This window comes from Canis lupus, chromosome 32 (assembly GCF_003254725.2).
Source record: "Canis lupus dingo isolate Sandy chromosome 32, ASM325472v2, whole genome shotgun sequence".
Lineage (NCBI taxonomy): Eukaryota > Metazoa > Chordata > Mammalia > Carnivora > Canidae > Canis > Canis lupus.
In genome coordinates this window covers 30095384-30239562 of record NC_064274.1, presented here as the reverse complement: position 1 = coordinate 30239562, position 144179 = coordinate 30095384, and the positions used below count along the sequence as shown (strand labels likewise).

Sequence of the window (144179 nt, the reverse complement as noted above, 5' to 3'; positions counted from 1 at the left end):
TGCACTGAATGTGTAAATTGCTCTGGAGAGCATAGACATTTTCACAATATTTATTCTTTCATGAGCATGGAATGTTTTTCTATCTCTTTGTGTCTTCCTCAGTTTCTTTCATAAGTGTTGTATAGTTTTTAAAGTACAGTTCCTTTACCTTTTTGGTTATGCTTATTCCTAGGTATCTTATGGTTTTTGATGCAATTGTAAATGGGATCGATTTCTTAATTTCTCTTTCTTCTCTCTCATCGTTAGTATACAGAAATGCCACTGATTTTTGTGCATTGATTTTGTATCCTGCCACATTGCTGAATTGCTGTATGAGTTCTAGACATTTTGGGGTAGAGTCTTTTAGGTCCTCCATTATGTCACCTGTGAAGAGGGAGAATCTGACTTCTTTGGCAATTTGAATGCCTTTTATTTCTTTTTGTTGTCTGATTGCTGAGGCTAAAACTTCTACTATGTTGAACAGAAGTGGTGAGAGTGGGTATCCCTGTTCTGTTCCTGATCTTAGGGAAAAAGCTCTCCGTTTTCCCCATTCAGAATATTTACTGTGGGCTTCTGGTAAATGGCTTTTATGATAGTGAGGCATGTTCCCTCTATCCCTACACTTTGAAGAGTTTTAATCAAGAAAAGATACTGTATTCTGTCAAATATTTTTTCTGCACCAATTGAGAGGATCATATGGGTCTTGCCTTTTCTTTTATTAATGTGATCTATCACATTGATTGATTTACAAACGTTGAATCACCCTTGTATCCAAGGAATAAATTCCACGTGACTGTAGTGAATAATCCTTTTAGTGTACTGTTGGATCCTCTTGGCTAGTATCTTGATGAGTATTTTGACATCCACGTTCATCAGGAATATTGGCCTGTAATTCTCTTTTTGGTGGGGTCTTTGTCTGATTTTGTGATCAAGGTTAATGCTGGCCTCATAGAATGAGTTTGGAAGTTTCCTTTCCATTTTTAACTTTTGAAACAGCTTTAATAGAATAGGTATTATTTCTTCTTTAAATGTTTCATAGACTTCCCCCGAGAAGCCATCTAGTCCTGGATTCTTGTTTCTTGAGAGGTTTTTGATAACTGCTTCAATTTCCTTGCTGGTTATTGGTCTGTTCAGGTTTCCTATTTCTTCCTGTTTCAGTTTTGGTAATTAATAAATTTCCAGAAATGCATCCATTTCATCCAGATTGCCTACTTTGTTGGCATATAGCTGCTCATAATACGTTCTTAAAATTGTTTGTATGTCCTTGGTGTTGGTTTTGATCTCTCTTCTTTCATTCATGATTTTATTAATTTGATTCTTTTCTCTTTTCTTTTTGAGAAGTCTGGCTAGGGGCTTATCTATCTTTTAATTCTTTCAAAGAACCAGTTCCTGGGGTGCCTGGGTGGTTCAGTGGTTGAGGATCTGCCTTTGGCTCAGGTCATGATCCTGGGGTCCTGGGATTGAGTCCCACATCAGGCTCCCCACAGGGAGTCTGCTTCTCCCTCTGCCTATGTTTCTGCCTCTCTCTGTGTGTCTCTCATGAATAAATAAAATATTTTTTAAAAAAAGTACCAGCTTCTAGTTTCATTGTTTATTCTACTGTTCTTCTGGTCTCTATTTCATTGAGTTCTGCTCTAATCTTTATTATTTCTCTTCTCCTGCTTGGTTTAAGATTTATTTGCTGTTCTTTCTCCAGCTCCTTTAAGTGTAAGGTTAGTTTGTGTATTTGAGATTTTTCTAATTATTTGAGAGAGGCTTGTATCAAAATGTTCTTCCCTCCTAGGACTGCCTTTGCAGTATCCCAAAGATTTTTTTGAAATGAAAGTTGTGCTTTCATTTTCGTTAGTTTGCATGAATATTTTTAATTCTTCCCTAATATCCTTGTTAACTCATTCATTCTTTAGTAGGATGTTCTTTAACTTTCAAGTGTTTGAGTTCCTTCCAAATTTCTTCTTGTGATTGAGTTCTAGTTTCAAAGCATTGTGGTCTGAAAATATGCAGGGGACAATCCCAATCTTTTGGTAACAGTTGATACCTGATTTGTGACCCAATACGTGGTCTGTTCTGGAGAAAGTTCCATGTGCACTTGAGAAGAATGTGTATTCTGTTGCATTAGGATAGAATGTTCTGTATATATCTGTGAAGTCCATCTGGTCCAGTGTGTCATTCAAAGCCCTTTTTTCTTTGTTGATCTTCTGCTTAGATACTCTGTCCCTTGCTGAGGGTGAAGTGTTGAAGTCTCCTACTATTAATGTATTATTATCTATGTGTTTCTTTACTTTGGTTATTAATTGGTTGATATAATTGGCTGCTCCTACATTAGGGAAATAAATATTTATAATTGTTAGATCTTCTTGTTGGATAGACCCTTTAAGTATGATATAGTGTCCCTCTTCATCTCTTACTACTGTCTTTGGTTTAAAATCTAATTTATCTGATATGAGGATTGCCACCCTAGCTTTCTTTTGAGGTCCATTTGCATGGTAAATGGTTCTCCACCTCCCCATCCCCTGTTTTCAATGTAAAGGTGTCTTTGGATCTAAAACAAGTCTCTTGTAGACAGCATATGGATGGGTTTTGCTTTTTTATCCAGCCTGATACCCTGTGTCTTTTTATTTTTCTAAAGTTTTTAGAGTTCTTTATTCTGATTTCCTTGAATTTTAAGTGCTCTTGTGTTAGGAGAATATTATTTGATTTTTATAGTGCTTTTCTTTGCTGCTTGGTAATTGTTTAGTTTTTTTGTTTTAATTGAAGTTCAATTTGCCAACATATGGTATAACAGTGCTCATCCCATAAGAGCCCTCCTCAGGGCTTGTCACCCAGTTACCCTAACCCCCCACCCACCTCCCCTTCCGCATCCTTTGTTCATTTCCCAGAGTTAGGAGTCTCTCATGGTTTGTCTCCCTCTCTAATTTACCCTGTGTCTTTTGACTGGAGCATTTTGCCCATTCATGTTCAGAGTAACTATTGAAAGATATTAATTTAATGCCATTGTATTACCTGCACAGTCCTTGTTTCTTCATATTGTCTCTGTTTCTTTGGTCTCCCTCTTCACTTACAAGATCCCCCTTAATATTTCTTGCAAGGCTAGCTTGGTGGTCACATATTCTTTCAGTTTCTGTTTATTCTGGAAGCTCTTTATCTTTCCTTCCATTCTGAATGACAGCCTTGCTGGATAAAGTATTCTTAGCTGCATGTTTTCCTCATTTAGTACCCCAAATATATCATGCCAGCCCTTTCTGGCGGTCTCTGTGGATGGTCTGCTATTAATCTAATTTCTCCCATTGTATGTTAGGAATCTTGTCTCAAGCTGCTTTTAAGATTTCCTCTTTATCTTTGAAATTTGCAAGCTTCACTATTTTATGTCAGAGTGTTCATCTGCTTTTGTTGATTTTTGGAGGAGTCCTCTCTGTCTCTTGAATATAAATATCTTTTTCCTCTCCCAGATCAGGGAAGTTCTTAACTATGATTTTCTCAAATATACCTTCTGGTCCTCTCTCAGTGCCCTCAGGAATTCCAATAATATGGATTTTTTTTTTTTTTAACTATCACTTATTCTTGAAGCCTCTCCTCATGGGCTCTTAGTTATTTTTCTTTCTTTTCCTCAGCTTTCTTCCTTTCGATCAACTTGTCTTCTATGTCACTTATTCTCTCTATGCCTCATTTACCCTTGCTAGAGCATCCAGTTTAGACTGCATTTCATTTAGGGTATTTTTAATTTTGGCCTGATTAGATCTTATTTCTGCACTGAGTTTTTTTTAAAACCAACTAGTAACTTTATAATTGTAATCCTGAACTCTGTCTCTGACACTTTACTTAAATCCATATCCTTTAGATCTATGGCAGAGAGTATGAATCTGGTTATTTTTTTTTTATGGTGAATTCTTCCTTCTAGTCATTTTGTCCTGTGCAGAATGGCTGTATGAATGAGCAGAGTAAAAAATACCAACCACAACCCAAGCAAAATACACACTAGACACTACTAAAGAGGTCAGGAACCAGAAAATAAAAGAAAAAAGGAAAGGAAAAACAGATATAAAAAAAAGAAACAAAAAAGGGAGAGGATTGGGAGAGAGAGAATATAATCTCACAGAGAGGACAAAACAGGGTGATCCACTTGGTTCTGAGTGTATTTTAGTCTGTGTATTAGTAGATATTAAATTCCAAATTTTTTTTAAAAAGCAAAACTTATGTATATACAAGACTGAATACAGTGAAAGTAAACCAAAAATGAAGAACATATCTATAACATGTAATTATAAAATATAAAAGTTAAAAAAAGAAGACTTAAAAACAAAGAGTTGATAAACTAAGAAACTAGTTGAGATGGAAAAAAAAAGAAAGAATATTGAAAATTTTTAACTTGAAAGATAAATGAATCATAAGAGAGAAACCTCACATTCTATATACTATTTTCTCTCAGTCCTGGAACTTTCCAGTGCTGCTTGGTCAGTAAACTTGCTCTTCCCCTGTTCTTCCAGCTGGTCTTCTGGGGGAGGGGCCTGCTGCGCTGATTCTCAGATGTCTATGCCTGGGCAGAGATGCCCTACCCCTTGCCAGGGGGCTGGGCTCAGTGTAAGCTGTTTGCTGTGTTAGATTTTTGTTCCCTGAAGGCCTCCCATGCCTCTTGATGGTGAAAGGGGAAAAAAATTGGCCACATTCCAATCTCCAGCCCCAGAACTGAGAGATCCCTATGTGTGCCAAACTCTTCAGACTCCTATGGTGCCCACCCACTCAGATCCTCCCTAGGGGCAGATGGGGGGACACTGATTTGTGCAATTTGCAGGGCCCTGCACAGAGAGTGTTCATCCAGTTAAGTGCACCTGCTCTACCTCTCCCAGAGGAGGGTAGAAAGTTGCTGTGCTCCATTCCTTTACAGGACCCAAAACACAGAGTGGTCACCTGATCTGGCACAGTTCATTAATGGCAGTACAAACTGAGCCTTCTCCTAGGCTCACTGGCCTAAACCTGTTTCCCCAGTCCAGTGCTTTGGAACCTGCCAGCTCAGACACCCCTGTTCTTTCTGTGCCTCCAGGAATATTGAGTCCCCACTGTCCCACCTGTAGTTCTGCCCTGCTTCACCACTGAGCACTTTTTAGGCAGTGAAGTCTCACAGGAGCATATTTCTAAAGTTTCTCATTTTGAGCTCCAGGACTATATCACTTTCCTGAAGCTCACTTTAAAAAGGCTCCCTCCCCTCATTGTGTATCTTCCCATATATCCCCACTATTTCTCTTCTCTGCACTCCTACCTTGCAAAAAGTGGAGTATTTGTAGAGTTCCAGCCATTCTTTCTTCAAATCTCAGGTAGAATTCATAGGTATTCAGGATGGTTGGATAGTTATCTAGCTAAATTTAGGAGACCAGATGAAATGAGGATCCCTACTCTTCTGTCATCTTGCATCTCCCCCTTAAATTTACCTCTTTAAGGTTAAGTTTTCTGAGGATCTAAATAAAACTCAAGTTTCTTATGTTCCCTGGACTAAGGTTGAATTGAGAGCCATAGCTAGACAGCCTCTTAAAGTGGCTGAGGGCCCCCATACGTTTGCTGAAGAATTTAAATTATCCAAACTTACCAACCTGGCATCTCAATTTATATAAATTAATCTATCCACATGCTTTTTTGGTGAGAGCCAGGCCAAACATTGTCTGAAACTAGAGAAGAGAGCACCCTGAAGGAGGCTTTAAAGAAACAAACCCCTAACTATTCACTAACTTTGTATTCTTTTCCAAATTTACAATCTCTGAATTTGCAACCTTATGGACTATATTATCAATAACACATTTGGTTCCAAATAGCTCTTTTGAGATAACGATATTGTTTTAACATGCTTTGAAGTTTTCCTGTTTTGCAAAAAGTTAATTAACTATTGCTTCCTGTTTATACTTTCACTGTATCTTTCCAAATACACTTGGTTAATTCTTTCAGTGTGTTCTTGCAGTATTCATTCATAATTGGCTCTCATGGTTGCTTTAAGTGGAGACTTTCAGGAGGCATCCATGATTCTGGTTTGCCTTTCTAGACAGAACCTTTTCCTCCTAAGTTCAAATAAGTGCCAATTAACATTTTAGTTGGCTGCTTTCAGAACTCGAGTCCTAGTTTAGAACCATCAGACAGGTCAGTGCTACATACTGCGCCTGCGCCCGGGCTGAGGCCTTTTCCCCCCGCCGAGCGCTGCTGGGCCTGCTGGTCTGTGGTGAGCCGCGGCCGCCGGACTCTGTTCTGCAGGATGGGGTTTGTTAAGGTTGTCAAGAATAAGGCTTCCTTCAAGAGATACCAAGTGAAATTTAGAAGACGACGAGAGGGTAAAACTGATCATTATGCCCGGAAACGCTTGGTAATTCAGGACAAAAATAAGTACAACACACCTAAATACAGGATGATGGTTCGTGTAAGCAACCGAGATATCATTTGTCAGATTGCTTATGCCCGCATAGAAGGAGACATGATCGTTTGTGCAGCTTATGCTCATGAACTCCCAAAGTATGGTGTGAAGGTTGGCCTGACAAATTATGCTGCAGCATATTGTACCGGCCTGCTGCTGGCCCGCAGGCTCCTCAATAGATTTGGCATGGACAAGATCTATGAAGGCCAAGTGGAAGTGACTGGAGATGAATACAATGTGGAAAGCATTGATGGTCACCCTGGTGCCTTCACCTGCTATTTGGATGCAGGGCTTGCCAGAACTACCACTGGAAATAAAGTTTTTGGGGCCCTCAAGGGAGCAGTGGACGGAGGCTTGTCTATCCCTCCTCACAGTACCAAATGATTCCCTGGTTATGATTCAGAAAGCAAGGAATTCAATGCAGAAGTTCATCGAAAGCACATCATGGGTCAGAATGTTGCAGATTATATGGTTACCTAATGGAGGAAGATGAAGATGCTTACAAGAAACAATTCTCTCAATATATAAAGAACAACGTTACTCCAGACATGATGGAGGAGATGTATAAGAAAGCTCATGCTGCTATACGAGAGAATCCCGTCTATGAGAAGAAGCCTAAGAAAGAAGTTAAGAAGAAGAGGTGGAACCGTCCTAAGACGTCTCTTGCCCAAAAGAAAGATCGGGTAGCTCAGAAGAAGGCCAGCTTCCTTAGAGCTCAGGAGCAGGCTGCTGAGAGCTAATAAACCAAACCATAATTTTCTATGAAGATTTTTCAGATAAAGCCAATAATAAACTTATTCACCAAGCAAAAAAAAAAAAAAAAAAGAACCATCATACAATTTGGAATTGTTATGTTTCTTCTGTTTTGTATAATTATATTAATTTTTGTATCTTTGTTGGCTGCTGAACTTTTTAAAAAACAATGTACCCAATAGGATGATGGTGGCTCAATGATGAGAAGATACAGACTTTAGATGGGACGTACCTGAGAGCTTCTTGCTCCTAACCTTTCTTGTTACACAAATGTGGACTTAGTGGTTTCTATCTGCTATGCACTTTCCCTTCTACATAGGACAGGACAACCAGAAAAGGTCCTTCCTGACGCTGAGGGACAAAACCACTAAATATAAAGGACCTGACTATTGATCAGTAATACTTTCAAAGAAAGATCTGGATCAAAGAGGGAAATGTGAAATTTAATATAGGGAAACCTCACGACACTGGAGTTAGTCTGGAGGTTTGGCAAGGGGAGTTTTCATGCCCTGCTACTTGTCATCAATTTGCAGCCCCAACACGAAGAGAAGCACCTTGCATGTGAATACTACTCTACTTTCCCAGCAAGAGGAAGGAAGGCTTCCTCCTCCTTGGAAATAGCCAGGCCAATAAGAGACCATCACAACTCAGCCAATGAAAATCCACTGGATTTCCAGTTCCCAGCTTATTTTTTAAAGTTAATGTTCATAGGATAAAGAATAAGGAACAGGAAGAGAAAAACAGAAAATGTCTGATTGGCTAGGGCTATACAGTCAGCCTTTTTTGGATAAGAGAAACAACATGAACTAAGTATAGAGCCAAGGACTGGTTTAGCATTCGGGGATTGGTTGACTATGTATACTGTGTTTCTGATCAAATGGAGCATTTGAGGACAAGTTTTGGTTTCCTGGTGAGGTACCTGGGCAGGAGCAGCTCCACCTTCGGCCTAGAAATTTGTTTCAACAGCTGATAACAACTCAACGGAGAATTGCCCGTTCTTTATGTATATGTGTTGGGGTTGGAGGGTAGAGATAATGCAGACTGTGACCTGGGGCAGAAACTGCACTGCAGAACTGGTCCTACCTAGGGTAAGGAGCCCATCTTTTGTATCAGTGGATTGGGCCAATTCTACTGTGCAATTCCTGCCTCAGATCTTCCATGAGGGAAAACTAGTCTGTAGTTGACATCACACCCTTGTTTAGTTTTTCCTCGTTGCCCTATCACTGTATCTCTCACTCTTCCAGAGAGCACTTTCCCAATAAATAACCTGAATGAGAAAATACACATCCCAAGAGAGCTGGTATTGCATATGGTCCTAGAAAGCAAAACTGAGGATGGGACTCTGCATCACTAACCTACTAGTAGGAAAGGAGACCACAGCACTGTGGGAGGTGCTACTAATTCCTGGCATGATGATTGCCAATCTCTAGCAGGAGAACTGAGACAGAATACAGGTGGAAAGAGGTACATTAACTGGTACAAGAGACAGGCATTTAGAAGGTATGTGGGAAATAGTAACTGTAGGGACTGGGAGAGTTAACAAAGAGAGAAAATGACTGGCAGATCTGTTAATCAACAAGTTAAAGCAAAGTATGAGAATAAAAAAGAAAACTCTTTGGCAGTTTTTACAGTGACCCTCATCTCCTACAGCTGGAGGACTTAATTGTTAGAATGGCAGAAGTTCAGAGAGATTGGATTCCCAGCACAAGCCAAAATCAGGGCCTTGATGGGAAAGAAGTAGGACCCTGAAAATGAAGATGGGGATATTTGAGTAGATGCCCTTGAGAACCTTGGCACCTCTGTCCCCAAGATTCTTTTGAATTTCTGGGGTCTGTGGTGGAGGCCTGTCCCCATTGTTGAAAGGCAGAGCCCCCTTCCCTCCTCTTACACCATTTTGAAGAGGAGTCATCTTTTTCAAATGCCTTACTAGGCATTCTCATGATCTGCCCCCCACATTCCCTCTGAGCCATCATATCCATAATAATTAGAGTTAAGTCTCAGCAAAACCCAACTAAGTAACTTGCTGGGTATGCTAAGGATAGAGAAGGGTTATCTTCCCCAAAACTCAGATCCACATAGGTCCCCAGGAGCCAGGCCAGATGTCTGAAAGCAGAACAGGAAAGAGAGAGTGGCACAGAACATGATAGCATGGAAAGGATTCGTTCAGAGTTTCCTTTTCTATTTTCTGTTAATGTGGGGGATTTATTATTTTATTCCTAGGGGGGGAGCAGATTGTTTGGCAGTATGGTTTTTCTTAAAGAGAGAGTTTTAAATGTGAATGCTTTTATGCAGACCCTGTGATTCCTCACTCCATTATAGGCAGTGGCTTCATATGTTCTTGTGACTTCCCTGGCCCTTGAAGATATTTGCTAGTTGTTCTGCTCTTCCCTCAGCCCTATGCTTTCAAGAATCAATTAAAATACCTTTTGTTGGTTTTTGAACCCTCTTTAATGACTTCTTAACATCTCTGTTTCTGTACTCATTTAAAGTTGGCTCTTCATCTTTTTGTATTTAAACTTTAATTAATTTCATATTTATTCATTCTTTTTTAAAGGAGACTCCACACCCAATGTGGGGCTTGAACTCAACCCTCAGATCGAGAGTCACAGGCTCTACTGGCTGAGCCAGCCAGGCGCCCCTACACATTCTTATCCAAACTTCCAATCCTTCAGATTGCTTTCTAAAACTTTTATATTATCTGCTGTTTGTGTGTGTGTGAACTTAGTTTTCTATTATCTCTCACATGTATTTATACAAATAGATATATACCATAAACATGGAACTTTTCATGATCTATCTTAGTAGGAAAAGAGAATTTCAAATAGAAGAGGAGGAAACAAAAAAATTCTAAAAAGGTGTAATAGAAAAAAGAAAATCCCCAAATCCTTTCTTTTAAGGTCTCTGTTCTTATTGACCTAGTTATTAATGGTTTGCCTCTTATAAATTCCTACACCTTAGTTTTATTTCTAGTGACTAAACCTACAAAATAAAAAGAATCTCGTGCATATCTAAAACCGGGCAATGTCAATCATAAGAAAATTTACAATTTCCCATTAAGCCTGTCAGTGTTGTGTGACACTGCCAGCTTTTAGATAAAGACCAGCCTCAGGGTGGCTCAGTGGTTGAGCATCTGCCTTGGGCTCAGGGCTGAGCGTGATCCCAGGGGATTGATTATGCAGGATTGAGTCCCACATAAGACTCCATGGAGAGCCTGCTTCTCCCGATGCCTATGTCTCTGCCTCTCTCTGTGTCTCTCATGAATAAATAAATAAAATCTTTAAAAAAAATTTTAAAAAGGCCAGCCTCTTCTATTCCAATGCTTAACCAGGAAAGTCTCACCTAATCTGATTCTACCCATGTTTCCAGCCACAGCTTCTTGGTCACCCTCCTACAACCATTCTGTTTTCTTCAGCTCTCCCAGGGAGCCATCTGCTCCCCATCTCAGGGCCTTCACACCCATCTGCTCTTTTGGTCAGAAGTGTTTGTCCAAAGGCTTGTTTTATCCTGATCTAACTTCACCTTTGTCCTTTCCTGTCTCAGGTTGAATGCCCAGCCCTCAGGTCTGTCCTTGCCTCTGCAGACTAGCTTTGATTGTGGCATCCCACATGGTGTCTGTGCTCTGTAGTAATCATCACCATCCTGGTGACCATTCAGTATCTGTCCCCACCAGCTGGACTGTGTGTTCTGTGAGGGTGGCCTCATGTGATATCCAGCACTTTGTAGAGTCTCTGTCACCCCAGTAGAGTTTCAGTAAGTTTTTGAATGAGTGAAAGGAACATAAAAATAAATGAGTACATGAAGTGACAAGAGAATGGACCATAACCAGAAAACTCTTGCTAATCACCATGGGCTACGTTTATGGGCTTCTGTCCCCCCAGCCCCAACCCCCACCCTACTTGAACCCACTCATTCCCTAGTACCACTTCTCTTCACTCTCCTGCGTGGTTCGAAATCCATAACTGGGGCCTGTGTGGAGTTGGTGATGTTTGTGCACCATGGAAGGCCCCCTGCTGCTTGGCCTTCAGCTGTGTGTGAATGGGTGGTTTAGGGCCAGGAGGTTCATTCCATGACACCATTCAAGCACCCTCCATTCATTGTTTAATAATTTGCACAGTCCCTTGAACCTCAACTTTCTTATTATCTGTAATCACTCTTTTAGGCCTATGAGATATTAGCAACCAGAAGTGCAATTACCCAGCTTTACAACAAGAAGCCCTATTTATTGATAATGTGATTAGGAAGTCACTGAACGTGAATGTAATCTCCAGCTTACTTCCGGTGCCACCTTTTCCAGATTGCTGGGCCCATTGAAGTCAAATGATTACATCATGCTACAGGAGTCTTAGTCCGAAGATAAAAGGTAGGATTGCTATCAGAGGTGTTATCAGATAGTATTGAGATCCGGTGACAGAGTTCTGGTAGTTTCGGCAGCAACAAAGAGGCAGACTGAGAAAAGAGAAGGAAAGTAAAGCAGCAGATCTCTTATCTCATTTGCAGTGCCAGGGAAATACCTACGGAGCACAGATTTGCTCAAGAATCTTACCCTTCCCTCGGGCCCTGGCCCACTCCACTCCACCTCACACAGACCATGGAACCCTGATGGCCAGGGCAACTAACCGGTCTCTTCCTGGTTCCCATGCTGGCTCCCCGGTAAACTGATTGGCATCACTTCTCTTCAAACCTGTCCCCTGACTGCTGAGGAATTTCATAAACCTGGCTCTACCGGAATCTCCACGTAATCTCTACAAACCACCCACAGAAGTTTCTGTAGAGAGAGATGTTTACATAAACAAGCAAAGCCCCCCTAACCCAGGAAAACTACCTTGGCAAGATGTGCCTTTGATAATAAAAGATGTACTCATCAGGATTCTCACTTACAAATAACAGAAACCAAAGTCAAATCGGCTTAGGCAAAAACAAGACATTCTTAGTCCACAGCTGGTAAGGTCCAACTGATACAGCTAGAGCCAGTTGATTAAATGATGCCAGCCATTCATAGCTTCTGTCTCTTGATCTGTCTCTGTGTCCCCTTTCTTTCACTCTCTCTCTCTCCCTGTCTCTTTGTGTCTCTGTCCCTCTGCCAGTCTGTCTCTCTTTGTCTCTGTCTGTCTTTGCCTCTCTGTCTCTCTGTTTCTTTCTGTCTCTCACTCTGCCTGTCTCTCTTTTGGTCTTCCTCTCTGTCTCTCTCTGTCTCTGCCTCTGTTTCTCTCTCACTTTGTCTCTGTTTCTCTTTCAGTCTCTCTGTCTCTTTCTCTTTCTCTCTCTTCAGCTCAGCATGGGACTCGGTCTCTTGAAATCTCTGCTCAGAGGATGCAAAATGACTCCCAGCAGTACCATCATTGTGTCTTATTGGCTTAGTGACTGAGGCACAAAGAAAGGGAATGAATCTTTCTCAGTAGCACCTGTGGCAACTGCACAAACAAGTGGTATGTTCTGACTGATATTAGGTGTCCATCCCTTGACCAATCCTATAAACTGAGGGATGGGAATGCCGGGAAATAAGGTCAGCCTTAACTACATTGAGAATGTGGGGAGGCTGTTGCCCAAAGGAAGAGCAAGTTGCTATACTAGAGGAAGGGGAAACAAACATCAGGCTGACAAGATATGAGTCTTTCTGCTTCTAGAGGTATTTACTCTTCTGTCTTATTCCTTGGTTAGAGATGTTGGCCTACAGAACCCTTCCCCTCACTGGGCTGATTCTCCTTCAACCGTAGTAATAATCATTGCTCATCCCTTATATAGTACTTACTTTGTGCTACTTACATGGGTTTTTTTTTTTGAAGATTATTTATGTATTTATTCATGAGAAACACATACACACAGAGGTAGAGACATAGGCACAAGGAGAAGCAGGCTCCCTGCGGAGGGCCCGGATGTGGGACTCGATCCCAGAACCCTGGGATCATGCCCTGAGCCAAAGGCAGACGCTCAACCACTGAGCCACCCAGGCATCTCTACTCTCATGTTTTTACTCATATATTTCTCATAATTCTATGTAAATTGTTCCTATTATTCCCCACATTTATAGATGAGGAACTGAAGCACAGAGAGGGAAGGTAAGTTGCCTAGATCTCACAGCAAGGAAGTAGTGGAACCAAGGAGCAAACCCAGCTTGCTGGCTTCAATGGGTATTAATACCTAGCTTGCTATTTTGCCTTTGTAATACAGTTTTCCTTTGTTTAAAGCATGACCTCAAAAGCAGAATTGACACCTGAAATCTTTTTTACCTAGGCTTATATAGAATTCTAATCTTAGAGCTCAACCACTCTGTAGTAGACAATGGTAATTGGAATTTTTTTTTTTACATTGAGGTATAATTGACATATACCATTAGTTTCAGGTGTATAGCATAATGATTCCATATTTGTATCTATTGTGGAATGATCACTACAATAAGTCTAATTAACATCTGTCACCATACAGTTACCAATTTTGTGTGTATGTGACCAGAACTTGTAAGATTTACTGTCTTAGAAGCTTTCAAATAGGCAATACAATATTATTAACTATGCTATATGTATGCTGTCACTATTCTGCACATTATAATCTCATAACTGTTTATTTTATAACTAGAAGTTTGTACATTTTGAAATCCTTAATGCATTTTGCCCACCCTCCAACCCCCACCTCTGGCAGCCATCAACCTAGTCTCTGTATCTATAAGTTTGTTTTTTTTGTTTAAATACCACATATATGTGAGATTACACAATCTTTGTCTTTCTCTGACTTATTTCACTTAGCATAAGGCCCTCAAGATCCATCCATATCTTCACAAATGGCAAGATTTCCTTCTTTTTTTATGGTTGAGTAATATTCTATTGTATATACACCACATCTTTTTTATGTGTTCATCCGTCGGTGGACACTTAGGCTGATTCCATATCTTGGCTACTGTAAATAATCCTGCAGTGATCAGAGGGGGCACATATATCTTTGCAAATTAGTGTTGGCATTTTCTTTGTATAGATACCCAGAAATGGAATTGCTGAATCATAAGGTAGTTTTATTTTTAATTTTTTGAGGAGCCTCCATACCATTTTCCATAGTGGCGATGCCAGTTTATATTTTTACCAACACTTGCCTGAAAATTCTCTTTTTTCCACATCTTCACCAACACTTGTTATTTCCTATATTTTTTATTCAAATATAATTAGCAGAGTGTTATATTAGTTTCAGGTGTACAATATGATGGTTCTACAATTCTATACCTGACTGAGTGTACTTTTAACCTCCTTTATCTATTTCCTTTATTTCCCTTTATCCATTCCCCAATATTCCTCCCCTTTGGCAACCAGCAGTTGGCAACCTCCCTTCTGTATTTAAGAGTTTGTTTTTGGTTTGTCTCTCCCCCCACCCTTTTTGATAATAGCCATACCAACAGGTGTGAGGTGGTATCTCATTGTGACTTTGATTATATTCATTTTCTTGATTATTCATGATGCTGAGCAACTTTTTGTGTACCTGTTTGTTATCTGTACATCTTCTTGAAAAACTTGTCTGAATTTCTTAAAGATTTTCATGTGTTGATATTTTGATTCAATCCAAAAAAGCCATGGATTAAGGAAGTCTGAAAAATAACTTCCTCTATAACAGCATTTCCCAAACTTCACTTATTCACAAACCACTTCACAAATTTTGATATATCCATATACCATCCAATCTATTTATCTGGAATTTTAATCTAACTTCACCTTAAATTGACATACTTATTACTTGGCTTTGGCTCCAGTCTGATACACTTGAAATCATAGACTCAATGTTCTAATTATCTTTTTCCTAAAACATACTAAATACAAACACCTGGGAAATCGAATTACGATCATGATGAGTATCACTCATATTGATAGAGAGAGTAAAATTAAAAAGACTGAAGATAGGACAACCAAACCACTCATGTATCACTGCTGGTAATGTAAAATGGTATACAGCCACTTTGGAAAAAAATTCCCTATGTTTCCTAGCAATGTAAAAATAATATACTGTGCTATTACTTGACAACTACAATTCCACCCTAGGAAAGTAAAAATCTCTCTGCACATAAAGAATAAACTATTATTCAGCAACATAAAGGAATGAATTAGGGTGCCTGGGTAACTCAGTCAGTTAAACATCTGCCTTCATCTCAGGTCATGATCCTGGGGTGCTGGGATCAAGCCCAGCTCAGTGGCGGGTCTGCTTCTCCCTCTTCTCCCCACTTGTGCTATCTCGATGGCTCTCTCTCTCTCTCATGAATAAATAAATAAAATCTTGCAATCTTAAAAGAGTTTATTTATTTATTCATGAGAGAGAGAGAGAGAGAGAGAGAGAGGCAGAGACATAGGCAGAGGGAGAAGCAGTCTCCATTCAGGAAGCCCAACATGGGACTCAATCCCGGATCCCAGAATCACGCCCTGAGCTGAAGGTAGATGCTCAATCACTGAGCCACCCAGGTGTCCCTTGAAAAGACCAAAAAAAAAAAAAAAAATGCTCCCACAAAGGAGTGAACTACTGATATATAGAACAACAGGGGTGAAGAAAAATTTAGGTGGAGTGAAAGAAGCCTTACCCAAAAGAAGCCTTACCAGAAATGGAAACCATTGGTTGTATTTATTTGTAGTTCCAAAATAGGTACACTTATCCATGGTTAAGATATATAAATATAAATCTCAGAATAGTGGTTGCCTGGGGATAAGGGGGAGGGATGGGGATTAAGGAAGAACAGGCATCAAAGAGCTTTGTGAGGTGGTGCTAATGTTGTATATTTTTATAGGAGTTTGGGTTACACAGGTATATGTATGCATTTTGTCAAAGACAGTAAATTTTACTCCCACAGAAAAATAAACTGTACATAGATATTGAACTCTCAATAATCTGCATGCTAGAGGGTTTTAGAAGAAATGTACGGTTGTCTGAAAAGCATTAAAAATAAGACACATAAAATGCATTAAAAATAAGAGGAATTGATGGCTAGATCAAAGCATGGATAGAAGTATCTATGTGATAAAGCACATATAGTAAGATGTTAATTGTAGAATGTAGGCGGTAGGTTTATGGGTGTTCACTGTAAAATTCTTTCCCTTTGGCTGTATTTTGAAATTTTCCATAATAAAATATTGGATGAAAAGTAAACACCTAACCATTAGAATAAACTGTTCACATAGGTGTCACTTGAAAGCACATCACCTACCTCCAGTAGTACCTGTTCATAGCCTGTAAACACTGCTGTAACAGAAACTCACTTTTCTTGGTGTCTGGAGTTGCAAAAGAAGATTATTCCAGCTCTGTTTAAGCCTCTACAGCTGAGTGGAAAAACGTATGGTTTAGATTCATATCCATCTCCCTGCTTTTCATGTCAAGAATTACACATCTCCTCTAATTTGTCTCAATTCCAAGCTTTTCTGAAACAAAGGAACAACTGGCTAAAATTTGTAAATGAGTTCTCTTCTCCTTCAGGAAAGTCATTCTGTAAGAGAAAGGAGGAATTTGGTTTCTGGAAGTCTTGGTCACTAATGTCTCTAATTTAAGGGCATGATGGAAAAAAATTGAAGTTGACAATTACAGAACATGGTAAGTTTCATAAGCGCCACCACTTAAACCATTGCCTGAGATGCTATTGATGGTCAGCGGGAAAGGCTCAATTGCGGCGTGCAATTATCAAGTATATAAATCTAATAACAACTCATATCCATAGTGACTTGGACTAAAATATTTTTTCTGACAAATTAATGACAATCATTCACAAGATTTAAACAATAGTGCCCAATCAGAAGAAATTGAGAAAGCTGCAACAGCCAAGCAAGCTATATAAAACAAATTAGAACAGGGGATTTGGAATAATAAATAGAATAAACAAAATTATTTTTTTTCAGTGAAGGCAATTACTATCTTGGTCAAGAGAGAAAAAGCACTAAAAACAAATATTCAGCAATCTGAATAGAGTTTGAAATAGAAAGTTTGAATAGCTATTCTAGATTAAATCTGTGAAAGAAAAAAAAATGGCACATGGGCTTTCTACTTGCTATGAGTTATCCAAAAATTCAATGCTTATAAAACATAAAAATCATCCTAATAGGCAATTATAATGACTCTGTTTACTGAACTTGTAATTCAAACACAAACTTCCATTTTACATACTCTTGCATTAAAATGAATAAATTACTTGCTGTTAGTGAAAAAAGGTGCATGATTGCTGTTTGCTTTGTATCTATGAATATGTGTGAAAACTAACAGAGGGTGGGAATCAGATCTATGTTTTTTTCTTCTTAAAACATTTATGTGAAAGTCATGTTTATTAACTACCCAGATGAGATCTACTTAAGAGAGGCTAATGATAATGAGTTTATTTGAAATTAAAAAAAAAAAGGCAGGATGCAAAAAAGAAAAATTATCTAGCAAATATTAAGATTAGGGAAATGTCTATAAGCCTTCAAAACTGCCCCTGCAGAGAAGAGGCCAAACTTCTGTGGCTATACCAAAGAAAACTTACACATAGCTTAAAGGGACAAGAAACACTCCTGCCAAGAAACCAGAGTGAGGAAAGTATGGACTTGGTCTTGATATCTGCCATTTGGCAAAAAAGGAAAACTTTTGTTGAATCAGTGTGATGAATAGACAAGCGATGAACATGGCCAAGATCATGCATAATGCAGTGGTATAGATGCTAACAGACTCACACAAGGGCAATTCCATTTATTTTTTATAGGCTTTGAAAATTGATCTCTTAAGTAGTCCCAGGTGAATGTCTCCTTGGCCCAACAAGTCTCTGGGAGTACTTTGATTTTCTTTGCATCCCAAATAAATCTATGCATTGTGGCTATGCTTCTTAATTGACAAAATGAAAAGATGGAAAAGAAGCCAAGTTTCTGATTAAATTAATGTGCCAGTCCTCTGAGTTATGGAAGACCTCTTGCAAACCCCAAATGGATCATTTGGTTTTTCTAGGACTAGTTTTTAAAAAGTGAATAAACAGTTAAGACTGACTCTGACAATCCAGGACTGAAATGAATTGCTACAGGATTCCTTTCTAAACTCCCCAAGCTGAATAATTTCTTTACCCTCCACAGTCTCAGTCCAGAGGACTTTCTCATTAGCCTGTCTCATCCATCCCCATCATCCCCTCTTCATTGCACACTCCTTCAAATACTTCAATAGCTAGAAACTACCAATGTGCTTGCAGCTAAAAACAAAACAAACAAACAAACAAAAAATTGGAGCCAATTGGAATGGGAAAGCACCATAGAATCTCTACCAAGGAGTAAGCGTCTAGATTAGGGAGTAAAAGTAAAATGCTGACATCATTTCCAGTGTCTTTAATTTAATGGAAGAGTGAGCATCCTGCGCAGTATGTGGATGGGGGAGTATAGGGTATAGGTTTCAGTTCTGAACTACAATATTTCCCTCTAGACATCATTTGCAGTTTGGAAATGACACTCAGAGATCTGAAAGGCCACACAGGCCCACCTGGATAAGCTGTTGAGAAGAAATATTTGACCATACTAACTGCAGATTTGCACTGAGTTCAGGGTTGGCACAAACATAAATAATACAATATAAAGGGACTCCTTCTTTAGGATGGCTAACTGAAAGCAAATCTTTCATTTCTTCCAAAAGGACAGACGAATAAAATCTAAAATATGAAAACCTAGTTTAAGAGGACAATTCATATTTTTTTCTTTTCTAGACTATTTTAATTTGACGGGTATAATCCTTAGGTTAACATCAGAAACAAGTTTAACTGTATGAACAGAGTTTAAAGGAAATGAGAACCATACCAATTATGTTGGGAAATGACAGTCTCTCCCATCAAAAAAAAAAAGTGCAAAATTGCAAAAGTGCAAGATATGCAAAATTTGGTTTTGTGATGGGGCACCTGGGTGGCTTGTTCAGTTCGGCATCCCACTCTCAGTTTCCAGGTTTCCGCTCGAGTTGTGATGTCAGGATCATGGAATCAAACCCCACATCCTATGGGGCTCTCCAATCAAGCAGGGAGTCGGCTTGTGATCCCCTTGTTCTGCCCCTCCCCCTGCTCTCTCTCTCTCCCAAATAAATAAGACTTTTTAAAACATTTGGTTTGGTTAGCCATTTATATAAACATGATCTTCAGTTTTTGTTTTGTTTTGTTTTGTTTTAAGGATTTTTATTTATTTATTCATGAGAGGCAGAGACACCGGCAGAAGGAGAAGTAGGCTCCAAACAGGGAGACCGACGTGGAACTTATCCCAGAAGCTGGGATCAACCACTGAGACCTCCAGGTGCCCCAATATTGGGGTTTATAGTTGACTCCTGCTGTACATGTATTTTAACATATGGAGTATGTTCCTGCCCAGTTGCAGGACCTGGAAATATTTCACTCCCACATCTTGGAGGGAAGCCCTGTGAACTGTGGCAACTTCACACCGAACACTCTTTCAGCGCAGGTAACTCCAGTGGGAGACCGAAGCTAATCCTGGATTGTTTCTGTATGAGCTTCCCGTGGGACGTGGTTTCTAGCAAAAGGAGCAACATTTGGGAAGTTTAGTGTAAAGGGGGAAATAAATCACTTAGCATTCCATGGCATCTGCACCACATCTGGAGTATGGTGCTCAATTTGGACATCACACTTCTGAAAAGGACACTGACATTCTGTAGCCCAATCTCCAGGGAGAGGCACCAGCTACTCCGAAAGGTCTAAAAATGTAATCGAGAGAGGAATGCACAGCAAAGGCAGGGAGATTTGGCTTCCGGGGGAGAAAAAAAAAAATTTTCAGGAGACATGTCTTGAAAAAGGAGATACTATTTCCTAATATTTTAAGGATTAAATGAAGACTTCGCCTTCTAGTCATCAGAGCCAGCCCAGTAGATGGTTGTCACAGGAAGAATGTTCTTGCAACTCCAATGGCATGGCAGCTGTCCTTTGATGTACCAAGCTGCCCCTGACTACAGGTGTGAAGTCAAAAGAGAAGTGAAAGGACCCTCTTCAGAGACTTGGGAAAGGAAATTCTACTTTGAGCATGGAACTAAACCTTTAGGATACATTGTTTATCTAAGATTGGTGGCAGGGCTAGGATTACAAAGGCTCTTTTCTCTCTTTCCATCACAAGCAGGTAGAGTGACTGCTTTAAGGAACAGAGTGATCACTGAAGTCCAGGGTTTTCTCTTTCCTCCTCCTACTCATCCTTCTTCTTCTTCTTTCTTTCTTTCTTTCTTTCTTCTTCTTCTTCTTCTTCTTCTTCTTCTTCTTCTTCTTCTTCTTCTTCTTCTTCTTCTTCTTCTTCTCTTCTCTTCTTCTTCTTCTTCTTCTTCTTCTTCTTCTTCTCCTTTCTTCTTCTTCTTCTTTCTTCTTCTTCTTCTTCTTCTTCTTCTTCTTCTTCTTCTTCTTCTTCTTCTTCTTTCTTCTTCTTCTTCTTCTTCTTCTTTCTTCTTCTTCTCCTTCTCCTTCTCCTTCTTCTTCTTCTTCTTTCTTCTTCTTCTTCTCCTTTTTCTTCTTCTTCTTCTTTCTTCTTCTTCTTCTCCTTCTTCTTCTTCTTCTTCTTCTTCTTCTTCTTCTTCTTCTTCTTCTTCAGATTCAGTTTTTTAGAGAGCAAGCAAACAGAGGGAATCTCAAGCAGACTTCCTGCTGAGTGCGATCCCATGACCCATGATAATCATGGCCTGAGCAGAGACCAGGAGTTGCACATTTAACCAACTGAAACACCCAGGTGCCCCCAGATTTTTCTGCTTGCCTTACTCTCTGAGAACTTTGCTGAGTTTCATGACAGTTTTTGAATCAGAAGATGGTAATGACAGGACACCTGCACCCCAATGTTCGTAGCAGCAATCTCCACAATAGCCAAATTGTGGAGGGAGCCATGATGCCTTTCGACAGATGAATAGATAAAGAAGATGTGGTCTATATATACAATGGAATATTAGCCATCAGAAAGAACGAATACCCACCATTTACTTCAACCTGGATGAAACTGGAGGGTATTATGCTGAGTGAAATAAGTCAACTGGAGAAAGACAATTATCATATGGTCTCACTCATATGTGGAATATAAGAAATAGTGAAAGCGACTATAAGGGAAAGGAGGGAAACTGAGTGGGGAAAAATTAGAGAGGAAAATAAACCATGAGAGACTCCTAACCCTGGGAAACAAAGAGTTGCAGAAGGGGAAGAAGATGGGGGGATGGGGTGACTGGGTCATGAGCACTAAGGAGGGCACTTGATGGGATGAGCCCTGGGTGTCATACTGTATGTTAGCAAATTGAATTTCAATAAAAAATAATAAAAATAGTGGGAAAAAAAGGTGATAACAATTGTGAGGGAATGCAAAGTTTTTGGAATCCAAGAGACAATCTGAAAGAAAGCTGTGAGTTTGGAATGAGAAAGCAACAAACAAACCTGCTCTTAAGAGTTTGAATGTGACTGAGGGTTAAAAACGCTGAGAGAGGCAGAGGATCTTAGCTTCTACTTTCTTCCATTTGTGATCTTGATTGCCTTTCTACTTTAATTACTTAAAGAGTTATCCCTACCCATTATTTTATGAATGTAAGAAATACAGACAGTTTCATTTTACTTTCCAGTTTGGGACAAACATACACATTGCCATATGAATCTGTTGAATAATTTAGTAAACACAGAAGGTTATGATTTGAAAAGCAGAATTTAAAACTGAAAGTTAAGGGGAAAAAATCTTAACAATGGATTGCCAAGGGTCAGATCTGTTCATAGAAGATCAAAGCAAATCAAATGAACAAAATTTAAATGCACTTTCTTTTCACAATTATCTTTTCTTTCTTTATTATTATTATTATTATTTTTACTATACCCAACCAGGTAATTCCAAATGCCAAATTTTATTTTTTTCTATGTATTTCCTCCTTTGTTGTACACAGCCTTTCTTTGGGGGGAGAGAATCTCCATGATCTCATTCTCGTTTTTATCTTTCTATTTGCCAAATGTGTTCAAAGTGTGTGGAGAATATCATTTTCTGCTCTTCTGGCTCCTGCAACTGTGGAGGGAAATTTACAGCTCAGAACATGTTAACCCGGCACGCATGCTCCGTGGCTCCAGAGAGCCAGGTTTCAGAAAGCCCAGCTCGAATAAATGCAAGGAATGTGAATAATTCTGATTTGGAATCCATGAAGTGCCTAGTAGAATTTAGGGACAATTTCTGTTGTATTCTTTTCACCATTTGGCTTTGGAACCGTGAAGTATACATTTTCCCCACTTTTTTTGGTATTACATGTGGGAAGTTTATAGAGAAATAATAATAATAATAATAATAATAATAATAATAATAATAATAATACCTATGCAGCCCCTACCGAGACTTAGAGAAGAACATTATCAGGATCTCAGAAGTCCAGGACACCCTGGATACCCATCACTGAAAGTATCCTCACTTGCCTTCAAAGACACTACCCTTTAGGATTTTTTATCAGCAATTGCTTTATAATTGTACCACTTTAAGCCTGCATCCACAAACAACATATCGTTAGTCTTACCTGCTTATGAACTTTATTTTTTTCTTTTTCTTTTATTTTTTTTAATTTATTTTTTATTGGTGTTCAATTTACCAACATACAGAATAACCCCCAGTGTCCGTCACCCATTCACTCCCACCCCCCGCTTATGAACTTTATATAATGGAATTACTTAGTATGTAAAATTCTCTTCTTTCCTGTTTTGCAAACTAACTCAGATTAAGTCCTGTTTTTCAAATTAACCTATTTTCATGTGTGAGGTTACAATTCACTTATTTTTAGCTACTCTATTCTATAATAAGACTGCAATAATTTCTCTCTTTTTAAACATTTTCTTTATTTATTTAAGAGAGAGAGAGAGAGAGAGCAAGTACCAGGGAAGGATGGGGCAGAGGGAGAGAGAGAAGTAGACCCCACTGAGTAGGGAGCCAGACTCCCAGCTATGATTCCGGGATCATGACCTGAGCTGAAGGCAGACACTTAACCGACTGAGCCACCCAGGTGCCCTGAGACTATACAATAATATCTTTTTTGTATTACTGTTGGTAGATACTTACATGGTTTCCAGTTTTTTGTTATTATGAACTCTTTTCTATGTAAAGATATACAGAAATAAGGGTTTCTCTAGGATATAGGCATCAGATTAAACTTGATAAATTGTGGAATATGAGCATGTTCAACTTCATTTGGTAGTGCCAACATCATTATACCAATTAACAGCCCTACCAGCTGTGTGAAAGTACTGGTTGTTCCACTCTCTTGCTAAAAACTTGGACTTGTCTGAGTGAAATGTCTGCCAGAGGCTGAGTGAAATGGCATCCCACTGTGACTTGTCCCCTGAATACTGATGCAATGCGATGGTATTTCATGTGGTTTGGAGGTGACATTTGTGTTTCCTCTTCTGCCTATTTTTCTATAGCATTGTTTTCTCTTATTGCTTTTAGGAAATATTTATATTTTCCAGATTTATAACAGTTACAAATCTGTCAGCTATGTCTGTTGCAAACTTCTAAAAGGTACATTTTGTACTTTGACCCTCCTTATGGTGTATTTTGAGAAGGAGAATTTCTTAATTTTAATGATAATTTACCGATATTTTCATTTTGGGTATCTTGATTGAGAAATTTTTCTTTAACCCAAGGCTATTAAAAAGTGTGCTCCTATAAATGTTTCTAAAATAATTGTAGTTTTGTCTTCTACATTTAAATCTATATCCTACCTTGGATTGATTTTTATGTAAATGTGTAAGGTAGGGATCTGTTTCTTTATATTCTATATGGATAACCAAGTTTCTCAGTTGTCCTTACTGATAGTCTATTTTTTCTCACCAATGTGCATTGCATGCTCTATTACCTTTCAAGTTGCTATGTGTGGGTCATTTTATATTCCATTTGTCTGTTTGCATATTCCTGCAACAATACTACACTACTTAGTTGCTATTGCTTTTTATAATTTCTGGTATCCTATAGATCAAATTCTCCTATTTAATTCTTCTCCATGGGTAGTTTTAGATTTTTTTATACACAGTCTATAGTCCTTTAAATCTACCCACATATTTGCCCTTTCAGTTATTCTTCACTTCTTGTATTTTCATGATTTGATCTAGGATCATTTTACTTCTGTCTGAAAAATTTCCTTTAGTATTTCCATTGGTGTGAGTCTCCTGGTGTCCAATTTTCTAGGTTTGTGTTTTCTATAATTCTTATTTTACTTTCATTTTTGTAAACAACGTTTTTGCTAGATGTTGAAATCTAGTTATTTTCTTTCAACACTTTAAAAATATTATTCTATTTTCTTGATGAAAGCCTTCAAGAAGTCTTGATGGCTTTCATCATTTCTGTCATCTGTTTATTTTTGTTCATTTGAAAATATGTTTCTTGTTTAGGAATGCTTTTTTAAAATTTCTAATTTTCTTTGTATTCAAGGTTTTCTTTATATTTCTCTTGTTTGGTTTTGTGGCATTTCTTTAATCTGATTTATTACTTTTCATCTATTTTAAAATATTCTCAGATAATATTTCTTCAAATACTGTTCTTTTACCATTCTCTTTTCTAGCCTTCTAAAATTAAACATATATTTATTTTCTATTGGCCTACTTTCTAGCTTACTAGTTGTCTCTTTAACTGTGTCTAATCTTTAAACCCATTTACTGAGTTCTTTATTTTAGTTATTGTCATTTTCAGTTGACTTTTTAAAATAAATTCAAATTCCTTTTTTTTTTTTAAGATTTTATTTATTCATGGAGGACACACACACACACAGAGGCAGAGACATAGGCAGAGGGAGAAGCAGGCTCCATGCAGGGAGCCTGATTTGGGACTTGATCCTGGTACTCCGGGATCACGCCCTGAGCCAAAGGCAGACGTTCAACTGCTGAGCTACCCAGGCATCCCAATAGATTTAAATTCTTGCTGAAATTCTTTTTCTCAGGATATATTCTTCAATGTATAAACCTAAGTTATTTTAAAATCCATGTCCGATAACTTGAATAATTGAATCTCCTATAGGTCTATTTATTTTGCCTGTTTTTTTTCTTTTCTTTTCTTTTGGTTTTTAATCAATTGTCTTAACTCCCGGTTTACCTGTTAATTTTTTGTTGAAGACCAGATATCACATATTTAAAAAAATTGGAGAAATAATCAGAAGTTTTGAATGATGTTATATTCCTCTAGAGAGGATACATTTTTGTTTGTAGTAAAATTAAGAATGAGGTCAGATCACCTTAATCCTACTTGGGAATGGGCTAACTTGAATCTGTGTATCTTTGTGAGAAATGGACTGTTTCTAGTTAGTTCTTTTGCCGAGGCTGTAGCCATTCAAAGATCCTATGGTAAAGCTTGGATTGGTTCTCAGGGCCATTCCTCTTTCTAGGCCCTAACCTCTGACTTTTATCTCCTAACTCCATAATACTGTCTTCTCACTTACTCTTCATTCATTCATATTGTTATTCTCCTCTTATGTTTTCAGTCTGCTGTTTACATATTGGTAAATGCCTCAAGAAGACAAGTGACACTAAATATCAGGGTTATCTCTGCATTTCTCAGTCCTTCTACTCAAGATTTTAACCCTCCAAATCCTCACTGCCTTAGTAGCTCTCCAGTGACTTTAGATAGGCTGTTTGTATTTTATCCAGTGTTCTAATTGTTCACAGCAAATTTCGGCTATTCTATACTCTCATAGCCTGATCGTTCTGTTTAAATTTTAGAATTAGCTTGTCAAATTTTATTTTTAAAACATGAGATTTTTATTAAAATTTTATTGAATTGAAATATTTGATGAGAATTGACAACTTTTTTATATTAAGACTTTCTATCCATGACATGATATATCTTCTTTTCAGCCATTTTTCATGCCTTTTAGCTAAGTTTTTTATTTTCCCCATAATTGACCAGGACCCACTTAGATTTATTCATGGTTACTTCATATTTATATTACTACTGTAATTGATAAATATTTTTTCTACTACATTTTCGAGATAGTTTTACCAAGATACAATACTTTTTTACTTCTTGTAATTTAACTGTATTCTTTTTGTTTTCTATGAATAGCTATATCATCTAAAAATAATGAGTTTAATTTCCTTGTTTTCAATATTTGCATAGTTTAAAAAATTATTCTTATTGTTTTGGGAATATTACTGTGCTGTCTGCAACATCTAGCACAATGTTGAATGAAAATGATGATATAGGGCATCTTTATCTTAATAATGATCTTCAATATTTCATCATTAAATATAATGTTTGCTGTGGGATTCTGGTAGATTTTTTATTAAGTTAAAGAAGTTCTCTTTTCTCATTTTGTTAAGATTTTGTCATGAAATGATGTTGAATTATACTGAATACCTTTTCTGCATTTATTAAAAAGTTTTTTTTCTTTTGTTACTTTTATACTTACTGGTTTTAAATATTTAGTCAATTTTTCACTTATAGAATTCCCACCTGGTCATGATATGTTACCTTTTTAATACAGTGCTGAATTCATTTGTTAAAATTTTGTTCAGACTTTTGCATCTATATTAATAATTGAGTTTGGCCTGCAATCTTTCTTTCTGCACCATACTTGTCTATTTTAGAAATAAGGTGCCTGGGTGACTCAGTTGGTTGTGCATCGGACTCTTGATTTCAGCTCAGGTCATGATCTCAGGGTGATGAAATTGAACCCTGTATCCAGTTCTGCACTCAGCAGTGAGTTTGCTTGAGATTCTTTCCCTCTTCCTCTTCCTCTCCCTCTGCCTGTCCTCTCATTCTCTCTCTCTCTCTCAAATAAATAGTAAATCTTTTTTTCAAAAAAAAGAAATAAGGGTTCTACTAATCCCATACCATTTTAAAATTAAACAATTTTTCAGACTTCTTTTAGAGCAGTTTTAGGTTCATAGCAAAATTGAGAGGAAGTTACAGAGATTTCTCATAAACCTCTTGCCCCCACACCTGCTTCTCCCATTACTGGAATCCCCCACCAGAATGGTACATTTTTTGCAACTGATGAACTTACAGTGACACATCATAATCCCCCAAAGTCCACAGTTCACCTTAGAGTTGACTCTTGGTATTGTACGTGCGATGGGTTTGGGCAAAAATATGACATGTATCTATCATCTGTATTATCATACAGAGTATTTTTACTGTTCTAATCATCTGTGCTTCACCCATTTATCCCTCCCATTTAATTCCTGACAGCCACTGATCTTTTTATTGTCTCTACAGTTGGAATCATACCATATGTATCCTCTTCAGATTGACTTTTTTCACTGAGGAAAACATTTTAGGGCCTCTGTGTCTTTTCATTTTTGACAGCTCATTTCTTCTTAGTGATAAATAATATCCCATTGTCTAGATGTCCCACAGTTTATTTATCCATTCACCTACTGAAGGGCATCTTGTTGCTTCCAAGTTTTGGCAACTATGAATAAAGCTGCTATAAACATCTATGTACAGGTTTTTGTGTGAACATATTCAAATACCTTGGGTAAATGCCAAGAAGTTGATTGCTGGACCATATCATCAGTATACGTTTAGTTTTATAAGGAATACCAATCATCTCATAAAGCAGATGTGCCATTTTGCATTTCCACAGGCAACAAATAAGTTCCCGATGCTTCACATCCTGGCCAGCATTTTGTGTTGTCGTGTTCCAGATTCCAGATTTTGTCCATTCTATAGGTGTGTAGTGGTATCTCACTGTTGTTTTAAAGTGCAAATTTAAGATGATGTGGAGCCAGATGCTCCTACCTTCTCAAGTGTGGAGAAGTGGGAGCATGAAGCAGAGCATCAGGTTAATGGAAGACTTTTGCATCTGTGGCAAGTGGCTTGAGATCACTGATGCACATTAGACCCAACAGTCAGGAAAAAGAATGAACACCGAGTAAAGGAGAGGGAGAACAATCTGCAACCTGACTGCAATCAACATGGTTAAGACAGAACTAGTTGACACCTGTGCACACAGAACTAGTTGACACCTGTGTTTATATATATATATATATGTATATATATATACACACACAGGAATAGAATTCTGGGAAACAGTTCCTGTTTACCAAATTGACACAATACAAAGCTACCAAATATGTAAAGTTTATACTTTCCTTGTGGAAAGATTTTTAATATTTAAAATTTCTTTAATGGATTTAGGACTATTCAGATTTTCTGTTTCTTTCTCAGTCAGTTTTGGTAAACTGATTTTTTTCTAAACAATTGTCCATTGGCTTAAATTTGAAATTTTATTGTCACAAAGTCATTCATACTATTCTCTTATTTTTTAGAATTGTTACAACACCTGTAGTTTTATGCCCTTTTCATTAATAATATTATTTGTTCATTCTTTTTCTTCTAATTAAAAAATTTAATCCCACAGGTTCAAAGAGTTTTTGATAGTGGAAACAATATTGTTGTATATTTGTTAAACTTATTCAAAAAAATAACTTTTGGCTTTTTTGATCCTTATATTTTTTCCTATTTTAGTAATTTCTCCTCTTTATGAAATCTTTGCTTATATTTTCTTTGGAGTTATTCTGATTTCCCTTTTTAAATTTCTTCAGCTGGGTGCTTGTTAGCTCATTAATTTTCTTTTTTTTTCCTTTATAAGGATATAAAGCTATAAAATTCCTCCTCAATGTCAATTTAGTTATATACCATTCATTGTTGTGTGTAGAATTTTCACAATTTTTTGGTTCTGTGTATTTTCTAATTTCCATTATGATTTCTTATTTGGCCCATAAGTTATTTAGAAATGTTTCTGTAATTTACAAACATTTAATTATCACATTATTATTAACTAACTTAATTTCAGTATGGCCTGTATCACCATATTCTTGTGGTTTTCAGAAACTTATTGAAGCTATATTGTGAACTATCACTTATTAATTTCCATGAAGTTTTTTGTGCACCATATATATCCAATTCTAATTACATATTTTAAAGTCTTCTATAGCCTTACTAATTTTTTCCCTCCCAAGTTTATTAATTACCAAGAGTAGTATAGTAAAATCTATTGTGATACTGTTGATACTCTGATAAGTTGTTGGTTTTTTGCTTTATATATTTGAGGATGGGTATTATGTGCATGATTTTTTTTTGCATATGATTTTAGAATTGTAGTATATTTCTGGAAAAATAAATGTTTTATCATAATGAAGTTATTTCTTATCTCTAGTAATGTATTTTATTATTCATCTTTACTTTCCTTCAATTTTGGCTATAATCTTTAAGAACAAGCAAAATGAAAAAAGATCTGCTCCACTGATATTTTTAGATTGGATGTGAGGAATAATGAAGTCAAATAAGATAAGGAATACAACAATTAGAAGCCACAATACAAATGTAAGATATATTTATGGAGAAAAATATTTTAATTCCACAGATTTAAAGATTTTTTGATAGTGCAACCTATCATACATACCCAGACCTATAAGACTAGGTAGGTTTAACTGGAATTAGGGTATAAATGGTTTTAAAGATCAGTCATAGCCCAGTCATTGCCATACCTCTTTTGGGTGGTATTTCCTTATCATTGAGGCAACAGGTGGAAATACTAATAAAAGCACATGATGAGGGTGAAAAATTTTGGAAAGTGGCTGTTGACAGAGATCAAGTAGTTTTATAACTCTAATTATATATCCTCTTACCTATCATTAGAAGTCACCACCTGTGTCTTTTCTGCTGCTGTCTCCAGCTCTAACAAATTAATATGTATTTAAAACTAATGTCCACATTTGACAGTGTATTCCTACTTGGCTTAACAGCTGCCAACAAATGTTAGAGAAATATCTCACTAAAATATACAAAGGGGTTATTCTCATAATACATGGGATATTTAATTACTATTTGAATCATGAAAGTAAACTGAGATTTTTAGAAGCCTTACAAGATTTCTCAAAAACTTCTGCTTATAAGCATATTGCCTTAAAAAATAGATAAAAACAAAGACAAAAAAATAATTTTCTCTGCTCTACCTGGGCACAGATAAACTGCATAGTGTTGTCCCACACTAATATAGTCAATAATTAATGCTCTCATTAATTTTTTTATCCCGTGCATAAAACTTGATGAATAAATGACTAACATATCCCAAACATATATGTCTAAGGTAGTCATTTGTATGTAAAACTGAAATTGAATGTTTAATCTGTCTGGATATTTGTGTACAATGCCTCTTGAAATTCTGACCCAGGGGTTTTGGGCTCTGCTCTTTCCCTGTCTTCATGGGCCAGTTGCCTAGATTAGAAACAGTACAAACAAGTTTACCATACTGTAAGCTAATACTATTGAAACTGGTCTTGAAAAAGGGGCAAAATAATAACAATAATAATATGATTTAATTTTATGGTAAGCATTATGGCAAGCACCGTGCATGCATTATTTCACTTCAAAGCACAACAATCCTATGACGACAGTAATGTTATTCTGCCCGTCATGGAGATGAGGAAATTGAAGCTTAGAGAGATTAAGTAGTTTGAACAAGATAATAAAGCTAGTATGTAATACAATATATAGTGTTTAAATTCAGTCCTGTAGACTTTAGAGACCATCTTCTTAACCACTATATCATGTATTGTCATTATATATATGATGACATCACCTCATCTATTTGGAATAAATATATCTGTATTCTGAGGATGCAGCCAAAAACAGTAAGGAAAAAAATAACAGGATGTAACATGTCAAAAGTCTAAGGGCTAAAATGTATGTAATTTACTCAGGAAATTTTCTTAAACTTGCCTTCAATATACATTTATTCTTACTGTATTTACAATGCTAACTTGCTTGGTTATCTGAACCTCAAGTTTATAAAACAGAAACAACAAGGAAGGTGAGATGAGGAGCTTGCATAGAAAGTAATTGATGGAGGCATGAGAGCTGACAGCTTGAAAGTCCACAGGAAAAGTAATATAAATAATAGATTAAAATGTTTGGACTCAAGACCTAAGAACCTTTAATATACAGTAAAGGAGCCCTGATGATCACAAAATGATAGCATTTTATTAAAGTTGATGTGTAATGAAGCTTTTACTTTATCAAGAAAATGCATATTTATGCTTAACATGTTTATCAATAAGAGATATACTTATGCTCAACATGTTTTACATAATGAGAGAAAAGGAGTTATCCTAAAACATTGGTGTTTAAAGCAGTAAGGTCTACAGTATATCAATACTTTGGAAGTAGTAATAATACCTTAGTTTGTATTGGTACTTGCTGGGACTTTAAGTTGTTTTCACACAAAGGATGCTTCATCTCAAAAACTAAAGAAACCAAGGGGCAAACATTTGACTCACTGTCCAAAATGATTCCCTAAAGGTTCTGAATGATAACAGTTTTATTATACTTTAATTATTTTGACAGATGAATTGCATAAATTAAAAACAAGAACCCAAACAACTCAGCCATTAATTTGGGATTTACAACTTTTCATTTAGAATGCATCCTGGCAACTGGTTGGAAGATGGTGGTGGAGTAGAAGGATTCTAGGCTCTATTCCTACCTTAAACCTACCAGTGAACTAGGATTGTGATGGTAAGGAATGATAGGATGAAGAAAGTTTGACCAAGTTTGTTTTTTGTTGTTCTGAATTTGCAATGTAATTTCTAATCCCTTTTAAGACTGTTGATGTATGGATGTGAAGATGCTAGAGATAGAAGATGCTCTGATATTCATTATAAGTGTTCCTCCACCTGTATATTGTAGAATTTCAAATTGGTCACTGATCATATTTCTTTGGTAAGAATGTGTTAAAATTACAACAATCTTTTAAAAAGATGATGCAGTTCTATATTTATTGTGCTATGTCTGGTCCTAGGTGGAGCCAGTTAAACAAGTTTCATATGTATTTTTCCAGTGTTAAATCTCACACATTGTACCCTTTGGAAATTTCCTTCCTTCCTGAAGAACGAATAGAGAAGGCCATATATATTGCCTCCTTATCCTTGAGATTTTACTATCTTTATGTTAAAAGTTGTGTATAATTGTTAAAAATCTATGAAAGAATAAAAAGTGGATTTAAATTTAAAAAAAGAAGGATTCTAGGCTTTCCCTGTCTCACAAATACAATTGGATAACTATAAAATTATCTGAAATACCTCCAGAAATGGCCCTGAAGACAGGTAGAACAAACTCCACAACTAAAGGTAGAGAAGGTAGGAAGTGTGGACATGGGCTTGGGAGAGAAACAAATCATAGCCACTGCTGGAGGTGGGGATCGTGGTCATGGAGAAGGGTGAAAGAGGAAGCACACAGTAGGAGTTGTGAAGAGTACACAGGGTGAAGAGTACACAGGGAGCACACAGGGAGAAGGAATTCCCATAGCAATTGGCTTGGAAAGCAAGAGGGGTCAAATTTAATGAGTTCTTGCAAACAGTGGGGGTTAAAGCTTGGAATTTTAAACATGCTTGGCTCAGGGAAACCATGGGGGCATTGAGGCTACTCTTGGAGGAAAGGCCAGCAAACAGCCCAGAAACATACAGCATGGGAATAGTGATCTGAAGAGCACTTATGGCACGCAGTGGGGAGGTTATTCAGTCATCTCAGTATGCATCCCAGAGAGGCATCATTCACAGAGATCCTTCTGGGAACAAAGAAATTGGCAGGTGCCACGTCCCTCCTCCACCCCTCAGCATAAACACAGAGCCACCTGCAGGAACCAGCACAGCACCAACACTCACTACCTAACTTGCTTACCACCAATCCCCACCTTCCTGCATTCCACTGGAACTGTTCCTCCAAGTTGTGCTTGCCTCAGTCCCAGGACAGCAGATCTCCTCCCCGAGAAGACTGGCCCAAAGCCCTATTCAAACCATCTCTTGACCTAGGAGTTTTGCAGAGCCTCAGTTCTGGTGGTAGTGGTGGTGACAGGGCTCATTTGACAAACAGACCAGAGCACACCTGGCTAAAATATACCACCTTCAGGCCAGGGACCAAACACTGCCTGTAAGAGGCAAGGAGAGCTGCTGCAGATGACTGGCCTAAAAGATAAAATGGCCAGGACAAAATAGAAGAGCAAAAGTAGCACACATTAGAGACACTCCTGGAAGCACCAGGCCCCACAAAGCAGGGGGCACTACATGGCAGGGCACTACATGATCTTTCCTCATAAGGCCATTACCCTCAAGAATAGGGGAGGTAGTTGACTTTCCTAATACACAGTAACAGACATGGAGACTTAGACAAAATAAGAAGACAGAGGAATGTGTCCCAAATGAAAGAACAGGACAAGGCCATCGCCAGAGATCTAAGTGAAACGGTAAAAGTAACATGCCTGATAGAGAATCTAAACTAATAATCATAAGGATACTCACTGGACTTCAGAAAAAAGTGGAAGACATGAGTGAGACCCTTAACACAGAGATAAGGGATACTACAGCAGAGATAAAGGACACAATAAGCAAAATGAGGGATCCCTGGGTGGCGCAGCGGTTTGGCGCCTGCCTTTGGCCCAGGGCGCGATCCTGGAGACCCGGGATCGAGTCCCGCATCGGGCTCCCGGTGCATGGAGCCTGCTTCTCCCTCTGCCTGTGTCTCTGCCTCTCTCTTTCTCTCTGTGTGACTATCATAAATAAATAAAAATTAAAAAAAAAAAATAAGCAAAATGAGAAACACACCTGATAGAATGAACAGCAGGCTGGAAGAAGCAGAGAAATGGAGAAAACATCTATCATGCAAATGGATGTCAAAAGAAGGCAGGAGTAGCAAAACTTATATTGCACAAAGTAGACTTTAAAACAAAGACTGTAACAAGAGACAAAGAAGGACACCATATTATAATAAAGGGAACAATCCAACAAGAATATATGTCAATTATAAATAGTTATGTACCTAACATGGGAGCACCCAAATATATAAACCAGTTAATAACAAACATAAAGGAACTAATCAATAATAATACAATAAGAGTAGGGAACTTTAACACCCCACTCACATTAATGGACAGATCATCTAAACAGGAAATCAACAAGGAAATGGTGGCTTTGAATGACACACTGGAACAGATGGGCTTAACTGATATATTCAGAACGTTCCATCCTAAAACAGCAGAATACACATTCTTTTCAAGTGCACATGGAACATTCTCCAGAATAGATCACATATCATCAGCCCACAAAACAAGTCTCAACAAATTCAGAATATTGAAGTCATTCCATATATATTTTCTGGCCAAAAGACTATGAAACTAGAAGTCATCCACAAAAAAAAAAAAAAAAAAAAAAAAAAAAAATCTGGAAAGATCACAAATAGGTGGAAGATAAATAACATGCTACTAAACAATGAATGAATCAACCAGGAAATAAAAGAAGAAATAAAAAAGTACATGGAAACAAATGAAAATGAAAACACAATGGTCAAAAACCTCTGGGATGCAGAAAAACCAGCTCTAAGAAGGAAGTTTATAGCAAGACAGGCCTACCTCAAAAAGCAAGAAGACCCTCAAATAAACAACCTTACACCTAAACGAGGTAGAAGAAGAATACAAACAAAACCTAAAACAAGCAGAAGGAAAGCAATAATAACCATTAGAGCAGAAATAAATGATATAAAAACCAAAACAAAAAACAAACAAACAAAAAAAACAATAGAGCAGATCAATGAAATTAGGAGCTGGTTCTTTGAAAACATCAATAAAATTGATAAACCTCTAGCCAGACTTATCAAGAAAAAAAAAGAGAAAGGACTCAAATACATAAAATCACAAGTGAGAGAGGCGAAATAATAGCCAATGCCTCAGAAATACAATTAAAAGAGAATCTTATGAAAAACTATACACCAACAAATTGGGCAACTTAGAAGAAATGGATAAAATTCCTAGAAATATGTAAACTACCAAAACATAAACAAGAAGAAATAGAATGAAATTGAAACAGTAATCCAAAAACTCTCAACAAACAAAAGTCCAGGACCAGATGACTTTACAGGTAAATTCTACCAAACATTCAAAGAAGAGTTAATATCTATTTTTCTCAAACTACTCCAAAAACCAGAAAAAAGAGGAAAACTTCCAAATTCATTCTATGAGGTCAGCATTATTTTGATAACAAACCAAATAAAGATACTACTAAAAAAGAAAACTACAGGCCAATCTCTCTAATGAATATAGATGCAAAAATTTTTAATGAAATACTAGCAAACTGAATCCAAAAATACATTAAAAAAATCATTCACCATGCTTATGTGGGACTTATTCCTGGGTTGTAAGGGTGGTTCAATATTTGCAAATCGACCAATGTGACACATCATATCAATAAGAGATGCATAAGAACCATATGATCAGTTCAATAGATGCCAAAAGAGCATTTGACAAAGTACAACATCCATTCACAATAAAAGCCCTCAATAAGTAGGTTTAGAGGGAACACACCTCAACATAATAAAGTCCATATATGAAAAACCCACAAATATCATCCTTAATGGGAAAGAACTGTGAGCCTCTCCCCTAAGGTCACAACAAGAGAAGGCTGTCCCTTCTCACCACTTTTATTCAACGTAGTACTGCAAGTCCTAGCCACAGTAACAAGACAACAAGAACAGCAACAAAAAAACCGAAATGCATCCAAATTGATAAGAAGTAAAACTTTCACTATTTGCAGATGACAGGATACTATGTATAGAAAACCTTAAAGATTCCACCAAAAACCTGCTAAAACTGATAAATGAAGTCAGTTAAGTTGCAAGATACAAAAGCAATGAACAGAGATCTGTTGCATTTCTATACACTAATAATGAAGTAGCAGAAAGAGAAATTAAGAAAATAGTCTCATTTACAATTGCGCCAAAAATAAGAAGATACTTAAGAACAAACCTAACCAAAGATGTAAAAAACCTGTACTTTTAAAACTATTAATTCCTGATGAAAGAAATTGAAGATGACATGAAGAAACAGAAGACATTCCATGCTCAGGGACTGGAAGAACAAATATTGTTCAAATGTCTATACTACCCAAAGCAATCTACACATTTAATGCCGCCTCTATCAAAATAACCAACAGTGTTTTTCCCAGAGCTAGGACAAATCGCACAATCCAGCAACTGCACTACTGGGGATCTACCCAAAGAATACAAAAGCATGCACTCCAATGTTTATTGAAGCATTATTTATAATGGCCAAACTACTGAAGCAGTCCAACTGTCCATCAATTGATGAAGGATAAAGAAAATATGGTATATATGTATATATATATATATATATATATATATATATATATATACACTTAATGGAATATTATTCAGTCATAAAAAGAATGAAATCTTGCCATCTGCAATGACTTCAGTGGAGCGAGAGAATATAATGCTAAACAAAATAAGTTAGAGAAAGAAAATTCTATATGATTTCTCTCACATGTGGAATTTAGGAGACAAAACAAATGAACACAGGGAATAAAGAGAGACAAACCAAGAAATAGACTCTAAATAGACTATAAAGAACAAATTGATGGTTACCAGAGGAGAGGTGGGGGGGATGGGTGAAATAGGTGATGGGGATTAAGGAATGCATTTGTGATGAGCACCGAATGTTGTATGGAAGTCTTAAATCACTATATTGTACACCTGAAACTAACATAACACTGTATGTTAACTAACTGGAATTAAAATTAAAGCTTAAAAAAAAGGAATGCACCCTGTAGGTTTAATTGTTGAGTGTGGCACATCTTAATTTTCTTCTGTCCCATCAGACACTGAATCATGTCAGAAGGGCCAAATATTCACTGTAGAGGAAAAAAATAAATGAACACCAGCTAGGAAATTTTTCTGTTTTGCAATTTAGATGCTTCCTTAAAGTCAGTTTCAGATGTGTCCATGATTAACATCATACTAAATGTCTGCCTTGGGCAGCCCGGGTGGCTCAGTGGTTTAGCGCCGCCTTCAGCCCGGGGCCTGATCCTGGAGACGGGGGATCGAGTCCCATGTCGGGCTCCCTGCGTGGAGCCTGCTTCTCACTGCCTGTGTCTCTGCCTCTCTTTCTCTCTGTGTCTCTCATGAATAAATAAATAAACGAATCTTTTTAAAAAATAAATAAATGCCACATATTTTCCTATGGAGTTATGCTGTCGCTTGCGTATGGCTACTAGCTACAAAAGTCCTATCAAGTTCTAAGCGGGAAAGTACTCTCTGCTTCAGGAATGTCTAAATTTGGAAAGCTCAGGTCGAAACAATGCATACAGCTAGAGTTTCTCATTTAAAGACAAAAAAAGAAGGAAAAAGTAAAACAAAGCAAAAGATAACAACATGTTGCCTCTCACAGCTACTTAAAATGACTGGGTATCTTCCTTTTCTCCTCAGATTACTTTTTAAGGATTTATTATTTAGTGCTTTTAACACAATTATCACACAATAATAATTGATTTACATGAAAAGGACATGAGCTGGAAATTAAGGCCAATAGTAGAACTTGTTTTAAAAGAATACAGTAGGGATGCCTGGGTAGCTCATTGGTTGGGCATCTGCCTTTGGCTCAGGGTGTGATCCCGGGGTCCTGGGACTCTGCATGGATCCTGCTTCTCCCTCTGCCTATGTCTCTGCCTCTCTCTGTGTGTCTCTCATGAATAAATAAATAAAATCTTCTTAAAAAATAAAAGAATACAGAGTAGTCAGCCTTCATTAGATGCTAGAAAAGAGGGTGGAATGCCCATTTTATATGTAGTAGGCAACATGTTAGTCAAACAGAATCACAATCAGGCATTGTGCCCAATGAGACCATGAGAGTTAGGAAATAAAAATATTCAGTTTGGAAAAAATGAAAATCAAACATCTCAGATGAAAATGCTCTTTTCTAAAATAATTTCTTAAAGGAGGATATTTCTGGTAGAAATGTGGAACCATAAGAAAGGGAGCTATCTCTTCATGGTGACTTGGTGATTAAAGAATGCAAAGTACGCTTTTTCTTTAATCTGACCAGGAAGCCAGTGTTACCACCTCGTTTGGGATTTAACATGGTCCCAATTTATGAGGTATTAGATTCATTGAAAGTCTTGAAGGAAAAGGGATTATCTGGTTCAAAGATAATGTTACGTTATGAGCTACTATGGTCTCATGTCATCTCTTTAGTTATCATTGAAATTCTAAAAGAAAGAGGTAGTAAAATTTTTAAAAATTGTATAATCTGTACCCTGAAAACTTCAGAAATGCTTGATTTTAGGAAGAAAAAAAAAGATTCACATTTCAGAATATAATGTCGCCATAGTTGGGAACATTCTGAGTATTGTTTTCTGAGGTCATTTCACTCATTAGAAAAAAAAAATAGGTCTTCTAATCCTTCAGGGTACCCACTGTCAATTAAAGGAAAATTTTATACAGAATAAAGAAAAATCTGTATTTGTATAAATCTGTGAAAGGGGTCACACTGAATAATTATCTAATATAAGTTATCCTCCTCACCATTAAATCTTTACCAAAATTTCTAAGTATTGACTTGAAGAGATGTGCTTCAAATCCTTTTTATGCTGATTTCTGGCCTAACCAAAGTCTAAGGAGTTGAAAAGAAATGCAAGAAAAGATAAGCAAAAGAGCCAGCTAATGCATAAACTGAATAATCCAAAGGCCCAAATAGTCTACACTTACTGTATTAGGTTGTGTGATTTATAACAACGTCTTAGCTATAAGAATAAGATCGAATTAGAACACCTTGTGAAGTTTTACTTTACAAAGTTACAACAATACATTTCAAAACTATTTTTAGAACTTTAACAATAGGAAGCTCTGACAATCACCTTGGCAAATCACTTTGGTTCAACTTTAATATCCCTTAGAATATAATTTATAACTTAAACAGGAATACAAGAAAATGTTTATGTTTTATGATGATTTTATTTAAATAATTAGAAGATATTCGTTGTTCAAAATGAAAATAAATCTGAAAATTTGCTTGCAATCTCATATTTGAAAAGAAGTAAAAATTCTGTGCCAACACATGAAAGGAAAATTTACCGTTTTCATTAAAAACATTTCATGGGGAAAGAATAGTAAAGCTTGAGAAACACCGACGTCTCTTGAGTTATTTTTTAAAAATAAAATATTTTAATTCAAAGATTTTAAAATAGAAAAAATAAGCCAACTCATTCCAAAGAAATCAGGTTCTAAGTTAATACATTTTTTGGTCAATTTATAAAAATTCATTCCATGAAATTAACAGTATGGACCACACCGATGGTAGGTTAGGTACCTACAATGTATCATAACAGCAATTTTAATATTCTAATCATTTTTATAAGATTGAACTAAATATTCTGTCCAGATAAAAGGAATTACCTTATATAAACAGACAAGTGTGGTTACCTGCTTTCACCTAATTTCTTCTGGGGCTGCAGAGAAAAAAAAAAATCTGTCTGTATTGACTACAGAAGATAACACAGAGTAATACTGTGTTCCAGTTTCTAATGAGTTCCCTAGTGATTCTCCCAGTTGCTCTTACTTGAAAATCTGCAGTGGGACTGCTTGAAGGAAGAAACAAAAGCACAACTACATATTTGTCTCCAGGACCCTGGGTTGGTGATTAGTTGAAGAGATTGTGGCACCAAAATCTGTATTTTCCCTCTACTTTTTGAAATGAAATATTACCGTCTATCAATACAGTTTATACTTTTTGACCTTTTAATTCCAGTTGTCACTGAATCAGCTTCATTTGGTGTGGTGGATCTGGGGCCCTTTGTTGCAATAAGGGTTAGCTGATAGGAGAGACTGTGGCTTCTCAACCCCCAAAGCAATGGGCTGTGCCTCATAGGAGGGGACAGAAAAGCTCTGCTCCATTGACTGAGAGCCGGTGCCTCTATTACTGGATGGTGGAGTGCAGCAGCCTTGCTCTGTGTCCTTATATAACTGGTGTTCATTTCTCCATGAGGTCCGTTTTACTGACCCTATACAAAAGGAATAAGAAACTTTAGGGTTCACATCATTCACAATGTCCATTCGCAATGTCCAGCAAGAGAGGCCCTAATGATAGTGATTAGAGAGTAGGCCTGAAAGATGAGACACAAAATGAATCCATTCTCAGACTCTCTGGACCCGATTTCTAAAAAATTAGTCTTGGTTGGATGAGATGATTCAAAGGCCATGCTTGACATTCTTCTGACATTCTCTGTGCATTTCTCTCCCCTTCTGGGAGACTTGAGAACAGAGCTGAGGTGCACTTGCATGCCTAGCATGGTACTTTGCCCATAGCATGGTGCTAACTCAACCTGCACCAATTGATGTTGGTTGAGGTCAATGAATATGGTTCCTTGGATCCACCGCTAGTACAGCCTGTGTTTTTATGGGTTTTCCAGGAGCAGAAAAGGAATTGGCTCAGAGCCAGTCTCAATCTTTTATCTCATTCTCCATTCTACTTCCCTACCTTGGATCTTTTTGTGCACTTTTATCTCGTGCATTTATGAGACAGCTGGCCGTGATCAGAGGGTGTGATCACTCAAATTGGGAGACAGTTTTATGAATGGCCTACAGAGAGTAAGTCAAACCACAGTAGAATAAGCAAAAAAGCTATTCTAATCTTTTCCTGTGCACTTAGCTAACCAGATCCTGAGTTCTTTTCTGAGTTTAACCATACCTTGGTCAAATCATTGTGCTACTGATTAACTGGAAAAATTATATATACCTCCACAGTGAATTACTTCTGTAACAAAGAATCATGTGCTTTTAGCTCCTCAAGAAAAAGCAATATATAATGATAGGATATTCCATTACTTTCTCATAACATTGGTAATAATAACAAAACCCAAGCAACTTTTGAAAATGCCCAACGTTTTCATTAAGTGGGGAACAAACCTGGTAACAGTTTATATATAAAATTTTATTTATTGTAGTTTTAATATTCAATTCTAAAGTGTACCTTAATATCCAAAGCCTTCACCAAAGGAAAAAAACGTTCTACTGAATTTGGGTTACATGGCAATACACGTATGAGACAGATGCAGAGTGAGTTTTGTAAAACAAGAATCCTATGTTCTCTCTTTAGGGAAATTTGAAGAGGAGAGTAACAAGCATATTCACAAAGGGCAGACATCAGAAAATATAAGCAAAGCTGAAACCCCCCCTCAGCACAGAAACTGGTTTTGTTGGCTCAAAGTTTCTCTGAAACTTTCTAACAGCGTATGATTCAAACATGTTCAACCTTGTCCTCTGAGTTATGAAATAAAATTGATATCTGAGCCCCATGCTCAAGATGTTTATCATAATGCAACTCTTGGCAAAAGTATTATAAGGTATCTAATTCCATTTCCACCTGAAGCAGATTGAATTCCAGAGTAGTCTGAGAACCTGGGTTGTTTTTATGGACCCTCTCCCAGTAGCCCGAATGGACTTCACAGATGGCCAGGCATTTGGCTGAGGGCTGGCCCTTGATAAGATGTAAACACTCCCAAATCCCCAGGAAGACCCTCAGAACAACTTAAATTCACAGGAACCTTCCTACTAGAACATGGAACACGTTTTCTTGGAGTCATTTACAATTTCACCAGAACTATACCTATGGCTACCAGTACAGATCCCTAACCCCAAGAATGATCTAAAAAATGCAGCTGAATTCAAAATAGTCACTCATTGTGTGTTTGCTCGAAGTGATCTAGCAGACTGGTATGTGACCAGAATTTTGAGCGAACATGGTAATCTCGTGCAAGATAAGAATCTAATCCAAATGCATTTCTCTAAAGGTCTATGGCATTTCACTACAGCTCAGCTGCTCACATAGCTTATACAGTTTAAGTATTGTATCTGCGCATCCGTGAGAATTTCACATTCAGGAAAACACTCAGGATCCAGGTAAAGATAGCCACTCACCTGGCTCTGGAGAGGAAAACCGGCTAACATCTGCTGACTCACCATCCTTGAGGGCCATAGGTTGACTTCCATTCCTGAGATTTTGATGTTCCTTTATAACCACAAACTGCAGAGTATACAGGGGAGGAAGGGAGGGAGAGGACATAGCTATAACTCATCAATGATTTCAACACGCATTAAGTCAAAGTCTATGGCTTCATTGTGTTCATCATATGGAAGGTGGAAGCTGAAAGAAAGGCCCTGTCAAATTTCTCTCTCTTGCTAATAAAAGATTCAGTTTTCAACTGGGAGCCTTATGTTGATTAAGGCAGATAGGCACTACCAATGCCTTTACTGAAGATCTATTCTAATTCTGGTATCCTAACTTTTGGGTCATGGATCCCAAGGGTCCCACTGTTTTATTTAAAGCAATCCAAGAATCCCTAAGTGTTCTAAGCATTGCCCAAAGACCAGACAAATAAGAGCTCATATATGTATGTACTCCAATTTTTCAAATACATGTGTTTGTTTAGTTAATAAAATTCATTTAAACATGCTACCAAGTTCTGAGGAGGCTGGGGTCATTAGCAGGTAATAACAACTAATAGCATAACTACTGTTTTGCAGGAATCCCCCAAATGCCTTTTCATAGTTGAACACTTTAGCAACAAGAATTCTAAAAGGCAGGCCCAGAAAGATTCAGCATTTCTCTTTGGTCAAAAAAATTATTATTTTTGTCCTTATTGTATCACCCACAATTGATTGGGCACTTGGAGTGTAGGCTGACCAGAGTCCACTGGCTCACATTCACACTAGATGGATTAGGTATTAAAATAGATCGATGAAAGAAAATAGGTCAATGCTAAAATGAAAGAAAATAAGTTATCTCATGCCTTAGGACAAATAATGCAATTTGCAAAAGTCCTTCCTCACCAATCAGTAAGGGGGACTGCCCCCAAGATTTTAGCTGATCATGCTCTCTGTTGGTTCAGAAATGGACCCTCCACAGGAAGAGTCCATAACTCAGAAATAAAATAAGGAAAAGGGAATTGAAAAAAAACAACAAAACCCTCCCTGCTCATATTTCTCTTTGAGAAAAGTGTAGGAAGCACAACGACTGGAGTCAATTAGGGAGAGAAATGTTGGCGAATCCCATGAACATGTGTTTCCATTTTCTTATTTTCCACAATGCTAATTATCCTTCACTGCTTTCTCTTCATTAATGGTCTCTCTGCAGTGACATATTGCAAAATCGTTACACGATCCATTGTTTAAGGGCATACGCCATTATTTCTGACTAAAATCTAAAGCCAGCCCCTCTGCACTGCAAATTTTCCAGCCACATGTTTGTCTGCCCAGAAGAACATAGGTCCTCAGATTCTGGGATGAGATGAGAAAAGCAGCTGATGGAACCAAATTCGGTTCTGCTGCTTCTCCTGCCATCTCAGAGGCTCAGCTCTCTCTTGCTCCCACTGAGATCTGTAGCAGCAGCTGGTGTCAATGACAATTAGAGTGGACAGTTATGATGGGTTGGGGGGCTGAGCTCAGCAGCCCAAGGCCTCCTCCTACAGCTTGGAGCCAACAAGCTGCTAATGACAGTGGCAAATGTTTTTGATTTTTTTAAAAACTAGATACAGATGGTTTCTCCTTCTTTTCCAATGATTTCAAGAACATGAATTAAAGTTGCTACTCAAAACCTGAATGAAATGCCATAGAGCCCAACAGGTGCAATACAGGTCAGTCAGAAGTCCACACAGTCATGAGCACTCAAAGAACTGAGGATGTTCTAGAGGTAAGCCCACCAAGAAGCACACACTTAGGGATCTGAAGATTCAGAAGGAATCTCAGAGGTCATCTAATCCACACCCCTCAGTGTCCTGAAGAGGAAACAGGGGATAAGTAACCTACTGAAGATTCAGACAGCCAATTAGTAGGAGTGTAAGGCTAGACTTCACATTTCTTGTTTTATTTTTGTATTTTAAGTCGTAGCCAGAAAACAAGTATACACTGAATGCCTATAAGAGGCAGGATCAGTGATGACCTGTTGAGCAAAAGCATGGCCACAGGAAAGCTATTCTCTGGGAAAGAGTATGGTGGGGGCAGGGGAGTGGGGGAGTGGTGTGGGAAGGAGACATATGTTGCCTCTGCCCCTCCAAAACATCCCCTAATAACCTTTTCCCTATTTGCCCACAGGTTTCAATCCCCCAATGGATCTGCCACGTATTAGACCAGCCTCTTCTGCAATATATGCCCCCAATAATACCAGCAGTACACACTGAACCACTCAAGTTGTCTCTGACAGGTGTCTGGAAATGGAAATTCCAACAGTTTCAAGGAAGCTTAGCCTATCTAAGCTTGCCCTATACGGTTTCAAGATCAGTTACTGAAGTGGGTGATTTATGAAGCATTTTGAACTTCCCAATCACTATGCTTTTTGGAAAATGTATAGGTTTGCCAGATAAAATACAAGACACCCAATTAAATTTGAATTTTAATGTGAACATTCACTATAAGTATGAACTTATCTAGGTGTCCTGTATTTTTATTTGCTATACCTGGCAACTATTTTGCTGCTGAAATTTAGGGATTTAAAATGTATGTGAAGAAAAAAAATATTAAGAAAATTAGAGGGATCCCTGGGTGGCGCAGCGGTTTGGCGCCTGCCTTTGGCCCAGGGCGTGATCCTGGAGACCTGGGATCAAATCCCACGTCGGGCTCCCGGTGCATGGAGCCTGCTTCTCCCTCTGCCTGTGTCTCTGCCTCTCTCTCTCTCTGTGTGACTATCATAAGTAAATAAAAATAAAAAAAAATTAGAGCATCAGCTGTGTTTCAAAGAAATGAATAAACAAACGAACAAACAAACAGCTACAGTGAGAAACCAGAAGAAAAAAGAAAGAAAAGTAGAGCATAGTCTTGGGCTTTTAAGAAAACGATTTGAAAGAGATTACCTAAAAATTGGGAAAGACTTTTTACATAACTCACAAAAATACAAGTTAGAAGAAGAAGTTACAGGATAGAAGAAAATTATGAGAAAAAATTAACTGGGATCTACATGAAGCCAATTTCTTGCTTCATGTACTTTGGTCACATTACCCAAGGTTGGGGAAAAGAGGCCATCCTAGCCTCGCTGTCTGAAGGCCTGCTACTGCTACCCTCTCTGCTTGGCTCTTCATAAGGATTCTTTAAATTTTTTGATGACAACTTCTTAGTCCTGCAATAAAGCCAAAATGTGAGACAATTTCAAAACAACACACAACCAGTAGCCCACTCAGTGATGGTCAGGGACAACCACTTTTGCTATTGAAATATAGGTACCTAAAATGTCTCAAAGAAGAAATATTAAGAAAACTAGGAGCATAACTTTGGGTTTTCTCTGTATTCTTTTCTGCAGAACTTTCCAGATGATATTTCATTTTTTTCAAGGTTCTGTGAGATGGCTGGGTTCCTCCCACTAGTCTGGTTGCTGAAAGGCATCAGACACAAGAACACGGAGTGGAGGACCCAAGAGAATACTATCTCATAATTGCCAGCCTAGGAAATAGGATAGGTCTCTTGCCTCCAAATCTAGCTTCATAAATACTTGTTTGACAAAGATGAAGCACAAAGTCTATAGAAGGCATGGTGGCATGCCCGAGAGGAAGGGGAGTAAAGTGGGAGAGATCTAATATTAGGCTGGGATACCTGTCCCCAGAGCTGTAGCTTCTAGAGGGAGAGAGAGAGGTACATAATGTATGGAGCAGCCATTGAAAGGAAGGCAATGAAGGAAATGTGGTGGTAAAGACCACTAGCCAGGGACGCCTGGGGTGGCTCAGTCGTTGAGTGTCTGCCTTAGGCTCAGGGCATGATCCCGGAGTCTCAGGTTTAAATCCCACATCAGGCTCCCTGTGGGGAGCCTGCTTCCCCCTCTGCCTGTGTCTCTGTCTCTCTCTCTCTCTGTGTCTCTCATGAATAAACAAATAAAATCTTTTTTAAAAAAAATATTAAAAAACCACCAGCCAGCCCAAGATTCCAAAAATAGTGCTGCTATCTTGGGCAGGTGGCAGCTAAGTCCCTCTAGGAGACAAAGAGTATCAATGTTCAATCGAGACAAGAGAGGCAAGGAGTGATACAAAAGGAGGAAATAACTGATTCTAACTCTTTAAGGAAAATCATTCAATATGCCTCACTTAAAAACTCAAGGGTAGAGCTGTATTTATCGGTATACTTTGGTGACATGACAATATTTAGACTAGAAGTCTTAATTTGATCGTCTCAGAATCAATACACCAAAGTACTGATGCAGTCAAAAACATAGTCAAAAATTTGCAGGGGGGTAAGCTGCTCCACTGATCAGAGCCATTAGGTAAATACCCATACATCTGCTCAGAAAGAACTTTACAACTTTGGATGCCTTTCAGTAAAAAGAAAAAGAGAAAAGGTTCTGAGGAGTTTTCTTTTCGAAAAAATAATGCTTATCACTTTTGATTTAGATATATGGGGGTCAGAAGCTAAAAATGTTCTTATTTGTACATAAAGTCTACTCTAACCAGCTGAGCTGGTCCTTGAATTCTAAGTCCAAAGAGCCAGCAATCTGACATTAGCTTTCAATCCAGAGTTCTGAAGAACATCAGCAGAAAATAAAATTTATTTATTATGTCATAACCCACAGAATAAGAAAAAAATACTTAATAATTATGGCACACATGAACTTGAGTTTCCTGCTTCAATTCTTTCTACACTATTTGCCAAGCATCTACTTTTCTTTTGGCATTCTGTCCAATGGGACAAATCTTGATTATTTGATACTCTTTCTACAAGTCCAATACCAAGCTAAAAAGTGACATAAATGGTTACTGTTGAACTTCTGAACTAAAAATTTCAAGAGAACCTTGTCTCTCAAGGTGTAAAAGAGGTTCAGAACATGTTACTCTTGGTGGGAAGATTATAGCTCATAACAAATCCCCATGATAATAACATAGTGTTTATTAAGTCCTCTATGCCAGTTCTAAACTCTTAACTCAATTAATTTTATAATAACTCTTGACATTATTACTGTTCTTTGTTCCCATTTTATAGCAAAGGAAATTAATGGATACAGAGGTTAGATAACACGCCTGTTATGACTTCAGCATGACTGGGACTTGTACCTGCGTAGTCTGATCCTAAAACCCATGCTCTTAACCAGAATGCTAAGATACAGCAGGATCTCAGACGAGCACATCTTGGATGATATGCTGAAATTCTCCATAATACATGACACTTGCCATCTGAGTGGCTGCATAGCACTGGTAAATGTGGTTGAATTTTATTCTGCAGGTGGTCATGTAAGTACGTACTCCCTACATTTTCAGAGAATTGGGACCATTAGGTAAGTTGGCCTTAGGTTCTTCAGCCATAAAATGATGAAATGGAGTTAGATAATTCTACAAAGTTCCCTTCAGCCCAAAAGTGTAATGACTCAATAATTTTGTACAACACAAGCTCTAACAGTACATAAAATGCTTGTCAACATTGATGATAGTGGAGGATGAAGCCCTTTTCAAGAAAAAGGAAAATGATCCCTTCACCTTAATGTAGTATTTTTTGAGATTAAATGTATAAATATTTTTGCTCCAGAGTTTTCAACTTTTACTTTGAAATTACTGAAAACGCAAAACCCAAGGACCTTCCAAGTGAGGGAAAACACTGATTCTCTTGAACAGAAGTTAATGCTTTGTGGGAAATCCACTGCGGGGAAGGCAACCATGAAAAACTAATTATGCCGCCCACATGCGAGCGGGGGTGGGGTGGGGGGAAGCAGGTGACGCCTAAGAGAAGAAAAGTGGACTATGAAAGTGCATTATGCTCAATAAAAACCCCATAAATGGTGCAGATAGGAGCACCCGGGGGGTTCAGCAGTTGAGCATCTGCCTTTGGCTCAGGTCATGATCCCGGGGTCCCAGGATCGAGTCCCGCATGGGGCTCCCCGCAGGGAGCCTGCTTCTCCCTCTCTCTCTGTGGCTCTCATGAATAAATAAATAAAATCTTTTTCAAAAATGCAGATATACCGACAAAGACTGGAATGCAACAAGGACAAGTAAAACCATCGATGTTTTAGAGCAGCCACATCCTCAGCCATTTCTTGTTTTCTTTTATGGTCATTCCCCCTTTCAAATCAATGTGGCAAGTGTGCAGAGAAGGTTCATCTCCCGGAGGCAGGCATGCCCTCGGGCGGGCGGCGCTAGAGCCAGGTGCAAGGTGCACGGGAGGGAAAGGTCACCTGTAGCAGTGCGCGCCCCCCAGCCCGAGCAGCAGCAGCAGGACGAGCACGGCCACGCCCACGGCCACCGCGGCGACCTGCCGCTGCCGGCCCTGGCCCGCGTGGCGCAGTTCCCATTTCAGGTCTCGGTGCTGACATCGCTCCCCGACGTAGCCAAAAACACAGCTGTAACAACACACCAAACACAGGTCAGCCGCAAGCCCTGGCCAAACACGCAGATATTTTTCAGATTCTATATCCTGCTTTCAACCCCTGCATTCCCCAAACTGGGCTCTCTAGAAGCATATGGAAAATCCATCAGGGGTCAGTTGAAAGCACTGTGATGGACAAGTTCATGCAGCATGGGCCCCCACCCCCCTTGGTCTGTTTGCACCCGGACTGATGAGGGATTATTTGCATGCCGCCTCTATAAGGCATTCCAGAACATTGATTAAAGATCAGCTTCTGTTAGGCTAGAGAAGCTACCTTTAAGACCAACGCAAAGCAACTCTGCCCCGAGAGCCCAGAGAGTTTTTGAACAAATGTTTGGCCAGATTGCAGAGAGTATAGGTCAAAGGAAGGAAGAATTTGAAGGCAGAGTGAGTCCCTCACTGGAGACCAGGCTTATACAACAATGTGTAGTCTCTGAACAGGAAGGGCAGCCTAGCCGGCCAAGGAAACATTTCTTTTCTTTAAAAAAAAAAAAAAAGCAAAACAAAAACAAAACAAAACAAAAAAAACCACCACTGGCCCGAGAGAAAAGGTCTCAGTGAGGCCACACGGACATTTGCGTCCTTTCTTCAAGGGAGAGAAAAATAAGTGGAGGAAAAGGAGCTTTCAGTGTTTCATTAGCGAAATGGTAACTAGAGTCACCAGCCACCCGCGGGAGCCACGGCCGTGTAGGTAAAAGTAAATGAAACAATGCTGCCATCTACTGGGAATGTATACTTCCAGAAATTATGGGATCGTGGGTACAATCGTATTCTATTACTCTTCACAGGAGCATAAAAGTCAAAAATATTCCTTTGAGCATTTTGAGCTACTCACTTGTTAGGAATTTCTCCCCACCCCCCCCACCCCCCCCCCCCACCCCCGCCCCCAGCCCTGGGTCAGTTATCTATCTGCGCCTCATTCCAAAAGGACCTGAAGGAATGAATGCCCAGGGAATTGATACTGGTTCTCACCGGGGGAAGAGAGCTTGGAAAAAGCATGAGATGAAACTGCAAAAGATCTAGATCCGGGGATCCCCGGGTGGCTCAGCAGTTTAGCATCTGCCTTAGGCCCAGGGTGTGATCCTGGAGTACCTGGATCGAGTCCCACATCCGGCTCCCTGCATGGAGCCTGCTTCTCCTTCTGCCTGTGTCTGTCTCTAACCACCCCCCCCATCTCTGTCTCTCATGAATCAATAAAATCTTTAAAAAAAAAAAAAAGATCTAGATCCTAGTCCCAGTCTAGCTTGAGTTGGTCATAAGAGCGTTGGAAAGTCACTTTCAGAGAGAAGAGGAAAGAAACTAGCATTTGTTAGGCAGCCTATGTATCTGACACCGTGCTAGGCACTTTTACTCGCTTTACTTTCAATAGCAAATTCCCATTTTACAGATGAGAAAAGTGAGGGTCAAAAGAGTTAAGTAATTTGTATCAGGTCTGGTGAATGGCAGGGCTTTGGTTGGTTGGTTGGTTGGTTCAGCATAGCTGACACTATGTTACATTAGTTTCAGGTACAACATAAGGATTTGACAAGAGTACACAGTATGCTCTGCTCATCACAGATGTAGCTGCCATCTGTCCCCACGTATCCCTGTTACGATGTCACTGACTATACCCCCTTATGCTGTGCCTTTTATTCCCATGACTTATTCATTCCATAACGGGAAGGCTGTATCTCACTCTCCCCTTCACTCATTTTACCCATCCCCCTACCCATCTCTTCTCTGGCAACCATCAGTTTGTTCTCGGTATTTACAGGTCCCATTCTGCTTTTTGTTTGTTTATTAATTTTTTTTTAGATTCCACGTAGAAGTGAAGTTAAATGGTTTTGTCTTTCTTGTCTGACTTATTTCACTTAGCGTAATATACTCTGGGTCCCTCCGTATTGTTTCAAATGGCATATCTCATCCTTTCTGTTGCTGCATAATATTCCATCACACACACACACACACACACACACACATACCATCTTCCTTATCCATTCATGTATCAATGGACACTTAGATTGGTTCTATATCTAGGCTATTGTAAATAATGCTGAGATAGATATCTTTTTGAATTAGTGTTTTCCTTTTCTCTGGGTAAATACACAAGAGTAGAATTATTAGATTATATGGTATTTCTATTTTTAATTTTTTGAGGAAATTCCATGCAGTTTTCCACAGTGGCTGTATCAGTTTATATTTCCATCAGCAGTGTATGAGGGCTCCTTTGTCTCCACATCCTTACTGATACTAGTTACTTTTTATCTTTTTTGCTTTTAATCAGTGAATGGCAGGTTTGATCCAAATGGTTTTATGATTTCAAAGCCTGTGTTCTTTTTGCTACATTAGGCTACTTCCTTTTTTCTTGTTTTATAAATTTTTAAAATTATTTTTATATATTTTTTAAATGAAGTTCGATTTGCCAACACATAGTAAAACATCCAGTGCTCATTCCATCCAGCGCCCCCCTCAGTGCCCATCACCCATCCTCCCGCTCGCCTTCCCTTCCATTACCCCTTGTTCATTTCCCAGAGTTAGGAGTCTCTCATGTTTTGTCACCCTCTCTAATTTTTCTACATTGGGCTACTCCCGAAAAGGGTTTTAAGCTCTGTGCACCTCAAGTTATTCTTCTAGAACGGATCATGAAAGAGATAACAGGATCTAAGTGTAGGAAGAATAACAGACTGTCAAGTTATTTCAGGCTTTCCTGGATACTGTTTTAATTCTAGCTATCTTTGGTTATAGTAATTTACTACCAATGCCTAGCAGCCACTTTTAAGCTGTTGGATGTTAATCTTAGAGATTTTAGGGTCTCAGGAAATATGCCAATTACATGGGCAAGAGTCCTGGGCAGCCAAGCCAAGCAGTAATATCAGGGCCTCTCTGGGCCATATAAGGCCCAAAGCAGTAAGCCAGCATTTCACATGGATGGGCCATCCACTACTAGTTCTTGGCATTATTAATTAGTTCTGTTTAACCAAGCAAAAGATTCTTGGGTTTATCTAATCGGATAAATTATTCAAATCTGAGTTTTTTTTGGTCAAATAATTTCAAGAAATTCTAGATTGAGAAAAGGTCAACAAAACTTTTTCACATTGTGGTGTATGTACTATGATCAAGAACTGAGGGCTAGAGTATGCAGCATTTCTCAGACTGATTTGACCACACAACTCCTTTTCCATGAAACATTTCACAACACTGGTGCTGGGGCAGCTTGATCTCAAGAAGACCTAGCCAACCTGTGGGTTGGTTCAAAGCCAAATCAGAATGAATGAGGACCTCCTTTTAGCTCAGGGGGCTTGGTCTTCTGAGAATCTCCAGACCAGGGAAACTTTGAGAAAGATGTGGGGTGTGGAGACTTCAGTTCTCACATCCTCTGCACCCCAGGCAGCCAGGGGATCTCTGTATCTGAGGGGAGCTTCCACTGCCTTCAAGCAAGGAAAGAAGAGGAGCCCTTTATAAACCTTCTCATGGTATTCAGAACCCTGCAGAATGATGTCCAGGAGGTGTTTCTAATAAAAGTTGGAGTGGTGAGCACTCCTAGAGATGTGTTATCATAGAATTTAAAAAATACAAGGTGAGGTCATTGAGGCAAAAGGAGGAAAGGGTTGAATGTCTGATTAAACCACATTTTTATTTAATGTAGAATTTAAAAACAAAGTTATGATCTAGATTAATGGGACCTCTGGTGATATTTTAAATATTGCTTTTGATTAAAGGTCCTTAAATATGAGTGTTATCTCTAGTTTAATTGTCATTTTGTAGCAATTCATGTTTAAAACCTTATCAGGGAACAAGATATTTTCATCAGGATTTAATGACAGAAAAGCAGTGTACTAAAGAGTTCATAAATCATTTAATGAATCGATGCCATCGGGTCAAATGAAAATAATGTACTAAATGCAATTCGTAATTGTGAAGTATCCCTCACATTATTGTAATATCTCTCATAATCTAAAGTATCATAGAGATAAACAAATCATGATCTAATAAAGTAGGACATTTATCTTCATGATTTCATTATTTTGGATAATAAGGAACCATGAATAAATAAAAAATAATTTATTCTTATTATCAAAATCAAGGATAACTACTGTGAATATGGATTTATCTTAGGTTAGAAAAATTACAGCGTCTGAATATGAAGGTAGAATTCTATGAGCATTGAGTCATTTTCACTAATATTCACGAGTATTTTTCATTATTTTTGTCTGGCTGATACGATTTATAATGCAAGGCACTCCTATTTAGACTATGTTTCTGCTGATTATTATTCATAAAATAATAAAAGCCTTTAAGCTTATAGCATCTATTCATGAGGACCAGAATATTTTATCACTTCTTCCTTAGGCACAGGGAAAATCATCAATGAGTCAGGACTCTAGCCACAGGAGACCTATTTATTTTTCTGGACCTATCAGCTCCCTCTGATTGACTTCAAAATCCAAAATCCATTAAAAGTAAAATTTGATGCAGAATTAGATACTGCCAGAAAGGAAATGTTTTCTGAGTAAGTATGGTAGGAAGACTCATAGTCACCCTTAAATCTACTTTTCAGTTGACTGTGCCCACTATTGAAACCTTCACAGGGATGAGGAAGGAGCAAAAACAGCAGGCCCCATTTCCGGCACTTGTTACTAAGCAACCGAAATGTAAATGCCAATATTAGAAACTGAAGAAAAATATTTTTTTTCCAGTTTTGACAATTGAAGGTAAGAAGTCCAGTGTGTATATATTACACTTTTGTAAATTCAGAAACATATTGTGGATGTTCTCCACATATGCAGCGGGAAACAATTCAAAGTTTTCAGGGATTCTTTCACAAACTCAAGTTTTCAGCTAGAACGAGAGGTTTAAGCCCCAGACTGTATCAGTAGTAACATCAAGTTAAGTAAAAGGGAAAATCACCAATTCCTTAAATGTATATTTACTATTGGCAGCTAGGGGGGTGGGGTGGGGTTTGCAGAGAGGGTGCAATACATGTACACACACACGCACTTTATATATATATATGTGTTTATATATTTTTCCCTAGCAAAAACCTAATTATAGAAGAACTTCCTTGATACAAATTTTATGAATTAGCAAAAGGTTACAGACTGCCACATCATACCTCTTTGCCATCACAAAGACTTGACTTACTTGCATGCGTATCTGTCGACTGCTTCAATGTACATACACACACCATTATAGAGGCAGTACCCGTCATAGGATGAGGGGCATTCCCGATAACCATTTCTCACAGAATAGTGACTGTCCTCCATGGGATGAGAAGGCGGAGTAGAGTCTACAAAAATCAAAGACATTAATTTTACTTTCTGAAGTGATTAGGTCTCTCAGGTATCAATATCAGGAACTAGTCTCTGTGAACAATTTGTGATATAGTGTCTTTTAGTGACAAGAACTCAGAAGCAACTCTAGTTTCACTTTCCTAACCAGACTTCACATCATTCACCATGAAGCCAGCCATTCTTTCTTTAGGTTCAGTATTATCTGACATAAAGCATATTGGAGGCAAGTAAGGGAATGGTCAATTCTAAATTATTGCAAGGATCCCGAGTCACTGGTCTCATTATAAAAGTCATCTGTCATCCACAAACACACACTCATGGTGTGAAATGACAGCCAGCTTTAAGAGGGTCTCACTGAACAAAAGTACCTCTTTATGGCTTATAAACTACCAACCAATATACAATCCATTATCCCCAATATCAAAAATTTCTCCCACACAATGCTTCTAAAAATGATTTAACTTTCAAGAGGGACCTTCAAAGACAAGACCAGCAAATTCAACAGAAAAGAAATGCTACCGTGACAGAGGGAATGTCAAGGTGGTAAGGTCCCTTTTATTGAGTGGTTCTCCACTCATTAAAAGGAAAACATTAGGGTGTATAGTTGACTATACAAATATTAGCAGTCTTTCAATGCCTTTAAGAAAAGCAAATTATGTGAGAAAAATAATATATTTTTTAAAAAAAAGACCCAAGTAAGTACAGAAATTTCCCTTCTTAAGATGTTTCCTGCTTGCAGAGCTGAGACAGATAAATTGCTGGCAGTGGTGGCGACAGAGTCCCTGATCCTGGTTTCCAGGGTCAGGATGAAGCCAGCTCCCCCCTTCTTGAGTGCAGATGCTGAGAAGATACTGCCCTTTGGGGAAAGCCTTGAGGAAGCACAAGTAGACCATTAACATTTAAAAAGAAAGAAACAAGAGGTGCCTGGTTGGCTCAGTCAACCGAGCATCTGGCTTAGGCTCAGGTCATGATCCCAGGGTCCTGGGATCAAGCAAACAAGCCCCCCCCCCCCCCCCAGTACACACACATATTGCTTCTCTTTCTCCCTCTGCTCCTCCCCTGCTTGTGCTCTTTCTCTCTATCTCAAATAAATAAAAATCTGGAAAAAAGTAAGGAAAAAGAGCTGAAGTTCCAATTCAGATCAAGAAATACTAGTTTTTTAAGGTAATATTTTAAAAGCTTTAAAAGTGATTCAAAATGTTAAGGGTCCAGATATCCTTCCTGATCTGCCTTGACCTGCAAAATTTTTCCAGCAGCCCCAGAAATCAACATTACAAATTAAGACATTAGTCGCATAGTTAAAGAGAACCACCTGTATTCCCACCGTTATTGAATTGTGAGCAATAAAAAAAGAATTTATTCCAGATGCTATTAAATTAAGAAAACTTGACTATTTTACATTCCCAAGCTTAGCATCAACCTAATCAGGAATATAAACTCACCAGCTCAGTTGAATTGAATATTTCTAGAATCTCTAGAGAAATACATAGGGGTATAGAATTTTCCGAAATTAAGTTCCTTCCTTGGACTGAGACCACCCACCAACCTACCAGCACATATCTGTCCAGGTTCAGACAGGCTGCCAGCGCACATGCAGGTATAGTTTCCCTCCATATTTGTACAGGTGGCATTTTCCCCACAGGTGTGCATGCCCAGTTGGCACTCATTAATATCTGCCAGAAACAAGGGAGTAGGGAAGAGAAAAGTGAGGTACAGAGTAAAACCCTAATGACGGGCAGTCAGCTTCTAGTCTTCTACATATGCAATCCAACCCACCTGTTATGAACTGAATTGCATCTCCCCCCAAATCCCCATGTTGAAGCTCTACCCCCCAGTGTGATAATATTTAGAGATAGGGCCTTCAAGGAAGTAAAGTTAAATTAAGCTATAAGAGTGAGGCCCTAATCCAACAGGATGGAATTTCTTATAAAAAAAGGAAGGGGGACACCTGGGTGGCTCAGTGGTTGAGCATCTGCCCTCGGCTCAGGTCGTGATCCCGGTGTCCTGGGATCGAGTCCCACAACGGGCTCCCCACAGGGAGCCTGCTTCTCCCTCTGCCCATGTCTCTGCCTTTCTAAGTGTGTCTCTCATGAATAAATGAATACATAAATCTTTTAAAAAAATAAAAGAAAAGAAAAAGAAGAGACACCAGATCCCCCACCCCTGAACTACAGCAGAAAGACCATCTGAGTACATAACAAGAAGGTGGTGGTCTGCAAGCCTAGAAGAGCTGCCATCAGGAACTGAATCAGCCAGCACTAGATCTGGGACTTCTCACCTCCAGAACTGTGAGAAAATAAATTTCTATCTTCTAAGCTAGCCAGTCTATGCTGGCTTCTGTCATGGCAGCCTAAGCAGACTAAGACATTACCCTACCAGCCTCGGTTTCTGTTTCCCTCACATCTTCACATGAGCATTAGTGCTCATTTAGGCTCTTCTCTACCCCTAAATAGACCTGTCATATGTTCATGCCTGGAATGCTTTCCATTCCTTCCCATTTCTGCCTAATAAAAATTTACTCATGCTCGAAGGTCCATCCACAGTGATACTTCCTTCATGAGGTCTTTCCTAATACCTCAGACAGATATTCTTCCTGTTGGGAACTTTCATTGTAGTTTTGACTTCTCTCATAATACATACTTTCTTCACCACTTATCATGGCTCCCTGTCTGATCCCACTCTTCTCACAAGCAAGCACTACCTCCATCATTCTGGTATTCCTCACACTTCTGATTACTGTGTCTTTGCACTTAATAGGGCCAAATAACTATTTGTCACATTGAACTACTATCCTGAATGGCTCAATTTTAGTCTTTTTTTTTTTTTTTTTTTTTACTTCCATCCTGTTAAAATTTCTATGGACTGTTACCTTGAGAGTCAGAGAGAGCTTTTCCAAGAAGCAAAGACAAAACAAAACAAAACAAAACAAAAAATGCTCTTGGCCAAGAAATACAACCACTCTTAAGAATAACAACAACACTTTTATATAGCACTTATTATGTACAGGCATGGTTAAAACACTATATCCACATATATATGGAAGAGGAGAAAGGAAGGAAGGGAGAAGGAAGGGAGAGAGGAACAGAAATAGTGGGGAAGGGAGAAAGTGAGGGAGAAAGACACACAGAGAGGGAACAGGAATAAGCCCATTCTTCCATGTGGCCTGAGGACTCCATGCCAACGAGGCAGGCTGGGCCATGACACCCTGTTGCATGTACACTACTGGAAAGAGGTAGGTTAGTGACAGAGAATCCAGAGATTAATGAGTTTATACATCCAAAATGTATACCTCCCTTTCTCTTCAAAGTAAATTAAATATAAAGCCTGTTTGTCTAAATCATCTATGAGTCAGTTTAATCAGAGCAGTGACATTTTCCTGACTAACAGCCAAATATGTGCTTAAAAGAATATTTACAAATGACTGTGGACTCCACAAAACTAATCTGATAAAGGTCTGATTTAAACCAACCAGATCCAAAAAAAACTTGGTAGTCATGACTGATATTTCATCTTTCACCTTAACATGTGGGAGAAAGCAGTATCATTTTAGTTTCTTATCGGGTCATCTGCCCTTCACCGTGAAAAGATTTGCATGTTTTCAGAAGGAAAAGAAAATACTGAAAGAGACATGTTAAAGCCCTGTTAAACTCCAGGGAAGCACTTCACTGGGCCACAATGGTTCAGGCAGGTCCCCACTTGTGCTGCGTTACTGTACTACTGACACCTGGAGTGGTAGGAGATGTGCACGAAGTGAGCTCCCACCCCAGAGGGCACACCCAGACCTTGGCAGAGGACGGTGATTATGAAAGAGGTCTTTTTTTTTTAATTTTTATTTATTTATGATAGTCACACAGAGAGAGAGAGAGAGAGAGGCAGAGACACAGGCAGAGGGAGAAGCAGGCTCCATGCGCCGGGAGCCGGATGTGGGATTCGATCCCGGGTCTCCAGGATCGCGCCCTGGGCCAAAGGCAGGCGCCAAACCGCTGCGCCACCCAGGGATCCCATGAAAGAGGTCTTAATCATTCTCTGCTTGTATCTAAATGTCAGCGGCTTGACTCTCCCATCTACTGAAACTTAGCATCAATAACTGCTCAATGAGCCTTCCACAGAACCACAGCCTCTTTCCAGGAGGCATGCAGCAGTGACTTCCAACAAGCCTGCAGTTCCCTACCGCTCAACTGCAACATTCAGTGACAACACGGGGCACCTGGGTGGCCCAGTGGTTGAGCGAGTACCTTCAGCTCAGGTCTCAATCTTGGGGTGCTGGGATCCAGTCCTGCATCAGGCTCCTTGCAGGGAGCCTGCTTCTCCCTCTGCCTATGTCTCTGCCTCTCTCTGTGTCTCTCATGAATAAATAAAATCTTTAAAAAAAAACAAAAACAAAACCCAAACCATTCAGTGACAATGAAAATGCTGGATGACGCCCCCATGACTGCTGGAGGTGTGGAGTATTGATGAGGCACTTGGAGTCACTCAAACCCCAGAGAAAGACTTAGAAAGGAGAGGGGCACAAAACCTCTGCAGGGTCTTGCAGGTGACTAGTGCAATCATATAGCATAAGGGCTCAAACCTGACTGTTCATCAAGAATTGAGATCTGTCCATTTGAACAGGTCACACTATTTCTCTTTTAGTCTTAATGTGTGTGGTATCTAAATTATATCCTTCTCAACGCATCACACCCACGGTGTTTTCTGATCCACGGAGGCCTGCCTCCACCCTCCTCCCTTGGCACACATGCTCTCTTACCCAGACAGTGGATCCCATCGCCTCGGTAGCCTTCTGAGCACTGACAAACATAACCACCTTCAGTATTGACGCACTTTGAGGAGGTAGGAGGGCAAATCGTGATGCCCATCTCACATTCATCTATGTCTGTGGGCAAAATGATGAACTAGTGAAATATGTAGACAATCCCAGTATAAGTGAGAATCATAGGAAAAAGAAGTATATAAGCTTGCAAACAATCATTCAGCCACTTACAGATACTATTTGGAAATTTAATGCAAACTCTGCATCTTGGTCATAAAGTTCACTTCCGAATCAATTTTTACAGATTGCTTAGGTGTCTGATCAGCTAAGTATGGGTAAATAAATCACATTGTGCCAGAGTTTCAGACTGTAAGAACTGAGATTTTTACAGTAATCACTAACAAAAATTTCAAGGCTATCAATATAAAATGGAAAACTATCCAGCACAATCTACTTATTAAGCTGAAACTTATGACCTAAGATTTTAGAGGGAAAAGTTGTTTTTATTGGAATTGTTGAATTTGTGAATTGACTCAAATTCAGATTCATGCTTTTGAAGCTAATTATAAATTTTCCTCCTTACTGTCAACTGCATACATTATGTAATTTTAATATAAACTCACTGTAATATAACAACATATTATCTATTTCATATACACTATATGCCATCCATCATCTTTTTAGCTAATATCAAATAATTTTTTTCAATCCTGCTGATTACATAAATCCCCTGGAGCTTTTGAATCAGTATTATCTGAAAGAATGTTTCTGGTTCACTATTTTCCAGATATTATGTGTATTGGCCTTTGCTCTTACCAAAACATAGCTTTCCATCCCCAGTAAATCCTTTCAAACACTGACATGTGGCATTTTCTCCCTCTGAAACACACTCAGCCCATGTACTGCATCCCACAGGAGCACAGTCGTCAGCATCTGCAAACAGCGAGAACCCCATTAGATCATTTGCAGACCTCCAAGGGAAAATGGACTTGAAAGTTTTCCAGCACTTCTTTCTGAGTTCTGGGACAGGTTAACCTCCAAATAGAAATACTTAGTTGACCTGTAAGCTATATCTATATTAAAGGACCTACAAGGTGCACCTGGGTGGCTCAGTGGTTGAGCGTCTGCCTTTGGCTCAGGCCATGGGTCCTGAGATCGAGTCTCGCACCAGGCTCCCCAGAGGGAGCCTGCTTCTCTCTTTGCCTATGTCTCTGCCTCTCCCTCTATGTCTCTTGTTAATAAATGAATAAAATCTTAAAAAAATAAATAAAGGATCCATAAGCCATGTGTTCCCATTTATATGCTCTCAGTAAATCTGTAGTCTTAAAGAACTATTTGGTATTCAAAGAGCCCTGTGTGAACTTGTTTATAATTTTTTTAAAACATTTGCAAATTTGAACTATAAAATCTCCAGGAGTAAAGGGGCTCAAATATTAACAGTTTTGTTTATTTGAGAATTCCCAACCACCATGACATACAATAGGGGTCAAGTATTCTTATCCCCCAAAGAGACATAGACTAATATATAACAAGTCGATCTGTGTACCAACATGACAGAGGTACAATAAATAAGAGTTTATTACAATCAAGCAAGATACAATAAAAAGACTTATTGTCAATTTACTAAAATTATGTTTCATATATTACAGAATATGTATGTCACAATGTATGTTTATTGTCAAGATTTATGCAGTGACTTGCAAACCTCAAGGCACTTTTATAAAGTCATGAACCATATAAACTAAATGCTGTAAATGGACCATTTTATTTCATACTCCATTGAAATGCAAATGCCCCAGGGGACAGAGCTGCATGTGGAGGCATAAACATGAGTAAGTTGGTTTTTTTTTCCCCTTTACTACTTATGTATATAATCATTCTCCAAACGCCACAGTTGGAGTTGGGGGGATCTAATATACCACAGCAGGATATAACCTATCATCTCACTATTCATTGGTAAGTTTGCTCATCTGAGTATAGAAGAGGTAAGAGAAGTCTTCTAAACTTGCCCGTAAATTAAAGAAAGTTAGATGAGTAGGATTCAGATTCTATGTGAATGCAGTTACGTTGGGTAACTGCATTTGATTTGCTTAGCTCTTTGAGTAAGATTTCTCTTGTGGGAACACATGCCCTTCATTCTTGCTTGGTCATCTCTCACTCATGACTTTTCAAGATGGACAAGTTCAGACTAAATCAATTATCCATTTGATTTGGCATTTATTTGGAAGACTAGCTCTCAAGTCACAAGGCTGTTCAGCATATGGTGGACAGTATCCAATTGCCCAAGACATTTTAAATCACTTGCAGAATTGCCTTAAATTAGAATATGATTCAGGATTTATTTGGTAAGTTGCAAATCCCAAGGCAGTTTTTGCATAATGAAAAGCAATAAATATGCAGTTGTAGGGGGAGATGGGCTATAGCCAAAGTGCTCCCTGTCACAAACTAGCTCTGGAAGAGACAAGTGCCTGGGCTTCACATTCCTGTTCTCCAAATTACATACAGGTGACACTTTTTGTCCAGTCTACTTCACGTGATTATTGTAAGGACTTGGAAAAAGTGATTAAAAAAAAAGACCTGACAATAATAAATTTTATATGTATGTAAATAAGGATGATAAAGAACAAGAGTATTGTGACACTCTGAATCAGAATTAGACTTACCTGATTCAGATAAGACTCAGAAAAGACTCTTGGGCCTATTATTTAAACTAATAAAATGAATTCATTTAAAAGTACCTTCTACATGCCAGATCCTAGTGAGAACAAACAATACAGAGACGGAGAATATACACAGGGGTTCTGCTTCCTTGTGTAGTTATTGAAGTACAAGTGTGATAAGCATGCTCAAAAAAAACAATACCAGGTTCTAAGACACCTGAAATAACTCATCTCACCTGCTTAGGAGACTAGGAAAAGCTTTCAGAGTGAGAGTATATTAAGCTGAGACCTGAAGGATACACAGGACTTGGAAGGGTGTAGAAAGAGCACTGTGGACTGAGAACACAACATCTGTCTGTTACAGGCAAGGCCAGTGTAACTGAAGCCAGCCAGAGAAAGTCAAGGACAGAAAGGCACACACTGAGGCTGGTGAGGTGTGTAAGGACTAGTTCACCAAAGCCCAACAGGCTGTGTTAAGAATTTTAAGTTTTATTCATGAATTTAGAACTCATTATTTTAGTAAACTCGACAACAAAACCTTTTTATGACTGAATTTCTTTGCCTTGTTGGATACAGATCTAGTTGCTATATACCAGTCTGTGTGCCTCTGGGGACTAAGAATATATTGATCCTAACCTAAAATCTATTATAGATTTTTCAAATTCTTTTTAGCATAGACACTTTAAGTGAAATCTCACTACAAAACATAAATATGACCCCTTAGCATAACACGAGTAGAACAAAAACCTCATAGACTAAGACAAAATAGAACACAATTCAGATATGGAAAAATGAGGTAGTTTTCACAAAGACAATCACTTCCATCTATTCTGCACAAGGTATAGTTTCATGTATGAAACAAAACACAGCTTATTATACAGTATACATATTCCAAATCTTTGCATCTCATCACTCCCCGATCCCACCCATGTGTCTAATTTACTGTCATTCATCTTGGTCTTTGAATCTCCCAAACATTAGTCCTTCAAAATATGCTCTGAACCTTTAAGGATCCCTAGCAACTTTGAAATTGTTCTCAATACTATTATTTATATTGTTTATAATAATTTATTTATATTGTTTTAGTCTATCATTTATTTGTCTCTACTCATACGGTGAGCTTCGAGAATAGGGCTATATTTAGCTCATCATCATATCCACAGTGCTTAGCATAGTGTATAGCAAATAAATAATCACTAAATGAGTAATATTCCTAATGTGCTAATGCTTTCCAGACTTTTTCTTGACATGAGTTAATTATTTGGTCATGATTTTCAAAAGTCGTTGGTAAAGTCAGTACCTTAATATATCTTAGTCTCAGTTTTCAAATCTATAAAGTGATGGGTTGTGATAAGAATCAAATTAGAGGGGCACCTGGGTGGCTCAGTTGGTTAGGCTTCTGACTCTTGATTTTGGCTCAGGTCATGATATCGGGGTTGTGAGATCAAGCCCCATATCTGGCTCTGTGCTCAGCAGGTAGTCTGCTTGAGGTTCTCTCTCCTCTCCCTCTCCCTCTGCCTCCCCCTGCCCAACTCCCTCTTTCAAATGAATAAAGAAATCTTTAAAAAAAAAAAAAAAGAATCTAATTAGAGGGTATAATGCCTGGTAACTCTAAAGCTCCATAAAAATTATTATTACCAAAAATATCCACCTCTGTGCTGATATTTTATAAAAAATCATACCAATAAGTTCTTTTTTTTTTTTTTAAGAGAGAGAGGGAGAGGGAAGAGGCAAAGGGAGGGGGAGAGAGTAAGCAGGCTCCACTAGGTGAGGAGCCTGATGCAGGGCTCTATCTCACAACCTTGATATCATGACCCAGGCCAAAATCAAGAGTGGAATCCTTAACCAACTGAGCTACCCAGGCATCCCTGTACTAATAAGTTCTTACAGGGAGAGGTGAGAAGTCTCCAAGGTCTTGTACACAGACAAAACAGTCTGCAGACCACAAAAGTTGGATGAGCATTTTAAATGTATCTAAGGTCTTAAAGGGGAGCTTTCAAACTTATTTTTAGACACAGACACTTTGTTAAAATAAAATCTTAGTCAGAAATATAAGTAAATAAAATGTGTCAATGTAGAGCAGCACTGATTACAGGGTAGAGAGCAGAATGAAGGGGTGAGGTTTTCAGAAGTTCCAGGGCTGAGTGAAGCCCACTTTGAAAACCACTGACCTCATGAGTGAATATAGAGTATACAAGAATTAGGCTACCTCAAGTTGTTATATACTGAACAAATTATTTAGCATTTTGGTGATAAATGTGCAATATAGAAGAGAACAATTCTAACATTTGCTGTTTGTAAACTTGGAGAAGCTGAGGCAACCAACCTATACTGCTTCCCAGTTACTATCTACTTTTCACACTAATGCAAGTATAGCTAAATGGGCTAAATATCAAAATTACTAGGTATGGATGGGGATGGACTCAGTCAAATCTGTCCGGTCTTATTTTTTCACCTTTGTTTCCAAGTTAGATTTATTCAAAGAAGTTTCCATTCAAAGATTCTGAATGAGTAAAGTTCATGTCCAGTCTCATATGGGGCCATCTTCCTTGGGCACATGATTCAGAAAAGAAGAAGGACCAAAGTTTGAGTCCAAAGTTTGGCATCAGGAGTTTTGTGTAGATTTTGTCAAAGTTAGAGAGCTAAGTCAAAATTCTGATTGGTAAGATGGAAATTGTTGGAACCAAACCTATATTGGAGAATTCCTTATTCATACCTGACACCATGATTTCGGCCACTAGCATATGCTGAGATTCTGTAATGTTATCTTCAAATCCTTTACTTCTGGGTAAGACATCCCCTGGCGTTACGTGATTACTTAGATCTGCTTCACTACCTACTGAAGGTCAAAAGATACAGAAAATACAGTTAATTTACCTTATATGATTCAAGAAGTTTTGATTTAATTTACATTGTAGCTGTTTGTTGGCTGTAAGTTCAGACTTACTCTTACAGTAAGAACATTCAGAGAAACTAGCAGTGTCTTGGTGACTTAGAAAACCTTGCCTGCTCTCCCACACCCTCCCAGCTTCACTCTGCACTTGGTTGAGGGTTGGGGGAGCCAGTGGGCAAAAGAACAGGACTCTTTTAGGTACTGGCAAAACCAGTAAGAGTAGAATAACAAAATTCTTATGCACATAATCAACTCACAGTCAACAGCCACAATTACTAAGGACAAATTAGTAAAATAATCTCCCCAACCTGCCTTCCATTTATACTCCTTCTTCCTTAGGCTGCTTTTGATACTTATTTTAACTTTATTTTACCAGTATTTAGAAATATGGAAAGGTATAAACAAGCCATAATTTAATAGGTATGGGACCTATGCAAATCCCCAGTACATGGGAAAATTGGATCCTCTAAAACATTAAGTGTGTTCTGAAAGCGTGGTCAATGAACCCCCGGGTTCCCATTGCAGAGTTCATAAGGTAAAAATTATTTTCACAAAATGTAAATACATGTGAAATTAGACATTAGGTAAAACTGTTGGTGCCTTAGCATGAATTAAGGCAATGGCACCAAACTCAACTAATAATCACATTCTTCACTGTACACATTCACACACACACGCACACACACTCTAGTTTCACTTAAGAAGAACCATGATGAAGTAGTAAGAATTATTAATTTTTTAAAGTTCTCAACCATGGCATACTTGGCTTTTTAATATTCTATGCAATGAAGTGGGAAGTATATCTAAAACACTGCACATTCAGAAGTTACGATGGCCGTCTGGTTGTCGGGGGGGAAAAGCACGTGTGTACTCTGAGCTGCAAACTGAAACTGGCCTCTTTTCTCATTAGACATAATTTTTACTTGAAAGACTAAGTATGTCATAAACACTTGGAAATTTGGCAAGCATTTTTTCAAAAATAAAGTGAGTCTGTTGTTCAAGAAAAACAATTGGCAGTACTTATTGCCAATGATAAAATTTCAACTTTCAAGTGAAAATAAAATTCTGAAAAATTTTTGCCACCACCATGACCTTGATGAAAATCCCCAAACTCAAAGACTTGTCTAATGAATTGACGGTAATAATTAATAAATGTGATTTGTATGTGTGTCACACTTGGAAGATATGCGCAACTCAGCCAATCCGTATGTTCAAATGACCAACATGATGCCACAAAATTATGCACTAGTAAAAGAGCCACTCAAAGTACAAAATAGACCACTGGATTTTAATGTAGTCGGTGACAAAAGTTTATTGATGTGGCTTCAGATTCTGCACTGCAGCTACGGCTTAAGAAACTATGACCCGTCCAGTTCTGGCATAGTATCATCTAAAAAGGCTATTAAATTATCAATCCTCCCTTTTCCAAATCCATGTCTGTGTGAGGTCAGATTTTCTTCATATCCTTCAAGCAAAACAACACAGCAACAGATTTAACATAGAAGCAGACATGAGAATCCAGCTGCCCTATATTAAGCCGGATATTAAAGTTATACCATAAAACAGTGCCATTATTCTCACTACATGTTTTTGTTTTAGAAAATAGTTATTTATTTCCCTAAAAATATGCTATGCTTATACATATGGAATATTATTATGATTTTAATATATACATGTTTAAAAGTTTTAGTTTTAATTTCTAATATTATTGATAGATATAACCCACTTTAACAGAAGTTCTTTGGGGTTTTCTATCATGTTTAAGAATGAAAAGGGGTCCTCGGGGCACCTACATGGCTCAGTTGGTTAAGTGTCCAACTCTTGATCTAGGTTCAGGTTATGATCCCAGGGTTGTGGGGTCAAGCCCTGTGTCAGGCTCTGTGCTCAGTGGGAAGCCCACTTGCTGATTCTCCCTCTGCTCCTCCCCCTCTCACGTCCTCTCTCTCTCTCTCTCTCTCTCACACACACACTCTCGAAGATAAATAAATCTTAAAAAAAAAAAAAAGAGTGTAAATGGGTCTTAAAACCCAAAATATTGAGAACTGTTGTTCTAAAGCTACAATTGATAGAAAATTCTGAAAATCCAAAATAACCAATTCTGGTCCATAGATAACCAATCCATTTGTTTGCTATTAATCTACCACCTAATTTATACCATGCCTACTAGATAAATGAATTTAAAAAACATTTTTAATACAATTTAAATTCTCTTTGGTATGAAGTTATCAAGGGATGAATTCAAAGACTCCCCAATTGCTTGCATGCACATTCAAGGTAAGCAAATCAGCACTACTGGTTACACATCACATTTGATTTCCTTTTCCATCCTCTTCCTCAAAGTCATATTTAGTTCTTTAAACATGGACCACAAGCCTTCTCAGGCTACATTCCCTACACTTATTTACTATTCTAAAGTTATTTACTACAAAGGACTTTGCTTTTCACATTAAAACCAGTTATAAAAAAAAAAACAGTTATATGATAGGAGGATCGTATGTGATCACCTCTAAAATTGAGGCCATAAAACATCTAAACAAAATGTCTCTGATCATTATCTGAGGTGGTAAAATGCTGGCATTTATTTTTCCAAGTTTGGGCCACTCCATTGTAAGTGGGGGGCCAAAGGACTGGAACCTAACATGTTGAATATTATCATTTGTTCATTTTACTAGAGGAGGTCAGTTGAATTTAGTCTTTAAAAAGGAGACCAAATTCATCAGAGAAAACAAACAAACAAAACAAAAAGACTTGGCATCCCTAAAAGCAGGGAAGCTGGTTTTTTTTGGAGGGGAGGAGGTGCAGAGGCAGAGGAAAAGATGGAATCTTTAAGCAGGCTCCATGTCCACAGCAGAGCCCAGGGTAGGGCTCGATCTCACAACCCTGAGATCATGACCTGAGTTGAAAGCAAGAGTCAGATGCAGAACTAACTAAGCCACCCAGGCGCTCTGAAGCAGAAAATCTTTTAATAATACAAAATACTGAAAATCAGCAATAGCACAAGGATTGATAGAGAACTATATTCCTGAGCCAAAGTAAGATAATTTAGCCATATAATTTATCATCTTACCTGCCGGTATCTGATGGCCATTCAGAGCCAGACACATTTTCCCATCTGGGGCTTTCACAAAACCTTCACGACACAAACATTGAGCAGTTCCAAACCTCTCTTTGCAAATATGTTCACAGCCTCCATTTTGATATAAGCAGGGCTGTGCTCCTTGTGGGGGAAAAGAGGTACATTCACAGATGGGCTTGGAGATTGAAAAAGTGCCATTGGTACAAACCACAGCATTATAGCTTTTGGGGAGAGAAACTCGGTGTATCTAAATGGAGCCTATATCAAGAACTATTTCAGGAGAGTTCCAAACAGAGCCAGTTCTTGGGTAAGTTCAGAATGTTATTACCTTATGAGTATTTATTGAATATAGCCAGTACTTTTGTTCAAGAAGTTTTTTAGGCAGATATAATCCCTATTTCCTGACTCATAATCTAGTCAAACCAACAAAGAGCAATTCAGAAGGAGGTTATTAGAGGACACTGGAGGATGCTCACTCCCTGGCACTCTCAAGGGCTAGGAAAAGGCCCCAGAATAGATAGAAGCTTTCGCCTCAGGTGTCTAAACTGTGCCCCGCCCCATCCCCACCCTCAGTGCCTTTAACCCAAGGAGTCTGTGAAAAGGAACAATTAAGTAGAAGCTGGTCAGGAGAAGTAAACATGAGAATGGGGAGACAAAGCCCAAATTCACTACCAGATTGTCTTAGTTTAGACCCAACCCAATCTCAGGAAATCTTAACATCTACCCAAATTAATGAGTATTGCAATACCCCCCTCCGCCTCTCACATCAAACAATTAAAATGGTTATAGATGCCAGCCTAAGAAAGACTGTGTGACATGGCCAGTGTACCTGGTTTTGCCAATGGATGAACTACAACCAGTGATGAAGGCTTCAGCATGCTGCCTCGGAGACGTACCCTGTTTTTGCCAGTCCTCTTGTCCACTCTTATTATTGATGGCATAGTCCAATCAGAGAACCACACGTGATCCTCAAACACGGCCATAGCAAATGGGTGACCTGGAAGCAGTTTCAATCCATTACACACATCTTGTCTTTGCCATGAATATTTTTAAAAGAACAAGGCTTACAACATGCTCACACGATTCCTACACTGCAGCATTCCTTTCACATAGCTGCTAAGCAAGATACTTGCGGCTACCTCCACCTGCATCACGGAGAACCCACAGGTTGAGGGAACCTCGTCTTAGAATGGGAGCCTGGTGGTAGGATGTCCCAGCGTTGACACACAGCATCAGCAGAGTGGGGGAATGTGGGCTATTGACAGAATGTCAAGGAGGGGGAGGCCAGGGTGACAATGTTTCCATGTTTGGTGACTTGGTCACTATAGGCTAAGCTTCAGTAAGTTATTTTATCTCTCTTTGCATTAGGATTCTTGCCTTTTGAGCAGCAACAATAAGTGATAGACTAAGTTGCCACTGGTTGTTGCAAGGATCTTTAACAATTTGAAAGAATTGAGTAATAGTGTCTCCTTAAATTCCCATCTGCAGCAACACATCTCCCTGCATTGGATCCCTGCACTGGATCCCCGCCTCCTTTCCCCATCTCTCCCGTTACCTGGTATTAGTCCATTGGCCTGTCCTCCTGGGCTCATTCTTCCTGTCTCCTCTCACACCTGGTTCTGTCAATTACCCTTCTCTTTTACACCTTCATTCTCTTCATTCTACTAGCTTCCTTCCCTTAGCTCATTAATATCCTCATCTTCTTGGCTCCTCTAGCTTCTTTTTGTCTTTTTCCTTCCCTTCTTAGCCAAGCTGTTTAAAAGTATCTATTATCTCCTGCCTCCATTTTCATGGCTCTTATCAACCCCTAAGTGGCTCTTCCGACCCCACCTCAACTAACCACCTCTCCATGCCCCTGGAACTGCCCTGATAAGATATTCAAGTATTTATAGTAAGCAGGGAAATGCTGTAATACACTATCTCAAGTGGTTAGAGGCTAAAGCTGCAGAGTCCCAAATTTGGAAGCTTTAATCATGTCCAGTCACATTTCCCAAGCCAGTTTTTTTTGTTGCTGTTGTGTTTTTTTTTGTTGTTGTTGTTTGTTTGTTTCTTTAGCAAATGAGCAATGGATTTAGTAGATTAGAATGAATGTCTCCCTCTTTTGGCAGCAAACTCAAAATCACTTATCCTGGGGACAATGAGTCTCCAATCATCATTATTGACCAGGGCCATTAAGATGCGTTTTAGTCTCTAGCCTTTGTCCCTAACTCAAGCAATAAATGCAGCAAGGAAATTTTTTTATACAGCTGTGAGGTGTTTGGTTTTTGTTTGTTTGTTTGTTTTGTTTTGCTAAGGCAAAAAAGATTTAACATAAAATGTATCATCTTAACCCCAGTGTGCATTTCAGTATTGTTAAGTATCTTCACTTTGTTGTGTAGCCCATTTCCAGAATTTTTTTATCTTGCAAAACTGAAACCGTATATCCATTAAACCACAACTTCCATTTCTCATTCCTTTTAGTCACTGGCAAATATCACTGTATTTTTTCTTCCCGTGACTGTGACTAATCTAGATACTTCAGGTAGATAGAATCATATGTATTTGTCTTTTATGATTGGCTTATTTCACTCACCATAATGTCCCTAGGGTTCACACATGTTGTAGCATGTGTCAGAATTAGCTATGGTTTTTAAAACCTTTAAAAATTTTTTTGTTTTTCTCATTTTTAATTTTGAAGTATACTTGATGAGAATTAGTGAGAGTTTTTCAACAAATCCTCACACTAGACATAATTTTCCTTATGTTTTTAAATAGTAGAGCCACAGTTGAATGTTAAATAAAAAATTAGTTTCTTCAGGGGCATCCGGGTGGCTTAATCAGTCAAGCATCCATCCCTTGATTTTGGCTCAGGCCTTGATCTCAGGGTCATGAGATTGAGCCCTGCATCAGACTCCACAATGAGCATGAAGCCTGCTTAAGATTCTCTCTCTCCCTCTGCCCTCTGCCTCTCCTCATCACCCCCACGCACACTCTCTCTCTCAAAAAAAAAATGAATGAATGAATCCAATTTTTTCTCTTTAAATTTTTATTCTGTGAGTTTATGTCTTTATTTCACCTCCCTTGCAAAATTAAATTTTAATGTAATATATTATTTAATTTTATTTCAATTCAATTAATTAACATATAATGTATTATTGGTTTCAGAGGTAGAGGTCAGTGATTCATAAGTCTTATATAACACCCACGGCTCATTACATCATGTGCCCTCTTTAAAGTTCATCATCCAGTTACCCCGTCCCCCCATCCTGTCCCCTCCAGTGACCCTCAATTTCTTTCCTATGATTAAGAGTCTCTTATGGTTTGTCTCCCTCTCTGATTTTGTCTTGTTTTATTTTTCCCTCTCTTTCGCTATGATCCTCTGTTTCATTTCTTAGATTCCACACATGAGTGAGACCATATGAAAATCGTCTTGATAGCTCAGTCCAATAAGCATCTGCCTTCAGCTCAGGTCATGATCTCAGGGTCCTGGGATTGAGCCCCGCATTGGGCTCCCTGCCCAGGGGGAAGTCGGCTTCACCCTCTTCCCTCTGACCCCCCATGCTCTGTCTCTCAAATAAATAAATAAAATCTTTAAAATAAATAAGTAAATAAAAAATGTTAGTTTAATCCTTAAATCTTTACATTAAAAATTCTGAGTTAGCAGCTGAGAAGCCACCACTTTTATGCCAGTAGATGGCACTGTAATGATGGAAATGGTCACTTAGATATTTTCATATCAAATATTTGATAACTGCTTTTAATAGGAAGTTGTATTAGTCACATATTATAGCACCACAGAAATTATTCACTAAGTATTTGCTATGCTTTTTGGTTTAGCATATGGTATCTTTACATTCTGATTTGGATAATTCAAATCCCTTTATACCTCCATATAGCGAAGCTATAATTTTCCATTTATTTGGGTGATGTATTTTTTTAATAATATATGTCCCCACATCCCAGGCTCCAGGACTTCACAGGAACCATTTTTATTTTACTCTCTACTGTATCTCTACTTCCTAAAATGATTCAATAAATATCTGTTAAGTGCATGGATGAATAAAGTCTATGATCTTAGATGGGCTTATGATTTATTGTAAAGTATACTTTTAATTTTCAAGGAAACTTGGAAGTATGCAAGATTTTCAGTTTTACTTATCATGACCTATTTAATGTATAATACAAATCTAGAAATTCATATCTTCTAAGCCAAAAAGAATGACAAAAATAAATATCTTATGCGGATTATTAGTCAGCTTCTTCATAAAAGAGATAGACTATATTTTTGTATCTTTTCAACCAACCAGTTTCTGAATCTCGGAAGCATCTTCAACATCTTTCTGGCTCTTGTGCTGATATTTAATCTATGACCAAATCCTCTAAATTTTTCGTTCATAGTAATTCTTTTTAATACTCTAATCCTCCATTCCACTTTGAAATGGCAATGTTCTATCTCAGGCTTTCATCAACTGTTGACTGGACAACTGTTGGAGTCTCCTGACTAATTTCCTTCTCTTCAGATTTCAATCCAACCCTTATACTGTTACTAAGGGTTACAGTGAGGTGCCAGTCTTATCATACACATTTCCTGCTCAAGAACATGCAATGGCTTCTGGTACATTCAGTATTTCGCTCTCTGTCTTTTTAAAGGATTTATTTATTTATGAAAGTGAGAGCATGCGTGAGTGCACACGGGGAAGGAATGAGTGGAGGGGCAGAAGGGAAGTCGACTTCTCGCTGAGCAGGGAGCCCCACAGGGAGCTCACTTCCTGACCCACAGATGATGACCTGAGCTGAACCAATAGTTGTACACTTAACTGACTGAGGCACCCAGGCACCCCCAGTATTTCTCTCTCTCTCTCTTTTTAAAGATTTTATTTATTTATTCATATGAGACATAGAGAGAGAGAAGCAGAGGGAGAGGCAGGCTCCATGTAAGGAGCTGGATGTGGGATTAGATCTCAGATCTCCAGGATCACGCCCTGGGCCCAAGGCAGGCGTTAAACCGCTGAGCCACCCAGGGATCCCCCAGTATTTCTCTGTTAACACTTAGCATAGACTATAGCATTTTAAATATATTTATGAACATACATGACATCCCATGAAAAATCGGAAAATATAATAGGAAAGAAAACTATATTTATTAATCTTTGCCTAAAACATAAGAAATGACAACAACTGAACCAAGTTCTTATTCCTAGAGAAGTCGTAAATTTTTAATATTTTCATTTTGATTTTGGGAAATCTTGGCAAAGAGAAATGATTATTCATCACAATGTTTTATCCAGTATTCCAATGTGAAGGTAATCTTTGTAGCTCAGACATTCCCAAAGAAGTCTGTCTCCATATCTCTCTCACAGGTGAGTGTATGTTTGTGCGTGTGTGTGTGTATGTGTGTGTGTGTGTGTGTGTGTATAAACACACTTTTTATTTAACACGCATCAACACTCAGGTCAAGATGAAGAAATCACCCATCCCAAAGTCTCACCTACATCGTTCTGGGCAAGTCTTTGGCGTTTTGAACCATCCAGATTGGCCATCTCAATCACAGACAGCTTGGTATCACACCAGTACAATTTGTCAGTTACATAATCAATCGTTATTCCACTGGGCCAGACCAGATCAGAACTAGCTATAACCAGTCGGCCAATGCCTTGAAGGGAAGAACTTTCAATTCGTGGATTAATCCCCATATCAGTCCAGAATAATCTCCTTTAATCAAGAAAGCATACAACAAATAAAATTGCATGAAAAAATTCTTCCATTCTTTCAACACTGAAAACATCAATGTAAAATCATTTTAGAATAAACTGAAGTAGTACACCAAGGAATACAGAAAGTATAACAGTGTACATCGGACAAATAATTCTCAATAGCAAAAATTATCTTTTTATGTAGAGCATCTTGGACAGGTAATGCTGAATTAAAGCTCAGATCATTGGATAAAGAAGAAATTATTAGTTTGAAAAATTGTACTATATTACCAATTGAAAGTGTGTTCAAGAGCATATTCTTAAATTAGTGTTTCATGCTGCAGAAGGCAATAAAATCTTATTAGCCTGTTCCTTTGCTATGCATATGTAAAACTTACTATATATGTAAAATTACAGCATAAAGGAAATAGCATATTTATCTGTTATCTAGTTTCATACAATGTACTCAGTTAATTTGGTTGATTTTAAGTTCCATAAATCAGATGCTGAGGCACATTTTTTGAGGTCAATATGGTTCATTATCTTTTATCCTAGTTTGTTTAGAGATGGTTACATTCTCACTTTTTAAATCACGTGGCTGGCTCCAAATCAATTAGCAATTACTACCAATATATTATTTCCCATCACCCTCATAAAATTCCCATTATAAGTTATATAGGGTTAGTTTTTAACCCTTGTTTTTTAACAACTAGGAAGGAATTCATTATTCTACTTAATTCTCTAAACCTGAACCAACATTTGTTAACAATATGTTACTAATTCACAATTAACAACACAGTCCTCTAATCTTTCGTGATTTCTTTTTCCAGTTGTCTAAATCTAGGAATGACCTATCATTAGAACTCATCCTATGATTTTTCTAAATAGAATTCATAAACCAGGGGATCCCTGGGTGGCGCAGCGGTTTAGCGCCTGCCTTTGGCCCAGGGCGTGATCCTGGAGACCCGGGATCGAATCCCACGTCGGGCTCCCGGTGCATGGAGCCTGCTTCTCCCTCTGCCTGTGTCTCTGCCTCTCTCTCTCTCTCTCTGTGTGCCTATCATAAATAAAAAATAAAAAAAAATAAAAAAAAAAAAAGAATTCATAAACCATACAATCTAAATACCATATTTTGCTCAGGAAAGCAATAATATAGATTTTTAAAGGAAGTAGTTTCATGGGTTTGCATCTATAGCCCACTTCTTTTTTAAAAAATTAAATTTGCTTAAAAGGAAGGTTATCTGAATAACAAAATGTTTATGTAAGAATAGAAAGTCAAAAGACATAAAAGGTTGGGGAAGTCATGCTAGTTATATCATTTCTGAAAGTTTGAACTAATCTCATGGATTCTCTTGATTTCTGATTCCACTGAACACCTGAGATCTTAAGAAAAATTTTGAACACTAGTATATCAAACATGAACTGTCTCATGACCTCTATGGGCAAGTGCCTTATTTTCACAAAACTTACTTGGCCATTGGATGAACAGCAATTCCTCGTGGCTGAGAGATGTCCTCCTTGATGATTATCTCACGATGTTTTCCATTTAAATCACTCCCTTCAATAAGAGATTTTCTAAAATGCATGCAATATAAAGGAGCTTGTTATATCAACTTTAAATATCAACTTTTTAAACAAAAATACTCCTTTTTCTCTGTTACTTAGAGAAATGCACAAAGAGGCACTCTAAACCACCTCCACCACATGTGTGCACACATATACTCTCAACACAAGTCAGGACCATCACATGTACACACACACACACACACACACACACATATCAGGACATACATTCACAAATTCTATTTTTTTTAACACAGTCTTTCAATCAGCATCCCAATATTTATCCCACACAACTAAAATACACAGTGAAAGGATAAGGTACGAGGCGACTGTGTCAGGGGTCTGGCAGGGACAAAGTCAGGAGTATAAATACCACCAACCCTTTTTCTTCACAATATCCCAGCTCCTGCTGAACCCAATGAAAGCCAGAGGGGGAGCTGTACTTCCTGGTCACAGATCACAGGAAAGAGAGAGAGTAGGCCTCAAAGAGCCAAGAGACAGCCAGCATGAGGACAGCAGAAGGGAGATTTATGTTGACTTAATTTTCTTCCACATAATTCTAAGACAAATGGGAGTACTAAAATTATTATTTGCTCATCTTTACATTAAAAAAATAATAATAACCCTTTGGGTTCTGGCAGAGGAGAAAATCCTTGTTTTCTGGTTTTTCTATTTATTTGTTAGACTGACTTTCATTATCAAATAAATATTAACTGAGCACCTACTGTGTGTCGGAGATTGACCTCAGCATTGGAGACGATAGTAAACAAAACCCTGTCTTTGTCTTTATAGAGCTTAGAGTTTGGCAGGAGGAGAGGGAATTCTAATATAGAGAATGTTAACAATGCAGGTGGCAGACCCAGGGCAGATGCTTTAGTCCAGCACACTCTCACCCTGTATACTAACCTGGGCTTCCAAGCAGCATCCAGAAGCAGGTAGGACCACAGGCTGAGGGGAGAAGAAGAACCTCCCCTCCCTACCATGTGGTGTCCGCTCAGCCTGCTTCCCTAGCAAACTAGAAAGTATGGTTATTTTTAATTCATTCAACGAACATCTGGAAGGGCCTAGCCCTTGTTCTTGTGGGCCTTCCCAGAAACACAGAGCAGTACTATTCCCCTTTCCCTATTCTACTAAGCACTAAGGAAGTCTCTGGGGGGTTTATCCAAGTGTGGTTACAAGCACCTGGTGGGGAAGAGGCTTCATAGATTCCTCCTCATAGTTTTTATGAAGGAGAGAAAGCAAAGGTAAAATTGGCTCAGGGCTTGTGCTGGCCAAGGACACTTTGCAAATCACTAACTCAGGGCAGTGGATAATTTGAAGCCATTTGTACTCCTGTGCCACTTTTAAAGGATAATTCTATTCCCAGATGAAGTGATCGTCGGGAAGGTACTGCCGGGTGGACGATATTTTTGAATTCGATGTGTCAAATTCACTCAATCACAACTGTCATTGAGCCTGTCCCTTGGTGGGAGGGAAGGAATTCTGAGGCCACTTGCTTGTGACCAGGGGAGATAAAACTGTCAATTCTGGTTTCACTGTTACATCATCTCTGAATTCTTACTGTTTTGAGCAGGAGTGAAATGATGAGAATCAGAGTGACATAAGCTCCTGAATCTGGAGCTGTCTTAGGTAGGATTGCTGGAATTTACTTTCAAAGCTCCCCAAGGGGTTCACCCAATAATACACATCTATTTGATTCAGCAGAAAACAAATCCCTAACTCCAGTGTTGGTAATGAGAAAGCAAAGACGAGCACAGATATTTGGGTGCATAGGAGTTCAAGCATGACCCTTCATCTAGTGGAGCATCTTTCTCTTTTTATCCATGATCTAATTGGCCTGGATGCCACTGGCATGCTCCAAAACCCACCCTGTTTCCAGCATAGCAGTTATCCATCTGGAACCCTAAAAGAGTGATTTATTCCACCTGGTAGGTATCAATCATGAGCAAACATATGTTTTTACCCTCCTGATTCATTTTTACTGGGCTTTTGACTTTAAGAATCAGGATTCCTCAATGCTAAATAATAGTATTGCCAGTAGAATTATCAATTAGCTTCCTTCCTATTGTTAGATGTTAATTTGAATCTGTCTTTTCCTCAGCCAATATAAACTGTAAGCATCCACTCTGGCTCTTTTAACTGGTTAAAAGTTACCATATAATCTAAAATCATGAGCTTGGAATCTCAGTTATTTAAATCCAATTTCTAGCTAATATCAAGGTTTTCAAGCTATAAACCTCTCATTTCCAGACAAATTAAAGGTTTTCTTTTTAACAGCTGCTGTTAGAGGGAAGAGGACTTAGAAGGGCTTGTTATTACTGAAGCCAATGAACTAGGGAATTTGAGGTCTGACTCTTTGGGACACGGAGGTGTGTGACTAGCTCCTGAAGGCATTGCCTTGCAGGAGGTACCATGAGGCCATTAATCAAATGTTGTTAAAATTAAAGGTGCTGTGCAAATGTGGGAAATATGAGGAGACCTGGCTCCTCAGAGAGACCAAGAGCGGCTCACATCTGCTGTCCTGATCAACGTTTACCCTTCGGAGAACAACCATGGACAAGCTCTGTTATTATGCACAGCTGACATTTTAAAATGTCCTTTTAAGTAGGTTCAACACAGAAGAGGTTGCTATTATGATTTTTATCATTACTACAACTGAAATTCCAGATCTACCTTTTGCTGGCTGCTTGCCATTGGGAAAGGTACCTTCCTCTTTAATTCCCAATTTTTTAATCTTTAAATTGGGGATAAGAAAACTTACCTTTTTTGGGATTCATAGTGTTATGGATATAAAGCTATTAGCACAATGTCTAGTGCATTCCAGTTATTCAATAAATGGATATCCAAAGAATAAAGGAATAAAAGTATGTTTATGTAAACCAAAATGAATGAATGAATGAAAATATACTTACCCTGGACATAAAAGTACCATGTTATTGATAACTGCACACCACTGTACAGTTGGCTCATTTTTAAAACACCATTTGTTTCCCATGTTTCTAGGACATAGAAAACCTACCTCCAAGCATATAAACCTGTTCCCTGGGACCTCTCCTTCTGAATTGGGACCGCTGATTTCATAGAGATGAACTCCTAGGTGAACTCCTAATTCTATCATCTTCTTTTACTTTAACTCAGTTGCATAAGTTGGCTACCATTACACTCTATGGCTTTAAGTTATTCTGAGAAAACATGCTAGAGCACAGAGAATTTAAACACTATCTTGTGACAGCTGCCTATACTCTGTGGTTAGCTGTCTCTCTTGGAAGCAAGGAGAGGGCTCTCATTAGCACACATAGGAGCACCCACTTCCTTCCTTCACCCTCCTCCTATCACCACCACTCCTGGGGCTCACACAGGCCATACATACACCAAATGCAACTGCCCCTCCTACAGCCCTAAAAGCATTACCCCCAGGGTGGCAGACACATCAGAGTTGTTGTTCTGTTCTGTTCTTTCCCACGTAAGGGAAAGTAGACCATCTCTCCAATCTTGTGAGGACTTTGCTCACAACTCCCATGTGAAGCCTTGCTCCCTCCTTCATGCTCATTCACAGGGAGACAGAAGGTGAATTCCGGTCTCTAAAATGAGGGGGGTTGGGCTACTTGATTCCTGGAACCTCTTCCAAAGCTCCCTCTGGGTGTGGACACACTTCATTTGGCAATTATTTATGCCCAGCCTTATTTATATATCTCTTGTACTGATATGTAGAACAAGCATTTGTACTGTTTTTTTTTTGTTTTGTTTTGTTTTGTTTTGTTTTCTTCTGGGTCCACGTGCCTTAGCTCCCTGGCTAAACTATGAGCCTACTGCAAAGATGGACACTCCTCAGGCTTCTTTGCATCTCCGTTACCCAGGACAGGGCCTTATCCATATCAAAAAATTGATTGTATTCAGACAGTCTTTGCATTTCTCCGATTACCACAGCCTACAGTGCAAAAACACATGTTGCTTTCTTGGTCCTCACCATTCTCCCTTGGATATAGATCCAGTCTTGATGAGAAGAGGAACATCCTGCTTGGTAGTGTGGAGAAAGTGGAGGGAAAATGGACAGTGTTAGGGGCATCTTTCCTCCAGTCCCACTCAAGTGCCCAGCAATATTTTCTTGGGTTCAAAGTAGAGGATGAGGCCAGCAGTATTACCTATGCCATCACTCCCATCCCACATGGCTTAAAACTAAAGGAGGAAGCATACCCGTTGTCTGTCCAGTAGAATTTACGGTCAATCCAATCTATGGCAAGACCTTCTGGCACATCCACTCCTTCCTCAATAAGCCTTTCTCGCTGGGAACCATCCATGTTAGCTCTCTCTATCCACTTCAGGGCTGTATGGGCAAAGTATATCTACAAAAAAAGAACATAGGCATTTCTGTCAGATTTGTTTTTAAAAATTCATGTGGAATATATATAAACATGGTTATTAAATCTTCAGATCATATAGTGTAATCATTAAGAGCTTGGCTTTGGAGATAGACACAGTTGCAAATTGGATTCCACCTTCTACCTCTGCTGCTTCCCAGATGTCTGTAAACATAAGCAAGTTGCTCCATGTCTCAGACCTTCAGTGTCCTCATTGGTTAAATGCGGATAATATTAAACTAAAAAGGAGTTATATATACACGTGTGTGTGTGTGTGTGTGTGTGTGTGTGTGTGTGTGTGTGTGTGGTCCTGTAGCCCTGTGCCTAGCACACATTTCTATTGCTACTGGGTGATTTATTAATCTTTGATAATTGGTCAATAACAAAGCCATTGTACTTAAACTCTAATGGGTTCTACAGCCTGAAAGGGAGCTATGATGAGCAGTTTAGTGGGGGCTACAAGCCAGGCTGTATCTTCTGCTGTTCAATCTGCGGACTACACTTCACTGCAAGCCTGGACCTACAGGTTCCTCTCCTGGTTTGGGCCCTTCTTTGTTTAATTGCGTTGGCCAAGTCATTAACCTTAATTTTTCTTTACTGTAAAAATGACAAAGTCTAGATATTTGCTAAAGTTTCTTTGATCTCTGGCCATATTGAATTTCATTTTAATTAATCCACCTTGGTCAACAGAACCTAACTTGCAGGTGCAAAGCCCTTTTTTTAAGTCTCCTATGCAGACTACCAAACAGATACAAGAATTTTGTGAGAGTTTTAAAAACAGTTGTCAGCTGACAACTTAATGATGGCATTGGTGGAATTTTAACTGAGTATGTATATGTACATAAACTATAATAAATGATGAGAATGTTCATACAATGGTAATTTATTAACTAGTGGATTATCATCTTTGTAGATAAAACAGAAAAGGTTTTATTCCATAATACAAAAATGGGTACTTCTCCTATTAAAAAACACTAAGCTAGAGCTCTTCTCAAACTCAAATGTGCATGCGAATCATCTGGAAATCTTGTTAAAATGGAGATTCTGCTTCAGGGGTCAGAGGTAGAGCCTGGGAGTCTGCAATTCTAACAAGTTCCAGGTGATGTTGATGCTGCCAGTCCAAGGACCACAGTTTGATGAGCAAGAGCAAGAGAACTTAACCAGGGAAATGAAAAACAGCCACATGACTGTAAGTTCATTCTGGGTCTAATGCTGACTGTGTTGAGGGAAAAAAAAAAACACACACAAAATTAGTTTGGTAATAAATGAATCTTGAACTGACTTTTTTCTATTAATTGTTTATTTCTACAAATACAATTCTTCCATGGAGTCCAATAGATTCAGTTCAAGGAAAAGAAAGAAGGGTTTTTGTTTTTTTTTTTTTTTTTTTTTTTTTTTGCTAATGTTTGAGTATGAAACTTCTAAAATAGTTATATTTGGCTATCAATCCATAGCAATTACACACAGAATCAACCTGCTTCACTCTGTCTCTTTTGACCATTTACCAGACTGCTTCAAAGCAGGAAGATACAAAAATACAAAGTTTAAAATCCTAGAAATTAATGCACTATCTAGTAATAACTAATTAACTAATAACTATGTATATTTATAATTACCGTGTGATTAACCTCCAGAAGACACCATAACATCTTGTTTTAAGTACATGCTAACCGAGGACAAATATAATCCACCCAACCTCTCACTCCTTCTGCTATCCGCAAATACCTAAAAAACTATTTATGGCAGTCCTCCTGAGTGTACGGCACTGTGCTAGCCTTCCAGACTCATCTCCAAAGAGAAGCTAAATTTAAGATCCTGCTCAACCGGGGATCCCTGGGTGGCTCAGCAGTTCAGCACCTGCCTTTGGCCCAGGGCGTGATCCTGGAGTCCCAGGATCGAGTCCCACGTCAGGCTCCCTGCATGGAGCCTGCTTCTCCCTCTGCCTGTGTCTCTGCCTCTCATTCTCCCTCTCTCTCTCTCTTTCTCTCTCTATCATGAATAAATAAATAAAATCTTTGAAAAATAAAGATCCTGCTCAACCATTCTCAATAAAATGATTGAATCACTGTAAGGACTAGGCTAAGGTTATGAGAGTAAGAGTGTCCTTGAAATTTCCCAAATTACGCTCCAATGTCTGTATGTACATTTTTCTATGCTTATTCATTCTGAGCTTAGCACAGGATTTTCAAGTAGCTCAGGTCATCTATTAGGATAAAATCCTCTACTCTGCCCTTAAAGCATAGCCACATCTGTTCAAGTGACAAAACCATACCTTATTTTCCACAGGGTCGTGATCAAGGGCAAAAACCATTCCCATTTGCTGGCTGAGCAGGGTTCCATAATCTGTTCCATCAAAATGCATGTGTCGAATATCTTGAGAATTGGCAAACAGCAAAAATGGTTGTGGTCCTGTTAACCAAATTCAAGTATGGCTGTATTTAAAATATGCCTTGGAACCCGATAAGCACTTCTGACTTTTCCTTTTCACTGTATCCTCTTTCTACAGTTTGCCTTCTTAATTTCCCACCAAATGTGGTATAGGTTAAGACAGTCAAGAAGATTTCTTCTATGAGGCGATATTTTATCAGAATTCCATTTTACTGGATTCCCCTCTGTCTGGGTGCCTGCTTTTAAAATGCAAATTACTTATAAAAAGAGCCAGCATTAAATAGCTAACCCCACAGCTAGATGATGCAAGTCTTAGTCCCATAATCTCCTTGCTTCACACATATAGAAACATCTTAATATTAGCAGATTATATAAATTCATGTCCAAATAAATACCATTCTCTGACCTGGGTACTTCTGAAAGGGAGGCATGATTATTCGGGTTAATAACAAGGCCTCTGATATTTTCAGAGCTCAGATTATGCTATATTCACTAACGCCCTAGGAAGTTAAGAGTCTTGGGCTCTAAATCAAGCTCTTCAGGCTCATCATTATGTCATCTCAGATTACAAGCATAATTAACCTAGGAGAGATAACATCAATTTGGTATAAATCTAGGAATCCAAGGCTGCTGAAAGATTAAGAGATGTAATATCAGAAGATGAAAAAATTATTCAAGCATTCAGCAACATATTAAATTTTGACATAAAAAGGACAGATTTTGTCAAAGTATTATGATAGTTACATTCACTGGAGAGATGAAAATCAAATCAATCAACAAATATTTATTAAACACTTCTAAACTATAAAGTATTTTAAGACTATTCTGGTCGTGATTTTCGCATATACTGGAATGCCATACTAAATGTCATGACAAATCTTTGCTGAGTACTAGTAAACTTAAAAACATTCCTCAAAAACATGATTTTTGTGATTCTTATTTATATTTACAATGTTATTTGTTTTCTATCTCCAAAAATAAGAAGTCAGACATTCTACTCAGAAGCCAAAAGCAACATAACTCTCCATCTTTCTAAATAAAATGTTTCACATAATCTTTTTGCAGCGACACACTTTCAAAGTCCGCAGCACTAACCTGATGCTGCACAGCTTTGTTTGTCCAGTTGTAGGTCATACCCAGGAAAGCAACCACATTCCCAGGATACTGGGCTGAGAGGGAGGCAGAGCTGGCTACATCCACCATTATCAGGTGATGAACAGCCTACAAAAACAAGCAGTTGTTAATGATGCGTTCAAAAATAAAACAATTTTTCATCAAAATAGTGAGTGAACTAAGTATATGTTGATTTTTAAAATCATTTCCACAGTCTTGTATACTGCTGCAATCAAATTTATTTTTCAGAGACTAGGAGCAAAATGTCATCATATTCCATTTTCCTATAACCCCATGTCTTGAATGTTAACCCTTCACAACCCAGCAACCCTTGGCCTCTGTACTATCACTGAGTTTGAAAAACAAGTGTACTGACAGTGGAATAAAAAATATATTTTGATGAGTTTGACAGCTGGTCTAATTCTTGCAAGTGAGTAATGTATTTTTTTCTCACATATATTTCTGGCCCTGTGATTTTTTTTTTTTGCTTTCTTTATTTAAAAAAAAAAGCCACACATAACTATATGCTAATTTTAAGTTATATCCAGCCCTCTATATGCTTAAATCTCTATGAAGATAAAAGTAGAGAGGCATTAATTCGCTACAAGGAATAAACTAAAGACTCTGCATCCATCATCTTGTTCAACGCTGGCCACAAATCCAGGAGGCAGGTCTACTAACTTCCACAGATGAAAAAAAAAAATGAAACTAAGGGAGGGCAAGTAGTCCAAAATAACACTGCTTGTAACAGGTAATGAATGCTACCTCAGAGCTGTCTAACTCCAAAGCCCTTGCTCATAACCACCACGCTATGCTGTCTAAAAGCAAAAAAAAAAAACACAAATAAAAACCTGACAAAAATCTACATACTATTCTGCTGCACCAATATCTTTTCAAGTATAATGTTGGAAAGTCTCTTCTCCATTATATCAAAGATCAATCTTTAGGTGTCACTCAGAAAGTTTGTTTTCAAACAAACAAAAAGTAAATAAACTTACCACTACATGTTTTTCCATCTGCCTCAAGCACTGAGCCTTCAGGACAGAAACATATGGGACCATCTGATGTCAGAACACAGTCATGGCTACATTTAGATGTATTGCTCGGACAGGCAATTAATTCTAATCATTGAAGCATAAGGTCAAGATTAGTGTTAAGTCAGATTTGTGGAAATTTAGCAAAATCAACAGCTAAAAAATGCTACACTAAAAAGAGTAAGTTAATGACATTTCATAAAGACATTTATGAAATGCTGTGGTAAGGGTGATGTAAAAATACAGAAAATCCTCAAATCTAAAAAATTAAAGAAAGACTTCTCTTTTTGGCAAATGACTCTAGCTTCCTCTAAGTTTCTTCTATGTCAAATAATATTTTCAAAGTTATTAATCATCAAAATTCCAAAATATTTTAAATATAACTTAGCCAAAGGATTTGCAAGTTCATCTGGAAAACTAATTGTATACGTAAAAAAACTAAGAACATGGTATGAGTGTGGTTAGGTGTAGGAAGAGAGTGAGAGGCTCTTAACAAATATCAAAATGTATCATAAAGGAGCATTAACTAAATAAGTGCAGGTATAGACAGAAAAGATAATAGAGCCAGAGAGAAAGCTCATTTTAAAAAAAGACTCAGGTATGCATAAGAATGTAGTATATGATAAATGTATTTTTTAAAGATTTGTTTATTTATTTGAGAGAGAGAGCTGGCATGCATGTGCACACACAAGTTGCAGGAGAGGCAGAGGAGGAGAAATCTTCAACTAGACTCTCCATTGAGTGTGGAGCCTGATGTAAATCCACAAGCCATGAGATCATATGACCTGCACCAAAACCAAGAGTCAGATGCTTAACCACCTGAGCTACCCAGATGCCCCTGTGGTAAAGGTATTTTAAATCATTGATCATGTGAATGATCATCCAACATGGCACAGAAATAACTGAGAAATGATTTGAAAAGTTACATCCCTACCTTACACCATACATCAAAATAAATTACAAGAAAATCAAAGATTAAAATAGAAAATACATGTACTATAGAGGTCTTAGAAGTTTTGACAATCAAATGAGATTATGCATGTCACATAGTGTATTCCATAACACATTAACATCATGCACTTAAGTATATTTGCCAACTGGTAAATTACATGGTATTAGAAGGGAAAGTTCCAGAGACAGGAACAAATGTAGTGGGTAATCTCATTACCATTACCCATGGTAAATTCATTACCATCCATCTATTTTTAAATGCCTTAAATGTCATAAGCACTTACCACACTCAGACTGATCTATTCATCATCATCTCTGGAACAGGGCTAGACAATGCATATGGTCTTAAATATTAATTTCTACTTAGCTATGTTAGTAGATTCAATAAGAAACCTATAAGAAGGTACGAGAGTATGTAATCTTAAATTGAAAGTGGGCATGTCCATATAAATTTATACTTTATTTCTCTCTTTAAAAAGTGTTTTCCTGGCTCTGATGGCCTGAAAGGCTAGACACAATGACTAACCTAGTAGTAGCAGATTATGTTCTCTAAATGTAATTTTCTCATTAAAAACAAGTATCATTCTTTAAGAAATTGCTAATGCCAGGTCTAGAACATAGAATATATAAGATAAGCCTGGAAAATATATCTTACGAGATAACAAGGAAATCTAGGATATTATTGTTAATGGCTGCTACAACCATTCATTGAAAGACTGTTGGACTCTTTCTCAATTTCAACTACCTTAGTGGCTGTTCTTGTTTGGAAACTGTCCTATACCTAAGGCGGGAAGATGGTGGCCTCACAGCACATGAAAAAGTTGCTGGAGTAGATCAACTCTAGGCTCAAACTCATTATGAAGAGTGGAAAGTACAGACTGCAATACAAGAAAACTCTGAAATGATTAGACGAGACAAACAAAACTGGTGATCCTCACTAGCCACTGTTACCCAGCTTTGCAGAAATCTACAGTAGAGTACTGTACCATGTTGGCCCAAACTGGTGTCCATCACTAGAGTGGCAATAACATTAAATTAGGCACAGCATGTGGAAAATATCAGAGAGTACACACACTAGCTGTTACTCATCCAGGTGATTTTGATATCATTAAAAATATGCCCAAACAGGGGATCCCTGGGTGGCGCAGCAGTTTGGCGCCTGCCTTTGGCCCAGGGCGCGATCCGGGAGACCCGGGATTGAATCCCACATCGGGCTCCTGGTGCATGGAGCCTGCTTCTCCCTCTGCCTGTGTCTCTGCCTCTCTCTCTCTCTCTCTCTCTGTGTGTGTGACTATCATAAATAAATAAATGAATAAATAAATAAATAAATAAATAAATAAATAAATAAATAAAATATGCCCAAACAACTTCCATGGAGGGTGTCAGAGTAGGAAGATACTAAGCTCACCTCATCCCATGGATAAATCTAGATAACACCCACATCGGTGTAAATAACCCAGAAAACAACCTGGAGACTGGCAGAAAAAAACTGTCCACAGCTTGTTGTAGGGACATGGCTAGGACCCAAAGTGACATGGCAAGACATACCTTGGGAGGAAGTGCCAATGCAAGCACAAAGAATGGAGAAGAGCAGACCCTCACCTCCGGCTCCCCATCCCAGGCATGGGGGGACCCACACTGGGAAGATGAAGTACCATAACATTTAGCTATGAAAACCAGAGAGGCTTGGCTCAAACAGCAGGACCTTTAAATACCAGTGAGCTCAGCTGAAGCTGAATCCCCACCCTTGAGGAGACAGCACAACAAAGAGCAAACTGAGATACAGCATAGAAGCAGCAGTTAGAAAAACACCTGGAGTATACAAAAAGGAGATTTATTTACTAATTTCAAAATGTTCACTAGAGGGAAAAGGATCTTTAGGAGACTTCTCCAGGAACAAAAGAACTGGCTCATGCTATTTCTCTCCCCCACCCCTGGCCCAGATACACAGACACCTATGGGAATCAGTAGTGCCAACACTCTCCACCTAGCTCACTAACAATACATCCTGCCCCCACTCTCTCCTGTAGACCCCTACTGCATCTCACCTGTCCTAGGCAAGAGTTCTCCAAAGTGGCTCCACAAGATTGGCATAATGCAAAGAGCCGCATCAGAGGCCAGCACCACTTAAAAGTGACTCTTGTGTTGGGGAGAAGGGAAGATAACCACACACATGTTTGACAGCAACTTGGGATAGACATCAAGTCTGACTGCGAGCCCCAGCCACCACTGAAAGCCTCTCAGGAGACAAACATAGGGAGAGTACCCTGCAGTTTGGTGCAGTCACAGCCCTGGCAAACATCTGTTATGACTCAACACAAGGCCAAAGTGGTCCCAGACTGACCCATTAATAACACAGGGGCCAAGGATGTCCACTCACGATTTTTATTCAACATAATACTGGAAATCCTAGCCATAGCAACTAGGCAACACAAAGAAATAAAAAGTATCCAAATTGGTAAGGAAGATGACTCTCACTATTTGTAGATGACATGATACTACAGAGGAAAACCCTAAAGACTCCACCAAAAAACTATTAGAACTGATAAGTGAATTCAGTAAAGTCACAGAACACAAAATTGATCTACAGAAATATCCTACATTCCTATACACTAATAATGAAGCCACAGAAAGTGAAATTTAAAAAAAAAATCACATATACAATACCACCAAAACAATAAGATATTAAGGAATAAATTTAACCAAAGAAGTGAGAAGCCTGTACCCTAAACACTATAAAACACTGATAAAACAAATTCAAGATGACACAAATAAATGGAAAGATATTCCATGCTTATGGATTGGAAGAACCGATATTGCTAAAATGTCTATACTACTCACCCAAAGCAATCTACAGATTTAATGTAATCCTTATCAAAATATCAATAGCATTTTTCATAGAACTAAACTAAAACAAATAATCCTAACATTTGTAGGGAAACACTAAAGACTGAATAGCCAAAGAAACCTTGAAAAAGAAAAGCAAAATTGGAGGTATCACAATCCCAGGTTTCAAGATGTATTACAAAACTGTAGTAATCAAAACAATGTGGTACCGGCACAAATATAGACACATAGATTAACAGAACAGAATAGAGAGCCCAGAAATAAACTCATAATTATATTGTCAGCAATCTTCAACAAAGGAGTCAAGAATATGCAATGGGAAAAAGACAGTCTCTTTAACAAATGGTGTTAGGAAAACTGGATAGCTACTTGTAAAGGAATGAAACTAGACCACTCTTTCGCCATCCACAAAAATAAACTCAAGATAGATTAAAGAACTAAACATAAGACCTGAAGCCATAAAAATCCTTAAAGAGAGCACTGGCAGTAATTTTTCTGAAATTGGCCATAGCAATGTCTAAATATGTCTCCTAAGGCAAGGAAAACAAAAGCAAAAATAAGTTCTTGGGACTACATCAAATGAAAAAGTCTCTGAACAGCAACGGAGGCAATCAATGAAACAAAAAGACAACCACTGGATGGGAAAGATATTTGTAAATGACATATCTGACAAGGAGTTAGTACGTAAAATATTTAAAGAACTGATACAACTCAACACCCAAAAAACAAAACAAAAAAATCCAATTTTAAAATAGGCAGAAGACATAAGCAGATATTTCTCCAAAGAAGACCTACAAGTAACCAACAGACACATGAAAAGACACTCAACATCACTCATCATTAGAGAAATACAAATCAAAACTATAATGAGATATCACTTCACTCCTGTCAGAATAACACTACTGGATATTTACCCAAAAAATATGAAAACACTAATCAAAAGGATACATGCACCCCTATGTTTATTGCAGCATTTTGACAATAGCCAAATTATGGAAGCAGCCTAAGTGTCCATCAACAGATAAATGAATAAAGGAGAATTGGATGTAATTGGATGTGTGTGTGTGTGTGTGTGTGTGTGTGTGTGTAATGGACTATTATTCATAAAAATGAAATATTGACATTTGCAAAAACTTGGATGGATCTAGATGGCATAACGCTAAGTGAAACAAGTCACTCAGAGAAAGACAAAAAGAAGTGAGGGAATCTGTAGAATAAAAGTGAAGTATTAAGCTAATAGAATATACATAGTTCTTGTCTGGATGGTTAGTTAAATGAATCAACTGTTTAAAAAGACCTTTTAAAGTAATTTGAACACCTAGACAACATTTAATGTTATTAGGGAATTATTGCTGATTTTTTTCAGGTGACAATGGTATTGTGATTATACCTAAAAACTAACTAGATAATAGATGATAACAGGGAATCACAGCTAGTGTTTTAGATATAATAAAGTATCATGATTGAGTTTTTACATGCTTATCTTTCAGAGATACACAGTAAAATATGGATAAAGAAACAAGAAATATATATATAGAGAGATAGATTTATATACGTGTTTCCCAACCTTAGAGGTTTTAATTTAATAAATCTGGGGTCTAGTCATTCATGTACATTCCAAAATATCAAGATAATTCTGATGCATACTGCTGATCAAGGACCACCAACCCAGATCATAGCTACCTTAGAAATATCACTGAAAATGAAAGAAAATAATGCGATAAATACTTACGATGACACCGTTTCCCATCAGGAAGCAGAATAAATCCTACAGGGCATGTGCAATAATAAGATCCAGGGATGTTTTCACACCCAAGAGTACAGCCATGATTCCAAAAGGCACATTCATTGACATCTATACAATGACGACAGTAAAACATAAATGGTTATTTTTTAAATAAATTGTAATATTACTAATAAGCACAAAGTATAATATCTCACACTTGTATTTGCTATAACTGAGAATGGAAAGTCTGTTTTTTTTTTAAAGATTTTATTTATTTATTCATTAGAGACACAAAGAGAGAGGCAGAGACACAGGCAGGGGGGAGAAGCAGGCTCCACACAGGGAGCCCGATGTGGGACTCAATCTTGGGTCTCCAGGATCACGCCCTGGGCTGAAGGCAGGTGCTAAACCACTGAGCCATGTGGGCTGCCCTAAGACTGTTTTTGCTACCCTGGCAAATAACGAAATAAGTCAGTTCATTGTCACGAAAGTCATTTTTATTGTCACAGTTTATGCTTTCAAATAAATCTGTATTTTCATACTAAAATTGCCTTCAGGAAAAAGTAGTACAATTTCCCATGAAAAATGTAGCCATTGAAGTCAGGGACTCTTGAAAGTCCTTGATCAGGAAATGACATCCCCTGCTCTGCTCTTCAGCACTCTCGGGGCTGACAGGAGCCCTTCACTTGAATACAGGAACATTCCCCAGCAGATTCACTGCAGCAGAAACCCAGCTTTCAGGCCAATGTTCTATGCAATGGCTCTCCCCCACTAGTCCCAGGTGAGCAGAAGGCATATACTTAACTTATACTTAAATGTCAGCTTTACCCGACATCTCACCCCAACTAATTCTACTGAATGAGTGCTACAGTCATTGGATGCTCTTAATTAGTAACTCACTGGACTTCCCAGGAGAAAGGATACAGTATTTCTCCTGGGTTCACTGAACTGGACCTGAAGCTTCAAAATAGGAGGAACCCCAGATAAACAGTCTCAATGCACAGTTTCCCAAATTCCTACCAGAACGTTATGGGATATGGTATGGAAGTCACTCTTTGAGGATCGAATGATAGTCATGGAACCATACTACCTTAAACAATTTGAAAATACTGACATTTTGCACACTGTCAAACCCACCGAGGTCCACGGAGTCCACTCAGAGAATCCCTGCCTTATATTAAGTTCTGAGTAGCCTCTGTGAGTATTTGATATAGGAATATGACGCATAAAGATCTGAAAGTTATTACAAAAACTTTAATGGAAGAAAAATTAAAATCATTTTTCTGGAGAAAAAGGGGGGAAAACCTCAAGTTGGTTTTGCTTTGAGGCTCTAGATGACCCACTGAAGACCAGCCACTGGCTCAGGTGGGCTGTCCTTGCTTTTAGGTAGCTACCCTGCACATTACCTTCACAGTATTTTCCATCTTGGCTTAAAGTATATCCCTCTGCACACGTGCATGAATAGGACTTTGAATCTTGACCACACGTGCTGCCTCTGCAGTTACCTTGCTTCCATTTGCAGAGTTTCTGATCTAAAAGAGAAGATGGGGAAAAAAAATAAATGAAAGAGAAGATGGTTTATTTGGATTGGGGATGCATTTTGACAGGGACACTCCTTGATCCTTTGTGGTGTTTAGAAGTCTAATTTCCCTGTGACAAGAGCAGGGGTGTTGTCTTTCACAGTGGTGGCACTGCTCAGGAGCCAAACGGTACTAGCCTGGATTCTGAGGCATTCAGAGAGGCAGCCCACTTATTTCTCTAATTGTGTTATTCCTACCAAAGTACTTGGGATTGGACATCCTAATTAGCTGGAGATTTCATTCCTTGGATTACAAACACTAAACACATCTTACTAGCTTTTTCATTCTGCTTCATTTATTTTTTTTTTTAAGATTTCTTTATTTATTTGAGAGAGAGAGACCGTGAGCACACAGGGGAGGGGGAAAGGGAGAGAGAGAGAGAGAGTCTTAAGCAGTTTGGCACTGAGCCTGCACCCCTTGCCCAACTGAGTCTCATGACCCTGAGATCATGACCTGAGCCTACCACATGAGCAGAAACCAAGAGACAGTGCTTAACCAGCTGCACCATCCAGACACACCTCTGCTTTACTTTTTAATATATGTTTATATTTATACATATATAATTTTATACATTTCTCAGTGTTCATCAAGGTAAGTGTACTCTTGGGGCACCTGAGCGTCTGCCTTTGGTTCAGGTCGTGATCTTGGGGGTCCTGAGATTGAGTCCCGCATAGGGCTCCCCATGGGGAGCCTGCTTCTCCTTCTGCCTGTCTCTGCCTCTCTTTCTGTGTCTCTCATGAACAAATAAATTCATAAATAAATAAAATCTTTTTTTTAGAAAAAGATAACTGTACTCTTAATCCCCTTTATTTCACTCATTCTGGTTTACTTTTATAAAAAGAATATAATAAAGCATATAAACAAAAATTCTGAAAATGAAATATCTGTTTAAGAAAAAAAGCTTTAATCCTAAGAACATCTTTTTTTAAGTATATAAGTTTGATATATATATATATACATACATATATATATGTATGTATATATATATGTTTTTAGGCTGTTTTTAGGATCTTTATTTAAAGAACAACATCTTTCAGACTTAAAATATGCCACTGCCATATGTCTTATCCCCAAATTTCTGAGTTTATTGCTGCCAGTATTCCGTGTTTTACAAAATAACCCATGGTAAATAGTAAAATCTGCTTAGTAGGGTATGTGCTTGGGCTGAATTAGCCAAATATATGGAATAACAAATGGCCAACTTTGCACCTTTGATTTTCAGAGCCAAGATCAAGAGACAAACTAGTAACAGATATACCCTGTTCAAATTTTGCTCCATCTTACTTTTTGCCAATTTTAACAATGACAGGACCTTTGTAAAAATATTCTGGGAAATACAGAGTTAAACTTGAGTCTAAGGGAAGATTTCAGGATCCAGGTAGATATGGAGGCCAGAACTCTGGCAAGAGGTGATAGCAAAGGAAGAAGACCAGGGTCATGGATCTGGAGCCCTGGCAGAGATGTGATCACTGACAGCCTATGAATAATGAGAAGTGTCAAGGACCCAAAGGAAGGACTGCTAAAAACAGTCTTGCTGTGAATGACACAGGGACCAAAACAGCGAGAGCCTGAGCTCACCAGTGCAAGAAATTGAGACCATTCTCCAAGTAGGGCTGTCCTCTGGTCTCTGCTTATATACTTAATAAAGATGTGTCCTCACTCTAACTCTACCAATTTCCTTCTAGTTCAAGTCACTAAACACTCTTCTTGACCAGGAACACCATGACACAGTAAAAACATATTCTTGCCCTCTTGAAAATGTCACCAGTGTGCATTGAGACTACCTGGCATTTTACCCTTTAGAGATCCTGATTTGGTGAATCAAGAAAAAGGCTCAGGAATCTGCATTTTCAACTAAATCTGAGTGATTCTGTTGTCAAGAGTCTTCATACCACACTTTGCGAAACACCTGCCTAATGTATTGATGAAACATCCCAACCTCCCTACAGTTATGAACACCTCCCTTTAGCAAGTCTGTTATGAACTTAGTTCTTTTAAACTTGTTTATTCAGATGTCATGACAGAATTAAATACAAAAGCAATCTTGCCAATTATTCAATACTGTTGCATTATTATGTACTGAATCAGTTCAGATCTACACTAAGTTTCTTGGATATTGATTCCAAACATTTTGTTTCTTGTCTGTGGTTTTTACACCAATCACACATGTATAGCTACATTGCCTTCAGATTCCTACATGCTTCAGATGTTAAAATTTTAACTAAGTAAAACGAAAAAATAAAATGATCCAAATTTTAAAAGTAAATGACTTTTTTAGGAGACTAAATACATCCACTTTGAATTGCTAAAAAAAAAAAAAAAGGACATGTATCCTTCTGAACTTTAATTTTTATAAAGTTTGAAAGGGAATAACAACAATAAAAATACAGAAATGTCTGACTTGGCCTTTCTTTTTTATTTATTTATTTATTTTTTGCCTTTCTTTTTTAATTTGAAGATCTAACTGGCTTTATTAAATGATTTGTGAATGCAGCAGCACCCTACTAGGTGAAGAGCCAATCCTCTGATTCTGCCTTTTAAAGGCACCAAAGTGTTACCACTTTCCTGAGGTAACAAAAAATTGAGGAATTAGGCTTCTTAAAAATATCCCTTAAAAAAATCTTGCCAAACCCAGTATGATAGGTGAGTACTGGATTAAGGACTAAGAAAACCAAGTTTTCTGGTTCTGCCTTTACATCGATCATTATCTCTTTCACCTTGGTTTCCTAATCAATGAAATAAAAGTGTTAGAATAAATATTCTGAGTTCCCTTACTTAAAAAAATTTTTATGGTTCTATACAGAATCAGATGTTTGTGGTAAATTCCTCTAAGGAGTCTCAAACCTTAATTACTGCTTATAATGTGTTGATAGGGATTCAAACTGCTTAGTGAAGACAAACAACTGTGTCCAGGGTACAGGAAATACTCTGTTCTTATCTAGATCCACTATTATTTATCCCTCTTTTGTACTTTTCTCCTTCCTCTCTCCTATGCTTACCTGTGCTCTTATCATCATTATCATCATCATCATCATCATCATCATCATCACCATCTCGTGTATCTCATTCACATTTTATAGCCCAGAAAGCACACAGCATAGTGCCCTTTCACAACTCAGGTATGCTACAAACATAAAATTAATGCACAAAAAAAACTGTGATCATGTCACTTGCAAGGAGGAACTTTTAGTTCCTCCTTGAATTTCCAGTCAACCTGAGGGTTAGAACTCAGATGGACTATGCTAGCCCAGTACCCCTTCCATGCTACCATGCTGCTGATGGTTTGACTGGTACTCATTAGCAATATATTTCACTCTTTAACGATGAAGATGGGCAACAAAACAATCACCATTCTCCTCTAAATGGTTAGGCTAAGAATGCGACCTGAGTTCAGGCACTAAACACTTTAAAAGGTCATTTTAGGAAGTGGCAAAACATAGAGGATTGAAGGCTATATTTTTGTTTAATCTCTTTAATCTCTGCTGTTCTTTAGCTTCAAATTAGGCCAAAGCTAGCACTCAAACCGCTGCTACTGACCTCAGATAACACCCCTTCCCAGAGCTCAGCAGTGCGGCTTAATTACCTCTGAGATCAAATTAAAGCTCCTAATCATGGAGTTAATGTCCACCACCAACTGCACCTTCAATAACTGCCTGCCTAACACACAGGCTTTCATGAGCTTTTCTGCACCAAGAAAATCTATAGACTTTACCCTGGTTCACTTCTGAAACAATGCAGATGGGATTCCCCATCTACTGATCATCTTCCCTCAACCTCAAATTCAGTATAAGACTCGCTCATCAACAAAGCCTTTCTAGTCTCTTCCATTTAAACCTATTTACTTTAACCAGTCTTATACTGCAATATTAGCACCTCCAGTATTTAATATATACAATAAAAATTCAAATAACGTTTTATAAAGCATTTACATGATCTCATTTAATTTTCATGACAAGCCCTTGAGCTATGCAGAGCACATATTATCTTTCATTTTATTAAGAAACCGTATCTTAAGTAATAAGGGGTAAACCTGAAAGTCAAGCTCAAATCTTCTGTTTATAGATCCCATCTCTAGATACATAGAAAGATAGACAGACACTTGTGTGTGCATTATACATGTATACTTGTATGTATGTACATATATGTAACTATAAATTTTTAAAGAAAAATAAATATTACATATACAATATTATATCTGTTTCTTTTTTTAAGGTTTTATTGATTTATTCATGAGAGACACACAGAGAGAGAGAGAGAGGCAGAGATACAGGCAGAGGGAGAAGCAGGCTCCATGCAGGGAATCCGACGTGGGACTCGATCCCGGGTCTCCAGAATCATGCCCTGGGCTGAAGGTGGCGCTAAACCACTGAGCTACCCAGGCTCATATCTGTTTTCTATAAGAAACTAGTTATATTTTTGTTTCATTTATTTATTGTCTTCCTCATCAATGAGTTCCCTGAATAAAATGACTTCTTCAATTTCCTCAAAAAACTTCCCAGACTGTATAATGTAGGTTTATTCTTCTTTGTTCATAGAAAATAACAAGGAAAACAATACAAGAATAGTCTCTTGGAATTCCTAATTGCAATGAAAACAAACCCCACTTAACCAGAATTCAGGTACTTTGGATCCTTATCCATCTAAACCCCTCTAAGAATCAGAAAGTAAACAAATCAACAGCCTCTGAGCAGTTAAAAAATACATGCTTTTTACTCTCAGATGAGCCCCGTGGGCCCACTCAGTCTTTTCTTATTTTGTACCCACTTCTTACAAGTGTGATTATGACCAGCCTATAGCATAAAGATGGAGATGTGAGGTGTTCATGCCACTCTCATTGTCACCACCCATCTCCATTGCATTCCCCATTGGTACAAGTGACTACATGATTCCAGTGAGCCCAGAGGTAGCCTCAGCCCAGCTTTCCAGACTGCCAGAGACAGCTACTGGGAGAGGGCAGCTGAGATCCCTATTGGTCTTCTCTCCCACAAAGACTAGAAGCCTCAATTCAGGGCTCCTCCTGGAGAAAAATGGTACAATTGAGAGTCAAATGATAATAACTGTAGTGAATGAAACATGTCAAATATTTTTTTAAATCTATGAGTTTATCAAGCTGCTTAAAAAGATACCCTTTATCTGAAAACAGATAAGGGAAAGAATCAAACATTTAATTTACTTTTCCTATAAAAGATCCTCCCCAGGGAAATCATAGCTGAAGTAGAAAACTCCTTCAGCTAACAAATGCATAAGCAGTGATAGAATTAGAGTGTCACCTCTTTGAAACTCTAATGAAAAAATGGCTCTAGGCAATGATAATCAATAGCTTCTAAAACTATTATGTGGAAGGCTGATGGGAAACTTTACAATGGATGGACCACTTTGGCAACACCTAAACTGCTGACAAATCTTGAACATCACAGTAAGAACTAGAATTAGCCACTGCATGCTCCCTGGTGTGATCAATAGAAAGCATACGGTACCACCTTTAAGTGATCCTACAAAAAAAATCTGAATCTGATCAGCCTTCTAGGCCAAAACTACCTGTTTATAGGAAATATGGAATCATGTTAAATGACACCATGGGGTTATAATCTGCAAAGTCCAAAGTGTGGAAAATTATACAGGACAAATATTCTTGTTTCTTCAACAAATAAATGGCAAAGAAATGCTTCAGATTAGAAAATAAACAGAGTCCATGGTTAGGCTTGTGGAAATCAGCAAAAAATGAGAGCCAATAGCAAGAAAGAAGACAGAAAAATAATAGAGAACCATTCCAAGTACTTAAAAGACGTTTATTTCAAGGGGCAAAAATTTGGTATCAGGGCAAACCTGCATTTAAAACCCAGCTGTGGGAACACCTGGATGGTTCAGTTAGCTATGCATCTGCCTTGGCTCAGGTCATGATCTCAAGGTCCTGGGATGGAGCCCTGCATCAAGCTCCCGGCTCAGTGGGGAGTCTGCTTCTCCCTCCCTGGTAATGCTCTCTCTCTCCCCCTTCTCTCTCTTTCTCTCTCTTCCTCTCTCAAATAAATAAATAAAATCTTAAAAAAAAAACCAGCTTTGCCTCAAACCAGTCTGATGATTGTCCCACTGACATTTATCTTTGTGTGACCCTAGTTATTAACAAAATGTCAATAACCATCTATAAATAATGTTAGGAAGATATAATCATCCACATTTTGCTAAGATTTCTATGAAAAATAACAGATTTGGATGTTTGAACTGATCATTCAAAATTACATGAAAACAGAAAATAAGTGTTGGTGGAAATATAATATGGTATAGCCACTGCATGGAATATAGTATGGTGGTTCCTCAAAAAATTAAAAATGGAAATATCATGTGATCCAGCAATTCACTTCTGCCTATATATATCTGAAAGAATCAAAAGGAGAGTCTTGACGAGATATTCGTACGCCCATGTTCATTGCAGCATTATTCACAATAGCTGAAACATGGAAGTAACCCACATACCCATGGGCAGATGAATGCATAAACAAAATGTATACCACATGAAATTAGAATCTACAATTAAAGAATACAGAAGGACACCTGGGTTGCTCAGTGGCTGAGCGTCTGCCTTTTGCTCAGGGCATGATCCCAGGATCTGGGGGTCTGGAGATGGAGTCCCACATTGGGCTCCCTGTGAGGAGCCTGCTTCTCCCTCTGCCCATGTCTCTGCCTCTCTCTGTGTGTCTCTCATGAATAAATAAATGAAGTCTTTAAAAGGAAGGAAGGAAGGAAGGAAGGAAGGAAGGAAGGAAGGAAGGAAGGAAGGAAGGAAGGAAGGAAGGGAGGGAGGAAGGAAGGAAGAATACAAAAGAAAGCAAAAATATTTGGCACTTTTACAAAATAAAATCTATGAACAGTAAAACTAGTTGCAAAAATCCCCAGAAGTTGAGTCTGAAATAAGGTCATTAACATTGCATACAAAGGAGTTCCCACACTGGCTCTGAGATTCAATATAATATTGTAGGTGTTGGGCCAGCCAGGAAAGTACTATTGCCTAATAAGTTTAATCATGCCAACAAAAATGGGAGATCAATTCTGTGACAGTCAGAAGAGAGGGGTGTGTGTGTGTGTGTGTGTGTGTGTGTGTGAGAGAGAGAGAGAGAGAGAGAGAGAGAGCAAGAGAGAGAAATAGCTTCTGACCCCATGACCTATGCATACCAAAGCATTTAACCTCCAGAATGCCATGGATAGATAAGAATACGCCAAATTACAGGTTTTCTCCAAACAAATAAGGCAAAATCTAAGATACAAAATGAGAGAGAATAGTAATTATTATTGCTATTATGTAAAAAATTGCTGAATTTCTTTCGTGTGATTGGGGAAGCAGCTTGGTGTCACTCTGCCTAGGTTCAAATCCCAATTCCCCCACAGGGTGCCCTTGAACAAAGATATGACATTTCTGCAACTCAGCTTTTTAATTTATAAAATGGGAGTAATAATCATACCTAGTTTACAGGATTGCTGTGAAAATTAAATGGAGTGATATAGGGAAAGCCAGGGCAGATAATTCTTTACACACTCTATAATTATGACAATTTCTGTTATTTCTAAGGATGTAGATTTCTAAGGAAGCCTGTATCATTTTCCTATTTTATCTCCTATGTAGCAGCTCATGTGGCTCCCAAATCTATTATTTTTGGTTCAGACCTCTTTCTTGAGATCTAGACAAATCCAAAGAAAAAAGAAAAATACACTGAGGCATAGTGAGAGTTAAGTGAGAAAACTGATTTAAAACATTGGGGATTTAGTCATATCAAAGGGAGCGGACTGTGTCAGATCAAGGGAAGGGGGGCGCTTACAACACTTAAGGAAGACAACATGTACTTAGAATGATAACCTTTTAAAAACTTGTTCGTTAGGATATTATTTAGGGGAGAGAGTGATAAAGGGTGATTATCCATTCTTTTATTTTTGATTGTGGAAGAGGCTATACAAAACACTTTGAGCATATCTCTGGGCTTCTTGCAATTTCTTTCTTTTTTTTCCCCAACTATTATTTATAAAATGTCCTCTAGGCACTGAGAGTACAAGGGAGAGGTGTCCTCCTGTCCTCATAGGAGTAAGGAAGTTTAGGAAGACGAACAGTAAGTGCCAAGTCAGGGAAATGTGTTATTCTGAGAAAAGCTAACCGAGGTTCACCATGAGTGGGGCAGGGAAGTTGCTTCTAAAAGAGGTAACGCTTGAGCTACTTCTCAGAGGACCAGGAGAGTGAGCCAGGGCAGAGAAAGCACGTTTTGGAACATGCTGAGAAGCCTGGCGGGGGAAGAGCAAGCACGTCCTGTGGGAGGAACTGAAATCTCTGAGCATGGCTGCAGCACAGAATGTAACGCAGACAATGGTGAGAGGTGTGAGAGGTTCAGCTGAGAACGTTCTGTGAACAACTGTGAACAGGGTAAATAGACCGGATTTTCATTACGGGCAACAGAATTGTTGATTGGTTTTAACCAAGGACTAGCATGATTGGGCTCTCATTTCTGAAGGGTTATGCTACAGCCTGGAGAAAGGAGGCAGGGATACTGATTAAGCAGACGTTGGGGATGGATTGCTGCCAAATAGGGCACTAGTGGTTAGATGGCAGGCTGGGGAACTGTTGGGGGCTGGAGGTAATTTCATGAGGTGGGAGTGGGGAAAGAGAGAGGAAAGGGTCACACCCAAATTTCTGCCTTGGGAGATGGACATGAGAGGCCACTCACTGAGATAGGGATATTGGCAGGGGGGAGGTGAAAGTTGGCAGGTCAATTATTTCCTTTGTACCTGAAGCACTTGCAAGAAATCCAAGTAGAAATGCTCCAAAGGCATGGAAATCTACGGGCTTGATAAGGAAATTTTCCATGTGCCCACTGCAGGACCCTGAGCCTGGAAGGTGCAGACAGCAAGCAGGTGTGGCCCAGTTGAGGGACCTGAGTGACCACTCAGGAAACTGGTCAGAAGTATCAGAAAACCAGCCTTGATGGTGAAACCGTGGCTCTCCTGCGTGGACATGGGGCTCAGCCCCTGGTGGTAGCCAGCTCCTCTGTAACCAGCCAATCCGAATCAACAAAGCAAGGATTATTTTAAACTGAGAAATTACTGGAGTCTTCTTTGTGAAGTTCTGTGGCTTTGCTTTTGTAAATCCCACCCTTGCCCTAGCGTTCACTGGGGCTGCTCACATTCTTAGGAAATGAATAAATCAATTTTCTCTGCTGCTTAACTCTCACTGTGCCTCAGTCTCTCTCTTTGTTAATTGGTCTAGATCTCAAGAAAGAGGTCTGGGTTAGAAATAATAGATTCGGGAGTCAAGTGGGCTGCTGCATAGAAAATGAATTAGGAAAATGCTATAGGTTGTATGAGCTTTAGAGACTAACAATGCACTTAACCATATGAGTGGTTCTGAGAAGTCACTTGGGAAAAAGACCCCTTGTTTAATTTTATTTAACCCAGCCTGTCTAAATCATTTGACCCTGAAATTTTTTTACTCCCCGCCAATAATGACATTAAATCCCATAGAACTAGTGTTTTGTAGAACATGCTTTGATAAATGCTACTTAAGGTATTTTGCATGAAGTAAGTTTATTGATACCATTATGTGTACAAACACTTAAATTTTATGTAAAAAATAATACCAACTAGGTTATATGATTTTTCTCGGTCATCTCCCCATTGAAGTAATTTCACTACTAAATGCCTTGCAAACCAAAATACTACCACCATCCACCTCTCCAGAGGAGCTGAAGTTGTAAGCTCACTATCCAGGAGGAACTAGCTAGCCTCTAGAAGTAGTAGGTCCTTAAATATGAAGGCACTTGAGAACCTGGTGACAGCTCTATACCACCTTCCTAAGGAGGGACAACTGCATATTTTCGTCTAACCTATCCAATCAAGAGATTCACAGTCCCTAAATCCCACCTAAAGAATTCCTGCTCTACCAAGCACTAAAATAATTTAAACCTATTTAATGATGGCTAAAGTAACAGTGCTTTTGAAATCAAAAGTCCTTTGCACTTAAAGTATATGTGAAGCACGTTCTTTGGTCACTAACTGGAGCCATAACTGCAATACCAACTGCCTTCCACATTTCAGGTCTGCCTGTAGCTCTCCAGCTGGCAGTGATTTCCCAACCCAATTCTGTGATTTTCCAGGTTATTTATTTTTTTTTCTTTTTTTTTTTCCAGGTTGTTTAAAGCTGTTCTTTAACGAATCACTATAGATTTTCTTCTAGAATTCATGCTTTCAATGTTTGTATTTGACCTCTCTATCAAAAAACCTGAGGAATTGTGGAAGATTCTGAAGAACTAAAGTATTTATGATAGAAAGAACAATAAACTGACCTACTTATCACAGAGATTTTTTTCTCCCAAAACCCATCATTAGTAATCTGTGTAATCTTGGAAAACTCACTCAACTTCTTCTCTAGGCTTCAGATTTCTCAATTATGAAACGAGTACGGTAATTTCTCACCTTTCTGTTTCATAAGGTTACCAGGACAAACCATAGGATAATGCTCACAAAAAGAATTTGGGAAGCATGAGGTTATACACAAATGTAAGAGATAGTGATGGACATGTCTATAATAATTACCAATGAGACTCAATGATTACTTATTCACAGTAGTGGTTAGTTCTAATTTTGTGGTGAGTCATCACCACTTGGACAATGAGTCATATGTGAAGACAGCTTGAGCCAAAATTCCCCATGGGAGGAATTTGGCAGAATTTGCCGCCTTCCTGCATGGAATACGGTCAACCATCTCAATCACAACACTGCCACCAGGTTGTTACTTACTGTTCTGCTCCAGTCCACAGTCAAATTATTTCCCACAACTTCTGTTTTATAAATTCAAGTAAATCAGTTCTCAAAGAATAAACACTTTGTTTATCTGAATAAACACTCATCTCGTGGATTTATTTTATCCTTGGAAGTCCCTCATCACTCAAAAGTAATTACACAAATTAAATTATGGTTTCTACCAAAGTCTTTAAAGAAATCAGTTAAAAAGCACTCACACTATTAGTTACCTCCTTGACCATATAAGAAATACTGATGTCAGTTCCCCTAGATTCTCACCTCCCTTCAGCAACCTCCTGCCTATCCTCCTGATCAGCTCTCATCAGTAATTCTGTCTAGGGCAGAAATAAACACATTCATCTACCAACTGTGGCAGGGACTCACAGTCCCCACCATTTCCCACACCACTACCAAATCCTAGTGGCATCCAACAGAAAGAAAACAAGAATTCTGCTTCAGAACCTCTTCTGGCTAATTGGGGATTAGATTGAATGTATGTCAAATCCTGCTTGAAGCTAGCCTTTTTTACATACAGCAAATCTTAGTGTAATGTCATTTGTGTGGTTTGTAAACCATACTGAAGAGCCTACCTAGAAAAAAGTAGATGCTAAAGAATTCAAACAAACACTACATTTGAAAGTAGAAATTTGGGGCTATGACTGGATTCAGTCAAACCATTCATTTTACTAACGTTATCTAAAATTCTTCATTTATAAATAAATCAGTAACCACTGAATATAGGGAGCTTTAAACAAACAAACAATCAAACAGGCATGGTTCCTGCCTGCATGGCATTTATAATAAAGTGGGAGAGAACATAAAAAAGAAAGCAAAATAATATGTAATTACACCTTGGGATGAGTTCAATGAAGGGTGTACAGAGAAAAAAATTGGAGGTGAGAGGTAAGCCTCCTTACCTCCTCTTGATTGGATGACCAGAGAAGGCTTCCAATCATAATGGAAGGACATAATACTTAATTAAGCTCAGAACTTCAGAAGAGAAATCTAGGCAGAGAAAGCAATGACTACAAAAGCCTAAAGGCACAAAGGGGAAGACATGTTTGATCAATTATGGGAAGACTTGATTCAGGTTCTGGCCCGGGGAGAGGGGGAATGTTAGATTAGTTTCATCAAATAATCTTAGGCCCAGTAAAATGTTGCATTTTAATCTAAATGCAAAGGAAAGCTTTTGAAGGATTTTAAGCCAGGGAGTTAATGGATCAGATTAACTATTTAAAGGCAAGAGGAAAAAAACCCGGAAAGATTAGTTGAGTGGCTACTACGACAGGCCAGGCAAGAAATGCTGGTTGTTGAACTGCAGTAGTGGCAATAGAGGAGAGATGTATTTAGAAGATAGAATGGAAAGGATTTGGTAGATTGAAAATTGGGGCTGAGGCAGTGGGAGAAATCAAGGATGGTTCATGAGTTCGTGGTTTGAGCAGGTGGACCAGTGGGGATGAAGTGCTAGACCCTGTTCAAGGTCAAAGATGACTCACCAGGTGCCCAAGTGCCACTCTCTGCCTTGGGCTGTAAGAGTGGATGCACTACTTTGATTCCACCAGGTGGTACAAATGATGAATCTAGGTTAATTCTAACCATATCCTTCCCACTGTGTTTGTTAGCTATCCAAATTGTCTTCTTTTTCCATGTTGAATAGAAGATCTGATTCCCAAAAAGGGACATTGCAAAAAAATTATGCCTGAAAAACAACAGAAAAAAACATAAAGAATAGCAGAACATTTCCTCCCAGGCTTATTAACATTTCACTCCATTTCAATTAATTGACTGAATTTTAATTACCTACCTTTCAATTGTATCTCATTTAGGTTTAGAAGCAGATGTTAAGTTTAAAATTTTACTTATGTATTCATAATCTGAACTAATGGGATATAATTTTTGGCTTCAGGTTCATTGTCTCATTCTTTCCTAATCAACATTTAAGTGTAATGAAAATAAAATAGGGAAGAAAATAGGAATACTCTCAGAGTGGATTCTGCTTGAATCTATTTCACACTTGACTAATTTCTGCCTCTTACCACAAGCTGGAGAGTCAGTTACAGGCAAGATAGCAAATCAGATGAACTTTGATTTACACATATAGGACATAGTAATTCCAAAAAGATAACTAAAACCTATAACCAACATGTGAGAACTTCCAAATGCCAAAACTGTTAATTATTTTTATTTGCATTTCTTAATTAATTTTACTTAAGTTTCACAATAACCCCAAGAAGTAGCTACTATTATTATCCCCACATTAAAGGAAACTGAGGTGGCTCAGTCTGTTAAATATATGCCTTAGGCTTGGGTCATGATCTCAGGGTCCTGGGATCAATACCTGCATCAGGCTCCCTGCTTAGTGGGGAGTCTGCTTCTCCCACTCCCTCTGCCCTTTCCCCCTCCCACTTGTGCTCTCTCTCTCTAATAAACAAATAAAATCTTTTTTAAAAAAATTGGAAACTAAGTAGAAGTCATGTAACCATCCCCAAATCACTTGTCCAATAAATGGTAAATCTAGGACTTGTACTCAAGTCTTTTGGACTTCCCAGTCTGTGCTAAACCACTCCACCAGTTTAGCCAGACAAACCTCAAATGGAGATTGCTTTATTTTACACCAAAACCAAAACTTACTGTGTAAGATGTTTGCTAAGATGAACAGAACCTCCATCATAATTACAGGAATAAATATGAGAATTGCTTCCATCTCTGCTGTACTGAATCCAAAAAAGCTGTTTATCAAGCACATCCAATGACACAGCTGTTATTCTTTCTGATGTCTGTAAAAGAATCTTCTCTTCCACACCATTGAGATCTGCTCTGTGAAGGCTGCCAGCCACTGCCACCTCTGAAGACCAAAATATAAACCTGAGAGCAAACACATTACACAGACACATAATTGAAGGCAAAGTCACTGAAACGGCCAACTCTTGGTGTTTCAGCAGTCCTCGGATGTCTGCACAGGATGAGTTTGACTATTTTGAATGAAATTCCAGTTCAACAAATATTTATTGCTCTGCTATGGGAATTCTGTGTGATTTCAAGTTAAAAAGGAATTATGCTTCTCTGGCAAGAAATCATGGTAATCGGAGCACCATTTGCAGAGGGACGCCTGCCTTGGTTCAAGCCCAGGCAACCTTCTCAGTGAGAAGGTCCTTCTGAGTTCAAAATGTTATAATTCTGTGAATTATCATCAGATTTTGATATATATTTCAATGCCTGAAAACAGCAGTTACCTTTCTATTGGATCAATTGCTACATTTGCAGGATAGTTTAAGGCTCTTAAGAGAACTCGCGAATTGTTTCCTTTCATATCTGTTACTGTGATGATTCCTTCCTGTTGATTTGACCAAATAAGTTCTTCATTTATCCAATTTATTGCCATTCCTGAAACATTTTTCTCTATATTGCATACTCTCTGCAAAATCAAATTTCAAAATATTAATACTTTCTCATTCACATAAACATTGTTCTTATCTTTATGCATAAAAGTCTATTCTTTTAAGTACTTGTCATGTTTGTGCATTCATAAAACTATTTAAGTCATAAAACAGTCACAGATATGGTGCCATTGTTTTGATAGAGCAATGTTAACCCTCACACATGAATATTTCTGGGCACAGTATTTATATATTGACTTTAAGATGGAAAATTATCCTATGCATATTGAAATTAAGCAATCAGCCATAATGTATTAATAATTACAACTGTAATAACAGTGAAATTTCCATGTTATCTTAAAGACAGTTTGTCCGTTTGCTAATGGAATGGTCCATATTCCCACCTGAACTCAAGCCTAAGCTTTGCCAAAATCTGGCAAGAAGCCCTTGACATTTGTGCATAGAGCTCTAAAATAAATGAATTTCTCATTAGAGCCCCACTTTCCTGGCTGCTCTCCTCTTCTATCAGGCCCCACCTTTTCTACAGGTCCTCGATGCCCTCCACTATAACCCTATGGCCCAAAGAGCAGGGCTTCTTTTTATGCTTCTTGGGTAGTGTTTCCTGCTCCCTTAAGATAATATGACCAAACAAAAACCTTGTTTTTTTTTTTGTTTTTTTTTTTGTTTTTTTTTTTTTTTTTATCTCCTAATTCCAGTGTGTGCAGGTAAACTGGTCAGTCTTCTTGGGTGGTGGAGGGTGGGAGGTGGAGAGACAACCTAATCTGTGTGGTTGCAGATTTTCTTGGTTTATAAAATATTCCTGCCCTCCCTTATTGTAAATATTCCCACCATAGCTGATTTCTAGCTACCAACGTGACATCATGGAACTCAGACTGGGCAGAGGTCAGTCTCACCAGCTGGCACTATTCCTCTACTTCATACAAAGTAATCTAGCCAATCCATTTAACCAGTTGCTAATATATTAACTAACCCAGGCAAATGGTATTTTAGCAGGTATCCTTTGTAAACAATGTTTTAACCCAAAGGAGGGGATACAATGATGGATTTTAGGCATTAGGTCAATCCTTTTCTAATGACTTGACACAAATTCACAAGTGTTTAACTTTTTTTCCTATTCCATGGCAGAAAACCCTCCAGACTTTGAGACTCAAGATTTTTGAAACAATTCTGTGGATGGCTGGAAAATGAGTAGCCATCCTTGTTAAAGGTGACATTAATGAGTATCAGAAATGTGACTAAAGGGATTAGCACTTAATTGAAGCTTTTAAGAATAAATGGAGGGAGAAAGGTTTGGTTTGAAGAAAAACAAAACAGTGAGCAATTTGTGTGGGGATAAATGCTTAAGGTTTCTCCAGTTACTTGTCTCCATAATCCATCTCTCAGGAATCCAGAGAACATTCCTCCTGGGACTCATGTAAAGGTTCTACCAGTTATAGAGAAAGAGGAAAGATCTTTTGTATGTACTTGAACCAAAATACTTTATGTATAACACCTGCTTTATTGGGGTTTTTTTCCAGTGTGAAAACACCTTAAGAATCAAAAAGATTTTCTCCGAAATATCAGGAGATAAAACCCATGAGACATTTTAGATGAAACAGGATCCCCAAACTCAGCACAATTGACATTTTAGGCCACATAATGCTTTATCATGGGGGCCATCCTGTATAATTTAGGGTGATTAGTAGCATCCCTGGCCTCTGCCCACTAGATGCTAGTAGCGCATTTTCTCTCCTTCCCAATCCAGGCGTGAAAACCAAAAATGTTCCAGGACATTGCCAAATATCCCCCAAGGGACAAAATTGCCCTCAGCTGAGAACCACTGGAGCCAAAAATAATCATGTTAATAATCTGTTTTAACCATAAAGTGGTGATCTGACTTAGTAAACTTACATGTTTTCAAAATTCTGTTAACATCCTGACTCCTTTTGGGGCCTTCTGAATACCAGTGCCACATGTATGAGTTCATTCAGTAACATGCCACGGATGCAAATTAAACAAATATTTATGAATCTACAATTACATTCCATTTGAATTGGAATGTAATTTTTGTTCATCTATACATTACAAATTATTGGTATTGTGTTTGTCAGCCTATATAAATACTTTGAGGGTGTACTTTACCTCTTGCCTTGTCCCATTCAGAAAAACTCTTTGCAAAAGTTGTCTTTCTGGATCTACCCAATAGATTCTTTCTTTATTATAATGAAAATCCATGATCACTGATACACCAGCATCTGCCACCAATTGCTCATGATTAGTGCCTTCCAGGTCAATCCTAAAGATACTGATTCCATGGGAGAAAATTAAGAAGGGTGCAGGACCTGAGTGGGAAGAAAGAAACCAAATTGTATATTTTCAACATTTTACCTGATTTAGACAAAATATTTCACCATGACAACCACTACAAGTAGACTGAATGTTTAATTCTTGGTTTTATATTTTAAATAAAGAAAATTGTATGAAGAACAAGTTCCTGTAGATGTTCACAATTAATTTTCTAAAGCATCTTCTTCACAAATTATAAGAAATGAACATTGCCAAATTATGAAAAAACTCTTTGAAGAGAAAATCATTTACTACTCTCATCTATAAAATGCCATTTTATGTTAAAAAAAAGGAAACCATCTCTATTGTGGATAGGGTCTGGATGATTGTAAACTTTAATTACGCAAATTGGGAATAATATTACAGATGTAAAATAATATCATTTTGGAAATAGAACCCACCTCCTCTTCTTACCTTATGAACAGAACCTCAGGGTAATGATAGGGAAGAAGATAGCAAAAACAAGAGGCCTTAAGTGGAAGCAGGGAAAGCAGAAATGCCATCTTAAGCTCTGACATGTTTTGTCCCTGTTAGCATTGCCACAAAAAAAATACAGGATGCCCAGTCAAATTTGAATTGCATATATATATTATGACACATACTTATACTAAAAAATCATTTCACTGTTAACTTGAAACTTAACTAGTTTAATTTTAACTAGTTGCCCTGTATTTTTATTTGCTAAATTTGAGTGGTGGACCTCACTGGATTTTTTTATTCCCACAGGGCCTTGCCCTGAACCCTAACCCTATGGTCTCCTGTTCCAGGTGATGGCTGCCTTCCCACTCAGACTCTCAAGTGTTCAACACCTGCTTGGGAATCCAATACCTCTCTTTGGAAATCTCAGCACAAATTATTGGCTGACTCTGCACAGAGCTTGCCTTTGATGCTTCAAGGGAATGTCAGAGAATAGCTTCATCTCCTGCAGCCAGGTTAGTTGCCGTAATCTCCCCTGCCTGAGTGTGATGAGGCTCCTTCCACTGTGCCTTTAGATAACTCTGGAACTTCTGGGATGAGTCGGGGATTGGAGATGAATGCTAATGTATTCTTGCTTCCCCACTAGGGTTACATGATTCTGTTTTCACATTAGACTTTATACCTTACTGTGACACAGTAAATGTGTCTATTGTTCTATGGATTAAATGAAATGATGGATTAACCTCCTCTTACTCAGGGATTATGTTCTACAGTCAGAAAACGTTTACTCTGCTTTAGAGGATATCCGAATAGTTAACAGAGGAAGGAAGTACAAGATCATGAGAGTTTGAAATAGGTGCCAGCATAAGTGTCGAAGAGAATTAGCCCAAATCACCCTTCTTGTGTCTTTCCTATGATAGAAGAGCCCTGCACAGGTATGGAGGAGAACCCATGTTTTATTGCCTCTCCAGGTGTGAAACCAGAGGTGTCAGAGAAGAAATGGGAAGGGCATTGGACTGAGAACCAGGAAGCCTTGTTTCTAGTCCTGGCACCATAGCTTTCCTGCACAACTCACAGGACCTCCCTGCCCACATCAGGGGATTACTGGGGAAAGAAATAAAATTTTAGATGAGGAAGTATGTTATTAATCGTGGAGAGCACTATGCAAATATAATTTGCCATTGCTGATTTCCAGAACCAAGGTCTCACTCCATAGGTTTGTGCCACTGTTCAGGTTTGAATCTCTGGATGAGAACCTTGGTGTAACTCATCTCTTTTTTTAGTAATGTGTTCTGGAGAAAAGGAAGACATAGCAAAAATCACCCTCAACTGATAACTACTGATCTGTGAGCCTGTGGATTTATTGCTAGGAGTCATCTCTTTGAAATGTGTATCATGCATTCTCTGTAAACTGAATAAATGTGCCCAACACATATTACCAATATTCTAGTGCACTGATACATTCATAAGATCAATAAAACATTTTATTCATTTGACAGTATTACTAAATGGGGGCATCTGGCTGGCTCAGTCAGAAAAGCATGTGATTCTTGATCTCAGGGTTGTGAGTTCGAGCCCCACATTGGGTGTAGAGGTTACAAAGGAAATAAATAAAACTTAAAAAAAATGACTAAATGGGAGGTTTCCAGGTTTTAAAAAAAGGAGAATGAAAAGGCACTCTAAACATTTTAGACAGAATATAACATAATGCTTTGCACATAACTGGCACTCAAAATTTTTGAATAAAGAAATCATTGAGTTTTGCTCATTTGTCTGGCTTTAACCATAGGAACAAAGCTGAAGACAACAGCAGATACATCAAATTCAAAAAAGCAGAGTTAGTCCTACAGTAGTTATTTTACTAATAGTAATAATAATAATAATAATAATAGCAACAAACTTTCACAACCTGATCTCATTTATCCTTAACACCATGAGCTAGATAGGTCAGATATTATAATGAATAAATCAAAGAGAAAAGAGAAATCTGAAAAATACCTAGATCCATAAAATGTAAACCATAACATTAACTTCAGTAACTTTTCAGAAAATAAGTAGAAAATATTTATTAAAATACTAAGTATGAATTAACTAATGAATTTTCTCTTCAGATTTTTCCCATTCACTGGTGAATCATGACATCCAGGGTTTATTATAGCCTCTTAGGACTGAAAGGATCCTAAATATTACCTAATTCAGTGTTTCCCAAAATTGTTCAAAAAAAAATTACACAGGATGCTATGAGTCTATGTGCATCTTTTGCAGATCCCTTCCTTCAAGATTTTAATTCAATAGGGCTGGGCCAAGGGCTAGCAATCTGTGTTTTGAATAGACACTCCAGATGATTCTTATGCTTGGTGAATTGGAAATCATAGATCCAGTTCAGATGAGGAAATTCAGTGATGTTCCCCAAAGACCTACCACTGCTTGGTGGTAGAGTTGGAATTAGCAGCCAGATATTCCTGCTTTCCTGCCTTGGTCTGGGATGTCATGTGTCGAGACGTTGCAATCTTCATTTTACTTATGTAACTGATTTTAATTCCACATTGTTCATTTTTTTTTTTCCTACACTGTCACATCATTTTGTGTATACCAAGGCCTGGGTAAGTATTTGTAGATGTGAAATGTAATTTGATTTTTTTTAAATGGAAAACTTCAAGAAATTAGGATTGGTGAAATAATCATTCTGTACTACCACTGGAAATGATAAAAAGTTAGGGTTTTCAGACCTGTCAGAGACTCTGTAAACATCGATGTGTGGTACAGTCTGTGGATTTGAATGTCAGCAGGGTGCGCATGTTTGAACAGCTAAAATTTCCCATGTCAAAACCTATGCCATTTATTTTGGGTGCCATTCAGTAAGAGGGAAGTCCACAGAAAATCAAACATCATGTCTAAGAATACAAACCCAAAGACAGCAAACAGGTCACAGCAAATCAATCGGAACCTCTGACTTCCCAGCCTTGGGGATTAGTAGGGATCTGCAGAAATTAGAAAGGAGGCCAGAATGTTTGGAGCATACTGAAGATTTTTATTAGTGACTCCAAGAACTGGCTCAGAGGTCAGTTAGGACAAGTAGGACAAGTAGGTTTTGATTGAAGTGGACTGCAGAAACAGAATATTTCATGACAGGCACCTCTTCATCTGCTCTGAGATGGTAAATGAGAATGAGAAATGAGAAGAGAAAGTGAAGGTCTTCTGCACCCTGGAGGCAAAGACTCACAGGACTTAGTTAACAGAAATGATTCTGGCAACCAGATAAACAGAAAATCCTCCTCTTCTCTCAGGCCAGCATGGTACCCTGCTCTCCCCACCCCAGGTTTCCTGCCTTAAATCTGGTGACAGACTGAAGGTTCACAGTGAAAAGGGAGCTCTGGACCTTCAGGATTCAACAACACCATGGAAAAAGAATGTACATTTAACCTGAAAGACTGGCTGTAAGAAAGCCTGACACCTCCTCTCACTGTGCCTCCCATAAACCCCCAATAAAAGTCATCTATTACTACCTCTCAAGGGGCTGATTTGAGTGGTAACTTGGGTTTTAAGAAATGCAGAAAGTTTTATTTCACTCTAAAGCACTGTTTCCATCTGTTTTTCTTTTAATTACCATACTTAAAGAGCACACATTTAATTTGGGGACTATCATAGCTTTCTTCTCAACTTATTCATTAGTGTCAAAATTCAAGGCAGGTGAAAGAGAAACCAATTGACCCAGAAACAATACATCCAGAAAAGGGAGCCAGAGAGGTGAATTTAAATCTTAATTCTGGGTGCTCATGGGTGGCTCAGTGGTTGAGCATCTGCCTTTGGCTCAGGTCATGATCCAGGGGTCCTGGAACTGAGTCCCACATCGGGATCCCCACAGGGAACCTGCTTCTCCCTCTGCCTATGTCTCTGCCTCTCTCTGTGTCTCTGATGATTAAATAAATAAAATCTTTAAAAATAAATCTTAATTCTGTAAGACAAGCTCTGGGGCTTAATTTTGCTCCCTGAAATATGTGAATGAAATTTGCCACCTAGTCCCAGAGTGGTGGTAGATATGTGTCATCTAAAGCAAAAAATAGACCCTATCTAACCCTCAACTGATTCTCATTGTCAAATTTACGAGCTCTACTCCCAGGTTCTCAGGATAGTACCTGAGGCTAGAAGGTTCTGCAAAGTTGTTTGTTCTTTCCAGTAGAACTTCTTGGTCTGTAATGTGCTATTACATTTTTTGATGCTCCAAGAAGGTAGATGGTGAATATCGCCAGAATAATAATAGCCACCATATTGGGCATTATCACTAGGATAGCACATTGAAAGTATTATTTCATTTAATACATAAACACATTAGGAGGTAGGGGCTCTCAGTATTTTCATTGTACAGAGCAGGTAACTTGTCATAGTCACATGATCAATAAATAACAGATTCATATCACTTATAAATAATAAAGCCATGTCTTTCTGATCATCACACTGTACTGTTTATCTCAAACTGAATTTAACAGGAACTCTTACTGGATAGTATCTTATAGTTCAACTGTGTCAAGAAACCCACTTCAGGAACACTGCCCTAGGCATGCTCACCCTAAAGCCAGATTCTCGACATTCATGTTCCAGGAACTGAATAGAAAGTAGATCCCTTTAACAAAGGAGCCAAGAATATACAACGGAGAAAGGACAGTTTCTTCAATAAACGATGTTGAGGAAAACTGGTACAGCCATGTGCAAAAGAATTAACTATACTACTATTTATACTATAAACAGAAATTAATTCAAAATAGACCAGAAACTTGAATGCAAGACCTAAAACCATAAAATTCCTAGAAGAAAACAGTAAGTGGTAAGCCCCTTAACATTGGTCTAAGTGCCATCTTTGCGGTTCTGACTCAAAGGCAAGAGTAGCAAAAGCAAAAATAAAGAAATAGAACTACATCAAATAAATGCTGTGCAGCACAGGAAACCATCATCAACTGATAAGGCAACCTACTAAATAGAAGATATTTGCAAATTATGTATCTGTTAAGATGTAAGTACATAAAATATATAAAGAACTCCTACAATTCAACAACAACAAAAAAAACAACTCTATCTAAAATGGGAAGAGAATCTGAGTCTACATTTCTCCAAGGGAGATATAAAGATGGCTAACAGACACATGAATATGTACTCAACATCACTAATTTTACTAGGGAAATGCAAACCAAAACCATGAGATAACAGCTCATACCATCAGACTAACTATTATAAAAAAGACAAGGAATAACAAGTGTAACAAGTGTTGGTGGGGTTATGAAAGGAAACTTCATACTCTGTTGGGATTGGAAATTGCAGTTACTACAAAAACCAGTATGCAGTTTCCTCAAAAAATTAAGAATAGAACTACGATATGAACTGGCTATTCCATTTCTGGGTATTTATCTAAATAATACAAAAACACTAATTCAAAAGATATATGCACTCCTATGTTCACTGTAGCATTATTTACAATGGCCAATATAAAAAAAAAACAGATGGAATGTCCATCAATATACGAATGGATGAAGATATAGCACATATATATACAGAATGGAATATACTCAGCCACAAAAATTGAAATCTTGCCATTTGTGACAGCATAGAAGGACCTAGACAGTATTACACTAAGCAAAAAAGCAAAAAAGTTAGAGAAAGACAAACACCGTATGATTTTACTCCTATTTGGAATCAAAAAGAACAAAAAAGAAAGAAGGAAAGAAAAAGAAAGAAAGAAGCTAAACAAATAACATAACATAAAATAAAATAAAATAAAATAAAAAATAAAATAAAATAAAATAAAATAAATAAGACAAAGTTATAAATACAGAGAACACACTAGTGGTTACTAGAGGGGAAGGGGGTCAACTGTGTGTGACAGATACTAACTAGACTTGTGGTGGTGATCACTTTTCATTGTATACAGATGTCAAATTATAAAGCTGACAACCTGAAATTTATATAATAATAATAATAATAATAATAATAATAATATTTTAAAAGTGGGTCCTTTTAAATGGATTCCTGTAATTAATTATATCACCTGGATTACTGCATCTCTAATTTTATAATCTATTACATCTCATATACATGTACTCCCTATGTCTAATGAATTCCTTCACCATGTTTAAACCCAGCAGTGCAGACTCTTCAAATCTCTCTCCAATTCCACTGCCTTCTTCCTCCTTTCATGTTCTTGCCTCTCTCTTATAAGACCCTGGTACTTACATTTAGAATCCTTCTAAATAATACAAGTGATCCACTCCATCTGAGGATCACATTTGCAAAGTCCTTTTTGCCATATAAGGTAACATTACAAGTTTCAGAAATTAAAACATAAACATACTTGGGGCCACATTCAGTCTGTAACAATTAATAATACTGAGCATTTTTACATGAACTTAGCATCCTTATGTTCTCTTTGGTGGTCTACTTAAATCCTTTGCCCATTTTTAACTATGTTATTTATTTTCTTATTGTTGCATTTGAAAGTTTTTTAAAAATATATTTTGGATGCAAGTGCTTTGTCAGATACATGATTTGCAAATGTTTTCTTCCAGCAGGCAGTAGGTCTTTTTATCTTCTTGACATTGCCTTTTTTGGCAGAGGAAAAGTTTTAATTTTGATGAGGCTCAATTTATCCACTTTTTTTTCTTTTGTATATCATGCTTTTGGTGTCATTTCTAAGAACTATTAATCCCAAGGCAAAAATTTCTCCTTTGTTTTTTTTCTAAAAATTTTATAGTTTTACAGCTTAAATTTAGATCTATGACCCATTTTGAGTTAATCTTTGTATGCAGTTTAGGTTGAGGTTCGTTATTTTACTCATAGATACCTCATTGATCCAACATCATTTGTTGAAAAGACTATCCTTTCTCCACTGAATTGCTTTTGCACCTTTGTCAAAGATCAAATGACTGTATAAAGTCTGTTTCTGGACTTTCTAGTCCATTGCATTAACATTTTTAAATTTTAAATTTATTTATTTATTCGAGGCAGAGACATAGGCAGAGGGAGAAGCAGGCTCCCTGCGGAGAGCCTAATATGGGACTTGAACTCAGGACCCCGGGATTATGCCCTGAGCCAAAGGCAGATGCTCAACCACTGAGCTATGTATCTATCTCCTGGTTAATACCACAGCTCAGTATAACTTTTTAAAAACTCATAAAAATGCGTCCTGTTATAAGGTTCCTATGCTATAGGTAATCCTTCATCTCAAATAAGCATGTTTAAATAACGCTCATCTTGACAGTATAAATTATGCTCAATTTTATTTAAAGACTGCTACTACAAGACTAAAATGCATTCACCAATATTAAAGTGATAAAAAAAAAGTTTTTCTGGATGTTACACACACACACACACACACACACACACACAATAAGACCCAGAAGTCACTATTTTGACCTGTCTTCTGAAGTTTTTCTACTATATTTCCTACTCTCTGCTGAACATTTCCAGCTGGGGATACCCCACAGCCCCAAAAGTCCCTCTGCATGTGGAAAATTGAGTTTATGCCATATTTTCTGATTAGATTGCATTTACTAAAAACATTGAATGTGACATAAGAATTTAAATTTAAAAATCTGACTTAGGGATCCCTGGGTGGCACAGCAGTTTGGCGCCTGCCTTTGGTCCAGGGCGCGATCCTGGAGACCCGGGATCGAATCCCACATCGGGCTCCCAGTGCATGGAGCCTGCTTCTCCCTCTGCCTGTGTCTCTGCCTCTCTCTCTCTCTCTCTCTCTGTGACTATCATAAATAAATAAAAAATTAAAAAAAAATAAAATAAAAATCTGACTTAAAATTCAATGTCTTGATACTTAAGACATAAGAATTTTTAATAGGTGGCATATTGACATTAGGTTGTTCAACAACCTACTCACACAACAATGGAAATTTTTCCAAACACCTGTTTTCAAACTGCTCTGTTCATATACAAGTTTCTTACAAGCAGTCACTTCCTCATTGTTAAAATGTCACCTTCAATCTGAAGGGATAAAGTTCTATTGTTTTAGTTCTTTTTTGAGTAGCATACTAGTAACATCTATTTGTCACCACAGAAGAGAGAAAGAAAGAAAAGAAAGAAAGAAAGAAAGAAAGAAAGAAAAGAAAGAAAGAAAGAAAGAAAGAAAGAAAGAAAGAAAGAAGAAAGAAGAAAGAAAGAAAAGAAAGAAAGAAAGAAAGAAAGAAAGAAAGAAAGAAAGAAAGAAAGAAAGAAAGAAAGAAGATGTAACATTTTTTAAAAAAGAAAACTATATAACATGTGCTCTCTTAAGTGCTTTGCTTCAGGATACTATATGGAAAGCCTGTGTGAAAAATAGTGTTTCATGGTTACTCCGCATGTAATACAAAATATTATGAAGAATCCAGTTTAGAGTATCTGGGTGGCTCAATTGGTTAAGCTTCTACCTTTAGTTCAGGTCATGATCCTGGGGTCTTGGATCAAGTACTGTGTAGGGCTCCCTGCTCAGTGGGGATGGAGTCAGCTTCTCATTCTTCCTCTCCCTCTGCCCCTCTCTCCCTGCTCATGATCACTCTCTCAAATAAATAAATAAAATCTTTAAAAATATAAAGAATCCAATTTAGTCTTGTTTTAGAGGAGTAAAGACATTAGTGATATCCCATAGTCCTTTGTGCAATTCCCATTTCGACTTCTTGACAAAACTGCTTCCCTAGGAGACTGCCAAGAACCTGTAGTATGGAATGTAGTAGTATAGGACCCACTATTATCTTACTGAAGAATCTTTTGTTGTTTTTTTTGTTTTTTTGTTTTTTTTTTTTATAGTCCAGTAAATGCAGTGGCTCCATTGCCACTGGGTACACTTACACTACTTTTTCTTTTTGTAATACGTTTGTCAGTATATAAAGAAGTCATTGACTATGGAGAAAATTTCTTCTCTGATGCATTTTTCCTTTATTGGTTAATGAAAAAGTATTAGCTCTTTGTGCATTTCATTGTTGAAACAAAGACAAATGCAAGAGTGACTAAGAACACTAGCAATGGGGACAGAAAACCCCTGTTGATTGTTTCCTGGCTCCACTGTTTATTAGCGGTGTCCCCTTTAGCTCATTACTTAACCTCTCTATGTATCAGTTTTGTCATCTTTAAATGGAGATGATGATAGTACTTACCTCATAGAATTGTTATGACGACTAAATAAATTACTTCATGCCATATGCTTAGAATTTTTCCTCACATATAGTAAGTAGTCAGTTAAGTGTTGCTATTACTTTCTGGAAAATACCATAAGCCAAGATATATTAGAAACACCTTTACTTTCATTCAACTGTGTAGTTTTTATAATACTTTTTCTTCAAAATTTCAGTAATGCTTTCTGTGAAGTTTTCAGTAGTATCTGCTGACAAAAGAACACATTTGAGTCCGTTGTCATGTGGTTTTCCATGTATTATTCTAGCTACATTCTACCACAGCAGGAAGCAGGAGAAATATGTATTTCACTAATAGAAAAAGGCTTGTCTATTTTTGCTGTAGTCAGAAAATGCAAGAGCCTTCTAACTTTTTATTTTACAGATTTTGTTTATTTATGAGAGAGTGAGAGAGAACATGAGCAGACGGAGAGGGAGAGAGAGAATCTCAAGCACACTCCCCACTGAGCAAGGAGACCAACATAGGCTCCATCCCAGGACCCTAGGATCATGACCTGAGCCAAAGGCAGACCCTTAACTGACTGAGCCACCCAGGCTCCCCACCTTCTAACATTTTATCGTTAGGCTTCGTCTCAGATATCATAACTTTGAAGACAACTGTTAAAATCAGGAAAAGTCATTTCACATTCCTGGATACTCATTTTAAAATATCTTGCTTGTCCTGAAAGCTTCATGTTACCATCAGCTAACATTTCAAGGCAAATTTTACACTTGTGCAGTTCATCACTAATATCAGTAAACATAAATCCAGTTCTCAGGTTGTCTTCTTGTTAATTTTTTTTCCTATTTTTTGTCAAGTCTAAAGAGATTTCCATTATTTATGTCTCTTATACAACTAAGAAAGAGCTTATTCTAAGAATAAGAGAAAGGTCCTTCTGTCCTTCCCTCATTATTCTCTAGAGCTTGAGTTAGTAGCATTGTCTGCAATCTTTAGTTTCTTTGTAGGAAGGTTTTCAAGCCACTTGTTGGATTTTGTCAAAGTAAGTTTTGGTAAATTCAACGAATATGATCCATAAGTCATCAGGTAAACTGTGGCCTGCTCCACACCTGGCTCTCTGAGCTGGGAACCCCACTGTCCCCTCTGGAGATCCTGGGCATTTGGATCAGTGATGTCGCCATTAGTCCAAACACATAATTAATGTTGAATAAATATTTGTTGAATTGATTTGAATTAATTCATTGATATAATTTATATAAAAGGAAAGCTTAGTCCTACTTTCAAGGTGCTTTAAACATAAACAACTAGAGATATTAAGAGACTTAAACCAACTTAATATTATTAATACTTTTTGGCAGGAAGAACTAATCATTACATTGGTGGGTTTCCGACAATCAGTCATGAGAGATGGCATGCACATGGTAAATTTTATGAGTGTAGGGATGAGTTACTTCACCTTTCTGAATCTCAACTTCTCATCAGTAACAGGAGGCAGTTAGTTGGGCTAGATGATGTTACAGGTCTTTCTAATCTAACATTATCAGTTCAATTCCTATCCTCCTGGTCTTCTAGAATTCAATAGTTTCCTTGTTTATGGCATTTTGTAAAGAAGCCCAAGCTTGTGGTAAATTCATAAATAGATGTTATTCATCTTAATTCCTATTTTCTGCTTCTTTAGATTTCAAATATCAAATTAATAATGTGCCACTATGGGCTCTACCAAAAGAAGTAAAACAATAACCTAAAACAAATAACTCCAACCCCTGTAGTGACACTACGAGTTCAGCCCTCTGAAGGAAGTCTAAAAAATTGATCAGCTGATTAAGTCTGTAAAAAAAAATATTAGAGGTACAAGATTTGGTATGCGTCTCATTTGTAACTAACACAATTATCTTCTTTAACTACCTTTAAAATAATGTTTTTCAAATTACAAGGCTAAATAAATAAATATTTGCCTATAGATACTACGTTCTGAGCATCCCTAGACAAAGAGACAAAAACAAAAGAAAATTAAGAAGTGTTGGTCTCTAGATGTTTCCAGGGTCCAGTTTTGTTATTCTTATTAATTTCAGCCTGACCAACACTTAGTCCTGGGCCCCAGCTGCACGTATAGCCAGGAAAAAAATACTTCATATAATTTCTTTGGAATGTTGAAAGCAAATGTGACAAACAGAATAATTACTTAGAAAAAATAATTAATTGGGGATTTTGTGCCATACTTTATCATTGAGGATAATAACAAATCACAAAGAATAGTGAGTAAGATGATTGTGAGGACTTGGCTCATCCTAAGAAATTAATTTCAGATTTCTCTAAGCATCATTACAAATTTGAAGAAACAAGTATTAGAAAAATTTCACAAAATGGAAGTGTTCCTAATGTCTCAGCTTATGGTCTTTGGTGGAAAGTAACAGCTAATATATACTGGAAACTCACTAAGTCAGGCAAGATTTTAAGCACCTTGTATGAATTAATTAATTGAGTCTTCATAAAATCCTATGAGGTAAGTACTGCGCTCATATCAGCTACATAACTTATCCATTTCAAAAGCTGAGGCCTAAGACAACCTGCCAGGCACAGAACATCAGGCTGGAGGTAAGGGAATGTTTTCATGCAAAATGAGGCAACAAGCATGACACCAGAAACACCGGGTCTGCAACTGCTTCACTTTTTCCTGTAACAAGATCAACGCGCTTGTGTAAGCACTCTGCTTAGAATGTGTCCTTTGTTTCAAAAATGACCTTTCCTCCTGTATATTGGAAGTAACAAAACCTGGTCATTTCATATGCTTCCACACAGTTTATGATAAGAGGGTTATCCATACACTGTGCTTTTTTTTAGCTTTCTGTTCCAGAAGATAATACATCAATATTGGAAGACAGTCACCTTTCATCCTTTCTTGGGCATCGTTGGGTGCTTCTTAAATGCATTGAAAATTCAGATGAAAATTTTTCTTCATGTACCTTTTTTCTTCTACGTGGAATTGTTTCCATGATTCATTAGAATAGCCAAGACATATAAAATTTCAGTTGCTTTTTCAGATTTGTTTTCCAAAATATAATAAACATTTGGATCTGATTAGAGATTTTAAAATGCTCACTAATGTTGCTTGAATCTAAAAGATGTACATTTCCACATACTGGGTAAATTAAAGTGAATGACAATAGCCTTTGCAGGCTCCCTGCAGACCAAGGAGAAGTTAAATTCCTTTCTTTCAAAAATTCTACAATAAACAGAAAAACTATATGCTTCAGAGAGAAAGTGAAAGACACCAGAAGATTCCTGGTAGCTTCTGCCTCTGTGCCTGTTTTTTGTTTGTTTTTTAAGATTTTATTTATTTATTCATGAGAGACACAGAGAGAGAGAGAGGCAGAGACATAGACAGAGGGAGAAGCAGGCTCCATGCAGGGAGCCCCACGTGGGACTCGATCCCGGGACTCCAGAATCTCACCCTCCTGGGCTGAAGGCAGATGCTCAACCACTGAGCCACCCAGGCATCCCTTCTGTGCCTGTTTTTAAACCTCAGAAGGGAAGGACCCATAATTCACAAGATTGATGTCAGCAGCTACATAGTATTGAGTTTGATTGATCTCCTACCATTGATCTGTTTATACAAAGATGGAATCTATGGAAGAAGGAAGATCCTTCTTCAAGCTTTTGAAATTTTAACCAGCAAAGTATTTAAATTAATAAAATAAAACACTATTTCTCAACTGCCACACCATGTGCTGAAAAACAAGGCAGCTGCCATGATGTTTGGACTATCTGCATCCTAAAAACCATCTACAGCAGCAGAACCTGGTCTATAGCACCCTAATGCAAAGCTGGTCTATAGCACCCTAATAGGCTATTCTGAATGGAGGAAGAAGGTAGTACTTTTCTCTGAGAGGCCTTTTCTATCCTGTCACTAGGAGAGTGCTTGCAAATAAATCATGAATCATTGTCACAGGGTTCTGCTGCCTCTCAAATGCCTTCACACTCACACAAATTCCAGCATACTAAGTATCCTGGGAAATACTTGGGAAACCCAGACACTGAGAGACATTAGCATGGTTAGCCAGGCTTGGGAGAATCAGAAAATCAAGGTCATAAAGTGAAAACAGACACACACACCAATTCAAACTCCAGACTTAGAAGGAAGGTCAAGAGGTGATGAGAGCAAAAGTTTCTGCCTAGTATTTGGCTAAAATAACTGAAGTTTCCATACATTAACTAAATTCCAGCATCAAAAGTGAGATAGGGATACTAAAGGGCTCCATAAAATCTGCTTTTTGTTCCTTTTCCTCTATCTATTCTTGCTAGGACTGTACCCTCACTTTACCCATGATCCTAGTACAAATGATGTATGTCTTCCTTGTAAGGGGCAAGGAGTTAATGATTTCTTTAGAGTCTTCCAGCACAATAGATAACATCTAAGGAAGGACTAGGCAAGAATGACTGGGCGAGGCCATCCTGTGCACATTCCAGACCACTGGGGCTAGACATTTCGACGCCGAGACCCCCTGGCTCCAAGTGACTTATGGAGGACACCTGGGCCCTTGTCCTTGATCTGACCAATTCCTGGATGCCTGAGAGGACACATATACCAGACCACAATCCTTAGAAAAAAAACCCAGACCCAAACAAAGATGAGACTCTTTCTCCTTTTCCTTGCTGAGTCTCCCAGACTCTGTACTTGGTCTCTCTATATCTTCAATAAACTCTGCTCTCACTCCTCCCAGCTCATGTTTGATATCTATCTTGCATGTACCCAAGGACCCTCTTGGCCGATCATGCAGGACCCTCTCTGGGTTCTTGGATCCAGCCTGCCTATGTCAAAGGTAAATATTTGAATTGAAGGGGTTCAGGACAGGCCCTTCAAGAATATGCCACTTTGGCACATGGGTTATTTTGAGCTGAAAGCACTTGAGACCCTGAATGCTTAAGAGGTACTTTTGCCCCTCCCTTAACTACACAGAAGATTCTAAATTAGGGGGTCTTTCCCAGAATAAGTGTTATTAACAGAAATAAATTTTATCTCAGTGACCCATCTACATGGCAGGGAAAACATCTAACTACCAAACATCTGCTCTTCTTATTGCCTTGTGAAGTGCATTCCTTTCCTCTGAAGTCCCACACCCTTACCCCCTTCTTAGTTCAGAATGATATATATACCTCATTTTGCCTGTCTTTGGAACTCCCATGTCAATGTGGATTCCCTGTACATATACTTATTTCTCTTGTTAATCTGTCTCATGTCAATTTGATTCTTAGTCCAGCTAGAGGGACCTTTAAGGGGACAGGAATTCTTGTTTTCCCAACAGAATGATGATGTCAAGAAAAAGAACACTTAAAGAAAGATATTATTTACATGTATTATTTCACAACAACCGTAAGAGGTTAGTAATGTTAGCTGTACAAGTTAAAGTAGAAATGTGTTTTTGAGACATAGCAAGATCTTTCAGGAAGTATAAAGATCCTGTCTGTTTAAAGTAGTTCTAGGGATCCCTGGGTGGTGCAGCGGTTTAGCGCCTGCCTTTGGCCCAGGGCGCGATCCTGGAGACCCGGGATCGAATCCCACGTCAGGCTCCCGGTGCATGGGGCCTGCTTCTCCCTCTGCCTATGTCTCTGCCTCTCTCTCTCTCTCTCTCACTGTGTGCCTATCATAAAAAAAATTAAAATAAAAAAATAAAGTAGTTCTTTCTTCTACACCTGACAAAAATGTTACTCATTCTTCTAAGCCTGGATCTCAGTCATCTTGTTTTGGGCCCACCAGCAAATGGCACAACTGGGGATGGGACTGAAATGGTCATATGCCATACCATTATTTATTAACATTATTGTTAATAAATAGTTTCTACAGAATGAATCTGCATTCTTGGTTCACCTAAAATCCAAGTAATACCTCCTTCATGGTGAGTAATATTAGCATTCTGGATGAAAGTATTGACCTTTAAGCAAGAAGTAAATAGACAATAGGGGAAATTGTGTTCCAAAGCTTTTGTTGCACTGTTGTTGTGTTGTTCCTGGTTCTTTCTCAAAGTTAATTCTAACTCTATCATTAAAAACTATAATATAACAGGGGCACCTGGGTGGCTCAATGGTTGAGCATCTGTCTTCAGCTCATGTCATGATCCTGAGTTCTGGAATTGAGTCCTGCATTGGGCTCCCCGCAGGGAGCCTGCTTCTCCCTCTGCCTATGTCTCTGCCTCTTTCTCCATGTCTCTCATGAATAAATAAAATCTTTTTAAAAAGAGACTATAACAAAATATTTATTAATATAACATATATGACATAACATTCTGTTCCCTAGCTCTAGGATTGCTCAAATTTGGAGTAATAACTAAAACTGAACTAAACACTAAATTGCTTCATGAAATTTGAGAATTTCTTGAAAAATATTTAGAAATTCCTTGGAAGAAAGTATATTCTTTAAAACTGACTTGGACATTCTGGAAAAGTTCTCCAGTGTAGTATTTTCCAGCTGTTGAGATTAGTTATTGAGTCTTACTTTCTGTATGTTCATAACAAGTTTACAAAACTACCTCATTAAAATAATTGCTAAAATATCTTAAATTGAGTGATTTATATGTGTTAAAAAGTTACTAGTATCTTCCACTACAATCAAAATGACTAAAAGATTAAGAACATTAAGCAGATTCTCGAGGGTTTATTTTTTAGTTAAGAAATATGTGTTACCTTTTATCTGAGGTCTAGTGTTTGATTTTATAACCGTTTGGATTAAGAAGCAACAAAAATTAATCTGAATAGATTAGGACAACAAAATCTACAAATCAATGATAAAAATAAGAGAGGAGAGGGACACCTGGGTGGCTCAGTCAGTTAAGCTTCTGCCTTCAGCTCAGGTCATGATCCTAGAGTCCTGGGATGGAGCCCCACATTGAGCTCCCTTCTGAGCAGGCAGCTTGCTTCTTCCTCTCCCTCTGCCATTTCCCCTCTTTGTGCTCTCTGCCTTTTTCTATTTCTCTGCCAAATAAATAAATAAAATCTTAAGAGAGAGAGAGAGAGAAGAGATATACTAATTGATTCACAATTCAAATTCTCCTAATATAGTAGTTTCCCCTTATCAATGAGAAATACATTCTATGACCCTCAGTGGATGCCTGAAACAACAGAAAATATTGAATCCTATATAAACTATGTTTTTTCTTATAATATATAGGTATGATAAAGTTTAATTTATAAATTAGGCACAGTAAAAGATCAAAAACAGTAACTAATAATAAAATAGAACAATTATAATAATATACAGAAATAAAAGTTAGGTGAATATGATCTCTCTCAAAATATCTTATTATACTGTACTCACCCATCTTATGATGTGAGATGATAAAATGCCTATGCGATGAGAGGAAGTGAGATGAATGACATAGGCCTTGTGATGTTGTTTAAGCTACTACTGACCTTCTGACCTTATGTCATTCACCTAAAACAGGACTGACCTTTTTATCTTTTTTCTCAGTACAAGTGAGATCAATCTCTAACTTTTATTAAGACTCTCTTTAAAGACTGGGGATAACAAGAAAGAAGAACAACCCATAGAGTACCTTCCAATCACTAGCTAAGGCCAGACCTATGAAGGTTTCATTTGAAGTCAATGCCTTGCTTCACTTCTGACTTGGCCAAAGAAAGGGCACTCCCCACCCCTGGAATTCCAGAACCCTGGACAAGCCTAAGAGTCCAAGAAAAAGTCTCCTATCCAGGTAGTACTGCCACCACCTGGGACCTGCCTCCAAGAATCTTCACTTATGTCTCAAAATTAACATTCTCCCATTGTGGAAGAAAAGAGGAAGAAAAAATGTTTCAAAACCTGTGGTCTCTTCTGAGAAACAGTTATTTCATGTATTAAAACACTTGATGATGCTATTTAGTAATTTAAAAACTTTTTTGTTATTTAAAAAGGGAGGCCCAGGATCTGATCAGAAAACAGAGTTGGAGAAGGAAGAAATCTAAAATGTTCTGCAGAAACAAATGGAAGTGAAAAGAAAGATGGGGTAGTGATATAAGTGATACTTGTATCAGAAAAAATAGACTTTACAACAGAGACTATAACAAGAGACAAAGAAGGACACTACATAACCATAAAGTGAATAATCCAACAAGAAGATACAATTGTAAATATTTATGCACTCAAGATGTGAGCACCCAAATACATAAAACAGTTAATAACAAACATAAAGGAAGTAATCAATAGTAATACCATAATAATAGAGGACATGAACACCCTACTTACATCAAAGAATAGATCATCCAAACATAAAGCCAACAAGGAAACAACAGCTTTGAATGACACATTGAACCAGATAGATCTAACATTTATTCAGAGCATTCTATCCTAAAACAGCGAATACACATTCTTTTCTTTTCTTTTCTTTTCTTTTTTTCTTTTTTTTTTTTTTTCCTTTGGATACACATTCTTTTCAAGTGCACGTGGAACTCTCCAGAAGAGATAACATGTTAGGTCGTAAAACAAGTCTTAACAAATTCAAAAACGATGTAAGTCATATTATACATTTTTTCTGGCCACAATGCTATGAAACTAGAAATCAATCACAAGAAAAAAATCTGGAAAGAACACAAATACTTAGAGGTTAAATAGCATACTACTAAAGAATGAATGGGTCAACCAAGAAATCAAAGAGGAAATTTTTAAAATACATAGAACAAATAAAAATAAAAACAATAGTGCAAAATCTTTGAGGTGCAGGGGTGCCCAGATGACTCAGTCAGTTAAGTGTTCAACTCTTGATTTCAGCTTAGGTCATGATCTCAGGATTGTGAGATAAAACCCCACATCCAGTTCCATGCTCAGCCGGAAGTCTGCTTGAGATTCTCTCCCTTTTATACTCCCTTTCCCCTCCTCCTGCACTCATGCTCTCTCACTCTCTCAAAATAAATAAATAAATCTTTAAATAAAATCTTTGGGATGCAGCAAAAGCCGTTCCAAAAGGGAAGATTATAATAATATAGGCCTACCTTAGGAAGCAAGAAAAATTTCAAACAAACAATGTAACCTTATACCTAAAGGAGCTAGAAAAAGAACAAACAAAGCCCAAACCAGTAGAAAGAAGGAAATAATAAAGATTAGAGAAAAAAAAACAAAAAAAACCCAGACCTAATAAAACACAACAGAACAGATCGATGAAACCAGGAGGAGCTAGTTCTTTGAAAAAAAGCAAATAAAATTGATTAGCTTTTAGCCAGATTCATTTAAAAAGGGGGGAGAAACCCAAATAAATAAAATCAGAAATGAAAGAGTGGAAATAACAACCAACACCACAGAAATATAGGAGTTATGAGAGAACATCTGAAAAGCTATATGCCAAAAAATTGGACAACCTAGAAGAAATCAATAAATTACTAGAAACATAGAACCCCCCAAACTGAATCAGGAAGAAATAGAAAATTTGAATGGACTGATTACCAGCAATGAAATTGAAGTAATAATCAAAAAACTCCCAACTAACAAAAGTCCAGAGCCAGATGAATTCTACCAAACATTTAAAGAGTTAATATTTATTCTTCTGAAGCTACTCCAAAAAATAGAAGAAGAAGCAGAGCTCCAAATTCAATCTATGGGGCCATAATTATCCTAACTGATAACCAAATATATAAAGAATGTATATAACTCAACAGTTACGCACACACACACACTCCAAATAAAAATGGCCAAAGACATGAATAGACATTTCTCAAAGAAGACCTACAGATGTGGGCAGCCCAGGTGGCTCAGCGGTTTAGTGCTGCCTTCAGCCCAGGGCCTGATCCTGGAGACCCTGGATCGAGTCCCACATCGGGCTCCCTGCGTGGAGCCTGCTTCTCCCTCTGCCTGTGTCTCTGCCTCTCTCTCTGTGTGTCTCTCATGAATAAATAAATAAAATGTTTAAAAAAAAAAAGACCTACAGAAGGCCAACAGACATGTGAAAGGACACTCATCATTCATCATCAGGGAAATGCAAATCGAAACTACTACTACTCTATGATCCAATAATTCCGCTACTGAGTATTTACCCAAAGAATGCAAAAACACTAATTAGAAAAGATATATGCACCCCCTATGTTTATTGCAGCATCATTTATAATAACCAAATTATGGGAGCAACCCAAGCGTTCATTGACAGATGAATGGATAAAGAAACAGAGGTTTCCCCCTAACATAGGATGGAAGCACAGGACATTTTTATTTAAAAATCTAAAGATACAGTGACCCCAGCAGGCCATAGAGCTTGGGAATATCAGAAACTCCAATTCCTCCTCAGGGATGTGGCATGGCCTTCTAGTCCTTATGAAAGAATCTTAGCACAGCCTCGTTGCATTTTTATGTTTTCTCTTCTACACTCTGAGAAAACTCACTCACTATGAATAAGTCCTCTTTATTAAAAAAAAAAAAATAGCCATCCTTTTGTTTATCTCATCACACCTAAGAGAACAGAGAGGAGCTAATAGTGAAAAAAGATAAAGCATTTGTTCTCTATTTTATTATTTCTCTAGAACAGTCTCCGTTCTGTATGAAGATATACTATTGTGTGGTAAGGAAATATTAGGAATTAGTATGTGTTATGAAATGTTCATAATAGTGGTATTGATAACATATCAGGAACTGACCAATAAACACATCCTGGGAGCATGTGCCCACATTTTTATTGTTTACTCAATAGAGTGGAGTTTGGAGCCTACTGATGTTTAAAAAAAAAATAGAAAGAAAGAAAAGAAAGCAACTATTCATACTAAACAAGAAATGATCTCAAATGGATTTTCATGAAGGCAAATTTGTAGATGATAAAGCAAGATTCTGAATTTATGTGAGCTAAATTACTAGCCCGTTTACTTTTTAATGGAAAACAGTTGTTCTCTTCTTAACATAAGCAAAGAATTCCCACCTTCCAACTTCTAAGTTGAATGTCAAATATTTGGATAACCCTAATTTGTTTAAAAAAAAAATGTAAATTCATTTAAATAATTATTTTATTATTTCTTCGTATGCCCTCAACACCTTTAAAAATCTTAGAGAAACTGGTTTCAAATAGAAGACAAAATATGCAAGAAATTTAAATAATCATTTTCAAGTGGCTTGTTTTTGTTATTGTTATTAAAATAAAATTATTGCTGGTAAGAAATCTAACAAGCAGATTTAATTTGTGCTTAGCAGAATTTTTTATCAGTTGATATCACAAAAAGACAAACATTGCAATTGCAGTTCCACAAGGACACTGACTCCAGTCATTTTGATATGTTTTTGTATTTTTACTAAACATTTCTTCTAATTACAAAAAATATGAGTTATAAATGTTGAAATTATTATTTTTTAAAAGATTTTATTTATTTATTTGAGAGAGAAAGCATGAAAGAGAAAGAGATCATGAACAGGGGGGAAGGGCAGAGGGAGAAGCAGACCCCCCGCTGAGCAGGGAGCCCAATGCAGGACTTGATCCCAGGACTCTGGGATCATGACCTGAGCTGAAGGCAGATGCTTAACTGGCTGAGCCACCCAGGCACCCCTGAAATTATTTTGACTACATTTTTTAATGTGGTAAAACTATCATCAAGTTTTTCAATGCAGCATTTTTCTGTGTGTAAAAAAAAAAAAAAAAAAAAAATTCAATTATTGTGGAAGAAGCCAAACCACATTTAGAAAATACTACTACGGTTACCACCAACACAAATAATTTTTATTAATTTATTAGTGTTAAAAATATTAATAGTAGCAAAGACTTGCTGAAGTGCTGATTTTATGCCAGGCTCTGTTTTATGCTCTTTGTATGTATTATTTTAGTGATCCTGAGCTGAGGCTGCCTCAGAATAGGAAGACTAACAAAGAAAATGATGCCTGGATTGCACCCCCAGAAGAGATGTTGACCCAGATGGACCAAAGTGACAACCCAGACACTGGTGATTGTAATGCGTGGCCAGCATTGAAAACAAATACATTAACATAATCCTGACAACAATCCTGTTTTGCACTAAGGAAAATGAGACACATGATTCACAAGCTTCAGAACTGGGATTTGAACCCAGGTTGTCCCCTAAACTTAAGCATTTTACCACTAAGCTCTACTACCCTTCAAAGACCACAAACCAGTGAGTACTTGAGGGGGTGATTTCATTCACACCGTATGCATAAAAGATCATTTCAGTAATTTCTCTGCAGTTAATTAAAAAAAAACTTTTGCATAACCTTGGCTGAAAAAACAAACAAGATTCTGATCTGAAATATCTCTGCTCTGCACATGACTGGGAAGCTGACCAAGCCTTAGCCACCGCTGAAATCAGGGATTTCACTGTTTACTGCTAGGAGTGATCTCCCCAGTCGGCCAACATAGTACCCCAGGATCCCTCCTGTTACAGCCAGGTGTCTCAGGGTGCTTCTTCCTCACCCTTTATTTACCAAGAAAGTTCAAATAAATAATACAGTTCAAATAAAAAATACATGGCAAACAGGAAAAGTTCCTTTTTTCAATTGATTTTTCTCCTCCAGGGCAAACAGACTTGAAAGTTCAGAAGCCACTTGCCAGCAGTTTTCCTTATTGCTCTGCTCACCTACTTCAGCTCAAATAGAGGCTAATAAAACACTCATTCAATTTAAAAAAAAAAAAAAAAAGGCAGGAAGGGTGGGAGGGTGGAATGAGAAGAAAACCGGACTCTGTTATCAAGTGGTTTACCTGGCTAGCAGTCACGTGAATGACAGCCTTGCATAAAGTAACCTGAATCTTGTCAAACGACAAAGCATTCTTCCTGCTGGCCAGAGGTGGTCTGGCTCAATGCCAAGGGCAAGTAATAGGCAAGAAGAATTTAATTGGGAGAAAAATAGATGATAGCACTCTATCTATTTAGAGAGGAGAAATACTATCCTCTGAAATGCACGGGGGCCCAGGGTGTGACCCAGGCATTTATCAGCTAACATGAGATGTAAAGTGTAAAGTAGGGGGTTTAAACCAGTGACTTGAAAGGAACGAGGCAGCAGAGGCAGAGTCACAAAGTGGCATCCAGACATTCTACCTTCTATGAGGTCTGTGCCATGTGATTGTACTCAAATAAGGCATCTCATGGTATGATTTGATCAAAGGGTTTTAGCCAAGACATGGAGGAGCCACGGGGACAGTTATTGACCATGATCTACAAGCCTTTATGCTAGGTTCGTTTTATGTGTTATCTCATGTGATCCCCACAACAATCCTGAAGGGGTGGGTATTAATATGGGGCAGCATTCCAGTATCACTCAAGTATTAAATAGGTAGAATGGATTTGCAATGAAGTGTGTTTGCTTCTAAAACCTTCTACTCTGTGACACGGTCCTGCTCTGCTCACTGTCTCTATCCTGGGCTTCATTTTTATTTGGTGCAACCAGCCTCAGTGAAGACACTTCTGAAACCAGCAGGGGCAGCGGGGAGCACAAGGCAGAGCCTGGTTTGCAAGCAGGAACGGGGTTGTTCCTGGAGACTCTAAAGTTTCGTGTAACAGTTCATTTCTGTAATTCTTTTGCTCTCTCGGGTTCTGCTTCTTGACTGGCTCCTACCATCTCCCCTCACATCCCATACAGATGGCAGTGCCTGTCTCTGGTCAGTTGCCAACTACTCTCAGAAAATTCTCCCGTCCCAGAGAGGCTCCAGTCCACTTGACATAACTGTCTAAAAGCTCTTACTTCTGCTCCAACAGCTGAGTAACAGGTTCATGGGGTCATTTTGCCTTTTGCAACCCCTTTTTGTAGCTATTCTCTAGGACTAGGTGGTTAACAGGTCAGGGAGAGACTTCTCATTCATTTAGGAAGAATTTATAGAGTACATATTATGAACACGGAAATGTTCTAGGTGCCAGAGACACGGAGATCACTAGAATTCAGTCCTTCCTTCCAGCATCCTGGGCTTCCGCTCACTTGTTACAATGAGCACTGCCTGGAGACAGGGTCTGGGACTCTGAGCAAGAGCACCTGATTTCCTCATTCGTAACTTCCTTCATGGGAGAGCCAGGGCAAGAGCCCAAGGTCAGCAGTTTGACTCAGAATTGTTCTCTTTAGTCCTATTATTTTGTGCTGTCTTCTAGAGGATTCTCTTCTAGAAACTTTACTGTGTTTCCCTCACTCTACCTCTTTTAGAGAGCCATACCCCTTTCCAGAAGATCAGGATGACAGAAGAGGTACATCAGGACAGTTATGCCCTCTAATGAATGGAAATGGCTGTCTCGTTTGAGCAGTAGGTTGAGACCCACCCAAGGAATAAATGAAATAAATTAACAGTAAGAGAGGGAGAGGAAAGGCAAGAAGGGAAGAAGGGAGGGGGAGAGAGAAAGATGTTTTTAGGCAAAGTCCTTAAACAGGATGGTTATTTGCATTTGGTAAAAGTCCCATTTCTCCTGTGTGAAAAACCCGTTTAATATGGGAGGGAGTGTAGCATATTTACTCATTGTCATTTCCTAGCAGTGCTCAAAGTTTCAATGCACCTGTTACTCGAAAACTGAAGTTGCCGTCAGAGCAATTTCCAGAAATGGCAGGAGAGGGGAGAGAGGAGAGGACGTTTCGCTTGAAACTTAGCTGGCAAAATGATTGAATCTCGTTTGTTCTCTATTCCATTCCCATTTTTTCACTGGTGTTTTAGCAACTTCTGAGTTCTCATACAAAGTCATCAGAAAGAAAGAATTTTTTTCTTTATATCTTCTATAGAAACAGTTCCCCCCCCCCCCAAAAAAAATTCCACCTGTTCCAATATAAAGGTGAGGATCTAAATGAGTAGTTGCTCCTCCCGTCAGAATAAAGACAGAGGTTTACATGAAAAGAAATGCTCAGTTACTTATAAATGAGACATAATCACTCACACGCACAAGAACAGGGAGAGCTGTGAATTTTTATAGTTGGGTCGCCGATTCTCTCTAACAACCAGGAAGGAAATAGACATGCCTTAGATAACAAAAAGTAAGCAAATATGCACACTCCGAGAGAAATCAGGCAGAAAAAAAAGGCTCAGGTATACAAAACAGAATGAACAGATATATGAAGGCAGTTTCTGGGAGGAGGTGAATCCCTTTTCATGAGATTACTTACCCACACAAGCAGGGCTCCCCTTTCCTGAGGGAGAGACTTCAGGACAGTTCCAGTTCTCCGGGTCTGAGAGACTAGCAAAACTACATTTAAAAACTACCGGCCACAGAATGATAAGGGGGAGCAGCATAATCTTGAGGGGGCTCGAACTTTCAACAGAAAAGAACTTGCCTTCGCTCGAGCATAGCCCGGGCAAAGTGGGTGCGTCTGACCCCAAGCGTGTCCCCCTGGGTTGGCCCGCAGCCCCGGAGCATCTTTTTCTCTGCTCCTCTGCCGTGGTCCTCCCGTTCTTCCTCCTTCAACCCCGGAGAGCGGCCTGCAGCCTGAAACGGACGTTCAGGAAAGATTTCTTCATCTACGTTCTTGGCAAGTCAGTAAGAAATACCTGACACCCGTGTGACAAATTTCGCAGTTCCAGGGCCCACTGTCCAGAGGCCTGCCGCTGACTTCACCGTGACCGGCAGAGCAGCCTGGGCCACCGCGAGAGAGGGAGGAAGGGAGAGAGACAGAGAGAAAGACAGGGACAGACAGAGAGAGAGATAGAGAGAGAGGGAGAAAGGAAAGGGATGGAAAGTTCCGACCACAACCCTCAATGGGGCTGCAGGAAGAAATACAGAGATAGGATTCCTCCCCAAACACCGGGTCTCTTTTTGCAATGTAGAATGACTCCCTTTCCTTTTTAAAGCCCTTTTAGCTCCACCTCCTGCCTCCTTTAGTGACACTTGAGTGAGCCTCTGTTTGCGAATGTGAGTGTGGGCAATTGCACACTGCAGGAAAGCAGGGACGGCTGCCAGAGAGGAGATAACTGGCGACTCACCATAAATATTCCGGGCAGAACCAGGGAGAGAGCAGTGAGGGGGCTGTGGACTCGCTCCTGGTGTCTTGGAGGTACCTGCTGAAAAGGAGCTGGGTTTGAATCCCTTGAAGGATGGACACTAAGTTGAACTGAGCCGTACAAATCAGTGGTGAGCAACAGCGCTGATAGTTCAGACCCAGGGTAATTGATCATTCACATGAGCAATCTTCAGACAAAATGTCAACACCAGTGCACATTCCTGGAGCTTTATCTTCTTTTTTTTTCTTTCTTTCTCCTGTATATTTTATAGCGGAATTTGAAAGATTATTCTTTCCAAATCAAAGGGAAATCCCTGAAGCCAAATGAAGAGGAACAGTATGCACAGACACCTTTTCTTTCAGCATGAGCACAATAAAACACCACGAGGGGCCAGGAGTGCAGGGAAAGGAGTGGGTTGTTATTATAGAGCCGCGCTGGAAAAAATAAGCTAATAGTGCAAAATCTGGAAAGCACTGAAAATCCAGCAGAGCTGACTGCTGTTCCTTCTCAGACAACTTAGGCAATCTTTTCACATATCAGGGATAGAAAATAAAAGCTTGAAGTACCCGTTAGCTGCCTCCTCAGTTATTTTGTCAGGAGTGCACGCAGGGCCCAGAAATATCTGGTTCAGGCAAACCATTTACACCAGATTTGATGAACAATGGAAATTTCTGCCAGTTTACTTCATCCTGGAAAACAAGCTTTCATTTAAGTTGCCCAGAGGTAGTGTTGCAAGTGCTAGTCAAAATGTAGATAAAGCGAGAGTCACAAAAACAACAGCCACGTGAGTGAACACCCATTCTGGGAGAGAATGGGAAGAACTCCAAGCCTTTCACTCATATTTAATTATGTCCTCATCATTCCTCAGATACTGGGTCACTTTTTGAAACAGCTAAAGGCAGGATTTCTCTGATTTTAGCCGGCCCCTGCCAGACAACTCTGATTTCTCATAGGAGAAGCAGACCCTGGCCAGCAGCAGAAGTCACGTGGGGTGGGGGTGGGGATATATGGAATATTCCATTGCTTTCTGGACTCACTTGGACTCAAGACTCGGAATGAACGTCCTACAAATAACCTGCACTAAGTCACTAACCTTGTTAAGCTTCCCCTTCAGCAAAATGCCTTGTTAGTGTCACAGGGGACAACAAATAGAAGGACAGTCAAGCATTGGGCTGGGTTAGTGGGGAGGAGGAAAGTGATATGAGCACAAATAAGAAGTAACCCACGACTATATTCTAGTTGGATGTGGACTCTCTCGTATTATTTTTGGTTGTAAAAAGTCTCACTTTCCTAATTACATGTCACCTGGGCTAATACAGTTATTAATGTTGAGTGTAAGCCCCTCAGGAGATGATGGAGTCAGCATGGCTATGGTAGACATCAAGACCGGTGACTGATGTAAAAGATCAGTCTCAGCTAATCCACAGAAAATCCAGGGTTGCCCAGATAGCAAAATCTTAAGACAGAGCTACCCATGCAGAAAGGACTTGCAGAGATATTTTATTACTCCATATTCTTACTTCTAGATAAAACCGAACCTCTCTGGGGCAAATGAACATCATTGGCATTTTAAAGTTGCCCAGAAATCAGTTTTACAGGCCGAATACCCATTTTAGTTTCTGGAATTGAGTCAAATTAACTAATGCATTGATTAATTAAACATCTACTTGTGATAGGGCACTGTACACGAAATAGAAGCCATGGTCCCCTAAGTTCAAGAGCTTGCTTAGGTTGATTAAAAACAACAAAACATGGTTTATGAGTAGGAGCTAATGAATGGCCAGTCACCAATTATTCTGGAGAAGTCAGGAAAGAAGGGGCAACTGCAACAAAATAGGGACTGCGGCATGCAGTGAAGCTTCGTGTGATCAATAGGAAGTCTCAGATAAGCATGCACAGGAGGAAAGCCGTACTGACAATAGGATGTGGACCAGGAATGGACAAAGAACATAAATGCTTATTTATTAGATCCTTAGATCCTGAGAGGACACAGATGGATGGGAGGAAACCCTGCTGGCAAGTCACCGGAAGAATTAGGCATTAATGGTAAGGAGACAGCTCTGAATGTATTTAAGCATAAGTGAACATCACTAGGAGAAGGGAGGCTATTGGGAGACATGGTTATATGTGCTGGGCACCATTATTACTTTTCAGGTAAAACTTTTCTATTGAAGCACAGAGCACCTAATTCTTCTGGGTTATATATTTGCTTCATGTACAGCTGCTATTAGTCATCACTGCCACCACACTATCAACAGATTGTTCCTAGTGATCCAGGCATCTAGGAGGTAGATGCTTTAGTCACATCACCCCCAATCTTCCACACCACCTTGCCATTCACAAACAAGGTCCTTTTCACAAATGAGGACACTGGAGGTCAGAAAGACTGAGAAATCTTCCCAGTACCACACACATTTATGAAGGGTATGAACTATGAAGTTATTATTGTCTCCTTTTTAACAGTGGTTTTGATAGGAATAAACAAGCTGGGCCATCATCAAAAGTAAGAGCAAAACATATACTACGCATGTGCATATGACAGTAGGAACCAGAAGTGACAAGGCAGTGTGTTTTGGTGTGAATAACTATTAGCACTTAACATCCACCTGCAGAAACAACATACAAACTATTTCACAGGCTGCTTCTAACAATGACTATCAGGTGTATCAGGGTAGTTCCTATAAACTTGAAAACATTTTCTTGCTTTTCAAAGAGAAACTTGTTAACGTGTATGGTATTCTTGTGATTCGTATGTGACAGAAATTGAAATGGCTTTAAAGGAAAGAAATTGGGAGGGATATAGACGTCGGAGTTAGCTACACAAGAGAAATTATAATTTATCAGGATATGAATAACAGATGTAAAAGTTTTCTTGAAAAAGAAAGGCAGTTGTGCTCCTTAGTATTTACCCAATGAGCTGAAAACTTAGGACCACAAAGAAAACCTACACACAAATATTTATAGGGGCTTTATTCATAATTGCCTAAGATTGGAAGCGACCAAGATGTCCTTCACGAGAAGAATGGATACATAAACTGTGGTATATCCATACAGTAGAATATCATTCATGAATAAAGTGACCCATCAAGCCATTAAAGGCATGAAGGAATCCCAAATGCATACTGCTAAGTGAAAGAAGCCAATTTGAAAAGCTACATACTGTCCGAATTCAATTTTATAACATCCTGGAAAAGGCAAAACTATGGAGAGAGTAAAAAGATCAGAGGTGGTCAGGACTTGCGGGGGGAAGAGATCAATAAGGGGATCACAAAAGATTTTTAGGGCATGAAAACTATTCTGTGTGATACAATAATGGTGGATATATGCCATTTACATTTATATATTTATCAAAACCCTTACAATGTACAACAACAAGAGTGAACTCTAAACTATGGACTTTAGTTAATAACAATATGCATCAATATTGGCTCATCAATTGTAACAAATGTAGAATACCAATGCAAGGTATTAATAATAGGGGGAAGCGAGGGAGGAGAAGGGATATGGGAATTCTCTGTACTTTCTGCATAGTTTTTCTGTAAGCCTAAAACTGCTTTTATAAAAATAGTGACTTTTTTTTTTTTTAAGGACAGGAGGGGCGTCACTATCCACTATCCAGTTTAGCAATGTTCTGCTTAATGCACAGATTAAGTAATGCCATGCTTCTATCAAATGAAATCAGATTTTAAAAAGCACTTGACAGGGGCACCTGGGTGGTTCAGTGGTTGAGCGTCTGCCTTCCGCTCAGGTCATGACCCCAGGGGATTGAGTCCCGCATCAAGCTTCCCCCAGGGAGACTGCTTCTCCCTCTGCCTGTATCTCTGCCTCTCTCTCTCTGTGTCTTTCATGAATAAATAAACAAAATCTTTAAAAAATAAAAGTAAATAAATAAAAAGCACTCAATAAACAAGAGTGAAAGAGAAATCCTGACCATGTTCCATTTTTCAGCAAAGTCCACCCTAGTCACCTAGGAAGGTTCCTCTGACCAAGAGGAAGAAACAAGACTCCAGAAACTGGACAAATAAAAAAAAAGCATAACAATCTATAATATATAATTTATAATTCTATGAAGCAACAGCAAAATTTAAAATTAAAAGAAAAGCTCATTTTAGACTGCATAGCATTTATTTACATAATCTCAGCCTGCTTGTTGGTTTTCGACCTGAGGAGTTTCTTGGGTGAAATTTGAAACTGACCCTGTACCAGATGGGCAAGGAGAGACTGAAGAATGGGACAGGCCCCTCCAGACTGGGAGGGGTCAGTTTTTTGTTTTATTCCTGAAATACAGAATTTTACTTAGAAACTGTTTAAAACAGGGGAAAAAAAAAAAAAAAACTTGTCAAGAAAGATCAGGTGGAGGGGCACCTGGGTGGCTCAGTCGGTTAAGCATCAGACTCGATTTCAGTTCAGGTTATGATCTCAGTTGTAGGATCGAACCTTGGGGTAGGTTCCGTGCTGGGTATGGAGCCTGCTTAAGATTCTATCTCACTAAAAAGAAAAAAGGAAAGAAAAGAAAAGAGAAAACAAGACAAGACTGACCAGGTGGAAAATGGGTTTCTAATAAAATGGAATTTGGGGGCAACAAAAGTATAAAAAGCCATGACAGAGAAACGGCAGCACTGCTTTAGTTGAACGATGGCTAATTACTTGCATTTTTTGGCATTGCTAATCACTGAATCTGGGTTTTCCTCTGCATTCCTCACAGAGCATGCACTACACAATTTTATCATAAAATACCTGCTTTTTAACACACGTTTTAGGATAAGCTAGGGAAGTGGCAGTTTTAATAAGCAAAGGAACTTATTAGAAGTTTTATCACAAGAGGTTGCAAGACAACTGGATCTCTGCACTCAATCACCAGAATCTTAAACACTTATCTAGAAGCCTTAACAGAATTCAATCACATATATATCATAAATATCCTACAAATAGTCTCAGCAACACATTACTCTCTCAAGGTTGCATCCTTGAAATGGCTCTGGCTATAGAAAAGTGAGCAGAATGGACCTTTCAAGGCCAGGAGAGGAGGTGAGGAGCCTCCCACTGCCTGGTCCATCTGGCAGATCAATCAGCATCACGTTTTCTCAATGACCTCCTCCAATAAAGCCTCCTTCAGCGTTCTCTCAGGTATCCTTAACTTCTAAAAACTTTAAAGTTTAGAGAGAGAACTCTGGCTTTTTAAAAATCATCCATAATACACCTTTTCCCCTGACCTTCAATTCCATTGAAATAGGAAGCACGGTTCCATTAAGTACAGACCGTTTGGAGACACCTGGGTGGTCGGTCAGTTAAGCACCTGCCTTTGGCTCAGGTCATGATCCTGGGGTCCTGGGATCGAGTCCTGCATTGGGCTCCTTGCTCCTGGGGAGTCTGCTTCTCCCTCTCCCTCTGCCTCTCCCCATACTTGTGCTCTCTCCCTCCTCTCTCTCAAACAAATCTTTAAAAAGATTTTTTTTAAAAAAGTATAGACTTTTTGAAGGCTGACAGGAGTACTAGAGAACTAGAGATGCTATAAACTTCATGTAATTAGAACTACTCGCTTGGGACGCCTGGGTGGCTCAGTCAGTTAACCCCCTCACTCTTGGTTTCAGCTGGGGTCATGATCTCAGAGTTGTGGGACTGAGCCCTGTGTCGGGCTCTGCACAGTCTCCTTGAGGTTCTCTCTCTCCCTCTCTTCCCCCCCCCCAACCACTCATGCTCTCTCTCCCTCTCTCTAAAATAAATAAATGGAATCTTTAAAAAAAAAAAAAACTTCTTGTAAACTAATGAAAGCCATAGTTTGCAGTTCTTTCTTTGTTCTTTTTTTTAAGATTTTATTTATTTATTCATGTGTGAGAGAGAGAGAGGCAGAGACATGAGCAGAGAGAAGCAGGGTCCATGCGGGGAGCCCGATGTAAGACTCGATCCTAGGGCTCCAGGATCATGCCCTGGCCAGAAAGCAGACACTCAACCGCTGAGCCACCCAGGCGTTCCCCTTTCTTTGTTCTTATAATATTTATAAAACTGTGAAATAGTTCTTTCCTTTCTTCTACCTCCAAGGATAGAAATTATTGGGGGAGGGGAATTATCATAGTTTACCACTTAAAATTGGAAGGATGTACAAAATAGATGGTGTAAAATATTTGAGTAAATGATATTTTTTTAAAGTTTCAAATACCAGAGAAACAAAATAAATTAACTTGCTTTCATTTGGTTTTCCTAGCCTGACTTCCAACTGAGATGCATTCATTTTTCATTTTTATTAAAATAAAATTTATGGAAAGAGAACAGATCTTATGTATAAAATCTAATGAGTCGGGATCCCTGGGTGGCGCAGCGGTTTGGCGCCTGCCTTTGGCCCAGGGCCTGATCCTGGAGACCTGGGATCGAATCCCACGTCGGGCTCCCGGTGCATGGAGCCTGCTTCTCCCTCTGCCTGTGGCTCTGCCTCTCTCTCTCTCTCTCTCTCTCTCTCTCTCTCTCTCTCTCTCCCTCTCTGTGTGACTATCATAAATAAATAAAAATTAAAAAAAATCTAATGAGTCTCGGTAAATGTATATATACATTAAACCAACATAATGACCAAGATGAAAAATGCTTCTGGCACCACCAAAATGTCCCTTGTGCTCCCTCCAGTCAGTCTCACCCACATCCACAGGCACTCATTGTTCTGATGTCTATCATAGGTTTTGTCTGTTCTTGAACTTGAAATGAAAGAAATCATACAATATGTTCACTTTTGTATCTGATCTCTTTTTTTTTTAAGATTTTATTTATTTATTAATGAGAGACAGAGAGAGAGAAGCAGAGACACAGGCAGAGGGAGAAGCAGGCTCCTTGTAGGGAGCCTGATGGGGGACTAGATCCCGGGACTCCAGGACCACGCGCTGAGCGGAAGACTGGCGCTAAACCACTGAGCCACCCAGGGATCCCTGATTTCTTTTGTTCAGTGTGGTTTTGGCATTCATCCATGTTGCGTGTATTAGTACTCCTTTCTTTTTTTATTGCAAGAAGTATTCTTTAGTGTGAATATATCATAATTTGTTTATCCATTCTCCTGTTGATGGATGTTTGGATTGTTTTTAGGTTTGGCTCAATGAATGTTTTTATTTCTGTCCAGTTAATAACTAATTGCTGGTTCATAGGTTAAGTATATGTTTAACTTCATAAGAAGCTGCCAAACATTTTTCCAAAGAGGCTGCTCCATTTTATACTCTCACCAGAAATTCATGAGAGTCCTTGTTGTCCCACATTCTTATCCACATCTGGTATTGTCCATCTTTTAAATTTTAAATATTTTAACAAGTGTGACTTAATATTACATTACAATTTTAAAATGCCTTTCCCTGATGAATAATGGTGGTGACCATGTTTTCATGTTAATTGATCATGCATCTTTTGTGAGATGTGTATTCATATCTTTTGCCCATTTCTTTATTGGGTTTTTTCAGGGTTTTTTTGTTTTATTGGTTTATGGTTCTTTGTATATATTCTAGATATAAATTCTTATCTATGCATTACATATATAATATGTATGTCAGATCTATGTCTTACAAATATTTTCTCCCAGTTCGTGGCTTGCCCATTCATTTTCTTAATAGTTTCACTCATGAGCAAAAGAGTTTAATTCTGATGAAGTCCAAGTTATTAATTTTTTTCTTTATGGTTGAATTTTTTGTATGTATTCAATATACTCTGTTTTTTTCTAGGCACTCTTAGAGTTTTAGCATTTATGTTGTGGTTTGTGATTCATCCTCAATAATTTTTGTATATTTTGTGAGGCTGGAGTAGTTTATTTTTCTCTCTCTATATATATATATATATTCACTGAATATATAGTTCAATTTGGGAAGAACTGACATCTTAACAATACTACCTCATCCAATCTATGAACATTATATATTTCTCCATTTATTTTAAGTCTTCTTTAATTTCTCTCATTAATGTTTTTCACTTTTCAGTGTAGAGATTTACATACCTTTCATTAAATTTGTTTGTATTTTATGTTTTTGAATGCTCTTGTAAATGAATAGTTTTCAATTTCATTTTCTACTTGTTTGTTGCTCTTTTATAGAAATAAAATTGAGTTCTGTATACAGACCTTGTATCCTGCAACCGTGCTAAATATTTCATTATATAAGGAATTTTTTTTCAGAGAGTCCAAAGCCGAATGTTTCACCCACAAAAGCAGAAATAAAATTAAAAATAGGATACAAAGTCATGTTTTTTTCTTAAATATCATCTACCTTTGCTCACCATCAGTCAGGAGCCACCATCAGCAAAAAGAATGAAAAGAAAACCTCTTCCTGGCCCTATGAAAAGTAGATATTAATTCCATTTTTATGGAAGGTAAATGTGAGCTTAGAGAAGTTCAAGATCTTGCCCAAAGTCTCAGAGCTATAGAGTAATGGAGATGCTATCAAGTGATTGAGAGACATACTCCTCAAGTCTGTCTGACTCTAGAACTTGTGCCTAAACCTCTAGTCTCTAGGGCTTCTTTCATTTTGCTAATAGTAAGATGGGCTCCCCTCCCCCACACCAGCTCCTGAGACCAGGGCACCAACAGGAAGATATGGGTTACGGTACCCATTCTTCTGTTGGCTTTTGACAACTTCTTGGTGTCTACACTGCTTTGAGAATTCCATCTGATAAGGTCCCTCTGGCTTCTGGTTGTGTTATTTGAGAAATAAAGTAGTCTTTTCCAGTGATCCATAAAGATGTGCCTGGAGACTATAAGAAAAAGAGGCAGCCGTTACAGTAAATAAACAGATGTCCTGATTATCAAGGAAGTTTAATTCAGTGCTCAAGACAGGGAAGTCAAATCTGTATGTAAGAAAACAACCCAAAGAATGCATGTGAGTGTTTGTGGAATAACAAATAAATGATGTTATTCCAAACTTTACACAAAGACTTTACGTATATTGGAGAAAGAAGAGAGGAAGGGATTTGGCCACTTTTGCTGAGGACCAAGACATCCTGGGGGCAGTTGTTAAAACACTGAATCTCAGATCCTGTGATCATTCACCTGAATTAAATCCATGCCATGGAAAGGATTCTTCTCTTGTAGGTCACCTGTGATTCCAGTTTCCCTGGGTGCACTCATGTATTCCTTTTAGCCCTTTCATTAAATGTATCTGCTAAACCAAGAATAACAAAATCATACAACTGTGGCATTGTACAGATAGAACTTCTTGTGCCTGGTATTTTTAAACTATGCAACAGAATCTGACTACCTTATTTCTTAAAAGGAAAATTACCTTGTTTCCAGGGAGTTTGGGAGCTAGCTGTAATCTTCATTTGTTATCCTCTCAAATGAAGGAATTACAAAATAAAATTGAGCTCCCTATGCATGTATACAAATAAAACTATGGCCTCAGTCCTCCTACTTATGCTGAGGCAAAAAAAAAAAAAAAAAAGCATTGAGATAACTTCTCTCGGCATCAGGCTACAACTTGCCCAAAATGTAACTTCCAGAAGGGATCCACTTTAGAATTATGACCAAAACGAACAGAATTGAGGTTTGTGAATGCCTGGCCCATTCACAATATGGCAGACTTTGGCATGATTCCTGGATTATATTCTTAGTCTATGTATTAGGAAATGATATGTTTTGTTTCTCACCAGTTGAGAAATGGTTAGTTTAATATAACACATATGCTATTCCTGTATCAAAATAAGCCTGACCTTTAAAAGCCAACTTGCATTTGGTACAACCCTTTTAGCAAGCAATTTGGCAACACATTTCAGAGCAGTAAAAATATTAGTAGGCGTTGACCATATAATCTCACTCTTGGCAATTTCTCCCTAAAGGAATAATCTCTCTACTAAAAAAAGAAGCTATAATCATACAAAAAGGTATTGTAATGTTATTCATGGTAGCAAAAATTAGAAAGAGTTTTCATTTACAGTAACAGAAGTAGTTAAGAAATTATTATGAGATCATGACATACTCATTAAAAGGGACATGTTTGCCACAATATTAATAGAAAAATATATAAACTCTTATCTGTAATTATAGTATTATAGTATTTATTATAGTATTTATTATTTATGTAAAACAGATAACAGACACAGAAAAACTGATAATAATTTATTTGAACAGGCAGTAAATTTATGCAATTTCCCTCATTTTTAAGTTACAATTTGGTTTCTAAATTGTAATTTACTATCTTTATTTATTGCCCATAATCAAAACTTTATTGAAAATCTGACTCCAAAATAGGAGATCAGTGTGTATACCTTACAAAATTAAGCATAATTACCTTATCTTGGTAGAGTAATTGAATTACTGAACTGATACTACACTTGATCTTAGCCAAAAGGCCAAGAAGCGATGAATTACTGAACTGATAGGGCGTTCTGTGATATTACACAAGTTCAAGAGGTCATGTGGATAATCTAGTGATCCTTTCTTCTAGGTGAACACCCTTCTGTGAGTCTGGCCTCTTCTGTTGGCTGACACAACAATGTTGAAGCACCATCTGAGCATGGCTGAAAACTGTGGTAATCTTGTAGCAACCTGGACATCTTACATCCATATAATAGGAATTTGGGCTTTGAACTAGCCATTTCTTTTTACCTTTTTTTTTTCTTCTTCTTCTAAGGATGATGTAGTGAATCTGTAGCCAAAAGTATGTTGATCCTTCTGCAATCCCAGCTAGTCCCAATCTCTAAGGCCTAAAGTTGTAATTTCAAAAGAGACTTAGTAAGATTTCCACTGACCTTTAGATGAAGAGCATTACATTCAGTTTTCTTATAACCTAAAACCCCTGCCATCAGGTGTGCTGTCTCTGGTAGGCTCTCCTTCAGACTGCCTTGTTTATTAAAAGGAAAATTAGCTTTAGAATGTTATTCCCTTAGAATGTTTCCTTTCCTCCAACAAAGCCACACTTAAACTACTCAGAATTCCGTCTGGAATTCAGCACCTCACAGGTAAGGATTCTATATCAGCCTCAGCAGTTCATGTCAAGAACATTCAAGAGTCCAAAGCATACGTTCTGTTTAAAAACTGGAAATAAGATAAAATGATTCTCCAAAGGATGCTTAGTTTAACATTTCAAGTCCCTATCTTGCCCATTGTTAGCAAATTAATTTTTATCCAACATACTACATATTTCCAACACAGGGAGAAAAACATAAGAAGCCTTGACAGGACAGTTTTTCCCTGACAATTACTAAGTAGATGTTTATTTGACATAATTATTGAATTTAGGCATGCGTGGGTAGAAACGTGCACTTAGTACTGTCTTAAATGATAATTTCATAGTTCTACCTTCCCTAACTAGTTTCTTTTCAGCCCATTTTTTAATGTATACATACAGATTTACTAAGGCTTTTCCTTTAAAATTCCTCTTGAGAATATTTGGAGTTGGCCCACCACTGTGTCTCTTCAAGATGAGACTTTCCATCACTTCCCATCAAGCTTGTCTTTTTAATAATGTCAAACATTTCTCTTTACTCAAATATGTGTTAAACTAGTAATGTAGTACAATTATGGGGCTTTAGGACAAACTTCCATGTGGAATGTTTCATGTGTCGCATATATTAGATACATAATAATCTTTGTCCACATCTGAGTCTTCATCCAGAACAACTGGTCTCATGATTCACCATTTAAGAAAAAATAAGTGCCTAGAGTAGAAAATATAGCCCCTGGGAGAGTAGTCAAATCTGAATTATATTGGCCTAGGGATTAAAAGACAAAGGCAGAAATTACAGCTATAAATTGAAGATTTTTAAATTTATGGAGAGAACCATAATTTTTTATCTCCCCACTTACAGAGAGGTATACCAAAAGCATAGAATCAAATTAAAAGTTAGAAATCATTTTTAAATGTATCAATGATAATTCATGTATGAAATTATAAGGTCTTCCGGATTTGAAAAAAATATTTATAATAGACTCAGCATTTATCTGAAAGGATTGGTATGGTTTGAATCATTCTTGCACCACAGGAATCATGTTCTATTTCCAAAACCAAAACACCCCTTCACTCTGAGGAAAAGATCAACTACATTAATTAACTCGTGATCAAACAACTAAGAAAACTGATGCTGGGAATAGTACTTGGATATTATAAATTTCCCATTTCCCTTATGTCTTTCTAAAACTATTATTTCTTGGTGACTGGCTTATATATTTAAGTTTTTAATTCCAGTTAGTTAACACAGTGTAATACTAGTTTCAGATGTACGATTTAGTGATTCAACACTTACATACAACACCTGGTGCTTATCATAAGTGCC

General features: G+C 38.1%; 1 protein-coding gene, 1 long non-coding RNA gene and 4 pseudogenes across 6 annotated transcripts; 3 read left to right on the top strand and 3 right to left on the bottom strand.

The window, feature by feature from the left end:
• The first annotated feature begins 6108 nt into the window (after positions 1–6108).
• On the top strand, positions 6109–7189 carry LOC112671648 (60S ribosomal protein L5-like; annotated as a pseudogene).
• A 31617-nt stretch (positions 7190–38806) lies between these two features.
• On the bottom strand, positions 38807–131812 carry EGF (epidermal growth factor). Of its 5 annotated transcripts, none has more exons than XM_025465917.3 (24): positions 131123–131812; positions 106369–106568; positions 104083–104264; positions 103481–103714; positions 102346–102548; positions 89903–90028; positions 88503–88625; positions 82937–83059; positions 81921–82046; positions 80710–80846; positions 78274–78422; positions 73987–74091; positions 72312–72535; positions 67674–67841; positions 66836–66985; positions 63592–63714; positions 59032–59148; positions 58213–58338; positions 55016–55138; positions 53317–53461; positions 48005–48169; positions 44860–44977; positions 41788–41893; positions 38807–39872 (listed from the first exon to the last, which is right to left on the bottom strand). In XM_025465917.3, exons 1-24 carry the CDS (start codon positions 131247–131249, stop codon positions 39637–39639), a joined length of 3636 nt encoding a protein of 1211 aa, XP_025321702.1. In that variant the 5' UTR covers positions 131250–131812; the 3' UTR covers positions 38807–39636. The 5 variants fall into 5 exon arrangements, with proteins under 5 accessions (XP_025321702.1, XP_035565667.1, XP_035565668.1 ...); XM_035709774.2 differs by having other exon boundaries at positions 63592–63711; positions 131123–131791; XM_035709775.2 differs by having other exon boundaries at positions 131291–131784.
• LOC118353136 (60S ribosomal protein L30-like) lies at positions 84718–85048 on the top strand (annotated as a pseudogene).
• On the top strand, positions 98214–99281 carry LOC112671653 (uncharacterized). Its single transcript, XR_003143759.3, has 2 exons — positions 98214–98477; positions 98932–99281. It is a non-coding gene; the product is annotated as an uncharacterized LOC112671653 (long non-coding RNA).
• A 10198-nt stretch (positions 131813–142010) lies between the features above and the next one.
• LOC112671749 (40S ribosomal protein S27-like) lies at positions 142011–143150 on the bottom strand (annotated as a pseudogene).
• Positions 142162–142268, bottom strand: LOC112671767 (U2 spliceosomal RNA; annotated as a pseudogene).
• Positions 143151–144179: the final 1029 nt, after the last annotated feature.

Coding starts and splice junctions, on each gene's coding strand:
- EGF (XM_025465917.3), bottom strand. CDS start 131,249: ATGCTGCTCCCCCTTATCATTCTGTGGCCGGTAGTTTTTAAATGTAGT. Junction 106,569..131,122: donor GGGGAGCCCTGCTTGTGTGG/GTAAGTAATCTC, acceptor CTTCCCACTCAG/GTCCTGCACCCTTCTTAATT. Junction 74,092..78,273: donor TTCTACTGGACAGACAACGG/GTATGCTTCCTC, acceptor CATGCATTTTAG/AAAATCTCTTATTGAAGGGA.